We start from the raw sequence: 106,389 nt of genomic DNA on the forward strand, positions 1-106,389 counted from the left end.
ATGTCTGTGTGGGTTTTCTCCAGGTGCTCTGGTTTCCTCCCACACTTCAAAGATGTACGGGTCGTTTTTACAGTTAAATTGCCCCGTAGTGTCAGGGGGCCTATTTAGGGTAAATGCATGAGGTTATGGGGATAGGATCTGGGTGGGATTGTGGTTTGTGCAGACTTGATGAGCTGAATGAACATGTAATAGTCACTGTATACATTCAGTGAGTCATTCAGCCCAAGTCAGTTCTGCTCCCCTCAGTTCACTATAGTTGAAAGACCTTAGACAGTGATCTTCCCCATTGCGTCTCTGCAGCAGTTATCCCAGCTTCAGTGCATCCCTCAGCAGGTTGTCCTGGGCTTTGGAATGTCTGCAACACACTAAAAGGGAGGACACCTGCCTCTGTCAAAGCTGAGAGTCAACACAGATCTCAAACGGCCAACAGAACCTCTAAAAGCAGATCGTCTACACTATTGTGTCATCAATGTCAGAATCACTGTCCCTCAGCATGATTTCAACAAAAAAGTGCCTGAAAGTGAAAAACAGCCTTAATGATGTGGTTGGAACTCTTCCTCAGAACTATCAATTCACACACTGATAGATTTGACTAACTGTTCAGCTTTTACCATACTTCAGTTTTCCAGCATTTTTTTCATGTACACATTAGGTTTTATATAAGAAATAGGAGCAGGAGTAGGCCATCTAGCCCCTTGAGCCTGCCCCGCCATTCAATAAGATCATGGCTGATCTGAAGTGGCTCAGTTCCACTTTCCTGCTTTCTCCCCATAACCCTTAATCCCCTTGCCTACCAAAAGCCTATTTACCCGCGTCTTAAATATGGGAGGTGGGTGTGAGTCGGATTTGCCAAAGAGCTTGATAATAATATCAAGCACTTTATTTTAAATATGAAGTGGAGATGTCGGCGTTGGGCTGGGCTGGGCACAGTATGAAGTCTCACAATACTAGGTTAAAGTCCAACAGGTTTATTTGGAATCACAAGCTTTTGGAGCGCTGCTCCTTCCTCAGCTATTTTAAATAGGATTTCTTTGATAAATGCAACCGTACAATCTACCTATACAGGTTTACTATTTCACATCTGGATTGAGATCATTTTAAATATGAGCCACTCGATCACATCACCTTCAAAATTAAGCATATTCCAGAAAGGAAAACTACCCTTTGTGCAGGTACAGTGCAGAAAAACTGTCAATATGATTATTAATGATTTCCCTTCACCTGAGGGTGAACATGGGAATTACTTGTATGTTTAAATGAGGCTGATATTGCACCGATTCATAGAATCGCTGTGGTGCAGAAGGGGGTCATTTGGCCCATTGAGTCTGCACCAGTTCTCTGGCATATCATTTTATCCAGCCCTATCCCTGAACTCCACATATTTACTCACCAATTCCTGTAACATTGGGCCACTAAAGGGCAATTTACCTTGGTCAATCCATCTAACCCTCACATCTTTGGACTGTGGGAGGAAACTGGAGCATCCAGAGGGAACCCACCAAGACACGGGGAGAACATGCAAACTCCACACAGACGATTACCCAAGGCCGGAATCGGACTCAGGTCCCTGGTGCTGTGAGGCAGCAGTGCTAACTACTGTGGCACTAGAGTCCACGCACCTTAAGCATATTCTGTTCCATCTTCTTCTGTGGAGAAAAAGGTACAGAAGTCTGAGGTCATGTACCAACCAACTCAAGAACTATTTCTTCCCTGCTGCCATCAGGCTTTTGAATGAACCCACCTCGCAGTAAGCTGATCATTCTCTGCACCCTAGCTGTGACTGTAACACTACATCCTGCCCTCCCTCCTTTTCTTCTCCCCTCGGTACTCCATGAACGGTATGCTTTCTATAGCGTGCAAGAAACAATACTTTTCACTGTATGCTAATATATATGACAATAATAAACCTAATCAAAATACATCTCGTTATAAATCTCTCTGCACCTTCCTGTTATCCTGAGGAAACAATCTTCACCTGGTTGAGGTTACTGTGCTTTGGAAGGTGGGCTCTATGTTGACACGGACTGCAATGTGGACATACCAACCTCAAAAAGATCCCTGAATTGCCTTTTTGCATCTTGTGATACGTTCCAAAGGGTTATTGAACTTCACACAACAGTTCCCACGCGCTAAGCTTCAAAAAGCAGCAAAAACTAAGCAGGCACAAACAGTTGCTAATATTTGGTGCAGAAATGCTGTTTTCTTTTTAAAAAAAACGACGCGCAGAGAAAAATGATAAAACAATAGTTTTCAAAACGATTTCAGTATCTGTCCTCTGAGTTGCGGCTGTCTTTTTCTCCCTCCTTGGGTCTGGTGCAGGTCTCTCCAGGGTGGGACTTGGCTGTGTTAGAGCGAGTGTAAGCCAGAATCAATCCTCCCGTTAGGAAGGCGTAAAAAGCCATAACCAGAAGGATGTAGAGATAGGCGTGCCTCCTGTCCTTCCCACTGGCAGCTTTCTCTGTGCAGGTGAGATTGGCAAGATGTGCCGATGATCTGTTCAACTGGGTTAAAAGTCCTTGCAACTGAGCCACCAGCTGGTTATAATGCGAGGAGTTCATGGCTATGCCACACCTGTAGACTGCACGGGGGAGAGAGGCTTGATTCTTTCTAACACAGACTGTCCTTAATCCGACAGGATACAGACTCCTTAAAACATCCAAAAGCGCCACGTCAGGTCTTAATTTAAAAAACAATATAGCTGGCTGCTCCTAGATAAACTGTCCCTCTCCAACTGCCATCGGATGTCTGATCTCTCTGCAACAGGAATAAAACAAATCAGCGTCATTAGGAGATTCCACCTCCCACCCCCAGCATCACATCTGTTACCAAAGCTCAGCAAACACAGCCAGTGTATCCAGATAGATTCAAACGTATCAATCATTGAATCCCTGCAGAAGGAGGCCATTGAGCCCATTCAGTCTACATGGACTCCCCAACAGGGCATCAGACCCAGGCTCTATTCCTACAGTTCTAATAATCCCCCCCTAACCTTGAGACAGTAAGGGACAATTTAGCATGGGCAATCCCACCTAACCTCTGGGAGGGAACCATAGCACCAGGAGAAAACCCAAGCAGACACAGGGAGAATGTGCAACCGCCACACAGATAGTTACCCAAGGCTGGGAGTGAACCCGGGTCTTTGGCGTTGTGAAGCAACAGTGCTAACCACTGTGCCACCAGAGATCAGCCCCAGAGATCCAGGTTCAATTCCGGCCTCGGGTCACTGTCTGTGTGGAGTTTCCACATTCTTTCTGTATCTGCGTGGGTTTCCTCCGGGTGCTCTGGTTTCCTCCCACAATCCAAAGATGTACTTGTTAGCTTGATTGGCCACACTAAATTGACCCTAGTGTCAGGGGGGCTAACAGGGTAAATGCGATGGGTTACAGGAGAAGGGCCTGGGTGGGATTGTGGTCAGTACAGACTCGATGGGTCAAATGGCCTCCTTCTGTACTGTAGGGATTCGATGATGAAAAGCTGACAACAGCACACTGAGGTGCCGTGAGGGTTTAGTCATTGCAAGTGTTAAATTATTCTTTTTTGGAGAGCCTGTTACGCAGAAATGTTTTTGGACTTTCCACTGACTTCTGGAAGGTGTGATACCTCAATTAGTCTTGTTATTGCAAGACTGCTAATAAAGAGGGAAAAAAAGTAAAATGAGACTTATCCAGTTATTCCTTAGCACATTCAATACTACTGGAAGTTGAGAATGTTTGAAATTATAATCAATAATGCATTTACTATGTTAAAGTGCAATCTAACAAAGATGAAGTTTCCTAACGTTGCAGTTCTGTTTCTCTGTAGTTAGTAAAGAGACTGAATGCTATTTAAGTCAGTATTTCTTTGCAGTTAAATCCCTTCTTGTCTTCAAAGATCTGGGTTGTGTCATCAACTGTGAAAACAGAAACGAACGCTTGCGCTAAAGCTAAAAGCAGATAAGGGAGATTCTAGATATGCACTTTCAATGACAAGGTATTAAAGACTATGGGCCAAGGGTGGCATGGTGGCACTGCTGCCTCGCAGTGCCAGGGACCAGGGTACAATTCTGGCCTCGTGTGACTGTGTGGAGTTTGCAAATTCTCCTCGTGTCTGCATGGGTTTCCTCCAGGTGCTCCAGTTTCCTCTCACACTCCAAAGCTGTGTGGGTTAAGTTAATTGGCCAGGCTAAATTGCCCCTTTGTGTCAGGGGGATGAGCAGGGTAAATATGGGGGGGTGTTTACAGAGATAGGGTCTGGATGGGATTGCTGTGCAGGTTCAATGGGCTGAATGGCCTCCTTCTGCTCTGTAGGAATTCTATGATTCTAGGAAGTGCTGGAAAATGGATTAGAATAGTTGGGTAGTTTGTCTTTGACTGGCACAGACTCAGTGGGCTGAAGGGCCTTTTTCTGTGCTGTATACCTCTATGATTCTAAGACCTGTGCCTCAACTCAAAACATGCAGAGCCTATGATTGGATGGAGTTTTCCAAAGCCCCCTCTATCTTTTTTGACCATATTTTAGGGCGGATGAGGGGGTGATCGGTCATTTACGGTGAAGGACAAGAAGGCCACAGACTGGTGCACAAGTGTGCGTGACTCACTGATATGAGGAATGGGCCCCATCTTATACCTGAGGATCAATGGAATGATGTATTCCTTGTAAACTGCTACCTATTTACTATAATAGTGGATGGTCTACTCTGAAGGAACCTTGAATATATTATTGCAGACATCTGTGCTCCGTTTGTACTGATGAATTTGTACTGAAGTATCAATCTCCACTTTGTAGGATAGAACACTTTGTGCTAATTCAAGTTCAGTCACATTCATTTTTCATTTGATGGAAGAATGCCGCAATTACACTGTTTGCTCAGTTATACCTGCATTCCATTTCCCTTTATTATTTGACCTGGAGATATTCTACTTACTGATTTCTTTGTTGTTTCATTTTAAAGGCTGTCACTTAAATTACCAAGTTTGTTCAAGAAAAGTTTACAGTCCAATGTGGTCACAATTTCCATTTTCCATGAAGAAATTGGCAGCATACTTGGTTTGGAGATTCTTCTGTAGCCAAACTGGGAAAACTTTGTTTTATTTTCAGCAATATGTGCCTCTTCATTGGTATCTGTAAACTTCATCCCTCAATTTATGCAATGTTCCTTATTCCTACAACGCTCTGCTCTCATCCAGTCCTAGAATCCATAGAGTCCCTACAGAACAGAAGGAGGCCATTCAGCCCATCGAGTCTGAACCCACCACAATTCCACCCAGGCCCTAATGCTGTAACCTCTCACATTTTCCCTGTTAATCCTTCTGACATTAACCCTTAATGTAGTGTGGCCAATCCACCTTAGCTGCACATCTTTGGACTGTGGAAGGAAACCGGAGCACCAGCAAAAACCCCACATAGACACAGGGAGAATGTGCAAACTCCACACAGAAAGCGACTGGAGGGTGGAATTGAACCTGGGTCCCTGGCTCTGTGACACAGCAGTGTTAACCACATTGCAGCTCTCCTGGCCCTTCTCACATTCCAGATTTTAACAGGTCCACCATTGGCACTAGCCGTGCCGTCGGCTGTGCAGGTAGCAAATTCTGGCATTCCCTCCTTAAACATACTTTGGTAAGAGTCCTGCGAAGTCGTTTGGCCATTAAATAAAATTTATAAATGTAAGGTGTGGTTTACTGATGATTTGGAATTTTCCCAGGAAGTCCATAGTTTCTACATTTCATTAAAAACAGATTTCAATCATTTAGTTTCAGCGCACTCAGCACCTTCCCCACCCGACATGAACCACACACTACAAACCTTTGTTTTGGATACAGCGATATCAAAAATGAAATTTAAATTAAGTATATTTCCTATTCTACAGAAGGAAAAGTGTCAAACAAAGATTCTAACCAACGTTGGTGTTTTGAGAAGGCAAGGACAATTAATACAATTCTCCTTCCCAAACAACAATTGATGTATCTAACCTGGTGGTACAAGCTTCACTGGGCGGCACAGTAGCGCAGTGGTTAGCACTGCTGCTTCACAGCTCCAGGGACCTGGGTTCGATTCCTGGCTCGGGTCACTGTCTGTGTGGAGTTTGCACATTCTCCCTGTGTCTGTGTGGGTTTCCTCCCACAGTCCAAAGATGTGCAGGTTAGGTTGATTGGCTAAGCTAAAATTGCCCCTTAGTGTCCTAAGATGCTTAGGTTAGAGGGATTAGCGGGTATAATATGTAGGGATATGGTGGTAGAGCCTGGGTGGGATTGTGGTCAGTGCAGACTGGAAGGGCCTCTTTCTGCACTGTAGAGTTCTATGATTCTTACCTTCACCAACAGAGAGTGAAAAACACTGTATATCAGCGAGCGTGTAACATTGCCAAATAACTTACTGCTGTATTGTTCTGACAAGACACATCTGGTTACATCTTACCCGATTGCAGATGCAGCAAAACTCAGTCACTAATTGAATTCATGAGCTTTCACCAGGGAGGACAACAAATGAAAGAGCTTAGGCAGCCAAATTTTTTGTTTGTAAATTAGGTTCCACAGCAGCTGAATATGATGCAGATTAAACTCACAAGAGGAAAGTTAGAGATCTGTCACTTGGCACCTTACTTTTGGAGCTATTCCAATAAAATAAAAATGTAATTTGTGTTTCTCTCCCCACTCTTTTTAATGACTAACCGCTATAAATGTGGATAAGCCATGTTGCTCAACACCAGCACTAGTGAGTCAGAGTTAACTATAGCAGCATAGAGGTTAGCATTGCTGTCTCACAGCATCAGGGACACAGGTTCAATTCCAGTCCTTGGATGTCTGTGTGGAATTTGTTTGTTCACCCCATGGCTGTGTGGGTTTCTTCCAGGTCCTCCTCTTCCCTTCCACAGTCCAATGATGTGCAGGCTAGGTAGATTGGCTATGCTAAGTTGCTCCAAAATGTCCCAAGGTGTGTAGGTTAGGTGAATTAGCTATGGTAAATGCATGGGGATAGGACTAGTAGGTGGGTCTGAGGGAAATATTCTGTTGGGAGTGTCAGCACAGACTCAAAGGGCTAAATGTAGGGTTTCTATGGTCCTAAGCCTTTAACATGGTAAAACTTCCAAAGACGTTTTTGGGCAGCAAGATGCCACAGTGGTTAGCACTGCTGCCTCAGAACACCAGGGACCCAAGTTCAATTCCGGCCTTGTGCAATTGTCTGTGTGGAGTTTACACATTCTCCCCATGTCTGCATGGGTTTCCGCTGGGTGTTGCCTCCTACAGTCCAAAGATGTCTGGATTGACCATAGTAAATTGTCCCTTAGCAGCAGGGGCATTAGCAGGGTAAATACATGGGGTTACAGGGATAGGGCCTGGATGGGATTGTTGTCAGTGCAGGGCTGATAGAATCTTTGCACTCCAGAAAGGCTCACTGAAACCAGAGATCAATAGACAAAAACAGAAAATGTTGGTAAAGATCAACAGGTCTGGCAGCATCCTTGGAGAGAGAAACAGTCAACAATTTGAATCTGTATGACTCTTTATAGGTTTTAGTTTCAGTCTACAAATATGGACCATTGGGACAACTGGAGAAGCTAATAGTCATTTCATTTAAGGAATCAATCAACTGTTTGCTCAATTGCCATGAGCTCAAAGACCCAACATTAAAAATTTCCTTCACTGCAGAACAGAACAATGCAGAATGGTTAAATACAGAGGGATTAAAACTTTGTTGTTTTTCTTTAAATGTATTTTGTCCTGTGCTGATTTCTGTTGGGGCACAGTTCCGTAGGTCCTAGACATCTTTCAGCATCATGTAGTGGCTTAGATAATGGGTGCAGACAGCGTAGTCCACCATAGCATTGGTAATGGTAGGAAACTGGACCAGAAATCATCCCACCACAGCAACGTGAAAAGGAAGGAAATACGTCCAAAATATATAGGCTAGCATTAGAAAAACTGACCATAAAACTTAGAATCACTAGTGCAAAAAGAGGCCATTCAGCCCATCAAGCCTGCACTGATGACAATTCCACCGAGATCCTGCTCCCCTTCACCCCACACACTTAACCTGCTAAATCCCTCTGACACTAAGGGGCAATTTAGCATGGCCAATCCACCTAACCTACACATCTTTGGCAAGTGGGAGGAATGATGTGGATATGCCGGCGTTGGACTGGGGTAAACACAGTAAAAAGTCTGACAACACCGTGTTTAAGTCCACCCGATTTAAAATGCATCTCTGTAAAAACTTGATGTCTGTGTCGGTTGGGACTTAAACCTGGTGTTGTCAGACTTTTTACAAGTGGGAGGAAACCAGAGCACCCAGATGAAAGCCACACCTTCACAGGAAGAATGTGTAAACTCCAGAGTGACCAGAGCTGTGAAGCAGCAGTGCTAACTACTGTACCATTGTATCTATCCCATACAAACTTGCTAGAACTTAATAAGTAATTCAGCAGTCTGTCTCATCCATTAGATCACTTGCACCTTAACTCCATTGACTTCTTACTGCATTATCTCTGATTATCCTCATCTAAAAACAAAATCCATTAACTTAAGTTTAATCTTGACGTCCACAAGGATAGATTTTCACCAGCTTCCGATTTTGCTCTTAAATGGCTCAACTTTAACGTTGTATCCTCTTGTTCTGAAGCCACTCAATAGTTTTTCTGTATCCATCCTCTACACATGTAAGAAACCAGAGACACCTACCCAATCTGACTTCAGTCCCACATTAAGTGATTGACTCATAAATACCACCTGAAGTTGTCTTGCGAGTCATTTTATTCTCAAGAGCCACTAGAAATTGAAGAAGCACTGCTGCCTCACAGCGCCAGGGAGCCAGGTTTGATTCCCTGTTTGGGTCACTGTCTGTGTGCAGTCTACACATTCTCCCTGTGTCTGTGTGGGTTTCCTCCAGGTGTAGTTTCCTCCCCCGCCACCACATTCTGAAAGTGTTGGTTAGGCCATGGTAAATTCACCCTCAGTGTACCCAAACAGATGTTGGACTGTGGCGAATAGAGGATTTTCCACAGCAACTTCATTGCAGTGTTAATGTAAACCTACTTGTGACTAATAATCTTTAGTCACAAGAAAGACAGCCACTCGAGGATTGCCCGCAGGCACTCCGAGCCCATTCCTGTTCTAACCCACTGTTGTAACAGGTGGTAACTAGAAGCAGAACCAGTGAGTAATTACCCCTCCTTCCTAACTCGATGGTGTTCAACCCAGTTGTCTCCAGTTGAGATGAGTCAACTCAAGATTATATGCTACGCCTGGTACCTTCTGTTCCGTAAATATTACATTGCAACTGTACAAGACATTGGTCCAGCCACAGTTGGAGCATTGTGTACAATTCTGGTCACCTTGTAATCAAAAGGATGCAGAAATGAGTTACAGGGATGTTGTGGGGACTGGAATGTTTGAATTATAAAAGGGGAAGCTGGGACATTTTTCTTCTCTGGAGCATAGAGGTTAATAAAATCACCAGGGGTATAGGCAAGGTGAATGAAATGAAGTTGAGGAGTCCAAAACTAGAAAGTATAGGTTTAAGATGGAGGGGTAAGATGAAGGATTTAAACGGGACCTGAGGGGCAACTTTTTCCACACAGAGGGCAATGTGTATCTGGAATGACCTGCCAGAGAAGGTGGTAGAGGCAGATACAACATTTAAAAGACATGGATAGGAAAGGTTTAGAGGAATACCAGCCGAACACAGACAAATGGGACTAGTCCAGTTTAGGAAACCTGGTTGGGTTGGACAAGTTGGACAGAAGTTCCTCTTTCCGTGCTGTACATCTCGGAGTCTTTTCCAGCGTGGCCACAGTGATAGAAAGTCCCATATCAAGGTGCATCGCACAATGAATACTTCCAACAAGAACCTCAGAATAAAACAGCAACTAAAGTGATGGTGCTGAGAAACTGATTTTATTTACAGAGACCCACAAAGTAGATAACATCAACACCCTTAAATTCCACAGGAACATTTTCTTTTTAAAAAGATGTTTTGGCTGCCATAATGCAGGTTTGAAAATCAGAATGGCCACCAGCAATCAAAACATTGAATGGTAATTAACCCAGGTTTTATTTATGCCTCGAACAGATTCAATAGCCAAAGACAAACATAAGATATCAACATTGAGCAATGTCTGTTACTCTACGTTACTGGCAGGAATGGTAACGGGAAACCATTTGAACGGATAGAAAGATTCTACCACGGTGTTGACCTTGATGGAGCTGCAGATGGAACAAAGGCGATTTCTGAACTCTCAAGTCTTTGGCAATGGGTTGGAAGTATTCCTTTCTACCCCGGCAGACAGCAGGGCACCCACAATGAAAAGGAAATAGATCCCATCTGCAATGTGGTTCAGTAACCTGTTCTTTCCCTAGGTAGAAATGCGTGTACCACCCAGGACAAAACAAAAACAACACAATCAGTTGCTTTATGCACAGAACTCCTCCCTGAAGACCTTCCCTACCTCCGAGCCACACAGGTAAAGCTTGGGAAGTTCAACAGGAGGGTGATGCCTGAGATATCAGAGTGAGTGCGGGGGTGGGGGTGGGGGAGACTTAAAGAGGAGCGATCCCATTTAAATAAATGGTCATTGTAAAGACATGTTTTGCCATTAAATTAAAGGATTGAAATTCCCTCCCCATCCCCCTCTTCCCCCACACACCTCATTTGTGGTGGCAGTAACCATCGTTGAAATCACTGTTGCTACATCTGGTATGCATATGCATTAAAATATAGATGCAGTGCCATTAACACAACAGGAGGTGGCATTTCATTCCCATTTGGTACTTCAAAAAAATGGTTAACTGAAAAAAAAACAGGGTTAAAATCAACCTGAGAGAAAATAAGTCTTCTGGAAACACACATCACAGTGAGTCTCCAGTAGATGGAGTCCTTGCTACCATCAGGTGACTTAATGGATAGGAATCTCCTATACAAAAAAGGTATTTTCTGCACATTATTGGGGTATCAGTAAACTTTCTCACCCTCCTGCTATTTCCTCAGCCAAAGGCACTGATGCAAGTTAGGAATATGGTGCCGTGGGTGCTAGCAATACCTTTAAGCTTGTCCGAATGACTAGTCTTCACGTGAGCTTGCTGATGAGAACCAGTAGTTCAGCAGCCGGGAATGGCATTGCAGTGGAATTAAAGTTTGGTCCTGCCCTCGCTGAGCACTGATTCAGACACTTCCCAAGAGGATCTCTGGACAACTAATCGAGATCAGGAACCCTGGGCTCTCAATCCAAAACGTGACTAGTGGGTAGAGTTTGACCGTCACTAGTCAACATCAGCAGTATTCAAGAAACAAACTTGGGGAGGTTCCTGATAAGTGCGTCAGGAAGCAGCATTGCCTAATGTGCCTGCTCCGAGTGCAGAGAAACCCTGCATCGAGATACTTGGGTAACGCAAATGGTCCATTTGGAAGTGCAACACAGATCAGTGTGTCCCACTGCCCCACTGGTAGATCGAGCAGTTTAACACTGGAAACCTTCAAACATTCACTATAACATCACTTTAAATTATATGTTTACTCCTCCCATTTACACATTAAATATATATAGCACTATTCACAGTTAAGTACAGGAGATTACAGTCTCACAGAAGTGATTCTCCACATAAGCAATTTTGATATAAACTGTTATCAATGCTTAAAATGTTACTCTGAAGAGACAGCTCCCAGAAAGTGAATATAGGTATATAAAAACACAGCACTTTAAAAACAATTATACATTTGTTTGTACTATGCCCTGACCCGTTTCATTCTAAATCTGAAATTCAAAAACATCAGCAACATTTTACATGAACCACCTGTTCTCATTTTCAGGGGACACATTTGCTGATGCGTCAAACTGGACTAAATCGAGTTAAGGGAAAGGTCTCGTATGGGCACAAACAGTTGAAAAAAGTGGGAAAAAAGATTCAATTAGGACTCAAATTCGATAACAGCCTCTTCATAGAAAATGACTCAGTAACCAATTATCAACCGGATGTCATACACAGTGCTGCTTTTCATCACACACTCTCACTGCCACAGCCTGAATGAAAATCTCCAGTTGGTGAATTAGTTTCAACTTAGGGATGGACGATAGAAAGCTATATACATGAACGACGGCCACAAACTAACCCGCTCCAGGGCTGGATAGCATCAGGATAGTTTTTAAAAGGCTACGCCGAGACAGCAGGTCATCTGGATGTAAAATGCAGCTCCTACACGTACAAGTGACAAGGCGGAGCTAACTGTTTTTCACACGCGTTTCCTCCCCCTTCTCCGGTATGTGTATCCTTTTCCCCAACAAACCAAACATTGGAAAACCAAACGTCTCTCTGTCAGATTTCCATGTTGCGGTATTGTGGGGCGTCTGGCAGAACTGCACAACACCGCTTGTCAATGATTACGGTAATGGTGCAAGTTTGTTTGGAGGGACGGAGTCTCAAGATTCTCCAGTTTATGGGTAGGAACAAAACAAAAGGGCTAAATTCACAGCAGGGAAGTTTATAGCTGCCGAAATCTTTTGGACCCAAGGATAGCAGTCTGATAGAAAAAAGTGAAGGTTTACTTTGACGACCTCAGAGATATTTTCTGTTCACTACAGCTAAGACTACCTAAATTAAATAGTATCTTACAAAGAGGTACTTCTCCTCAATGTGCTGACTTTTCCCTGGATAAAGCTACACTCTCTGGTACATTTGTCAAGTGGTCCTTTCAAGTGAGAGCCCAGACAGGCTGTTTGCACACAGTGTGAGCACATCAATCATTATAAACATCCACACAACGTGCACTGTCCGCAGGAGTCTCCACAACCAGCACAAACCCAGAGGCGCTTCTTAGCGCCTGTTGATCCCTCTTTAAGGTGATTATCTAAAGAGTTTCCTTAAAAATAAAGAGGATAATTTGGTGCAATGCATATTTACAACATGAATAATCGAGGGGTTCAAGTGACTCTTTTGAACTAAGTTTGAGGTTTTTGCCAATGCCCTGAACTCAAGGGACTGTATCAATGCCTAGTGGCTGGGCTACCCATGTACTCAAGTCATCATGACCGCTATTCCCCATAGATGTCTGATCTTCTGGAGACCAGAAGGATTATTGTGCTCCACATTACATTGATATCACTGCCGCCTAGACAATGTCAGAAATGACCCCAGGAGAAAGGCCAGTGAGCACTTCACTACTGCGGCACTGGCAAACGACATTAGCCACAATTTATCATCATCACAGAGACAATTGTTCACCTCGTATACAACAGTTTTCAGCAGGTTCGGATTTGAAAAAAAAACAAAAACAAATGTTCATCTGATCAACAATACCGCCTGTGGTACAAATAAGGAAAAAAAAACCACATTCTATACAGTAAGAACTAAAATATTTTCAGTTTCTATACAAACATGAAACAGTTCTAGTGCAAACATCACATCAAAAACCAGTGCCACCATCGGATTGGGGATTTGAGAGGATCAGCGTACAGAGTGGAAGCTTCCCTTTCCTTTGTCCCGAAAAAGAAAGTAGGAAAGGAAAAGAAAACGGTTTGAGTTGAGTTTTGTTGAAGCTTGTTTATATTAACAAGTTGGATTCTTGCTCCCCAGGACTTCTTCGTAAAACCAGCTGGTGATCCTCACACACAGACACACACACAAAAAACACAAAAAGGTGAAAAAAAAATCCAAAAACCAACATGCAAAAGGAACAATGGTCATTAGAAGGCGGCAGGTAACATGGCATAACCTTATAAATCTTCAGAGAAAATTTCCAATTGCTTATATAAATGTTCAAGTAAGAGTGAATACATTGGACGATAACCATTAGGTGAACACTGACCCATTCATTCCTGTTTAAAATGAATCAATTATTCACTGTCATTTTAATTTAGAAATGCACTACTTCTCTGCAGGCATCAAAAATGTATCATCCAGGGGTCTGAAGGGTCTACTTCCCTCCGTACATCCTCTCAATATCATTGAGGTAGTGGTTCTTTATTTCTTTCCTCTTGAGCTTGAAGGCGTCTGTAACCAAACCAGTCTCTGGAGTCCATGGTTCTGGACTCAACCGAACTTTCACAGGGACCTCAAACTTCTGCAACTTGCCTGTTGTAAGACAAAACATCAATGCATATCACAACTTATCCTGTTGGAAACCTCCATGCTTTCAATTACTTATCCCAGTCGGGTGCTCCCTGTAAAAGCATCACATCTCAAGCTCGTTTTCAGGTACCTTCTACCCAAGAGGGAAGGTGCCATTACATCAGCCTGTTCTTTTCACTTAGACTTTTTACAAAATGATTCATGAAAATCAAGCACTTGGAAATCAATTCTACAAGGTCACTAGCTTCAGGGCAGGACTCCAGAACAGCAACCTGTCAAAGATCAAGTATCTTCATTCTGAGACCTTACACCCCAGTAGTTTGAATAACATGGTGTTCAATTAAAGTCTGAACATGCATGGTGGCACAGCTGCCTCACAGCACCAGCGACCCAGGTTCAATCCCAGCCACATTCCTGTCATCTCTGCATGGGTTTCCCCCAAAGTCCGTGGATTAGCCATGCTTAATTGCTATTGAATGTAAGGGGGATTAGCAGGGTCAATGTGGGGTGACAGCATGGGTGGAATTGCTCTTAGTGCAGACTCGATGGGCTGAATGGCCTCTTTCTGCACTGTAGGGGTTCTATTGTCATTTCAACTGTGACGTACGTTAAAGAGCAAAAACTGTTGATCAAAAAAGTTGGATCAATGTTTCTCCCAGTTTTATCACTTGTCTACATTTCAGCACTAATCATACAAGGAGCATGTGAAGACTCTGGGTCTATAAATCAATAGAGTTTAGAAGGATGGCAGAGGAGGGGGGTAGAATACTGAAAGGCCTGGATAGACTGGATGTGGGGAAGATGTTTCCATTAGGTGAGACTAAGATCTGAGGGCACAGCCTCAGAGTAAAGGACGAGAAGGAATTTCTTCAGCCAGAGGGTGGTGAATCTCTGGAATTCTTTGCCACAGAAGGCTGTGACGGTCAGGTCATGTATTTAAGACAGAGATAGATTGGTTCTTGGTTGGTAAGGGATTCAAAAGGTTACAGGGGAGAATGGGGTTGAGAAACACATCACCCAGGCTCGAATGGCAGAGCAGACTCTGTGGGTCAAATTGAAATACACCCTCTGCAGTAAATATTCCTAAGCCAGCTGATGGGTCAGCTATACCAAGCGGAGACTGATTAATGAACTATACTCACTGGACGCTGATGCTTCTTTGATCTCCCGCAGCACCTCGGCTTCCATCTTGCTATCGTTACAAATTTCCTCCCACGTTCCCTGGACTTGTTTCTGCTCCGCAAGGGCAGTCAGCTTCTTCTGATTGGGGACCACAAAACTAATCACATAAGACTGGTCACTGTGAAGGAAACAAGTACATGGGGGGGTTCAGGCACAAAATTGGAATCTCACTTTTGTACACATGAATACCTTTAATTTCTTTTATGCTTTTTCATCATCCAGAGACTGACAAGTTTGAAAGATTTTTGCCACCGACTAGATGGGCGACACTGTGGCACAGTGGTTAGCACTGCTGCCTCACAGCGCCAGGGATCCAGATTTGATTCCCGGCTTGGGTCACTGTGTGTGGAGTTTGCATGTTCTCCCAGTGTCTGTGTGGGTTTCCTCCAGGTGCTCTGGTTTCCTCCCACAGTCCAAAGATGTGTGGGTTAGGTTGATTGGCCATGCTAAAATTGACCTTTGTGTTGGGGGATTAGCAGGGTAAATGACAGGTTACGGGAATAGGGCTTGGGTGGGATTGTTATCGGAGCAGACGCGACAGACCAAGTGGTCTCCTTCTGCACTGTTAGATATTCTATGTATTGTATGATTGGCCATGTTAAATTCTCCCTCAGTGTACCTGAACAGGCGCCGGAGTGTGACAACGAGGGGATTTTCACAGTAACTTTATTGCAGTGTTAACATAAGCTACTTGTGACACTAATCAATAAACTTAAAACATTCCTGCCCATTATTTTGCCCGAACAGAAACCATGTCGAGGACAACATTTAAGACGCGGGTTGATAGGTTTTTGATAGACATGGGGATTAAGGGTTATGGAGAGAGGGCGGGAAAGTGGAACTGAGCCACGACAGATCAGCCATGATCTTATTGAATGGTGGGGCAGGCTCGAAGGCTGACTCCTGCTCCTATTTCCTATGTTCTTATGTCAACATTCTACCCATGTTACAGTGACCACAGCACTGAGCTCTGACCACTATCTCAAGTACAATAAGATTTAGTTGTCTTGCACTAACTTCCTTGGTCAGCTTGGGGGTTTGACCGCTCCATTTAACACAGGAATAATATTCTTCCACTTGTTTTTTTAAAATTATATCACCAAACGTGGGCCTCACTGGCTAGGCCTGCATTTATTGGCCATCCCCGATCGTCCTCGGGACAACAGTAATAACCTACTTTCTCAAACTGCTGCAGTCTGCGTGATGTAGGTACACCCACAGCGCTGTTAGGGAGAAAGATCCAGGATTTAGACCCGGTGAGAGTGAAGGGAAGGTGATATCGTTCCCAGGGTGACGTGGTGGTACAGTGGTTAGCACTGCTGCCCCCCCCATTAAAAAATTAATTTATATTTATGACCATGGGCTATATCTGCCTATAGCTGACCTGCCTTCAAACAAAGGAAACCTAATATTTACAAAACCTGTTTGAATATCTGACAAAAAAAAACAGGAAAACAGCTCCAACTTTATAATTAACTGCAGAAAAAGATGACAGGTTTGTGATCAGGTCCTACCTGTTTGCATACGCACAAATGTTATCAATGAGGGAACAGCTCTTTAAGGCAGATTCCACCTTGCCTAGGGACACATACTCTCCAGCTTGCAGTTTTACTAAATCTTTCTTGCGATCTATGGGATAAAACAGTTACACTGTCACAAAATGAGTTCAAATTCATTATAAACCCCTGTTGGTGCTGTAGTGTTCTATGTTCTATAAACTAGACAGACAGAGACAGCGATGAATAAGTGATTGGACCATAGCTCCAAATGGAACAAAACCAGCAAAGGGAGTGATGTCGAGGCTGAAACATTGTCCGGTTGTTCAAATGAGGTCAAAACACAAGTCCACCTCAGGCAGCACACAACTACCTCAACTTCCTGACATTAGTAGAAACGTCAAATAAAAACTTTTAACTAGCTGAAGATAAGGGTCTCACTGGAGGTTAAAATGTGCTATTCAGAGGAAATGAGAGCGTTCTCATCTTGTTAAGTGTAAAGCAAGTTATAAAATGCATCGTCTTAACGACATGCCAAAATCTAGCAAATGCTCCCAACGAAATCAGAATATTCTTCCTCCTGTGTTTTTTTAAATTACGTGGGCCTCGCTGGCCAGGCCTACATTTATTGCCCATCCCTAATTGCCCTCGGGAAGACGGGGCTGATTTGTTTTCTTGAACCGCTGCAGTCCATGTGGCATCGGTGCACCCGCAGTGCTGTTAGGGAGAAAGATCCAGGATTTTGACCCAGTGACAGTGAAGGAATGGTGATACCGTTCCAAGTGGTGTCGGGCTGGGTGACATTTAAATTCCACGATTGCTAGCTCAGGGACATCATCACTGTGCCACCGTCTCCCCACTGTCCTTCGGAAGGTGCACGCCAGTCCACCAGGGATTCAGAACGATCCTCCTTTGCCAGCTAGCCCAGGTAACAACAACTATAGGCAAGGTACGTAACAGGAATAGCATAAGCACGAATCCACATTCGACCAAAGCCCAGAAATACAGCACGGGCAGTGAGCAGCAGCTGACACTCACTGGCTTAACCTCCCTACCACAGAGGGATCAACTGAAATTACTATTGATACTGACCAAGTCCAGAGTCACTGTGATCCGCTCGTTACAGTATTACACACCGGTGTAGTTAGTACAGGAACTATCACGTGAAGAACAAATTTCCAGAATTCAAAGGAAAACAGGCACCTAGTCTTAGGATGAAGAGGAGTAAAGGGCGGAGAAAACTCAAGAGAAACTGCACTGAGTTAATGTTTCCACTCCGATTCCAGTCATATTGGACTCAAAATGTTAACATCTCTCTTTTTGGTTCCCCATTCAGTTTATACCTTCCCTTTAACACTTACCAATTATCTGTAAACAGCCATCTGGGTGGAATTCACCAACGTCGCCTGTACAAAACCATCGCTGACCATTGCTGTCCTCAAAAAAATCATGACTGGATTTATTAGTTTTGAAGTACCCCATTGCCACATTCGGTCCACCGATCAGTATTTCTCCTCGGGGATGGGGCTGGTCACGAGTGGTGTACCCACCTAGAGTTTAACAATAAGAGTCAGCAAGTACCAAGACCACAACTGAATCTTTCAGAAGTTTATTGTTAATTCAGTAAAACACCCAAGTTATTTGTTAGCATACACTCTGCACATGCACAGTGCCACGTGTGCATACGGACACTCCACGTACGCAGCACCATGCATATACACACACCCTGCACGCACAGTGCCGCATGCATACACACAAATTCTCACGCTGCAAACAGTGCCACATGCTCACACACCTTGCATATACGCAGCACCACGCATTCACACACAGCACGCACAGTGCCACATGCGCATAGACACTCCATGCACGCAGCACCATGCATATACACACACCCTGCACGCACAGTGCCGCATGCATACACACATTCTCACGCTGCAAACAGTGCCACATGCTCACACACCTTGCATATACGCAGCACCTCACATACACACACACCCTGCATGTACACAGTGCTAAGAGCATACATGCATGCACGCTCGCCTACCTACCCACAGCATCCCACACAGATAGTCTGTCAGATATACAGGAGACCATGTTCCACTGCAATCCCTTTTCCTTCTTTTCATTTCCCCATTCCTACGTTGCTGAGTAACTTTAGGACTCAGCATGACAGCACTGCTGGGTTCGATTCCCGGCTTGGGTCGTCGTCTACGTGGAGTTTGCACATTCTCCCCACGTCTGCTTGGGTTTCCTCCGGCTGCTCCAGTTTCCTCCCAGAGTCCGAAAGACATGCTGGTTAGGTGCATTGGCCATGATAAATAGATGGAGACCATTCAGCCCATCACAGCTCTAAGATTAATGCTACCCACTGGCTCCTTCCGCATCATCCTGCCAGTACAATCACTCAAACAAAGTCATCCAGAGATTTCCACATTGTGGAACTGCACTCTGGACCTTGCGAAACAGAGAACCGCATTTGATGTTTTTTTAAAAAAAAATCGACCAACTGAAATTGACCCCAAGCTCGTGACAGAATTGCTGCAGGCCAGTGTCACAGGGAGGTCTTGCTGCAACTGTACAGGGCACTGGTGAGGCCGCAGCTGGAGTACTGTGTGCAGTTTTGGTCGCCGCACTTGCGAAAGGATATACTGGCCTTGGAGGGAGTGCAGAGAAGGTTCGCCAGGCTGATACCAGAGATGAGGGGGTTAGCTTCTGAAGAGAGATTGAATAGACTGGGTCTGTACTCGTAAGAGTTTAGAAGGCTGAGGGGGGATCTTATAGAGACATATAAGATAATGAAGGGGATGGATAGGGTAGAGGTAGAAAGATTGTTCCCGCTTAGAAAGGACAGCAGAACTAGAGGGCACAGCCTCAAGATAAGGGCAGGGGGGTGCAGTTTAGATCAGAGTTGAGGAGGAACTTCTTCACTCAAAGGGTGGTGAATCTCTGGAATTCTCTGCTCATTGAAGTGGTGGAGGCTACCTCGCTAAATATATTTAAGTCACGGGTAGATAGGTTTCTGATAGACAGGGGAATTAAAGGGTTATGGGGAGAAAGCGGGAAAGTGGAACTGATCCACTTCAGATCAGCCATGATCTTATTGAATGGCGGGGCAGGCTCGAAGGGCTAGATGGCCAACTCCTGCTCCTATTTCTTATGTTCTTATATCATCTTAAATATTCTTCCCTCAATGAGCAGTCTATCTAGTGTAGAAAGGCACACAAATTAGTGGTGTTGAGCAAGGGCTTTCAATTTTTGCCTCTAAATGATATAATACCAAGACATTCACGCCTACAGTAAGTAAATTACACAGCAGACCCAAGGGGAGTCCGCGTGTAGATTTTGTATAAGCACCTTCTTCCCAGTCTCTCAGTTTGATTTCGCAACAGATCAGTGGAGCTCCAACTCTGCCTGTGCTGTAGTCCAACACTAAAATTAGAGAAATACCACAGTTAGATTTTGGAATCCTTTCAGAAGTACGAGCAGCAAATTAAATAAATGGTGCCTTAAGCTACAAACATTTGCATTCAACTAGGGAGCCACTGATGCAGATAAAACACACAATCTCTCTGCGTGTCAGTACATCACCAAACTTCCACGTTCCGACACGCATGATGTTCATCAATTTCCACTTGAAGGATTGGTATCTAACAACAACGCATGCCTCTTGTTAAGGCATTTACGCATTTCTTAACGTTAGTATTTTCAGTTGAGCGCGTAGTGCAGCATTAAACAATTATTGATTGGTGGGGAGGGGGCGGGGGCGGAGGCTGATGCTTGTATATAGTTAACAAAAGCAGCTTATTACATAGCTCAGCACAACACTGAGGGCCGAAGGGCCTGTACTGTGCTGTAATGTTCTATGTTTCTATAGTTAATAAGAACAGTGCCGTGTAATGCAGCAGAGGGATATTGTGTTACTGCAATCTAGTCAATTATGACAAATGAGTTTAAACACCACTTCTGTAAGAAACAAAAAACGCAGAAGCTCAGTTTAAAAGCTTCATTTTCAGACTTTGTCCCAATCCTCCCACAGATGGAAGGCATGGAAAAAGAGGGAAATGAAAAATAAATGACAGTTCTTGGAAAGGTCAGTGGAAAATCTAAAATACTTGGGGGCAATCTTGGGCTGACTGCGTAATAATTATTGCTTCCAAGTGTTACTCATGGTAGAAACTCGGAATACCATTGAAATATTGGACTCGTTAGTGAGTCCCAGCTTGATACAAAGTGATCAAAACCTTATTATGCTGCTTTTTCACCCCCACATGTTAACTAACCTGCCTCATGTGCCCAGCATTTTCCTAGCTTCTCTGTTTAAACATTGAAAGCTAAGGGACAAAACCTTATTTTCCAAATCCTTACAGCACTTTGATCAGCCACCTTATTTTAATTAAGCCCCAGGTAACAAGAGGGGACAAAAAAAGACCCTTTACATCAGTGGATCTCCTACACAAAGCAATTAATGCGCAATCTCTTCCTTGCACATACACAGCCAAAAATGAAAATGGACTAGAATTTAGCACAAGAATTTGGGTAATTATTCGAAGAAAAAGATAGGAAAAATACTACTCCAATTAGTCAGGCTTCATTTCCCCACAATTTCACTTTATTCCCTCAAGTACATATATTCACATCCCATCAGGAAGGAGGGGCTTGGAAGGCCCAGTCCCATACATGGATACGTGGGGCCATATTGCTATGGATCTGGTGTCACATATAGGCCAGAATAGGCAAGAATTTCCTTCCCTGAAGGACATTAGGGAACCAGATGGATTTTGACAACCTTCATTAGACTTTTAAATCCAGATTTTGAGAGAATTCAAATTCCACCATTTGCCATGGTGGGATTCGAACCCAGGCCTCCAGAGCATCTCCGGATTACTAACTAGTCCAGTGACAATCCCACCATACCGTCACCTCAGCATATCAAAATGTGCCTAGTTAGCTTCCTAGCTCATCTCTCTTGGCCCCCCAGAAGCAGTCGCCAAGTAGCACGATTTACTTTGACGGCTCCAGTTCTCACCTTCAGTGATAGTTCCAGCACCACACGTCTCAGTCAGGCCATAACCCTGCCCGACCGGACAGCAGAAACACACATTCATAAACCTCTGCGTTTGCGGAGAGAGAGGAGCTCCTCCAGACAACATCATACGAACACTTCCTCCTAACAGAGCTTTCACCTTTTTGAACAAGAGCCTGTGATAAACACAAAAAAAAAACTCCCATTAAAACGTGAGCATGGAAGAAATGATATTTAATATGGTGATTCCAAATACCCAAACACGAGTGTACACATCTGCAAGCACGTAGAACTTCCTTCTATAAAGTCTATGAAGCAATTTTTTGTTTTAAATATAGCATTTTTAACACAATGTCCCAAAATGTTGCCTCAGAATATTATGAAACCAAGTATGACAGAGCCAGCTGGGTCAAAATAGACAAAAGCATGGTCAAAGATGTAGATTTTACAGAATTTCTTAAAGGAGAAGAGAGAGATGGAGAGGTTTTTGGAAATAGGATGGGAATTACAGAGTTTAGAACCAAGGCAACTAGACCACCAGTGGTAAAGCAATAAAATTCAGGGATAATGGAAATATTTAGTTCAGTTCGTTTATTGGTGTCACAAGTAGACTCACATTAACTCTGCAATGAAGTCACTGTGAAAATCACTTACCATACTCCGGAGCCTTTTGGGGTACAGAGGATGCACCTAACCAGCACATATTTGGACTGTGGGAGGAAACATGAGCACCCAGGGGAAACCCACGCAGATGCAGGGAGAACATGCAAACTCCGCACAGGCAGTGTCCCAAGCCACGAATCGAACTCGGGTCCCTGCCGCTGTGAGGCAGCAGTGCTAACCACCGATATCGCAGAGGGCTGGAGGAGGTTACAGAGGTGGGGATGGGGAGGGTGCGGTATTGGGTAGGCCAAGAAGGGAATCATAATCAGGGGTGAGATTTTTAAGATGAAAGTTTTGCTTCGCCGAGAGTTAATGTAAGGCAGCGAGCATTGGCGTGATAAGGGAACAGAACTTGCAGCAAGTTCAAACACAGGCAGCAAGGCCTTGGATGATCCCAAGTTTAAGGAGCGTAGAATGTGGGAGAGCAGCCAAGAATGTGTGGAATACTTGAGTCTAGGAGGTTAAGGAAGGCACGAAAGAGGGCTTTAGTGACAGACGAGCTGACAGAATAGTGAATTCAATAAGCTAGAAATAGGTCACCTTAGTGATGGCATGAATGTGCAGTCAGAAGCCCAACTGGAGGTCAAATAGAGCAAAGCTTTTAATAGTCTGATTACCAAGTGCAAATGGAGTTTGCGGTTAGGGAATAGAGTTTGGAGCAGAGACTGAAAACAACAGCTTCAGTCTTCCCGTGGTTAATTGGATGAGATTTCTGCCCATTCAGAACGGGACATCAGACAAGCAGACTGTTAGATAGGGTGAGAGAGTCGGTGGTGTTGAAGGGCTGGGTGTTGCCTGCAAACATGTGAAAATTAATGTGTTTTCAACTGATTTTGCCAAGAGACAATACGTAGGTGAGGAATAGAGGGGGCCAAGGATAGATCCTCGAGGGACAGCAGAGGATCGAAAGACCTGGAAATTCTGGAAAAATAAATTGGTATTTCAGACAAAATAATGAGCTGTATATTTTGAAGTGAGATATTAAAATGTTCTGCTGGATGGAAATGAACTTGGTACCTGAGTACCTGAGCTTCCAAAACCATACTCCCATTGTTTGAACTTGTGACAAGTCTTTTTCACCGACTCAATGCCCGATGACCTACAAGGTCCAGAAATGGTTCCACTGAAAATTGTCACGCTGGTTTTCAAATCCAGCCAAGACCTTGCCCCTTCCTATCTCCACAATCTTGTCCAGTGCCACAATCCTCAGGGATATCTGCAGCTCCTCCAATTCTGACCTGCTGTATATCCCTGATTTCAAGTGTTCCACTTCAAATGTCTAAGCCCTGAGCCCTGGAACTGGACAGAAGGGGGAGGCGAGAAAGTAGAGCTGAGGACACAACCTAGATCAGCCATTATTTTATCAAATGGAAGAGTAGGCTCGAGGGGCTGAATGGCCTACGCTTGCTCCCAATTTAGATACAACTTGCTTCCTAAACCTCATCACCCTCTCTTTTTTTCCCCCAAGATGCACATTAAAATCTATCTTTGACCAAACATTTGGTCACCTGCCCTAATACATGAGGAGAACTGGACAGAGAAGGGATTGGAGAGAGAGAAACTGTTCCCGCTCATAAAACAAGAGGGCACAAATTTAAAGTGATTTGCAAAAGAACGAAATATTACATGAGGAAAATTATTTTCACACAATGAGTGGTTCAGATCTGGAATGCACTGTCTGAAAGTGTAGCGGAGGCAGGCTTGATTGAGGCATTCAGGAGGACATGAGATGATTACTTGAATTGGAACCATGTGCAATGATACAGGGAAGGGACAGAGGGACGGCACCGAATCACCATGCACATCTGGAGAGCCGGTGCAGACGCAATGGGCTAAATGGCCTCCTTTTGCACCATAACAATTCTGTGATCTCCCCATGTGGTTTGGTAGCATCACACTTCTGTCTTGCGTCTTATAGATGGCGGACAGGTTATGGGAAGTTAAGTGGTGACTTAATCACTGCACAATTCCCTCTCGTAGTTACACAATTCATACGGCTGATCCAGGTCCAATGTACATCACACACTTGTGTAAGTACGCTTCAGATATAAACATACAGGTGATTGGAGAAGTGAATAATATCTGTAGAACTTGACTCAAGGTAATAATTCCTGGCTGCTATCATTTCCAAAAACAACCAAGAAAAGGTTGAATTCATTTCTGATCAAGCAGATTGTGTGTTTTTCCTCGGTGGAGAGCACTATAGTGGGTTAGGTGTCTCACCTTTTGAGGACCCTGCAGTGACATTAAATAGTCTTGGAATTACATTGGAAGAGATTGGGAGCAGTAGGGGTGCCAAGACAGGGGGGGGGTACACAGTTTAAAACTTAAATTAAACTTTAAAGAAAAGGCCTCATTCATAAAGAAAATGACTAGGGGTAGATTCTGTTAGAAACCACCACACTGTGAGCTATAAAGCATAGAGGGGGAGGGTCAGGTAGGAGAGAATATCTTAAATTCACAGCTGCCACCATAATGTGCGGATACTGAATCTATAGAGAAATTTCCCATTTTCCTTACAAGTTGCAGAGGGGTGCGTCGTAGCCTCTCTTGATCTGTTCCAGTTTGTAATCATAACCTAGTTTAAACAGGGTCCTCTGCAGATAGTTCATCTCCTGCACCTTGCTCATGACATTTTTGTAGATTCGATCCATGATTTCCTAAAAAGGTAAAAGCAGAGAGTGGTGGAATGTCTCGATATTGGAGCAGGAAACGCACTTCTCATACTCAAATATAATGTTGGATTGATTATCTTCATATCTGTTAGCAAACTTTGACATGGTATTAACAATCAACTAGATTTGCCAAAAACTGGTATATTAGAGCCTTCTTAAAGTCAGTTGAAGATCTTTAAATCCACACAAGCCAATCCCCTCAAGCCCCGATTATTCTTTGCGCGTTGTAATTTTATTAATAAAACGGCCCTCCAGGTTGAACATATAAAAGCTCCGATTATTCACTCACTGGAACAGCTGCCATCAGCGTTGGCTTCAGGACGGAACAGTCACCCTTACTGCCCTTCTTGATCTTAGTTGACTGCAAAAACAATAGAAGAAAACACAACTAAACAATGGTCTACTGACAACACACACACACACACACACACACACACACACACACACACACACACACACACACAATTTGTTCAACCCTACATTCAGCGAGTGCACAAACTGAGGCAAACAGTGAATTAAAATCAATGCAGTGACATACGAGTTGAGACAGAGCGCAGAGCAAGAGTACAGTAAGCATTGCGTTCAGGGAAAAAAAAATAACCTCCCACTTCTAAGTAAAAGTCATTTATATTTTGGATAACTGCTGAGGGAGCATGTAATTCCATTTATTGTGCGCAGGAAAACTGTTCATTCTCCTTGGGTTGTTAGGGAGGGATTGGAAAAAGTGGTCTGCAGCTTAACAAAACAATTACAGCACAGTGACGAGCACTGCTGCCGCACAGCACCAGAGACCTAGATTCAATTCCGGCCTTTTGCTTGGAGCTTGCACGCTCTCCCCATGTCTGCTCGGGTTTCCTCCTGGTGCCTCCCACACTCCAAAGACGTGCAAGTTAGGTGGATTGGCCAGGCTAAATTGCCCCCTTAAGTGTCTGGGAGACCAGCAGGGCACGGGGATGGGGGTCGATAGGTGGGATTTTTGACAGTGCAGGCTCGATGGGCTGAATGGCCTGCTTCTGCACCATGGGGCTTCTACGATCTTCTGCCAGGAACTTAGTTGTGGCCTTACCAAAATCCCTTCGCCGGAAGGTCCAAAACATTGCTCACCTGATCAGCCAGGGTTTGGGGAGACGAGTAACCAATTCGACAGCCGTAGGCTACACAGGAAATTTCCGCAGTCAGCTCCAACACATGAGCTAAAGGCAGGTATCCAATATATGTATCTTTGGGTCTAGAAAAAACGGTCAAATTTGGCATATTTAGTAAACTCTAAGGATAGATGCTGAAGCATCAATTGGTTCAGCACAAAGAACTCGTTTTAATCCTAAGAAATTTTGAAATTATATAAATGCAAGATTGCAGGAGCGACTTATTCTGAAAGCTTGAAATTTAGGTTTGAAAACTTTTTACGCTGTTTCTTTTAAAAAAGGGTGCACCTAGATTAAAAGTAAGCACACATTAGATCTTCGCTATAGACGTTCAGCAGGAAATACAACTGCAAGATACAAAGATCCGATCTTTGAAACAAGCCAGAGAGATTTAGGACAGAAATCCCAAGCCAAATAGACAAAAAGAAAAGAACCCCGAATTTCCAAACATTGGGCACTCCAAGGTCCAAAATTACACACACCAAAAAGATGGCACAGCGCTGTTGCCTCACAGTGCCAGGGATCCAGGTTTAATTCCGACCTTGGATTCTCCCCATGCCCGCGTGAGTTTCTTCCAAATGCTCCGGTTTCCTCCCACACAAAACTTCCTTTTACAAACTCAGGACACCTAAAAGTACCAGCAGCCAGTTAACAATGACACACAAAATACTTTATTATAAAGTATTTCGATAGGGCAAGCTCTCTCAGACAGAAGTGAGACCACGATCACTGTTTTAGGTTAAGGGAAATTGCCCAGGACACCAGGGAGAAAGAACGTCCTTACTCTTCTTCAAAGCGGTGCTGTGGTACCATTCCTGGCCCCCTTCAATGGCAGATGAGGCCTCAGCTTAAATCTTTCACCCAAAGGAGAGCATCAACAGTGCAGCACTCCCTCAGTGCTGCAATGGAGTGTCGACCTTGATCTTCTGCTCTGCAGTGGGATTTGAACCATTAAACTTTTACGCTACGGCTAACAGCATGTCCAGAAATAATCATTTGGTATATTTTCATATTGGAATGTTAAGCATTGATGCATTAAAAATAAGAGCAGGCCATTTGGCCCTTTACACCTGCTCTGCCATTTATGATGATCATGGCTGACCATCAAATTTAATGCCCTGATCCCACCTTCTCCCCATTTCCCTCGAGCCCCAAGAGCTATATATCTAATTCCTTCTTGAAATCACGACATTTTGGCCTCAACTACTTTGTGATAATGAATTCTACAGATTCACCACCCTCGGTGAAGAAATTTCTCCCTATGGATGCAACCCAGAAAGCATCCTTTCTGGTTGTATCACAGCTTGGTGGGGCTCTCGCTGTGCCCAAGACCACAAGAAACTACAAAGGGTCATGAACGAAGCCTGGTCCATCACTCAAACCAGCCTCCCACCCGTTGACACTGTCTACACTTCCCCTGCCTCAAAAGCAGCCAGTGTAATCAAGGACCCCACGTGCACACACTCTTCCATCGTCTCCTGTCGGGAACAAGCATGAGGACAGGTACCAACTGACTCAAGAACAACATCTTCCCTGCTGCCATCGGACTTTTGAATGCACCTACCTTGTGTTAAGTTAATCTTTATATCCTAGCTATAACTACAACACTGCGCACTCCCGTTTCCTTCCCTATGGTATGGTATGCTTTGTCTGTATAACGTGCAAGAAACAATACTTTTCACCGTACGGTAATACACGTGACAATAATATATCAAATCAAGTGAGACGAAATGTTCTTAGTTCAACAATAAGCACGACCTCCCTGAAATTTTAGTAAAGGGAGTACAGCGCAGAAAGATTACCTACTTACCCAAGCCCGGGTATCCTCTGACACTGGCCAGTCATACCCGCTATCAAGTTACTGTGAATCATCATCACGCCCTTTGGGTGACCTGTTGAGCCACTTGTGTACATCACCACAGCCAAGTCCGATGGAACAGGCCGAGATGGGGTTCTGTCCGCTGTGAAGAAGACAGCCACAATCAGTGCTAAGCCAAGGAATTATCATCTCAGTATAAAATATCTCCTCGAGGTTACATTACTCCATTCTAAATGTGCAGACAAGTTGGATAGTGAGCAAAGTGTCTTGTGATGCATAATCCTGATGGGGGTGGTGGTGGGGGATAGTAATTGAAGTATTATGGAAACAGTAGAAATATATTAAGGATATGGCAGAGTGGTGAGCGCTTATCTCAGGGATCTGGGTTCAATTCCAGCCTCGGGTGACTGTGGGGACTTTGCACCTTCTCCTGTTCCTCTTCACCTCAATCCATCAGCATATTCTCACTCCTTGGTCCCTCACGTGCTTACCTAACTTTGAGTGGTGGAACAGGCCCAATCAGATCGTGGCTGATCGCTCCCTGGTCTCAAGATCATCTCCCTCCTGTTTCTCATCTCCCTCTCTCTCTCTTTATTCACCTTCCTCTTGAAGCCAATGATTCAGTCTCCACCACGCTATGACACAGCGAGTTCCACAAATTCACCACCCTCCTGATCCCAGTTTTAAATCTGTTGCCTCTCAACCAATACCCGTGACCTCTTGCTCCTGTTTGCTCCATAAGAGGAAACAGGTGATCTACATTCACTTCATCAATCCCTTTTAAAATTTTGTATACCTCGATCAGATCCCCTCTCATTATTCTAAACGCCAGTGAGTACAAACCCAAACTGTTTAATCAACCCTTTCATCCCCGGAATCAATCTGGTGAACCTCCTCTGAACTGCCTCCAATGCCATCACCTCCTCCCTCAGATAAAAAGGAGGCCAAAACTGGACACAATACTCCAGATGTGGTCTCACCAACACCCTGTACAACTGCAACAACACTTCTCTACTTTTACACTCCAGTCCCCATGCAATAAATACCAACATCCCATTTGCCTTCTATTTATTACACGCTGCACCTGCATACTGACTTTCTGCAGTTCATGAACACGGACAGCCGGGTTCCCCCCCCCCAAACCCAGAAGACGGACACCCGGGTTCTCCCCTACCCCCCCCCCCCCCCCCCACCAGAAGACGGACACCTGGGTCCGCGTCCCCCCAAACCCCTGCCCAGAAGACGGACATCCAGGAACCCCCGCCCAGAAGCATTTTGAAACTGCTTCCCATTTAGGTAATAATTTGCCCATTCTTTTGCCAATGGATAACCCCACGTGTGTGAACGGGGGAAAAGTGAGACAGAGAAGCAGTCAGGCCTCGGGATGGAATTACAGGGCTTGGGACCCTGTCCTGCTGAAGGCATGGCTGTCCTTGAGAAGCACAATAAAACTGGGGGTGCTCAAGAGGCCTAGGATTTGGGGAGGGCCGTCGGGTTGGAGGATAAAAGGGAGGAGAGACCAATGAGGTATTTCATAAAATCATAGAAACCTTACAGAGCAGAAGGAGTTTGCACTGATAATCTCCCCCAGGCCCTATTCCTGTGACCCCCACACATACCCTGCTAGAGGCCTGACACTAGGATCTATTTAGCACGGCCAATCACGCTAACCTCGCACATCTTTGGACTGTGGGGGGTAACCGGAGGAAATCCACACAGATACCGGGAGAAAAAGTGCAAACTCCATATAGGTGTTTGAAAACAAGGATGATAATTTTAAAATCTATATTAATATAAAAGAGTAGCAATACGTTAGTTGTAAAAATTGCTGTATGCAGTGATGCCAGGAGAAATAGTCTGTATACGTACCATTCTCAGGTTTGGCTCCAAGCTCTTCCACAGAAGCCATACTGTGAATCTGAAGAGCTTCTGAGTATCCTGAAGTATTGATGGCTTTCTTGTCCACGTAGATGATGTGTTTCAGCTTCTGGACTTTTGGCAGCACTTTCTGTCAGCAAACAAAAATGTGGAAAACCATGAATTCGGAGATTACTAATGTTCCCGGATTTTAGGTTGGAATTTTGTACATCAATATCAAATTCCACAGAGCCTTGGATGTTTATAGCACAAGAAATGGCCACGTGATACACTGCATTGTTTGAGCAATTTAAAACGAATCCCAATGACCTTTGCTGCTCTCACTGAATATATCCTTGTACCATCCTCTGTTTCAAGCACATATCCAACTTACACAAAGATGCAGCACTGCTCCATGGCAAAGTGTGCCATTCTCAAACGACTCTCACCAACTTTTACAGATGCACCATAGAAAGCATTCTTTCTGGTTGTATCTCAGCTTGGTGTGACTCCTGCTCTGCCCAAGACCACAAAGAACTACAAAAGGTCATGAATCCATCACACAAACTAGTCTCCCATCCATTGGCTCTGTCTTCCCGCTGCCTCAGCAAAGGGGCCAGCAAAATTAAGGACCCCACACACCCTGGACATTCTCTCTTCCACCTTCTTCTTTGGGGAAAAAGATACAGAAGTCTGAGGTCACGTACCAACCGACTCAAGAACAGCTTCTTCCCTGCTGCTGTCAGACTTTTGAATGGACCTACCTTGTATTAAGTTGATCTTTCTCTGCACCCTAGCTATGACTCTAACACTACATTCTGCACTCTTGTTTCCTTCTCTATGAACTGTATGTTTTGTCTGTATGGTGTGCAAGAAACAATACTTTTCACTACATGATAATACATGTGACAATAAAATCAAACCAAAACCTTCTTGCACAAACAAGTTTCTCTTAGCCTATTTCCTTCCCATTATAACAATTTTAATGGAGTGACCTCCCAATCTGCCCACCAGAAAAAAGTGGCCTTCCCTATTTAATCAGATCAAGATCCTTTACAATTAAAAGCAAAATCTTTATTAGAATCTCAGTCCCAGCATCTCTCATCCTCCTTCAATGATAGTTTCCCCTCCCCAAGCATTATCCTTATGAATCAATGCTTTACATATTGCACACAATATTTTTTTACTTTATGCAAATGCATGTAATATCCCAACTCACTGTTTCACTCTTATTGCTCTTACATTTTGCGAATTTATTTGAACATCTACATCTCCATTCACCCACACCCTTCTGTCTATTTACATGCATATATCTATTTTCCCTTTTTATACGCACCACTTCCAAAACATGAGAGCCGGAATTCTCCAACCTCCCTCATGGTTGGGATTCTCCAGTCCCGCTGCAGTGAATGGAGTATTGGCTGAGTGACAAATTCGCCATTCTCGCTGGCAGTGGTGGTGAGACGAACGAGATCGGAGAATCCCGGTTATCATCTCAAAACTTGTCCTCATCAAGTTGCATTTGCAACCCGTTTACTTACTCTCTCAACCTACCTGCCTTCAGGTACATTACAGTTCTCCTCATGGGCTGGCAAGCCATTAACTTCTCTGCAGTAGGCAAACTGCAAGATTCTCCTCCCTGTAGCCAAACCCGGACCCCACACCCTGAACTGAGCAAAACCCATTTATCTCAGATGTGTTTCATTCCCTTTAATGAATGATCTATTATGCTGCTGCATTTTGTCGCAAACTGGAAGCATCTTAATGACAACCTCAAAATTCACGTACCCTCCAACTGCATCCGGTCACTACTCAAATTTCCACTGCTTAAAAGAAAAAAAACTAAACTTCTCAAATGCAAGGTTGGTTTTAACCAATTTATATCGGTTGTCCCAGATTAAACCAGAGGTGCTAAATGCTCACCTATCCCCAGCTATGGGTGGGTTTGTGGCATGTTGCCTGGTGGGAGAGGCAGCTCATCACTGGAAGATCCCATTGGTTCACCTGTCTCCGTTACCAGGGAACCCACCGTGGGTGGATTACCCGTGACACAAAAGGAGGATCCCACCGGAAGGAGGGCTGGAAGATCTCACCACGCAGATTCCAGGAGTTTATCCGCAAGTGTTACCAGTATACCTGGTCTACAGTTATCCAGTTGATTAGCCAATCCTTTCCCATTCAAGGTGCTTCACTGATTTTCCAGCTCCATGGCTCAATTTGACTATTTTGGGAATATTAAAAAAAACGCAAGCCTCTGCAATTCCCCGGAACAACTTTCAGCAGGCTGGATGGTTGGCTTTGGGGCAAGGCTGGTTCCATATAGAGCCCTCGTTACTTTTTCAGAACTAAATTGTTTTCTGTAGTTATCTGACAACTGTACCATTGCCACATCTGTAACCCCAGGTGTTTCTCACATCCTGCATTATTTGCAAAAGCAGCAAAATATTTCTTTATCGTCTCCAACAAGACTCCCTCCTTCATCCGAGTGATCCTACCCGATTAAGTATTTCTTTGCTTCTTATAAAGTTTACGAAAATCTCTGTCCTCTTTTACATTGCGATAGCTTTCTTTCAAATCCACTGTTAGCCCTTTAAGCGTTTTCACTTCCCTAATACACTTTGCACATTTGTGTCTTTGTGTTACTGTTTGCTTAGATTTAAACCACATGCGAAGTACAGAAGGAAAAAAGAATGTTGTTGATCTTTGTTTTTTGTATAACAAACCTTGCTTATAAAACTTATTTTAACAGTTTGCAAGCAGAGTTATATATCACTGACTGGACCATCGCGTCTTTTAATCAGAATATAAATTGTAAGCTCCTCTTAGGGGGTTCACATGATTGTGTCAATGTTGATTCAACTGACAATGGAAATGGTTTTAAGCATGTTAATTTTATTAGGTTAGATTCCAAATTCAACATTCGGAGGATGCTTTATCATCTTTATAACAGGACCTGAGAATTGAATATAGGTCAGAGCGTCAAAAACACGGAGGTTTCTACTCACATTTCCATATTCGCTGTTTTACTGCAATAACACCCTCCAGGTAGGTTTCAGCAAGCTCCTCACACTAACAATTCAGGTAGAATTACGAGCTAAAAGGCTAAGCTTTACTGCTGCAAGAAAGATTATATGAGGAAAAACTAGTGGGGAAACACTGGCCTTCCAGTCCAGCCGATATCCGTGATGTATTTCACAGCTGGTCTGTCCCAGCATCGGGGAACCCGCTGCGGGGGGAGGGTCACCTTTGGCGGGACTGGAAGGTCCTGCCATCGGGAAGTTCCATAAAATCCCATCTTTCCACTGAAGTATACGCAGGCCGGATCCCAATTTAAAGTTTTATTCATTAATCACAAGTAAGGCTTACATTAGCGCTGCAATGAAGTTACTGTGAAATTCCTCAAGTCGCCATAGCCCGGCGCCTGTTCAGGTCAATGCACCTAACCAGACTGTGGGAGGAATCCTGGGCACCCAGAGGAAACCCACGCAGACACGGGAAGAATCCACACAGACAGTGAGCCAAGCTGGGAATTGAACCCGGGTCCCTGGCGCTGCGAGGCAGCAGTGCTAATCACTGGGCCACCATCTTTCCTGACGCCGTAAGTGCAAAAGCTCTCATTCAAGAAGCAGGCCGTGCCAGGATCCTGCAGGCTCACCTTCAACTTTGTGTCAAGAAGGTCCACACTAGTGATGAGATGGGTTATTTCAGATTCGTTCAGCCCGTAAGCTACAGCGTCTTCTCCAAGGGTGGAGTAAATCGTTACAACTAAGGAGGAGAGGAAGGAAACAGTCAAGCTACACTTGCATTGAAACAGATGCAACATTCTCAATGTGTACAGGGAATAAATTAACATTCTAAACGCTCACATTACATATAAAATCAGTAGTTTCCCCCAGTAGCTGCCTAAAAAAAAGGTTAAAAACAAAAACCCTGCATGTTTTTGTTAAACTCTTTCAGTTTCTTTCGGTGCATCATTTCAAAGGCTCATAGGTACAAAGCTACACTGCAGATCTTGAGCAGACAGCCTAGAATAATTCTTCAGAGTCAGACTTTTTTTGCATTGCATTGCTGATTGTGCTGTCATTGGGTGGCACGGTGGCACAGTGGGTTAGCACTGCTGCTTCACAGCTCCAGGGTCCTGGGTTCGATTCCCGGCTCGGGTCACTGTCTGTGTGGAGTTTGCACATTCTCCTCGTGTCTGCATGGGTTTCCTCCCACACTCCAAAGATGTGCGGGTTAGGTTGATTGGCCGTGCTAAGAAATTGCCTCTTAGTGTCCAGGGATGCGTAGGTTAGTGGGGTTAGTGGGTATGACATGGGGGTAGGGCCCGAGTGGGACTGTGTTCGGTGCAGACTCGATGGGCCAAAGTGCCTCCTTCTGCACTGCAGGGATTCTATTCTATGATTAAGCCAAGGTCCTGTCTGCCTCTGAGACGTGGAAGAATCTAATCTCACTATCTGGAGGGGTGATCTGATCAGTTGGTGTTGGAGCCGGAGCTCGGCTTTCAATCAAAACAGATCGGCCGATAGTTTCCCCTGGTCCCCATGTGTACGGGACTGCAAAAATACTCAAACTGGTGATATGTAGACTTCAGAAGTAATTCAGTGCCAAAGTGATTAATGGGATCATTGATAGAATCCCTCCAGTGCAGAAAGAGGCCATTCAGCCCATCAAGCTGAAGTAGGGAAAAGGTGAGTGCATTTTGTACCTGAAGGGAAAGGGTTAATGGATTTTGTACCTAGAATAGGTCACAAACATAACTTTTCATCATGACTGATCTTCCTTAAGCTTATACTGCTCCCGACATTAGTAAGTTATTTGTTCACGTCTTACGTGCTTTAACACATTTGTAAAAAGACAGATTGTTTAATGTGGCTGCTATTTTGTAGACTTTGCAACTCTTATCTATTTGTGTTCGTTGGACATCGTTACACAGATGGTAATTTACGATACTGGCTTTTGACAGTTGCTGATGGCAGATCGCAATACCGGCTTTTAACAGGAAGAGTCCGGCTCGGAGAGCCAGGATTGCACAAGTAACATCAAAAGACAGGGATGCTGGTACTGCTGCAGAAGGCGTTTGAATTGTGACTGGGTTAAGCCTTATCATGACTGCAGCCGCCGGCTGGACGGTGAATCACGATTAAATCTGGGGCTGTATCACCACCGAGGAAGGAAGACCTGGCAGGGATTGGAACTTTGAACCGTGATTCCTGCTGGAGCTCAATGTATAAACATAAGAACATAAGAAATAGGAGCAGGAGTAGGCCATCTAGCCCTTCGAGCCTGCCCCGCCATTCAATAAGATCATGGCTGATCTGTTGTGGCTCAGTTCCACTTTCCCGCCCTCTCCCCATAACCCTTAATCCCTTCTCTTATCAAAAACCCATCAACCCGCGTCTTAAAAATATTTAGCGAGGCAGCCTCCACCACTTCAACGGGCAGAGAATTCCAGAGATTCACCACCCTTTGAGTGAAGAAGTTCCTCCTCAACTCCGTTCTAAACCGCCTCCCCTTTATCTTGAGGCTGTGCCCCCTAGTCCTACTGTCTTTTTTGAGCGGGAAGAGTCTCTCCACTTCTATCCTATCCATCCCATTCATCATCTTATACGTCTCAATGAGATCTCCCCTCATTCTTCTAAACTCTAACGAGTACAAGCCCACGCCCACTTCTGTTTGTGTTCTAATGAGAAGTCTGGTAGTCCCTGCTTCTCCCAAAACTCTGGAATAGACCCCAGAGTTTTGAAATAAAAAAAACACTATTTTGACTCACTAACAATCTCAGAAGTATTACTTTACCTACAATGCCTGCACTGACAACAGTCCCACTCAGGCCCTATCCCCATAACCTTATGTATTTACTCTGCTAATCCCCCCCCCGATGGGACAATTTAACATGGCCAATCAACCTAACCTGCACATCTGTGGGAGGAAACCCACACAGAAACAAGGAGAATGTGCAAACTCCTCACGGACAGTGACCCGAGGCTGGAATTGAATCCACGCCCCTGGTGCCAAGGGGCAGCAGTGCTAACCACTGCTACTGTGCCACCCCAATGTGAAAGGTGCTACATAAATGCAAGCTCTGTCTGTCAATACTCATTACTTGAGTGCTGGAGGACAAATTGGGACATGAAATAACTGGCTCAGATCTAGCAAGTTGGAGCAGCGAATTGAAAACTGGCTCAAACCAAATGACAACTTGACTGAATGAAGGCCAACTGAGTTTTTTTGCAGCAATTAATTCCAGCCTGTTCTGTTCTGGCCAGAACTCATTGTTTATTCCTGGTGATTTGATTAAAATTAACCTAAACAGAGAAGGGAAAAAAAAATCCTAAACAGAAATTGTTATTCATGCCATTAAAAGGTTAAGTGGCTGCGGAGCATTTGAAAACTTGCTTCAGCTGCCTCCAAATATTTGTACTCGACTGAGTGCCATCTTATGTCCAGGGGCATTAAGACCCAGGGCATGATGCCAGTTCAACAGTTGGCAAGTGAAGGCATGCATTTAAGGGATGCAAAACAGGCAGGACGATGGGAAAGGTGACAAAGGGATGGATCAGGAAGGGATCTTGGAATTGTAGAAAATAAATCCCCAAAAATATCATCTGTGCCTCTGGCCACGAACAATCATTTCGTTAAACAAAAGAAAAAGATGAGGAACAGATGGTGCATCAAGTGAAGCAATTCTTTCCCAGTGTAAAGTATCAGTGTGCTACGCAATTCAGGAAGGGCGAGGTCACACTGGAAAGACGGGCAGAAGAGCTGCAAAAACGTGGGCTAGAGAATAAAATACGCATTTCGCCAAGCTTTACCCTGACCTCATCGACACTTGCGTGCCGTTCCAGCAGAGAACAGCCATCTCGGCATTGACAGTCAATCAAACTTTTGCTTTAACAAACAGGACAGTGAGGGAGCTTAATTTTAACACATTGAATTTATCTGGGCTATAATTTTCAACTGTGATGGCCTTTGACCTGGAAGGGTAGGATAAACAAAACTTGAAATTTCTGTAGAAGTTCTACAGAATCCGATCCTTTCCAAGTGGTTGAAAAATACGTTCGAGAGCCTGGATCAATTATGAAAGGACTCAACTGTAATTTTCTTAGATAATTAGGAATACTGGTCCAAATGATCTGACAACTCTTGATCTGAAAACAGTATCAACAGGAATGAAACCATTTGGCTAGGAAAACTCAAAAGGAAAAGCCACAGGCACAAAGGGAGAGCTGGAGGCTGAAGGCGATCAGCACACAGACACATACACAAGAGAGAAAGCAAATAGAGACAGAAATAGGAACACAGAATTCTTGAGAAGAAATAAATCACCTTCAGGAAGAGTTTTGTTTGACAAAAACAGACAGGAGCTCTTGGCAGCACTGTGATCTGGTTTAAAAGCTTTGTGAATTGCTTGGAGATGATAAACAGGGTGACACGGTGGCAGGCACTGCTGCCTCACAACACCTGGGACAAAAGTTCCAATCACTGGCTTGGATGACTGTCTGTCTGGAGTCTGCACATTCTCCCCGTGTCTGCATGGGTTTTCTCCAGGTGCTCCAGTTTCCTCCCACAGTTCAGAGATGTGTGGGTTAGGTGGATTGGCCACGCTAAACCACCCCCTAGTGTCAAGGGGGGCTAACTAGGGTAAAGGCATGGGGTTATGGGGATAGTGGGATTGTGGTTGGTGCAGACTCAATGGGCCAAATGGCCTCCTTCTGCACTGTAGGGTTCTATGATTCTAGCTGGGTGTATCCCAGGGGTGGCTAAACCATAATCTGGGGTGTTATCGGTCATTCAATTGAAAATAAATTCTGGAAAGCTACAGCCTCAGGGTTGCCATGACCCAAGGGAGACCGCACGAATCTCAGGAATGAAAGCATTATCAATAGGATTCCTGACTGACTTTGCCCAAATAAAAGAACAGCATGTTATAAAACTCTATGTAATGCCAAACATGCTGACAGGAAATGCTTGGGTTCCTGTAAGATGTCATTGCATTGACTATTTAAAGGGGAATTAAGCTTCTCATTTGAAGCACATTTGTCTGAGCATGTTAATTAGGACCAATCTGAGCCAGTGCAAAAGTAAAAATTACAGAAGTGAAACCTTGTTGGTAATTTCATCATTTGGGGGTCATTTTTCCCTCCACCCCCAGGAATTATGAAGATCGCTTTTGCTCAAACTTGGAACTTTTGTCTGCCAAAAGAAAAAGGCCAATATTGCACTGCACTTCACGTCTTATCTTTGCTGCTTGTAGGGCACTCAAGGACAAGGTTACAAACATGTCGGTCATCAAAGCCAAATCTCCAAATCATTGGTACTCATCAGGCAGAGGTAACGTTACTGGCTCAGGTATGTTTGCAGGATGGAAGGTGGATGTATTCAAAGAGGATATTCTGTTTGGCAAGACAGCTATAGCCAGAAAATCAGTGGGATTCCAAATATCCCAAGCTTGTAAGCATGGCACGAGGCCCGGAAAGATCCATCTTTGTCCCTGGGAGGCTTTAGTTTATGACGGAGGAAAATGTTGACCTCAGGTTGTTGGACGATGTGCTACCATCGTCGTCAGCGGCTTGGCAAATGACACCAACACGGGAGCCAGCAACCAGACATGGCACTTGAGGCAGATCGTGCCTCTCCCAGATTGGTCTCTTCATCATCAAAAAACGCACCATATCAAACTACCCCATCCCCAACAGATTTGATTGGCCGCATGTCTTGTGTAGATAGAAAGATGGTGCTGATGAATTCATCTCTCACTAGTACAGGCCTTTGGCGTTGTTTCGGTTGGTTGGGGGGCGGTGCACACACAGTGCAGGGGGAAGAAATAAGGTTTGGAAAAAAAAAATCAATGTTTTTCTAGTCAAGCCCACTTCCCCTCTCACCACCAAACTCTAACTACTCTGTTAGGTGTGCCCCTGGACAACAAAGTTAAACTCCACACAGCTCGTGTAATTGAAACCAAGCCCAGATGTTTCTCCCCCATTTGATGTTTTTAATCAACTTGTCTGAACGAGCTTATTCCCAAAAAAAAACCACAATGTAAAGGATTGCACAGAAGGTTGTTAAACATTTGAATGTTCAAAGCAGTGACAAACAAGTACTCTCATGCAGAGGGAGGAAATGAATAGCCTGTGGGCATCGTTATTGGAGAGATGGGCAGGGTCTAAAGAGCAGATCACATTTCTGCTTCAAGCGACAAAAACCCAAAACATTTTGCAGGGAGAGGCCGAGACAGAGGCAGATTTCTGCAAAGCAATCAGAAGTTAGAAGATCAGAAAGTACGAAAACTGCCCCCAAAATCCTCCCAAACCCTTAACTGACATCACCGTGGAAAGGTTGCAAGTTATGCTGTGTTTTGAAAGCTGTGTCATTGCCCCAGATTGCACTGACATCTCACCCACTTGGCAAACGAGTGTGCCCTTCCCCCAACTGGTATGATTCACCCAAATGAATTACTCAACTCCCTGAGCTGCGCACAAGCCATGTGCTGATTTCTACAACTGAACATCATTTTGAGGTAAGATACAAGTTACTGACAAATCTCTTTTGGCAACCTTCAGAGTTATTCTTTGGCTTCTAACCAAGTTAAGACGCTGTCATTAGGGAGAAAACAATATTTATGGAAAAAGTCTTCCAGCATTACTTAAAAAAACGATGCATCATGACATATTAGTGTTTGGGCACAAAGTTTAAAGAATAACACGTTAATGACCGGAATATCTTTACAAAGGCCAAGTACGAGAAAGTTAACATGGGATTATAGTAGACGTCATGGAAGCCAGTTCATGATCTTAGCAAGTTAGTTTCCTGTTTTCTGTATATCTCCTATGTTTCTCTTCCAAAGTTTGTGGCATGACCAGTATTATTTCTCAACTAATGTTTCCTGTACAGTGACATCACTTCTTTGGGGCTGTGAAGTATTTTGGGACATTTTAAAGACAAATCCTTCTTTTATGATGCGGTGTGCAAGAAGTTTGATGACCCACGTACGAGCAACCTTTCAAATCACCATTCGCCCTCATTTCTTTTTGTACTACACTTATTCAATGTTGTCCTTTCTCGGGAGTTCAAGGTTTAGCCCTCTTGCCCCTATCCAACTGACCTGGGAGCTCATCTCCCAACACCAAGCCAAACACAGGGGCAGCTCTGCAAACACAGCTCAGGCCTCTCCTCGTAAAACACACTTCCTGTTTTCTGCCTGCCCACATCAGCACCACTGAGATAGAGAAGTGGGTGGAGGGGGAAGGACTGTTTTTTTGGATGATTTGTTCCGATGAGAGTACCGTTGTCAAGGCCCTCCCTCCCACTCTGGATCCCTCTCATTTCCCAAGTGCTCCAAGTTGGAGGAACAGCACCTTTCAGATAAACACTCCAGAACCTTCTGAGCACAGCAAGCACTTCAGACTGGAATCTCTGACTCTATTTTGCTTTTACTCTCATTTTCCTTTCTTTTTGTTTTTGATAGCAGCAGTTCTCCATTCACACCACCTCTAGCCCCAACTTTTGTTTTCTTTTTAAAATTTGTCCCACGGCCGTTCCTTTTGGCCACTATTTTGTCGATCGGTCCTGTCTTCCAGCTAGCACGGACCTGCCCCCTTCCTTTCACTTGCATTGCTGACATTTCCTGTTCTGATGCAAGATCAAAGGCCGAACGTTAACTCTCTCTCTCTGACCACAGAAGCTGCCCGTCTCAGAGACTATTTAAAGCATTTTCTGTTTTACTTCCATGTGCTGCAGTGAACATAAGAACATAGGAAATAGGAGCAGGAGTAGGCCATCTAGCCCTTTGAGCCTGCCCCGCCATTCAATAAGATCATGGCTGATCTGAAGTGGATCAGTTCCACTTTCCCGCTTTCTCCCCATAACCCTTAATCCCCTTGCCTACCAAAAACCTATCTACCCGTGATTTAAATATATTTAGCGAGGCAGCCTCCACCACTTCAACGGGCAGAGAATTCCAGAGATTCACCACCCTTTGAGTGAAGAAGTTCCTCCTCAGCTCCATTCTAAACCGCCTCCCCTTTATCTTGAGGCTGTGCCCCCTCATCCTACTGTCCTTTCTGAGCAGGAAGAGCCTCTCCACCTCTATCCTATCCATCCCATTCATCATCTTATACGTCTCAATGAGATCCCCCCTCATCCTTCTAAACTCCAACGAGTTCAAGCCCAGTCTATTCAGCCTCTCCTCATAGCTCAACCCCCTCAACTCCGGTATCAGCCTAGTGAACCTCCTCTGCACTCCCTCCAAGGCCAAAATATCCTTGCGCAAGTGCGGCGACCAAAACTGCACACAGTACTCCAGCTGCGGCCTCACCAGTGCCCTGTACAGCTGCAGCAAGACCTCCCTACTTTTATATTCTATCCCCCTCGCTAGTGCTTTTGCTTTCAAGTTTGATACTGAACATTGTGTACTTTTCAGAACACCAGGGCCAACACCTGCCTTTTGCTTCATTTTTTTTGTCAATCTGATATTGAACCAGATTTTGTTTTTAAATAGCAGGACTTAAATCCTCTCCTTGGCTACCTGGCTCCCTTTGGTTAGTGCCGTTATCATGCCAAGTTTGATTCCACAGAATCCCTACAGTGCAGAAGGAGCCAATTTTGCCCATCAGGCCTGCACTGACTTTCTGAAAGAGCTTCTTATCCAGGCATCACGCAGCTCCCTAACCACCACCACCCTCCCCAACGCCACCCTCCAAGCTCCATTCCCAGAACCCCGAACATTTATCATGGTTAATTCACCTAACCCAAACGTCTTTGGACTGAGGCGGGTAACTGGAACGCCCGGCAGAAACCCCACACAGACATGGGGAGAATGTGCAAACTTCACACAGACAGTGACCCAAGGCCGGAATCGAACCCAGATCCCTGGCACTGTGAGGTCCCAGTGCCAACCACTGCGCCACCAAACCCCTCGCACCCCGGACATAGAAGAAGGTGGAACAGACTGTCAGGAAAAAAGTACAAAAGTCTGAGATCACATACCGACCGACTCAAGAACAGCTTCTTCCCTGCTGCCATCAGACTTTTGAAAAGACCTACCTCATAAGTTGATCTTTCTCTACATCCTAGCTACGACTAAGCTAGGATGGAATCGAACCAGGGTCCCTGGCGCCGCAAGGCAGCAGCGCCAACCACAGAACCACTGTCTTGCCAGCCACACAACTCTCACGTTGTAGGATAACGGGTAATATACTCACGTGGGAAGTTGTATTTGAAGCAGGCTTGTGCTGCAATCATCCACTCAGCCCTGGTTTCACAGAAGATACCAATCATATCCTTCGCCTTCAGCCCCAACACGGACAGGCCGCTGCCAAAGCGGTTTACGCGCTGATCGACCTCCTGGTAGCTCAGCCATTTGTATTCCCCTAGGATTAGCTGCAGGCAAAGCAAAAGTACATCCACCCATCAAATCGAGCAACAGCATACCACCAAATATACAGTGTCCTGGTCTTAATGTGGAATCGCTTTTAGAACCCCTGCAGTCCAGATGATCGATATTTGGCGAATTTGATATCGTACCTCATTTGCAATCCATCGTACCTGGGCAACTGATGTACTCATTTTGCAATAAAGGAAAGTCATTCTGTGCACTTCCTCAGAACGGAAGCAAGTTCCTGATACTGGGACCGCGCCTCGACCACAGTCATGTTGAGTAAACACCTGCCAGATCAGGAGCACTGTGACTTTCCTGGCCTTTCAATCAGATGGTCACATTTCCCTACAGTGCAGGAGGTGGCTGCCATTCGGCCCATCGAGCCTGCACTGACAACTATCCCACAAAGTCTGGGCGAACTGTGTTGTACGTCTTGTAGAAGGGAATTGGAAAATGTCTAGATTACAAAAAGAACCAACACTTGGCTTCAATCCCTGAAGGGGAGAATGCAAGACCTTTGTTGATGCCAACCAAGATCGTATGTATGTTCAACATGACCACACCATCCAAAGGAATCCCCAGGGTGGGGTGTATAGTGACAGCATACACTGGTTATGGAAAAGGTACATAATACTATATGGGAAGGGTGGTGGGGTCAATGAGGATAAATCAACATCAGGCATGATCATAGAATCCCTCCAGTGCATTCGGCCCATCAAGTCTGCACTGACAACAACCCCACCCAGGCCCTATCCCCATAACAACCATGTATTTACCCTCAAATTTAGCATGGCCAAACTAAACTGCTCATCTTTGGAGCGTCGGAGAAAAACGCAGCATCCAGACAAAACCCATGCAGACACAGGGAGAACATGCAGACTCCACACAGACAGTGACCCGAAGCCTGTATCAAACCTGGGTCCCTGGCGCTGAGGGGTAGCAGTGCTAACCACTCTGCTGCCCAGGAGCTCCCTCTTGTGATTGGTCTACCCCTCACACCTGACCCAGTAAACGAGATTCATTCCAGTGACACACCTGCAACGAGGGGACAACGGCTCACATCATTTGTTACTGGCAGGTAATCAGCGGCGCGTGAAGCGTTTACCTTTTTAAATACTTTTCCATTGGCCTGCACCTCATTTTCCTCACTCAGCAACTCCCTCGTGCCCAAACAGTTCTGCTTCTGGAATCGCTTCACGGCCGCTTCCAAGAGCTTATCGAGCGTGTCCAGCCCCGGGAAGTCCATTTTGGCAAGGGACTCAAAATGGTCGACGGAACGGTACGGGCTGCCGGGTTTGTCGGAGGTGGCCTTGGCCTTTAGTCGCTTTGCCATTGCCTTTTTCTTCTTTGTGTCAGAGAGGAAATACCAGGGGATAAAGGTGAGGGTTGTGTACAGCCACATCAACAGGTAGATAGGAAGCAAGAAAATGCAATGCACTTCTTGTTTAAGATGCATTGTAGACTTTGATTTCTCCCCCCACTCAGGCAAGATTCTTTCTAGGACTGGCTTGACGTCACTCTCGCTCTCAACTGACTAGGGTTTTTTTTTTTGGGTCCTGTTGGAGGTTGGCTCAGCTCCCAGAGGTTGGCGACAGGGTGCAGTTGACAAAAGCAGCGTGCGTCGGAGGGTGGCGAGATTGAGGAGAGAGACAGAGAGAAAGAAGACTACAGCAAAAGCTACACCGACCGCTTGAAAAGCCAACAGGGGACACCGGTCAGGTCACAGTTTTTGAGTGCGGAAGAGAGAAAAAAAGAAATTGGACAAGTTAGTACCATGGTTAGCACACTATCTACCTTTTAACAGCAACACACTTAGCAGTGAAAAGATTAATAGTAATGTAATGCAGAGGCTACCAGTTAAGAAGCTAATGCTGATGGTATGTGAAAAATATCACCACCACCCTAGTTAAGCAGGGCAGTTGAAACAAAGACAGTAACTTTACATACATGAGCTAGCAGTGTTAGAGGTCACTTTAAATACCAAATCAAATTACAATTGGCCACTTTGTTGGTCAGTGGCTTTTCTTTAAGCAGATTTATTTGCAGGAAATCAGCCACACACCACATATAATAAAGGGAAAAGGAAAATGAAGTATAGCAATAGAATAATTGATCATCCAGAACTACTTAATTTGGACTGTTCTTACTTTAAATGTGAGTTTAACACTCATTTGCCAATGATAATAGCACAGGTAGGGGGTCACTCAATATATAACAAAATTGCAATTCTTAAAATTGTTTTCTTTTACTCCATTCTTCAAGTTACGAAGCCAATGCTCAGAATGAACTGGGAAAACCCAAATTCATTCCTTGCTTTCTCTAAAAGAGCCAAATTCAAATTCCAACTGAATCCAATTCAAGGTCTCTACAAGAGAGACAAACAAGATCAAAGCTGACAAGATAAAGCCGTGGGTTTGATTCAACGCTTGACCTTACCCGAAAGGCTGGGAATTGCAATATTTAAAAACATAGTTTATTCCATCCAAAAACATGTTCAGATTGATCCACGTTGTCCCAGTGAGGGGAACAAACAAGATCTAAGCTGACAGGATGAGGCATTGCATTGCACCGTGGACCTTGGTCTGAACCCAAAGGCCGAGATGGTCACGACAAAGAATTGCAATTCTGAGTACCTCAGAGTTTAGTGACTGAGGAAAGAAAAGCAGGTCATGGGTTCATGGGTTACAGAGGACAGAATGAAACATCTATTTAATGTCAGTGTGATTGTACTTATCATCTCTTACTCAACCTCATGTGGATACAGAATGAGGAGAGCAAAGTATAGACTCCGTAAAGTTGATGGCATACTTTGGAGATTCACTACAGAGATAAAGCCAATGTAATTGGAAGATAAGCAATAATTAGGTCAACATCAAATCAACAAACCCCTATCACTTATACCACAGCTTAATCAAAAATAAATCACCAAAGTGGTGCACAGATTATACATAGAACATTACAGCACAGAAACAGGCCTTTGGTCCTTCTCTGTGCCGAACCATTTTCCTGCCTAGTCCCACTGACCTGCACCTGGGCCGTATCCCTCCACACCCCTCTCATCCATGTACCCGTCCAAGTTTTTCTTAAATGTTAAGTGATCCCGCATTTACCACTTTATCCGGCAGCTCGTTCCACACTCCCACCACTCTCTGCGTGAAGAAGCCCCCCAAATATTCCCTTTAAAAACTTTTCCCCCTTCACCCTTAACCCATGCCCTCTAGTTTTTTTCTCCCCTAGCCTCAGTGGAAAAAGCCTGCTTGCATTCACTCTATCGATACCCATCATAATTTTATACACCTCTATCAAATCTCCCCTCATTCTTTGACGCTCCAGGGAATAAAGTCCTAACCTATCCAATCTCTCTCTGAAACTCAGCTTCTCAAGTCCCGGCAACACCCTCGTAAACCTTCTCTGCACTCTTTCAACCTTATTAATATCCTTCCTGTAATTAGGTGACCAAAACTGGTCACACAATTCTAAAAATAGACCTCACTAACGTCTTATACAACCTTATCATAACATTCCATCTCTTATACTCAAGACTTTGATTTATAAAGGCCAATGTATCAGAAGCACTCTTTAAGACCCTATCTAACTGTGACGCCACGTTTAGGGAATTATGTATCTGTATTCCCAGATCCCTCTGTTGTACTGCACTCTTCAGTGTCCTACCATTTACCTTGATAGAAATGCAAGAAAACATGTAAAAAAGCCAATTCAGTACCAGTGTATTTAACTGCTGCAACTTGTTAAAACTTCAAAAGGCAGTAATTTATGATTTTGAATGAATGAGAGAGACAAGAACAAAGAACAGTACAGCACAGGAACAGGCCCTTCGGCCCTCCAAGCCTGCGTTGCTCATGCGCCCAACTAGACCATTCGTTTGTATCCCTCTATTCCCAGTCTGTTCACGTGGCTAAGTCTTAAATGATCCCAGCGTGTCCGCCTCAGCCATCTTGCTTGGCAGTGCATCCCAGGCCCCCACCCCCCTGTGTAAAATACGTCCCCCTGACATCTGTGTTAAACCTTGCCCCCTTAACCTTGAACTTGTGGCCCCTTGTGTTTGTCACCTCCGACCTGGGAAAAAGCTTCCCACTGTTCACCTTATCTATGCCCTTCACAATTTTATACACCTCTATGAGGTCACCCCTCATTCTCTGTCTTTCCAGGGAGGACAATCCCAGTATTGAGTATAAGAAGTCACTTTCCCAACTGACATTTAATATAAATTTGTTCCAACTGCTCAATCTTCATCTCAAATCACACAATTCTACAGCAATATTACATCAAAAACATTATAGGAAATAAGCCATGTCAACCTCACCAAATGGTGATGACTCCCTTCCTTAAATGTGAGACAAGGTGCATGGACACTGGACACAACATCCATTTGCTGCTTTAGTGCCAGCTAATGACTGTACTTACAGAAAGACCCAACTTCAGAAATGCTTCAGGTCCTTTTGGAATTCCTTCCCTTTCGGATTGATTTCAACCTGAAGCAAAATGAGAAACTTTTGTCAACAGACGGAAAAACTGTATTCACCACGTACATTTCTTCTGAATGAAAAAGGTGTCAGCTTTGGCTCACTGGTGACAGGTTTGCTCTGGAGGGAGGAGCCTCTGGGCCAAAGCCTCTTTCCAGAGGTTTCAGCGCATAATCTAAGTTGACAATCTGACCAAAGTGTTAAGCCAAAGTCCCGTTTGCCCTCTCGTGAGTGTAAAGGACCCATACCGTGATTCGAAGGGGAGAGGGACTCTCCCTGTGAGTGGGCTAACACAGGCCCCGCGCTTACCCAAATTGTGCCCTTATTCGTGCGTGGGATCTTGTTGCTTGCAAATGGGAGAGATGATGGCCTTGTGGTATTATCACTAGACCAATAATCCAGAAGGTCAGCTAGCGTTCTGGGGGACCCAGGCTCAAATCCTGCCACGGCAGATGGTGAAATTGGAATTCAATAAAAAAAAAAAATCGGGAATTAATAATCTACTGACGACCACAAAACCATTGCCAATTGTTGGAAAAGGCCATTTGGTTCACTAATGTCCTTCGGGAAGGAAATCTGCCGTCCTTGTCTGGTCTGGCCTACATGTGACTCCAGAGCTTCAGCAAGGTTGTTGACTCTCAATGGCCTAGCAAGCCACTCAATTCAAGGGCAACTGGGGATGGGCAATAAATGCTGGCCAGCCAGCAATGCCCATGTCCCGTGAATAAAAAAACTCATCCTTGCACACAAAAGAAACCCCACTTCTCCTGTGGTCACTGTGCCAACGGGCAGTATGACCCGATTCTCTCCGGATTTCCCCTTCTGCGTTGCTGCTCTCTGGTAGCCAACACAGGTTGAAAATTGTCCCCCTATACTTTTGATGCATGAATGTATCAGCTGCTCAAAGCACGAAGAGTAGAAAGCTTACTCAAGTTCTGGGAAGAAAGTCTTCAGAAGGTATGGATTTTTTGTGGGAAAGGGAGGATAAACAAAGGAAGAGCTAGCAGAATACGCCTGCACACAAGAATCATAGAACCCTACAGTGCAGAAAGAGGCCATTCGGCCCATCAAGTCTGCGCCAAACACAATCCACCCAGGCCCTACCCCCATATCCCTACATATTATACCCACTAATCCCTCTAACCTACACATCCCTGGACACTAAGGGGCAATTTCTTAGCATGGCCAATCAACCTAACCCGCACATCTTTGGAGTGTGGGAGGAAACCGGAGCACCTGGAGGAAACCCACACAGACATGAGGAGAATGTGCAAACTCCACTCAGACAGCGACCCGAGCTGGGAATTGAACCCTGGAGCTGTGAAGCAGCAGCGCTAACCACTGTGCTACCGTGCCGCCCAAGGGAAGGGGAATAAAACAACTGCTTAACAACACTAGCTGGGTCTGACAGTATTGAAACATTGGGTAAATCCTCTCAGTGGTACATTAGTCGTGTCACAATATTGCTTTCAAAATCAGCTTCACTTAAAATGGTGCATCATGAGGAGTACAACTCTCGCTGCCCAATCCCTAGGCTAGAATTAGGTGTCCCGTGGCTAATGGTGAGGCCTGTCCAACAGGCTCATTTCTCCCTCTGCTAACATCAGCCTCAAATGGCCAATGCAATGTGCTTGAGCAGTGTCGCCGTGACATTGCTTGTTAGCAGATACAAAACAAAAAGCCCCACGCTATCCTGTGCAACCAAGATAAAGAACCTGTATCGTGATGCATCTCTTTAGTAAGATGAAAAGAACAAAATTGGCTTATTTAACAAACTGATATTTTTGTGCCATCATGCTACTTTCATTGTCCCAAAGTGGACTCTTCGATTATCTAACCACTTCTCAAGCAGGTCATTCAATTTAATAATCCTCTGTATTCAGAGTAAAATGTTGGAAGGTAATTACTGCCCACTTGGTTTAAATCCTTATTCAAGCATTCGTATTTTTAGCTTTCAATTCTGATGACTAGTTACATCCAAAAACATTGCTGTGTCATTTCATATGGATTTTAATCTGATGTCCTCCACATCTCCAGCATTTTGATATTCCATTAGTAATTACTGCTTTGGACAACAACTGCACCAAAGTGTAGAATGGATGCGATAGACCGGATTCACTTCTTCTCTGTTGTAAACTATGACGTTTAGTCATTAGAAACAGTCACCGTCCAATTATCCCCACGAGCATTTAACCCTTATGTTGTACAGTGTAAACTGCACGCTCCCACATTTGAAAGCACAGTTTACTGACTGTTTATTTTAACTGGAAGTGTGAAAATTTCACACGCTGTTACACTTCCTGCTAACGTCTGGTGTTTCTTTAGACATGTTGAATTTTAGCTCTCAGCTTAGTGTGCTGAGAATGTGGGATAGAAAGTGGTCTACACCAATACACAGCTCAACTTTGACACAAGATCTTGCTTATCCACAGGGTGCATGCAAACAGGCTGTGCCAGAAAGAATAATGATGGCAAGGCGATGGTCTACTGGTATTATCACTCAACTATTAGTCCAGAAACTCAGCTAACGTTCTGGGACCCAGGTTCAAATCCCAATACGGCAGAAAAAAAAATTATAATAATTAGGAATTTACTGATGACCATGAAACCATTGTCGATCATCGGAAAAACCCATCTGGTTCACTAATTTCCCTTCAGAGAAGGGAATTTGCTGTCCTTACTGATCTGGCCTACACACGACTCCAGGGCCACAGCAATGTGGTTGACTCAACTGCCCTCTCAACAAGGGATGGACAATAAATGCTAGCTAGCCAGCGACATCAATGTCCCATGAATGAATAAACAGTACAGAAGAATTAAACTTAAATTTGTGGGTGAAAATCTATCCCGGCTAATGGGAAATCAATTTTGGTTTCAACTCCCAGTGGAATTACAAAAGGTGCACAGTAAAACTTCCAGAGCCAAAGCCTCGAGCACCCCGGTGCAAGTCTTAGGACTGAATTGCAGCCAGACCCGTAAACATTTCGGACTGCAATACCATAGCAGCTCGTCTCATGCTGAACCACACAGAAAGCAAAGACTTCCTCAATCCAGGGTGGATTTCAATCTTGCTAGGTGGGGAGCTAAAATAATCTTACTCTTAACTCGCGAGCAGAAAAAGGGGAACTTTTTGAAATTCTCAGTCTTTTGCTCTGTCAGAATGTGAAATATTCCATTTCATGAAGCACGTTCACTGCACACAAGGTTGGGGGCATGTGTAGCCTTAAGCATTGATAACAAGTGCCCTTGGTACAAGTGCAATGCAGGCAGATTATCTCAATACAATACGTAAAAAATTATGAAGATGTTTATAGCTGCATTGCCCGTCCTGCACAAGTGGACAAAATTAGTCATTGCTCAGGAACAGAGCATGTCCAAGCCACAATATCGACAGGCTTCTACCCAATAGTGTCACAAACAAATGGATTGCAATTAGCCAACTAATGAACAGATACAAGTTCATGCTCAGCAAATGGATTTTGTAACCTAAAGGAAAGACCTCAGTAGCTGAGCAACACAGTGTCTTGTGTCATATATTCCAGTTAATATTTAGAAATTCAGATTACTGTCATAATACAGATTTTTTTGATTCTCTAGAATCCACAGTTGTAATAATTGCCATTGTGAAAAGTCTCTGGAGCTGCAGTGAACAAAGAACAACACAGCACGGGAAACGAGCCCTTCGGCCCAACGAGCCCGCGCCGCCATCTTAATGTGTTTTTCCTCCTCCACCCTTGACCCATGTCTATGCTTATGGTACCCCCATTGGAAACCAGATTAAGGGGAGAATAATTTAGGGACAATTTGTTACACCAATCAGCCGAAGAGCACATCTTTGGGGTGTGGGAGGAAACCGGGGCGCCCGGAGGAAACCCACGCAACCACGGGGAGAATGCGCAAACTCCCACAGACACCGGCCCAAATCCATGTGTCTGCACAGCAAACAGTGATAATCACTAAGCTGTTGCGGTGCCCATCTGCTGGTCCAGTTTCAAGCATACACAAACGACGTCAAGTACTAGGCTACCCTCGAAACCAAAGTGGACGATCTCAATTTGAAATGAGATTGTGAATTGTGGAACATCAGGAAGCAAACTTGCTGTCACGTACAGCACCCTCTTATAATAATCCAAGCAAAATACTGCAGAAGCTGGAGACTTGAAATTAAAACATAAAAATCCACAGCAGGTCTGACAGTGTCTGCGAGAAAGAAACAGTTAAATATTTTGAGCCTAATAGGATGTTGCGTCTTCTAGGTGGCACAGTGCTGCTTCACAGTGCCAGGGACCCAGGTTCAATTCCAGCCTTGGGTCACTGCCTGTGTCTACGTAGGTTTCCTCCCACAGTCTAAAGATGTGCAGGTTGGATAGATTGGCCATAGTAAATTGACCCCAGTGTCAGGGGGATTAGCAGGGTAAATATGTGGGGCTGCGGGAATAGGGCCTGGTTGGGATTGAGATCAGTGCAGACTCAGTGGGCCGGTTAGAATCTCTACAGTGCAGGAGGCGGCGGCTATGGACTCAAGATGTTAGCTCCCTGTTATGGTTCAGCCTTTGTCTGAACACCAACCTGCTTACAGCAAAAGGCAGCTTCCATTAGCAGAGAGAGTCTACTGAAACCTGAATCTCCATGTGTACTGTGAGCGGGATAGTATATTATGAGGCCAGTGATCTTGTAACTATGGCAAATTACAGCAGAGCTGGGGTGGGATACTTGACACGTTCCTCTGTTCACCCGAGTGCCACACAGTTGGAGCATTGCAACCAGGTTAAAACTATTACACTTCTTTTCCACGTACCAATACGTACGTGCAAGTTCATCGTCACACAAATACTCAAAAGAAATAGAATCAGCCTCAAACGGAGAACAGTTGCCCGAATTCTAAGTACACGAGAGAGATATACAGAAGAACTGTTCACATTTATTTCAATCTTGTCGATAAGATCGCATCCTGTTTGGTTTACTCAGAAGTTTGTTTTTAAAAAGAGAAATTATCAGTAAATCCAAATTTTTCCCATGACAGTGCAAAATATTTCATTTGCTTTGATGTAATCAGCAAGCTTTAAGTTTTGCTGCATAAAGCAATCTTGAAGAATCAGCTTGCACATTGGTCCACCCACATCTTCATGTGTGAAATGCGTATTATAGAGCTCTTATATCAAGACAATTAAAAGTACTTAGAACATAGAACATAGAACATAGAACATTACAGCGCAGAACAGGCCCTTCGGCCCACGATGTTGCGCCGACCAGTTACAAAAACAATGACCCACTAGCCTATACCAATCCCTTTTCGTCCATAAACCTATCCAGAGATCTCTTAAACGCCCCCAAACTAGACGCATTTACAACTGCAGCAGGCAGGGCATTCCAATCCCTCACCACCCGCTGGGTAAAGAACCTACCCCTGACATCCGTCCTGTAGCTACCCCCCCTTAATTTAAAGCCATGCCCCCTCGTGCTAGCTTTCTCCATCCGAGAGGCTCACAACAGGCTCATCCAACAGGCTCACAATACCTCAACTGCCTACCACCAAGTGCATTTATGAACACTGAAGATTTATACAGATTACATCTGAGGGTGGCAAGCCAGCACAATAGTCAGCACTGCTGCCTCAGTTCCTGGTTCGATTCCCAGCTTGGGTCACTGTCTGTGTGGAATTTGTACGTTCTACCCACGTCTGTGAGGGTTTTGTCCGGTTTCCTCCCAGGGCAACAGTTCAAAGATGTGCAGGTTAGGTGGACTGGCCATGCTAAATTGCCCTTTAGTGACCAAAGATGTGCAGGTTAAGGGGATCAGTGGGGTAAATACGTAGAGTTACAGGGATAGTGCCTGGGTGAGATGTTCTGCCAGAGAGGCAGTGCAGACATGATGGGCCAAATGGCCTCCTTCTTCGCTGTAGGAATTCTGAGATTCAATGATCATGAGTCATGATTTGCTTCAATTTAACTACCTGCCCTTTTGATTGTTTGGACTCTTTTCTCCCAAAATGGCTGATTTTTTTTAAAGATAAACAGAAATATTAAATCAACTGTGGGTCATAGGGCATGAGGAATGTTTAGCATGTGCACAGCAGCAGAATATTTACCCCAGTATTTATTAACGCAGGCAAGTTATGGACAGCACGGTGGCACAGTGGCTAGCACCGCTGCCTCAGGGCCAGGGAACTGGGTTCAATTCCAGCCTTGGGTCAAAGTCTGTGTGGAGTTTGCACGTTCTCCCTGTGACTGGATGGCTTTCCTCCCACAGTCTAAGGGCGTGCAGGTTAGGTGGATTGGCCATGCTAAATTGCCCCTTAGTGTCAGGGGGACTAGGAGGGTAAATAGGTAGGGTTACAGTGATAGCAACGGGGTGGGATTGCTGTCAGTGCAGGCTCAATGGGTTGAACGGGATTCTATGAAAGCTACAAGACAAGATACCCACTATTATCAATCCAGCTCGCCTAAGGTACAAGTAAGAGGACGACTCACTTCTGACACCGGGTGAGTGGGCTGCCAACTGAACCAAGCCCACATGAAGCTACGTTAGGACAAACAGAATGTGACTTTCATTTGAAGAAAATGGACTTATTCTGCTGGACAGAGAGAAACTGTTCGTATTGGATACACCGGATGTTCATGTTTTGACAACGTTAATCTAACGGCGAGGATTCGTGTGTGTGGTCCACAAGTAAACGCAAAGTGGAACACAAGAGGATTAACGTGATCACTAAAGCCTTTCACTGACCATCAATTTTTAAACAAACAGATTCTAATGAAACAAAAGCGTTGGATGAGCTCTCACACCCATCTTCATTTCACTTTCAGGTTCCTCAATTCTCAAATCAGAACTTGTAGCACCTTCCAGTCAAACCCAAGCGGTTTCCATTGACCTGGAGTAAACTGCGAGCTTGCAGAGGTCGCAGCTTTCAACCTGAAGAATTTGCTGACCTCAGAAGGATTCGAGGCGGATTAAAGAGGGAGCAGCAATAAGCAATCGGCCGATGATCCAATTTGTCTCTATTGTCAGGGCCCTTTCATCTTTTCACATCACTAATTTACCAAATGGCTAAAATGCTTCATTTCATAGAGTCACACACAGCAAGAAGCCCTTCATTTACACTGACCATCAGGCACTTATTCTAGTCCCATTTTTCCAGCATTTGATCCGTAACCTTGTATGCTACAGCATTTCATCTAAATGATTCTTAAACGTTTTGAGGGTTCCCGCCTCTACCATTCTTTTGGGAATGAGTTCCAGATTCCCACCACCCTCTGTGTGAATAAGTTTTTCCTCAAATCCTCTCTAAATCTCCTGCCCCCTTACCATAGATCGATGCTACCTGGTTATTGATCCCTCTGCTAAAGGGGAAAATCTACCCAATTTACATCCCTTGTAACTTTGTCCACCTCAATCAGGTCTCCTCTCAGCCTTCTCTGCTCCAAGGAAAACAGCCCCCATCCAGCCAGCCTCTCTTCATAGCCCAGGCAACGTGCTGGTGAATGTCCGCTCCTGCATCCTTTCTAGTGCTATCACATCCTCTCTACAGTATGGTAAGCTGAATTGCAAACAGTACTCTCTAGCTGTGACCTAACCTTTCGGCTCTTACATACTACGCATCAGCTCATAAGCTTTTTTTTTAACTACTGTATCTACTTGCTTTCGGGGATCTTTGGATAGGCACTCCATGATCCCTCTGGTCCTCTGCACTCCCTAGCGCCTCAACTTTCATCATATCAGAACCACAATCCCGACAGTGCAGGAGGCCATTCAGCCCATCAAGTCTGTGCCATATCTTCAAAAGACCATCTTGCGCAGGCCCATCCACCCTCCAGCCCCGTGCATTCACCAGGGCCAATCCACCCGAGCTGCACATCTTTGGGCTGTGGGAGGAAACCAAAGCACCTGAAGGAAACCCCACGCTGAAAGGGGAAGAATGCGCAGACTCCACACAGTCAACATGATTGTTATTTAAGTTCCACCTATGTGGCCTCAATTGGAGGAGTCAGCAAGATATCATCCCTCTCACTGCAATGATTGACTTCTTGATCAATATTACAGCAGCTACCAGTCCTGCTCCTCTCTTAGCTATATGATATCATCCTCCCATGTGTTAGTCAATGCCCTCAATTCATCGGCCTTAACCACAAGATTCTTGCATTGAAATAAATGTCATCCAGCCTTGCCATGTTATCTTGTGTCTTGACATGTCAATCTTTGCCCTGCCTTCCAGACTGACTTGATTTTCCCTCTATATTTGACTATGCATCACTCCCTGCTATTTCTCCACTCCATAACCCATCCCCCACCAAATTAGATTACACCCCTCTCCCCAACACTAGCAACTCCCATGCAAGGATGCTGGTCCCATTCCGGTTCACGTGCAGCCCACCCGACTTGTACAGGTCCCATCTTCCCCAGGAATGGACCCAGTGATACAGGAAACTGAAGTACAAACTCCTGCCCATTTCTTCAGCCACAGCGGCTCCAATGTGCTATACTCACTAACGTGTGGCACCGGGAGTAATCCAGAGATCCTGCTTTTCAATCTGCTACCCTAGCTTCTTGCTGCAGGACCGCTTTGCATTTTCGACCCGTGGCACCAATGCGAACTGTGACCTCTTGACTGTTCACCCTCACCTTTCAGGTGCCCTGTATCTGTTCAGGTGACATCCTTGACCCTGGCACTGGTCAGGCTGCAAAAACACTTGTCTGCGCCCCTCACTATCGCGTCACCTACCACCATTCCTCTTTCATTCTTACTCCTCCTCCCTTATGCAGATGTATCACCCACAACGCCATGAACTTGACTCTGGCTGTACTCCCAGAGGAACCATCACCCCCACCAACACAGAAAAGTGAGGTGTACTCTTGGACTTCCCTGACCACCTGCCTGTCCCTCCTCCTGACAGCTGGTCACCCATTTCCTCAGGCTGCAGGGTAACCACATCCAACAGTGTGTGTTATCCACAGCCCCCTCAGCCTCGCAGATACATTGCTACGCCTCCAGCCGCGCAGCTCCAAAACCTGACCCTCAAGCTGGTGACCCGCACTGCCAGGACTGTCATAATGCTGCAGAGAGGAAGCAGCTTCTCCCTACTGGACCTGATAAAAATCCCGCAATTTTCTCCCCTGAACACTCCAGTTTCTCCAACTCTCCACACGCCTCAAAAACCTCCCTCCAGACATTGGCACACTTTCCGAAATATAACACCAGAACTGTACACAATATATTAATCAGGCCTAACCAGCACTTTGAAAGGTTTTGCATCCTTGTTTTTGTATTCAGTGTCAATTTACAAAGCCAAATATTTCATATATTTTCTCAACTTGCCCCCAGCCAACTTTGACAGTTTGAAAGTGTTCGCTCAAGTCTGCTGCTGTTTTTGCACCCACCCCCTCAAAAGTAACGCTATTTGCATTCATTTTAGTTTTTTTTGGCTGAAGAACACAGCAACGCGATCTCGACCAGGGGTGGGGGCAAGGGGGCAGCTCCCAAATCCATCTCCAGCTGGAGCAGGGAACAGAAACCTGTTAGCATTAATCTGATACACACTGGCCATCCAGACATCCCTCCACAAGGGGTGCGAATTGTGTGTATTTTGTAGTGCGGATCTATGGATAGTCACTGGTAGAGGCTCCAACGTTCTTTTCACTCGCATGGCTGACCAGGAATCGCTCCCGCTCTTACCACTAGCCATTGTGGTTATGGGGAGAGATTAACAAGCTGTCGTCCAACTTACTTGATCATGTTCTTCAGTCATCAAGTCCTGGGGTGGCTGAGGAAGGGACACACATGTTCTACAAGATCATGCACGTGTTTGCATTACCATTTGCATTTGGGCGGCGCAGTGATTAGCGCTGCTGCCGTAGTGCCAGGAACAGAGATTCAATACCCAGCTTGGGTCACTGCGTGGGTTTCCTCCAGTTTCCCCTCAGCCTGAAAGATGTGCTGGTTTGGTGAATTGGCCATGCTAAATTCTCCCTCCGTGTACCCGCACAGGCGTCGGTGTGTGGTGCACTGGGGGATTTTCACGGTAACTTCATTGCACTGTTAATGCAAGCCTTCTTGCGACTAATAAATAATCTTTATACAAGATGGGAATGCATGATGGGAATCTGAAATTAATAAAATATTCTGGCCCCTCTTTTTCTTAATGGAGAGAGCAGAAGCTGTGGAGGAGCACAGGAAAGCATGTCCATTGACACAGATCACTAGAAGCTACTTCACAGATACCAGAAGCAACCAAAGGGCTAATGAAAAGTTAGCCTTTACCTCAGAGGGAGGTTGGGAAAGGAAAGGATTGTATCAGTTGTACAGAACCATAGTGAGACACAGTCTGGAGCACTGGGTTCAGTTTTGCAAATCAAATCTCAGGAAAGATACGTTGTCCTTGGAATGGGTATGGTATAGATTTACTGGAATGTTCCAAGAGCTTAAGAACATAAGAAATAGGAGCAGGAGTAGGCCATCTAGCCCTTCGAGCCTGCCCCGCCATTCAATAAGATCATGGCTGATCTGAAGTGGATCAGTTCCACTTTCCCGCTCTCTCCCCATAACCCTTAATTCCCCTGTCTACCAAAAACCTATCTACCCGTGACTTAAATATATTTAGCGAGGCAGCCTCCACCACTTCAACGGGCAGAGAATTCCAGAGATTCACCACCCTTTGAGTGAAGAAGTTCCTCCTCAACTCTGATCTTAAACCAGATCCAACTGCAAAGACAGTTCTCATAAACTTCACTTATGTCCCCTTGAGTGTGGAGGATCGACGGGGGACCATGGAACAACACAGCACAGCAGGAGGCCATTCAGCCCACTATTCCTGCACTGTTTTTTTTTGAAAGGTACATCTGTCCAATTACTTTTGAATGGACTACCTAGCATTAAGTTGATCTTTCTCTGCACCCTAGCTATGACTGTAACACTACATTCTGCACTCTCTCCTTCTCTATGAATGGTATGCTTTGTCTGCACAGCACGCAATTTTCACTGTCTTTAATACATGTGACAATAATAAATCAAATCAGCCCTTGTGTTTTTGAGAGACACTTCTGCTGCACAAAAAGCAGAAGCTGGAACTTTTCTTTCAGCCAAGGCTGTGAAATTCAACTGAAATTTAGAATGTGGAGATGAGTAGTTGTTTGTTTAGGGTATATAGTGATATGGATCAAAAGGCGGGTGAATGAGGTTAAGGCACAGATTAATCAATATCTAGTTGAAACATCCCTCTAATGCTCCTAAATGTCAACATTTTCTGATAACAGGAACCAGACAAGAAATTTGATAGCTAACTTCAGACTATACAATTGTCGAAAAAAGTACGAGACAGTTAATACACCAGCGTGATAGTTACGATTAAAATAAAGAGAGATAACCAGTAAGAGGAGAACACATGAAAGAGCATTCACAAGGAAGATTGTTGCCTGACCTCAGGGCTGTAACCAAATTCCCAGAATCAGACTGCGTCATTAATCATTTCCACAGGAATCCCACCCTGGACAGCTCCTGACATGCAGTCGCTCTCACGTATCCATTACTCTCCATGGTCACTTTCCAGATACCCCACTGAGCCCACGTGGCACGCAGACCAGAGATCAGAGGGAAGCAGTCAGTCGCTAGCCTAGTTCACCCCACTGCTCAACTCTCGTTCTAAATGACCCACAATGAAGGTAGCATTTCGAGTAGCAGCACATACATAACTTCTCATTCCACTCAGACTGAGCAGAAAAGGCAGCGACAAGCTTCAACAGGCTTCACTTCAGCAGCCAAAGACTGACAGATCGAGCCATTCTTAGCCTGCCGACTGATTTCCAGCAGCATATTTACATAAAATGTGGCTTTTCTACTGCCTTGTAAACAGGTTAAAAACACCATCCTGCACACCGAGCTGCAATTATTCAGGTGAATTGTACTATTTATACCGAAAGACTAGTGTTTGAGGTTAGGTTTCTCCCTGAAATACTTAACACTCGAAACTTATTTAACCTTCTTCTAATATTCACACAAAAGCATGCTTAACCTTACCAGCAGGACACAAGTATTATGCTGCACTGCAACTTACTCCTTTCCAGCAAATGCTTTCAGCCAGCTGCGAGGGTGTGGAGCGTAGTGCTGAGACAGAGCAGAGTTTATATACATGTACATGTGTAATATACTAAACACACCCCCCAGATCAGATTCACTGTCTTCAGTTAGCACTAGGTGAAAGGGGAGCAAATGTGCACAGGAAGTGATTCAGAATTTTGATTGGAACACACTGTCACCACGAACCTTACCCTTAAACGTTCGCTGCTCATAGACACATCAGGGTCTGCAGCTGGCAGCAAGTCAGCGATTAGGCTGGGCGAATTATACGAGGCTCAAATGTACGATGCCAACAAAAATAACATGACTTCTCAAACTGGCAAAGGATTTTAAACAGTTTGCTTTGGCTTAGTAGGGAGCAATCTGGCTTCGGAGTCAGAAGGTGGTGGGTTAAAGTCCCACTCAAGTCTTGAGCAAGGGATGCTGTACCGTTGGTGATGCCATTGTTTGGATGGGACATTTTTACAACCTTCTCCCCACACCCCCCTCTCCACTCCAGGAAAAGCTCCGAGGCACCAATCAACAAAACAATAAGCAAGGGACCCTTTTCCATTTAATGGAGACATATAAGATGATTAGAGGTTTAGATAGGGTGGACAGTGATAGCCTTTTTCCTCGGATGGAGAAAGCTAGCACGAGGGGGCATGGCTTTAAATTAAGGGGGGGTAGTTATAGGACGGATGTCAGGGGCAGGTTCTTTACCCAGAGGGTGGTGAGGGATTGGAATGCCCTGCCTGCTGCAGTTGTAAATGCGCCCAGTTTGGGGGCGTTTAAGAGGTCTGTGGATAGGTTTATGGATGGGAAGGGATTGGTTTAGGTTAGAGGGTCATTGCTTTTAATTGGTCGGCGCAACATCATGGGCCGAAGGGCCTGTTCTGCGCTGTAATGTTCTATGTTCTAGAAGTTGGCTTACATTAACACCGCATTGAAGTTACTGTGAAAATCCTCTAGACGCCACACTCCGGCGCATGTTCAGGCACACTGGAGGGAGAATTTAGCATGGCCAATGCACCTAACCAGCACGTGTTCTGGTCTGTGGGAGGAAACCAGACCACCCTGTGGAATTCCACGCAGACGTGGGGAGAACGTGCAAACTCCACACACACACACAGGTGACCCAAGCCGGGAATCGAACCCAGGTCCCTGGCCCTGTGAGGCACCAGTGCTAACCACTGCGCCAGCTCCAATGTTCCAGCCAATGTCTATCCCTCAAGCAACACCATAAGGGACTGCCTGCCCATTACCTCATTGGTGTGTGGGAGCTTACTGTGTCCAAATGGCCAATCGCGTTTGCTACATTACAACAATGGCTAATGAAGAGAGATTTCATTAGCAGCGAAGCATTTTGAGAAGCCCTGTGGTCATGAAATAAAACTGCTTTATTCCAAGAAAAAAGTCACAGATATACGACAGTGCCACACCGTTGAGATAAAACGCAAACTGGTTATTCAAATCACTGCAATAAAAAGCTATCCGAGGAACTGGATTCACAGAAAGGTTAGGCCGTATATTTTCCAGGCATCAGAGAACAGCATATGGATTGGTCATCATTCCCAGCATGATCTTGGCATGTAGGTGCCATTTTATTTAGACCTGACAGCACTTGCGCACAATAACCAACTTGAAACAAGAGTTAACTTTTGAGAGATGGGTGATAACCCCGCCCTAATCATCAGAAATCAAGGCAGGAAGGAGTTAAAAATCCACTAGATGACTTGCCAACTTATGTCCTGTCCAAATTCTGCCATTTTCCATTTGGACAGTCACTGTTACATCATTGAGCCATGTCTGCAATTTTACTCCCCAGGGTCCGATGCCTTTGGACGATAGCCCTATCCCCACAGGATCTGAGGCAGTGAAAGGTCAGTCAAGGGTAGCTGTTGAAAATTTCCCCCCTGTGGAGTTGAGCGGGGAAATTGTTTGGCAGCCTGTTAAACGAGGCCTAACAATTCAAATCTAGGTGACGGCATTCTGTCAGAGATTGGTGAGATATTAACCCTTGGCTTCTCGCCCAGGGTTCAAATCCACCCAGTTCCTTTATCAGCTCAAACAGTTACGTGTTGGCGAGGAGCACCATCTGAAAAGTGACTAGAGAGAGAGAGGGTTCAGAAAAGTGAATAGTTCACAGCAAAATGAACCCAGACTTCTTCAACTCAACCATTGAGACGGGGATGGAGGGAGGAAGGGACCACAACTGCAATAAAACACCCAAATGAAAGCAAAATACTGCAGATGCTTGTGATCTGAAACAAACACTGTTTGGATTGGGACTCAAAATGTTTCCTCTCCGCAGATGCTGCCAGGCCAGAGTTTTTGCAGCACTTTATCTCTGTAAGACATGCTAAACTGTTATTAGCACAGCAGCAGTGAACGTGGTGGGGCACAAGCATCTACAATTCATTTTGAGGTTCCTCCACACTGTTGCTCAAAGCAAAGAACATTAATTGGATCAAAATTGAATTTTTTTCCCCATTTTTCTCTGTGATGAAGCAGCACGCCCAAACAAGACAACATACAGAACATGGAGCATACTGGATTGAGGTACATTGATAGACTGAGGGGAATATTAATAATAATGGTATTTTATTCAGGAAACATGTTGGCTTCCCAAATGCAGTGCCACTACATTGAAGAGTTCACATACAGGCTAAAAATGATTGTCGCAATCACGTAGCCAAAAAAAACAAACCCAAGTGTGGAGACAGTGATAGGCTGTGGGAGCCAACATGCTGATAACGAGCAACTCATGAAACCATTGCACAACAGGTATATCGGCAATCAACAAAATCTAACATCAAAGTTTAAAGCACAGCACGCAGGCAAGTTAACAAAATGGACAGCACAAAGAATTGTGCAGATACAGCCAAGACCTGGGGAGGCGATGGCATTATCGCTGGACTATTAATCCAGAAAGTCAGCTAATGTTCTGGGGACCCGAGTTCGAATTCCGGCATGGCAGACGGTGGAATCTGGAATTAAGAATCTACTGCTGACTATGAAATCATTGTTGGCCAAATGTTATTTAAGGAAGGAAATCTGCCACCCTTACCCAGTCTGGCCTACATCGGACTCCAGAGCCACAGCAAACGCAGGTGACAACTGCCCTCGGGCAACCAGGGATAGGCAATAAATGCTGGCCAGCCAGCGATGGCCATGTCCCACAAATCAATTAAAAAAAAATTGGTACATCTACTTCGTACTATTCAGCAAGGCAAATGGAGTGCGCAACGATCTCCATGTAGCAGAGAGGGCAATGTGATAATCAACCTGCCATTGCTCTGGTCAGACTCCTTCAAGGAGGTTTTAGTCAAGGTTACAGATAAGACATTACACCAATGATAATCTCACCCCAGGCCCCATCCCCATAATCCCAGGTATTTATCCTGCTAATCCCCTTAACATTCAGGGGCAATTTAGCATGGTCAATCCACCCAACAGACACATCTTTGGGCACTAAGGTGCAATTTAGCATGGCCAATCCACCTTACCATTACATCTTTGGATATTATGGACCAATTTAGCATGGCCAATCCATCCACATTTTTGGATACTTGGAGTACTTTCACTTGGAGTTCTGGGCGCAGTTCTGGTCACCTCACTACTGGAAGGATGTGGAAGCTATTGAGAGGGTGCAGAGGAGATTTACAAGGATGTTGCCTGGATTGGGAGGCATGCCTTATGAAGATAGGTTGAGGGAGCTGGGACTCTTCTCCCTGGAGAGACACAGGTTGAGAGGTGACCTGATAGAGGTTTATAAAATGTTGAGGGGAATAGGTAGGGTGGATTCTCAGAGGCTATTTCCCAGGGCTGAAATGGTCGCTACGAGAGGACACAGGTTTAAGGTGCTGGGGAGCAAGTACAGAGGAGATGTCAGGGGTAAGTTTTTCACTCAGAGGGTGGTGAGTGGGTGGAATCGGCTGCCATCAGTGATAGAGGCGAACTCGCTGGGGTCTTTTAAAAGACTTCTGAATGAGTACATGGGATTTAATGGGATTGGAAGTTATAGATAGGCCTGGTAGGTATGAATATGATCGGTGCAACTTGTGGGCCGAAGGGCCTGTTTGTGCTGTAGTTTTTCTATGTTCCTTCTATCCCACTGGACTGACAATTGATTTTGAGTCTATAGTTGTGTTTGAAGTCAGTGTTGGGTGTTCTAAAGAACCACCTATTGAGAGGCGTGTGACAAAGAAAGTTATACGCACACCATGCCTAACCATCCACCTCCCCATAAGTTAGGTTGAGAGTATAAAATCATTGCATAATGTGAGAAAGTTTGATTTTGAAACTTGCGTGAAATGTATTTACTGCAGTGGAACATTTTATTGGATACAAGTGTCATCATTCTTGGCTCTGAAATACCAGTCGAAATAAATGAAGTAACAAAACCAGGAACTTTATGATGACGATTTTTACCTGGTGAGGAGGGAGATTCATTATTAAATTGCCTACTTGTGCCTGAGCTTATTGAAATGAAAAGACAGAACCACTTCATTCTCAGAGAGTAAACAAGACCTTCTCGGAATAGAACGCTGACAAATTCTTCAGTACATACTACAGGGTCACTTCTGATCCTTTCTAGTTGAATTGGTGTTTATTTTGGTACTGCCAGATGAGAAGTGGTGAACAAGAACCCTGCAATTCAACATGTTGGGCTGGTCACAAAGATTTTAAGTTTCTTTTCCAGATCAGAATATATTAAATTATTTAAGCTTTGACCAACAAGGAGCCAAACAAGGACTTCTTGAGTCAAAGAAAGGGCAACTTTCTTACCTGGTCCCAATTTCTGGCAAAATTGGCTTCTCCAACCCTTGTTGCAAAAGGCAGGGAAAGAGAGAGCACCGCCTTCAACTGGATTCCTCAGCTGAAGGCTTTGATACCACCTGTGTCACATATAATGTCTTAACAGCTGATAGCTCGGCCTTGAAATACTTCACCCATCTGGTATTTCCAGGAGGTTCTCGTGGGAATTATGTGGCAGCCGTTATTTCAATATCCAGTACTTTGCATTTTCAGTTTTTCCTGTAGACAGCTATGAGTTTCAATGGGCATGTGGATTATAGAAAACGTCTCCCTCTTTATATTTTCCCTTCCCCTCGGAATGCGGTCTTGCATCGTCTCAGTCCTCAAGTTGCAAAATTTCCAATCAATTGAAAAAAAAACCATATTTTCAAAAACAAAGAGCCGCAGTCAAAATATAACGCCTTCAACATGAAAAAGACTTTCCAGTTTACTTCAGAGGAATGATGAGCTCCGACTGAAGGAAAATTGTTGAAAGGAAAGATAAAAGTTTGATCAGAGGGTGGCCATTAAACAGGGTCCTAAATGGAGATGTTACAACTTTAAAAATTGAGTGAAATATCTCTTGAAGTCAGTTTGAGGCAAAACGTGGACAAATCAGTACTTGTTGTAGGTGGTCAGCTTTTATAATAGTTTATCGACATTCCTTAATTCAGCTTTCAACCTCGTTTTATGAAAATGGCGGCACTGGACTAACGGTTTCAACTTTTCTTGCACAGTGTAATGCTTCAAATAGGTTTATTTTAAAGTAGAGTTGTATTGCAGAGTGTTGCACACACTCTAAACGTCATCAGAACCTTTGTTATGTCCTGTATATTGTACGATTTAAGAAAGCAGTTTGAGTTACGATGTCCATGACTATAATGGAAAACACGTTTGCAACTCACATCAAACTCTAAAGTGTTCAACAGAAGTTTAAAACCTGTGCACACCCAACGTATAATTATTCTAAGTATCATTATCACCATCACACAATGTCAGATTTTCGTTTTAAGTGCCACACTCTTCAAACATGTTGACTTAGCAAATTCCAATGAACCTACTTGCTTGACAACATTGAAAGGTCAGGATATGGATTTAACTTCTTTCCCTTTTTCTTCCACATAATTCTAAATAATTGCTATACAAAGATGCACTGATAACAGTTCACCAAGCGTGTAGTTGCTCTCAGGGCATCTCGCCCAATTAGGAAAAGGATTTCCCTAGGCCTATTCTGGTCAGTACTCAAACATTTAATATTATGAGACTAAACCTCCCTTAAAAACAGCATGGAGCATACTGATAACAAGTTTATACGGACCAAGACACCCCAAATATCAGACAGGATTCCTCAACGGAACTCAACTGATTGCTGCTCAACAACAGAATGTTTTGCTTCTAAGCACATCGATGTGGAGATAACCTGGTGTCATGAGACTTCTTACTCTAAGCACATCTACAGACCTGATCTGTCCAACGCCAAGTCTTTGCTCCAATAAAAATTTAATTCAAACCCAAATCACTACTTTAAACTGGAACAAAATGTCGTCTCATCTGGCACACCAACTCACCATCTCAGAAATAACCCTGCTGACCATTCAATCTTCAAGACAGTCAAATGGATTTCAGTTGACAATCCCTTCTTTCAGTTTTAAATTGTACAAAGTGCTTGGGGAGGGAGGGGGCTGGGGCTGGGGGGGGGGGGGGGGTCGGGTTTGATTTTCCAATGCTGTCCTGGAATAATAGAAAAGAAGTGCGACCAACGAATGTTGTTATGCATTCTACTTGAGTCTGCGCACAGGGGCATATGTTTGGAGAACATTCTAATTGTCCAGTGGCCAGGTTTCCATTTATTTCTCCATAACTGACATAACAAACAATCACTATTTCCTGGACACCAGTTCCATTGTTCAGAGTCGATTCCAATATTTTTGCCTTCTGCGTCGTAGGCCAGCTGTGTCGTGACTCACTTTGGGAAATCAGTAGACTTGATGATGGAGCTCTGTACTCCCAGCTTGGCACTCAATTCTGTTCTTTTACCATTGTGAGTGAAAACAACACCCTGTTACATTGCTACAGACCCTAGGCAGAAGCACAAGCCACTCTGCAGAAAATAAAAGGTTTACTGTGCAATTGATTGATTAAGTTTCAATTGGCTAAATGGAAGTATAACATAAATGCAAAATACTGTGGATGCCGGAGATCGGAAATAAAAACAACGGTCTGGATAAACTCAGCAGGTCTGACAGCATCTGTGCAGAGAGAAACAGAGTTAATGCTGAGTCTGATATGACTCACGATCACTATTGAAGAGACAGAAGTGTGACTGGGTTTTATGCTGCTAAAAATGGGACAGCATGGGTGGGGCAGGGGAGGGAAAGGGACAGACTAGAGGACAGAGGAGATTAAATGTCATGGAACACAAGGCAAAGTGAGCGGTAACAGTAAATAAACAAAGCATTGGTCAAGTGTCTATATTAACAGCAGAATAAAAGGCCAACATTGAAAACAAAATCATACGATACAAATCAGAATTGGAGGGGAAAAGGACAGAGTTCATGGACTGAGGTTGTTGAACTCAATGTTGAGTCCAGAAGGCTGTGAGGTTTCTAATTGGGAAAGGAGGTGCTGTTTCCCCCATCTTTTGCTGGGCTCCACTGGCCATGTAACATGAGCTAAATGGTGAACTAAAATGCTAAGTGCTCAGTAGGGCAGGATCATGCTTGCAAACTGGGCAGAAACATTCTGCAAAGCAGTCCATCAAGACTGCATCTAGCCTCCTCAGTGTAGAGGACACCATAATGTAACCATCAAATACAGAGAGGGCTAAATTGAAAGTAGTACAATTTAATCACTGCTTCACCTGAAAGGAGCGTTTGGGGCCTTGGACAGTGAGGAGACGAAGGGGCAGGTGTCACACCTCCCCCTAAAGTTTATAAGATGGAGGTTTATGTGGCAGACAACAATGGCACCACGTTTGATAACAAAATTGGGGTTGGACCCAGGAGAAATGAGCGCAGCAGGTTTAGGGGGAAAGACATGTTAGAGAGGGCAAGGGGAGGCCAAAGTTAAGCTGGCTGGTATCTCGCCAACACAGTTCTCAGTGACAAGTAGGTAAGAGGTCAGAGACCAGATGGAGGCAAAGTGATGAAAATGGGTGAAGGGGCAAGGCGTGGGCCCAAAGGGGAAATGAACGAAGCAGAAAAAAAATAAATTTTTGTGGAATTTACAAAAGGAGGTTCAGAAAAGTATCCAGAAGACAACAATTTAAAGGCTCACGTTAAGAATAAAAGTCTACATAGGCACCAGCCTAATTCCTAACATAACAGATTGCAGAGTGAGACTGCGATCAGTGTTTTTGCTCAAGAGATTTGCACTTATTAGATTTCAGGTCTTCTAAACACGTTTCAATGAATGCTGCAGCACTGGTGCATCACCCTTCCCTCATAACACAGGAGGATGGGGTGACATTACTGCTACCACGGTAATACTTCATCGCTCAGAATATTCACACTCACATTTTAAGCAAACACATGCGTACTAGACACGTCAGGGACAAAGCAGCTCAGACATGGAATATTGAAGGGAGAGGAAGAGGAGAAGATTTTAAAATGCCCAACATTCAGTCTGCTCATCCAGAAACAAAAAGGAGCTGAAAGGCTTCCCTTAGCCCTAATTATCTCTGGCCATATCACCGCAGAACATTCAAGATTGCTTATTTAAAAATGCTGGGCCTCACAACAACAGGAGCTTGGCTAACAGCAGTGAATAGAGTTTATATTTCTTCATTAATCTGCCCAATGTCAGGTGGCAGCCTTGTTTCTGGTCGCACGGCTCCTGCTCAATATTTCATTCGCTTGCTCAGCGTTAAGGCTACTTCCTCTCCCAGCAATAGAGTGCTTGCCTGCCTCGCCAATCAGCAGGCAGTTCAATGCTCACCCCACTCTGTACGACACATCTTCCCACCCAGTGCCCGCAGGTGCAAATCACACATCTCAACCATCCACTTACGGACAGCATCAAATTCAATTCACTACAGCAACAGACAACTCCACACTCCTGTCTTATTTTAGCAAGCACTCAATATATTATTAAAACAGCACATCTAAACCCTTTCCTCTGTGTCCTTCTCGACAAAAGAGTTCAGCTTTATAAAGAGTTAAACACTACTTAAAAGCCATAACGCAGATTAAACACAAACCAGATTAAAAACCACAAATTAAAAAGCACAAAACAGGTTAAAAAACAAATGAAAAGATGTAAACTTTGTTTTTTTTTAAAAAAAAGTCTTAGTGTTTAACTTTTCCTTTTTGAAGTCCTTTTAAACAAGTAGAAACTCTTGTTTTAGATTTTATCATGCCTCCCTGTGGGCTGAACATCGTTCAAGAACATGGGTTTGTAACTTGGAACTAAGCCGGTGATTTATCACCCTTTAACGTCTCTCTCAAAAGAGAAGTTCAGGGCTTTTGCCACAAGCAAGTTCTATTCTAAGAATAGCTGACTTGAAATAACCCCTTCCAAAAGCAGACATGCCTTTTCCACCTTGAAAATACGGTTGTTCTGTTCCTTAACCCAAATTAAGGAACAAACCAGAGGGAAAAAAAACCAAGCAAAATTAAGGATGCTTACCACCAGTTGGTTGGAGTACAGGCAGCTTGCAATTTTCCTGACAGCTTGCTCTCAGAATGCGAAACGGGAACTATTCTAATTACATCCTATGCTGCAGCAATGTTCTCCTGTGTGACACAATCTGAGGTCAGAATCAACAGCAACAGCCTTATGCTTTTGTCAGACCAGTAACAATCTCAATGCCAATATCCCATGTGCGCACTATGTGGACAGCAATGTACATTTTCAGGGTATAAAGATGACATTCACAAACCACATGCAGCTGTTAATCCATCTTCATTAGCACACTCTCCCATCCGAGTTATCAAAACTTTTTGGTTGTAATACTGTGACACAGTACTCCCGCGTTGGTAAAAAAAAACACACATACAAAGCAGTAGAGCAAAAAAGGCTAATGGAACAAAGCCATCATTTACAAGAGATACATTGCTCAAAGAAGAGATGGAGGGTCAGGCAACCACACAAGAGAAATATTAAAACAATTTGAACTCCAGTTGACAACTACTCTTCAAATCGCCCTGTGCAGACTGCAGGTCACATTTTTTTACATCCCAAACACCATAATTCATTCTGACGAGGTTCATTTCATTAGATGATATAACCAATAAATGCAGTTACAACATGTTTTACCTCAGTTGAAAATTAAAAGTGCACCTTCAACATAACATTAGTCACATACCTGATGCTGCAAACAGATCTCCAATTTCAATTCTGACAACAATTTGATCAAAATTTAAAGAGTGCTTAATCATTCTACCACTTCATATTGCACTCAGTCACCAAGTGCGTGCCACGCAAGATCACAGGCAAGTCCTGCACACAATTCTCAGTTTTTGCTCGAGGGGTAGCATGCAGTTACTTTCTTTATGATGTGTCTTGTAGCAGGGACAAGGTTGGTAGCTCTCCCTATACCAGGTGCCAGTGCAGTCAATCACCAATGATAATCTCCTGCTAGTGCCTGGAGACTGACTGTTAAAAATGCAAAGCAGATGCCTCCATCACACAATCAACTGATTCAGCACTATTCTTCAGTGAGTATATAAGGACGGCACAGTGGTTAGCAGTGCTGCCTCATAGCACCAGTGACCTGGGTTTGATTCCCAGCTTGGGTCACTGTGTGGAGTTTGCACATTCTCCCTGTGTCTGCGTGGGTTTCCGCTGGGTGCTCCTGTTTCCTCCCACAGTCCAAAGATGCGCTGGTTAAGTTGATTGGCCATGATAAACTGACTCTAGTTTTGGGGGATTAGCTGGGTAAATATGTGGGGTTACGGGGATAGGGTGGGATTATTGTTGGTGCAGACTTGATGGACTGAATGGCCTCCTCCTGTGCTGCCGGGATTCTATATTATAATACGATTACCATGAATTGCAAAGGTCTCAATTAATGTCATTATTTTTGCCACACCCAGCAGGGAGCAAATAATTCCACTATACGGTCTACAGCTTATCTCAAGGGTCAACAACAGATATATCAGTGTGTCCATCTTTCCCTGCCCCTTTAACTTACTGTTTACCACTGAATATTCTAGAAATTGCCATTCTAAAAGACGATTTCTCCCACCCCAGCATGCAGCAGAATGCAATCTACATGAAAAGTATTTAGGGAAAGGAGGAACAACGGTTGGGTTGCAGCATTAGCAGGAAGCTATTCAAATATATTCAGAACTATTAACTCAGTCTAACCCATTTTAAACTTCATGTTAAATACTTAAAATTGTCAAGGCTCACGGTAAACAGCCAGGAAACACAATTGAAGAAGGGTCTTCTAATATGTGCAATTTTTAATTGTGATTACCTGGCATTGAATATTAAACACCCAACAACCATAAAGTTAATTTATTCATCACAAGTAAGCTTACATTAACACTGCAATGAAGTTACTGTGAAAATCCTCTAGTCACCACAATCTGGCACTTGTTTGAACATAAGAACATAAGAACATAAGAAATAGGAGCAGGAGTAGGCCATCTAGCCCTTCGAGCCTGCCCCGCCATTCAATAAGATCATGGCTGATCTGTTGTGGCTCAGTTCCACTTTCCCGCCCTCTCCCCATAACCCTTAATCCCCTCTCTTATCAAGAACCCATCAACCCGCTTCTTAAAAATATTTAGCGAGGCAGCCTCCACCACTTCAACGGGCAGAGAATTCCAGAGATTCACCACCCTTTGAGTGAAGAAGTTCCTCCTCAACTCCGTTCTAAACCGCCTCCCCTTTATCTTGAGGCTGTGCCCCCTAGTCCTACTGTCTTTTTTGAGCGGGAAGAGTCTCTCCACCTCTATCCTATCCATCCCATTCATCATCTTATACGTCTCAATGAGATCTCCCCTCATTCTTCTAAACTCTAACGAGTACAAGCCTAGTTTATTCAGCCTCTCCTCATAGCTCAATCCCCTCAACTCCGGTATCAGCCTAGTAAACCTCCTCTGCACTCCCTCCAGGGCCAAAATATCCTTGCGCAGGTGCGGCGCCCAAAACTGCACACAGTACTCCAGCTGCGGCCTCACCAATGCCCTATACAGCTGCAGCACACTGAGGGAGAATTTTGCATGACCAATTCACCTAACCTCATCTTTGGACTGTGGGAGGAATCCCACGCAGACACGGGGAGAATGTACAAACTCCACACAGACAGTGACCCAAGCCGGGAATTGAACCTGGATCCCTGGTGCTGCGAGGCAGCAGTGCTAACCACTGTGCTGGTATGCGAGAGATAATCAGGTATAACAGATATACTTTACAATCGTACACCACACAAAAAAAAAGAGAGATCAATCCCTGGAGGCTGCTTTTCCACGTTCCATTCTCATAAGAATTGGCCCTGGAGTGCTTGCTCTCTTCTGGGTGGGAAGTGGTCCTCCAACATCTCACCAGAGCGATCATCCTTCAGGGAAAATGTCATTAATCTTACTCAGTCGTGGAAAGCACCATAGTTCATCTTGCCCTTTTCTGCACCTAAGCCATGGAAAGCACAATTTCTCCCCACCCTTCCTGCCACTGGCTCTGCGTTTTGCCCCTCTGCTATCTATCTGGACAAGTCCAGCACTGATCAGAGATAAAAAAACCGCACACCACCTTTCAGTAACACGCATGCTCAACGACCAAATGCTCACCACACACACACACACACACACACACACACACAAACAGTTACACGAAAGAAAAGTAATTTGATAACTGCAGGTAAACAACATCACTAGAGCACAATGTGTTATCAAGTATCAGGTCTGGAACAATGACATATGTTGGAATAGTATTCAGTGCCTGCATATTTTAAAAACTACACCCAGTTCAAATTCAACAGCATCCAAAATTACATTTGTCTGGGAGATGAAGCTGAACGAGGTGAAAAGACACTTTTTCCAGAGAGATTTGATTTCATTTCAAACAGCTGAAACTGCAAGTAGACTGGGCTGAGGGCGTAATGAAGGAGTCTGAACTACCATGCAAATACCACATGGAATTTGCCTTTTGTTCCTGGTTAAATCATAAGACTGGAAATATATTGGATATTTAAATATGCCGTTAATTTGCTAAATCAGAAGGTCATTTCGTCAACTCCCTAGCATCCATCCAGCCTCACTTGCCAACTGTGGATTTCAAAACATTATATTACCTTAATGTTGAGATGGGTGATGGCGGCGCGGAGGTGACATGGTCAGAGACTAGTTAGCACTGCTGCCTCACAGCATCAGGTACCTGGGTTCGATTCCAGCCTCGGGTCACTGTGTGGAGCTTGCATATTCTCAGTGCCTGAGTGGGTTTCCTCCCGTACGCCAAAGATGTGAGGGTTAGGTCGACTGGCCATGCTAAATTGCCCCTAGTATCAGGGGGATTAGCAGGATAAATGTATGGGGTTATGGGAATCGGGCCTGGGTGGGATTGTGGTCGGTGCAGACTTGATGGGCCGAATGCATTGTTGGGATTCTAGGAATGGCTTCTAGTAAATCACAAAGCCAACTATTCTCACTCGAGATCAATTAACAGAGCTCAAAAAGAGCAACTTTATCAGACTTTTTGTTTTCTTCCTAAAACAGAACATCCAAGTCCATGAACAATGTGCACTGGTTTATAAAACAGTTCCTTATACCAAAAATACATTCCAAATAAGGATTTGTGTGGTCATGTTTCTAGTGGGGGAGGGGCTCAAAATAGGGAAGAAAATTACAGTTCTTTCTCCTGCATTCCACCAGCTCCATAATAGCGGAGAGTTTTCTCCCCACTCTTTTATCCAATTCCAAAACTAGCTTGCAAGTTACACAGGTTAAATTACGTCGCAGGATAATGAAATAAAGGGGACATTCGATAGCCACAATTTTTAAGCACAGTAAAGCTCTTGACAAGCTCAGGAAAAAGCACCAAATAGCCACTGAGAGTGGGGAGGTGGAGGAACTCCAGATTGGGATTCTGAAACACAGTGACAATAATCTTAATTTGGCAGGTTCACAACAACTGGCATCGATTGCACCTTGGCTGGACAATGGCATTGAAAACAAATCCACAAACACCCACTTAAAAAAAATGGCAAGATCAGTCAAAGACAATGGGGAAGTCTACACAGCCCAGAGAAAGACATGAAGCAGTACAAAAACCCATAAAGGACATCTGTTCCAACCGAAAGTTTTTGCCAGTCCAGTTGTGATGGCAACATCTAAAGCATTCAACACCCACTGGGACCACCCTTTCATGAAGCACCCCCTCCCCCCACCAAGCCCTGATAGCAAAGTCAAACATTACTGCAACAAAAGGGGCTATTAATCTAGATTTCAAAGTGACACAGATGATATTGAAGAAAATGTTCCCATTGGCAAGCCCCGTGATATTAGGCTGGACAATTGAATGCCCAGTCAAAACTGTTCACATCACGCAAAAGTTCAACAGGTGCACACCAAGGTGGACCGATAAAAACACACATCCAGGAATAACCCCTACGCTGCAAGACAGATTTTTCAGGAACTAATTGGACCAGAGACAACCTTCTAACGAAATGAGCTCACAGAAAAGGACTTCCTACTTATTACAAACGGTTGCTTTTGCCACACAAGAAAGTTCTTAGAAGTCTAATAATAACACCATACAAGATGGCTGGTGCAGCAAGAGAGGGAAGCTTTCAAGGAAGCAGCCCTCTTCTCGGGTTTCCTTCTACAGAAGATGCTTCTTTCTCAGTGCCAAATGAATTTGAGTGACACTTCATCTGACCCAGAGGCCACAGCGGATAGCTCTGTCGCCTCTCAGCACCGGAGACCTGGGTTTGATTCCCAGCTTGGGTCACTGATTGTGTGGAGTCTGCACATGTTCTACCCACGTTTGTGCGAGTTTCCTCCCACAGTCCAAAAGACGTGCTGGTTAGATGCATTGGCTATGCTAAATTCTCCCTCAGAGTACCCGAACAGGCACTGGATTGTGGCAACTAGGGGACTTTACAGTTAAAATAAATAGTTGTGCGGAGGGTGTGGAGAGTCTGCAGAAGGGTCTAGATTGGCTGGGCGAATGGGCCAGGAAATGGCAAATGGAATTTAATGTTGGCAAGTGCGAGGTGGTCCACTTCGGTAGGAATAATGGTAGGAAGGGTTATTACTTAAGTGGCGAAAAACTGCAGCAGGCGACGGTGCAGAGGGACCTCGGGGTCCTTGTGCATGAGTCGCAAAAACCCAGCCTGCAGGTGCAGCAGGTGGTCAGGAAGGCGAATGGGATGCTGGCCTTCATAGCGAGGGGGATTGAATATAAAAGTAGGGAGGTCTTGCTGCGGCTGTATAGGGCATTGGTGAGGCCGCAGCTGGAGTACTGTGTGCAGTTTTGGGCGCCGTACTTACGCAAGGATATTTTGGCCTTGGAGGGAGTGCAGAGGAGGTTTACTAGGCTGATGCCGGAGTTGAGGGGGTTGAGCTATGAGGAGAGGCTGAATAAATTAGGCTTGTACTCGTTAGAGTTTAGAAGAATGAGGGGAGATCTCATTGAGACGTATAAGATGATGAATGGGATGGATAGGATAGAGGTGGAGAGACTCTTCCCGCTCAGAAAGGATAGTAGGACTAGGGGGCACAGCCTCAAGATAAAGGGGGGGCGGTTTAGAACGGAGTTGAGGAGGAACTTCTTCACTCAAAGGGTGGTGAATCTCTGGAATTCTCTGCCCGTTGAAGTGGTGGAGGCTACCTCGCTAAATATTTTTAAGACGCGGGTTGATAGGTTTTTGATAGGCAAGGGGATTAAGGGTTATGGGGAGAGGGCGGGAATGTGGAACTGAGCCACGACAGATCAGCCATGATCTTATTGAATGGCGGGGCAGGCTCGAAGGGCTAGATGGCCTACTCCTGCTCCTATTTCTTATGTTCTTATATAATTAGTTTTATGTCCTCCCTAAACTGCTGACTTAAGTCACAACCTTTCGGCTTTTGTCGAGGTCAGTAGGTTGTGAGTTCATGTCCCACTCAGAGACATGAGCTTTGTAGAAAACCTATCTCTAACTGTTAGGTTTAACGAGGGGTTACAGATCCCATAGATGCTGTATGATCGACTGAGTTTCTTCCCCCTAACATCTTGTTTTTAAGTCACTAACATTGGTTGAATGGTCGTGAACCCTGACTTTCAAACAACGATTTGTTTGGATTTCAACACAGAAATGGTTTTTAACGTAGTCATCAACTATAGCATTGTGAGATTATTTCCCAATTGTGTGCGCACGCAAATACAGGTGTTTACTTGGCCTCGTCAATGAAGTAAACTGGAATTCTTCCAGACTGGAGTGTAAATTTACAAACAGTGGGTTTTGCCTTGAATACCGACCCCAACCTCCATGACTGACAGACTGGAGACTAAGCTAGCCTTGAACAGTCGAACTTTTGTTCCAATATCAGCTGTCCTTGATTCTCAGCCATGTCAAACATTTAGACAGAGCCAACGACAATCATTTAAGCTTCCTAAAGATTTATTGGTTTGCAATGAGAATGACAACCATAAGATATCATTTGAGATGCACTGCAATGATTCAAGTTGCTCAGTTAAAACAAGATGTCATACAACCAGCCCCGTTCTTTCCAGCTATGCAGAACTATGAAGCACTGGTGAATATGTATAAAACGCTGAAACCAGATAACGCTCGCCTGATAAGCCCAGATTTCTGCTCGTTTCCAAGAACTCGCACGGAGGTAAACATTACAAGGAAAATCCCGCTATTAAAAGTAGCAGGGGAAATACGCTGCATCACACTTCCGTTTCCTTCATGGGAAATAGGGAATACCAGGTTAGGCCAGTATTTATTGCCTGTCCCTAATTGACCTCAAGGAGATGATAATGAGTCAGCTTCTTGAACTGCTGTAGTCCACATGGGTAGGTACGCTTAGAGCTGTTAGGGAGGATTTTGACTCAGCAACAATTTGGAAGGCATTGTTTCACAACCACTGCTCTACCCTTCACATTATAGGTCATCTACAGCCTGCTTGGTTCAAAGATGTGAGAGTTAGGTTGATTCGCCATGCTAAATTGTCCCTAGTGTCAGGGAGATTAGCTAGGATAATTGAGGGTTGTGGGAATAGAGCCTGGGTGGAATTGTGGTCAGTACAGATTTGATGGGCTGAATGGCCTCCCTCTGTACTGTAGGGATTCTATGATTACCAATTCAAGGGGAGCAGCAGGGCCACTGGAAGTTAAAGTGCCTTCAAATACATTGTTAACAGTAACAAATACCAGATAATTTTTACTGGTACGAAAGCTTCCAAAATAGTGCATGACATACTTGGAAATAAAAGAGAATTTAAAAGAAACATTTCCACACACATACAACTCGTGGAGACTTTGGATACATCAATGATTTGTAAATAAATTAATACTGTAGCATGAAACACTAATCTTTGGGAGTAGTTAGTACATTCACTAACGAGAAAGCCTCAATTACCCAAGGGCCATTAATCTTTGATTTGTTTGCCTAACACACCGCAGTAATGACGAGTGACTCACCTTAAGCCACATAGTTCAGGTTTACTCAACCATTGATATCCTCTAATGGTTCGAAGATGTTTGGGGCAAGTCAGGTTCAAGCCAACACGCAACAAATAGTTGGCACGTGCTGCAAAGCTCAACCCAGTCAAAACAAAGTCAAGAGTGAACAAGTCAAACAAAATAGGTACGAGGTTTTTTTTTTCTCAAAATCGTCACACTAACAACTGGTGTAGGGTAACCCGAGGGGCAGAAAGTCCATTTACATTCACTGAATGACTGACCGATGCCATACAGCGCGTTTGGACCAGCATCACAAACTGAAAAGTAAGTCCAACTGCGAGCATGAAACTCAAAAATGCTCAACTGCAACCAGCACATCTGGAAATAATTTTTCTTATCGTTTGTTCACAGGACATGGGCATAGCTGACTGGGCCAACATTTATTGCCCATACCTAACTGCTCTCCATTTGAGTGGCAACCACATTGCTGTGGGTCTGGAGTCAAATGAAAGCCAGACCAGGTAAGGATGGCAGATTTCCTTCTCTAAAGGACATTAGTGAACCACAGATGGGTCATCATTAGATTTTTATTGAATTCAAATCTCACCATCTGCCCTAGTGGGATTCACAGGCAGTACCCTGGGTCTCTGGATTACTAGTCCAGTGGCAATACCACAAGGCCACTGTCTCCTCTTTACTTTCTTATTTAAATGGCTATTGAATTAGGAGGAATAAAAAAAATCTGTACAATATATCAGTCACTAAATATTTGATACACCATTTTCTGCAAAGCTTGTACAAATGGCAAGTACTACAATCTGACAATGTCAATTATTAAGATACCAATGGTTTGGAATCTAATTATGACCAGTGGATAGGGGAAACTCAAGCAGCAAGATTTGCACTGCTGAAAACCAAGCTGGCAGCCAGATCCTCATGAGAGGCAACTCAAAGCTGAGCTGAATGGAAGTAGGAGAACTCAGACAAGATCTAAATTATTGCAAATGCGATAAAAAGTTGTGTAACTTGGGAACTGAATTTTACTAAACACTCTACATTGTTCTCCTTTGAGTACAAACCCCAAATGACGTGAGCCTCCAAACTCCTGGGACTGAGAGCGAATCACATTCATACAATGCAACACGCAACATTCCCAGACTAGCTAAATAGAGGGTATTAAAGAAATGGACCATGAAGGTATGAGCTATAAAGGAGAGGCTGGACATATTAGGATCGTTTTCTCTGGAATGGTATATGCTGAGGGGAGATCTGATAGAATCCCTACAGTGCAGAAGAGACCATTGGGGCTACTGAATCTGCACCAACTCTCTTGACAGAATATCATGTCCAGATCCTCTACACTGTCCTAACTCCGTAACCCCACCCAGTTATCATGGCTAACCCATCTAACTTACACCTCGTGGGACACTAAGGAGCAATTTAGCATGGCCAATCCACCTAACCAGCACAGCTTTGTCTAATACTTGGGGGCATGCACTTAAGATTGGGGGGGGCTGTTCCCATGCTGTACTGATCCGAGGTAAAAGGAGGAAATCAGAAAAGGTCATAGAGCGAGAGAGAGTCTGGAAAGATGGAGAGGTGTTTATGCAGGGTGTCCTTGTGTGCAAGGTCTAGATGGCTGATGACAATCAGAAACAGAAGGGCAAAGACAAAGAAGGAAATTGTGCAAGAAACTAGAGCCATAGGAATTGAGGGTTTGGGGAGGGTGAGTTAGGGCTGGTGGAAGTTGGACACAGGAGCAGAATTGATTAGCAGGATGAGATGAAGAAGTTTGAGGTGGTGATGAAACAGAAAGCGGGGCAGTTCATTGATGATTGGGTAATGAATAAGCAGTTCTTGGTATGGGGTGTGATATGGCCAGCTGGGTTTTGGAAGATTATACTGGGAGGAAAGCCAGAAACTAGAGGATACAAAGGCACAAATGAGGCTTTCATCAATACTTGAGCTGAAATATTGCAGAGAATGTACATAACGGAGCAGACCATTCAGCCAAAACAATCCGTATCCATATTAATACTCCATTTGAGGTTCTTCCCACCCAACTCCACCTAATTCCATCAGCATATCATTCTTTCACTCGTATATACTTAGCAATGGGAACGATCAATACTTCACTAGAAATGCAGTCAGGGGAGCAAGGAGCAAGTCTCTTGGACAAAATAAACTCCAAGTGGCAAACACCCAGTGTGAGGTCTAGGCTGGGACAAGAGCCAAGGGTGGGGCAGGTTTGACTTGCTGGTCAGTGGGAGCCAGGATAACACAGGCAACTAAACAGCTGACCTCAGTGAAGAGGTGAGGGTGATGTGGCCTGGGGAAAGGATTTGAGAGACGTTCACTACTTTGGTGAGTGGTGGTGTCCTTACCTCTGGACCAGAAGCTCCAGGTTCAATTCCCACTTCAGGACTTGGTGACCATGGAAAATGTATTCATCATGTGGCCAAATAGGTTTATTATCAACCTGTAAACCCTCCAATACATTCCTTAGTCTGCCATGCTGCAGAAGACAATGGCAAACCACTGCAGTACTTTGCTCAGCATTGCCATGGACCAATCCAATGGAAGTCCTTGGTTGCCAACACAGTAGGACAAGGAGATTGGTACAAGAACAGAAACAGGGTTTCTTTCCTCTCAAGGTGAGCAGGCTTGACAGAATACCAAAACTGTGGCTCAGCCAGACTTGGCGGCTAAATAACTGTACATTAACAAACGCTTGCCTCTCAAGGGATGAAATTAGAAGGCACAGCAATGGTGAAACAGGTTTTACTGGGGATAAAGACTTCAAAGATGGGGTTGAGCAAGTGGTTCAGGAGATTAGCAGCTACACCTGTGTTGTGGAATTCCAAAGGCTGGGCGGCTTGGTGTTGGAAAGTGTTCCTGGTGCACATTGAAAAAGATACATGTGAATGTTGGATGATGACAACTCTACACTCAGTGGTGGTGCCTCCCCACAATAAAATCACCTGCCAATCCAATATTGGTCTATACTCAAAAATGGGATTTGTATGAACTAATAAAGTTGGCAGTACAGCACCTGTGGGTCCATACCTCACAGCCGAGTCTGCAGTTTCAGCAAAACTGCTCAGGGTAAAAGAAGTTGTAGTTGAGCCTTGAAGCCTAGGGGAAGGTGCACAAACGCAAGCTGCACTTTTGCTGATAACCAGCTTGGATTAAGTTGGGTTATTGTTTAACTTTTGAGTAGCACCTAGGCCAAAGATGTCCAAAAACAATTAAACTTAACGATAAACAATCAGCTTCACAACAGCTGTGTCAACTGTTCAAAAATTACTCAGTTTATATCCAAGGAATAAGCACAAAAAGGAAAATGTTCAATTCTGGTCGCCACATGACCAGAAGGATGTGGAGGATTTGGAGAGGGTACAGAAAAGATATACCAGGATGTTGCCTGGTATGGAGGGCATCAGATATGCAGAGAGATTGGAGAAACTCTGTTTTTACTGGAACAACAGAGGTGAGGGGCGCCCTGATAGAAGTTTACAGTTATGAAGGGCATGGATAGAATGGATAGTCAAAAACTTTTTCCCAGGGTGGAAGAATCAATTACGGTGGGGGGACGATGACATAGATTTAAAGCGCGAGGGGCAAGGTTTAAAGGAGATATACGAGGCAAGTTTTTTCTTTTTACACAGAGGGTGGTGAGTGCCTGAAACTCGCTGCCAGGGGAGGTAGTGGAAGCAGATGTGATAGTGACTTTTATGGGGTGTCTTGACAAATATATGAATAGAACGGGAAGAGCAGGAAATGGTCCCCGGAAGGACAGGGACCTCTGGTTCAGTCAGGCAGCATGGTTGGTGCAGGCTTGGAGGGCTGAAAGGCCTGTTCCTATGCTGTAAATTTTCTTTGTTCAGTTTCAATTTTCTTTGGCAGTTTACTACGCAAAAGACACTGTCCAAACAAGTTATGGTAGCAAACTTACTGCATCCTCTATAAAACTGTTTCCTCCCGCAGTATTTCAGTAATGAAAAATGACAGGTTTAAAACAATTGGCAAAAACATTAGAGAAAAAAGCCAGAAATTCCGTCCCATACAGAGGATTTAATTTGATGTTATTTCAGTCAGGAATTTATGCATACACGCACACACATACCATTGTTAACGCAGTAAAATGCCTTAACGTACTTTATGTAAGTACTGTGTAACAAATTCAGACATTAACCAACACAACTAGATACTAGGCCAAGTATGCAGAAGCTTGGTTGAAAAGATATATTTTAAAAAGCAACCTAGAGGATAATGGAGAGATTTAGAGGGGGAAATTCTTTTTTATTCATTCATGGGATATGGGCCTCACTGCCAGGACCAGCATTTATTACCCACTCCCCAGGGTATTTAAGAGTCAATCACATTGCTGTGGGTCTGGTTTTGCATGTGGGTCAGAACAGGCAAAGACAGCAGATTTCCCTGAAAGACATTAGTGAACCAGATGGGTTTTTACAAGAATGGACAGCGGTTTCATGGTCGTCATTAGACTTAATTCTATATTTTTATTGAATTCAAATTTCACCGTCTGCCATGGTGGGATTCGAACCCAGGGTCCCAGAGCATTACCCTGCATCTCCAGCCCAGCAACAATACCACTGTCTCCCCAATTAAAAGGAGTCTCAGGGGTGCTTAAGAATCAGAGGAGCAGAGTTGTAAAGAGGGTTGTACAGCTGGGAAGATTAGTGATATGGAGGAGCGAGACCATGGAAAGATTTAAAACAATGAGAATTGAAAAATAAAAAAAAGCATTGTCTAACCAGGAACCAAGGGTAACGTACAAATGGGATTCGGTGCGCAATACGACAGATCTCAATTTTACAGAGGGTAGAATGAGTGGCACCAGCTAGGTGTCTTTTAAGTCAAACCAAATAGACAAACTCAAAGTAAATTAGGACAAAGTAAAAAGGGCAGCTCCCCAAAAGGGAAACAGCCTGAACAAAAACAAAAGTACAAAGGAAACTTAAGACACATCAAATCAAAATGTGATTGTCGGGGTCTATAATGCATCCCAGCCCCGGCGGTGCCCAGCAGGCACGGAAGGCGTCAACTGCACCCGTGGACACCACATGCTCCCTCTCTAGGGCACCTGGCCACGAGCGTAGCCACAGTAGAGGGGTCACCAGCCAGGGGCACATTGGAATAACCAAGCCCGGAATGTGAATGAAAGCTTCAGTGGCAGATGAGGTGAGGCAGCGACAGAGTAAGGTGGTGGTTCGGAGGTGAAAGCTGGCAGCCTTAGGGATGGCACGGATGTGATCTGAAGCCATACCTCGGGGTCAAAGATGACATCAGGGCTGTTAATGATCCTTTTTCAGCCTCAGATAGTTGCTAGGAAGCGAGATGGAGTCAGTCAGCAGAGTCCGAAGATACGCAGATTAGGTAGATTAGCTATGCTAAATTGCCCCTTAGTGTCAGGGGGACCAACAGGCTAAATGCATGAGGTTATGGGGATAGGGCTGAATAGCCTCCTTCTGCACTACAGGATTCTATGATTCCAAGATTCCTCCAATTCTCAGTGCTCCCCAGGGTCCCGGCAATCATTAATTCCCTTGCGCTGTTTGTCCTGCCTGAGTGCATCACCTCTCAGATGTCACAGAATGGGCAGCATGCAGCTGAGGTGGTCAAGGATAACTATTTGGTGGATCCCGCCCCCCCCCGCCCGATTACAGTGCAGGAGTGGACACAAATGTCACGATGTGGAGATGCCAGCGTTGGACTGGGGTAAACACAGTAAAAAGTCTGACAACACCAGGTTTCAGTCCAACTGATTTATTTGATAGTAAACTCACTAGCTTTCGAACCCAAAAGCTAGTGAGTTTACTATCAAATAAATCGGTTGGACTGAAACCTGGCGTTGTCAGACTTTTTAACCACAAATGTCATGGCAGGCTCTAATGAATAAACCCACACTAATTTGCACAAGGGCTAACGTGCAGTTATTTTGGGATGGATGGATGGATGCAGGACCAAAATTGGTCAGCTCTCTCAAAGAAACAGCCATGCCAAATGATTCCTACTGTGCCACATGATGTTATGATACAGAACTCTTACATGGCATCATCTCCTGATGAACCTAGTTTCATTATCTTTTTCCCTTAAACGGCTTCATCACCCAAGCAGAAAAATAAAATCAATATTCCCATTGCTTTCTAAACAACCACCTTCGAAAAGCAAAAGTACAGTTGGCCAAAAGGCAGAAGTGGAAATTAAAAACTGCCGTTAGGTGTTGGGGCGGGAACGGTTAGCGGGGTGAAGGCGTGGAAGAGGGAAAGAAGTGTCAACGTACCCTCTTCAATTTAGGAGTGGCTTTTAATTTAAACCACTTTCCAACTGGAGAAAATTAAAAAGAAAAACTACAGACAGGGGAGGAGGGAAACGATGGACAACACTTTGGGGGAGCGGGGGTGCGGAGAGAGACAAGAGCCAATGTCTTACTTCAATGGAGAGTAAAACGTGCAAGCAGGAGCCGCGAACACAGCCAAAGCTGGCCACATAAATGGATGTCAAGTCTTGAATGAATGGGACCAGGGAGAGAGAGTGCCAGGCGCTCAGGGGGCAATGACACAGGTTGGACATTACCTGGCTGTATCCAGCTGCGCGCCGAGTGTATCAACGTTCCAATTTAGAACGTGGCGATGTATCCAGCTGCGCGCCGAGTGTATCAACGTTCCGATTTGGAACGTGGCGATGTACCCAGCTGCGAGCACGGTGTATCAGCGTTCCAATTTAGAACGTGGCGCCGGATCTCACCTCAGCGGCGCTCCTTCCGCATCCAGCAGCTCACTTCGCTATCTGCAAAAGGTTCAACCAGACACGGACTGATCAGACACACAGGGATCAGCCTCATGCAGATCTGCGCACAGATGACGAGCACTTAAGACGCAGTGGCGCCTCGTCTTTTTAAATTTAACCGGCTTCTTTTGGTTTTAAATTTCTTTTATAAAAAGAGGAGACCTAAAAGGTCATTTTCTATTCCAAAATGAAAGACCACGAGACTTAGTAAGAAAAACTCATCCTTTCCCCCCCCACCACCCCGAACCTCTTCGCAACCCGTGTTAAATATAATTTCCAGCGTTATAAAAATGTAACGTAAATCGTAAAAAAAAACGTAATCAAAAATTTGATGAAAGTAATCATTCCAAGTGGAAAGATACTGATGAGCGCGGCTTACCTCAAAAATCTCCTGAATACGCTCTAACTGGTGAGGATGGAAGCAGTAACGACAGCATGTCAATGACCGCCAGTAACCTCTCCCCTCCAGAGGGGGGGAAACCCCGGAAACACGGTGTACGTCATCTGATTCGATTCTCAGCAGCCAATGGAGGAGCTGCCCGCTTCCTCTCCCCGCCCTGGCTATGCCGGATCCGCAGTGTCCGGCTCTGAGTAATGCGGTTCCGCAAAGCTGTTCCCCCCCCCCCCGCAGTTACTGACTTGCAGGAAAGGGTGAGAGGCTCACTCTGACCGGTCAGTTTCCATTTGATTCTGCCGCCCTGGAAATTAAGCTCACTGATCAGACGTCATCACATTTCCACCTTGTCTTTAAAAGGAGTTTGCAAAGATCACTCAGTTCCCACTCACTCACTCACTCACTCCCCAGTGCCAGCTGGCACAATGGTTAGCACTGCTGCCTCACGGAACCAGGGTTCAATTCCAGCCTTGGGTCACTGTGTGGAGTCTGCGCGTTCTCCCTGTGTCTGCATGGGTTTCCTTCAGGTGTTCTGGTTTTCTCCCACAGTCCAAAAGATGCACTGGTTAAGTGGCATTGGCTGTGCTAAATTCTCCCTCAGTGTACCCAAGCAGGCACCAGGGTGGCGACTTGGGGATTTTCACAGTAACTTCATTGCTGTGTTAATGTGACCCCACTTATGAAACGAATAAATAAACTTAATAGCCCTTGAGAAGGCGGTGGTGAGCCACAATCTTGAATCATAGAGTTCCTACAGTGCAGAAGGAGGCCACTCAGCCCATCAAGACTGCACTGACCACAATCCCACTCGAGCCCTATCCCCATTACTCCACATATTTACCCTGCCAATACCCCTGACACTAGGATCAATTTAGCATGGCCAATCAACTCAACCCAACCCACACATCTGGGAAGGAACCAGAGCACCCAGAGGAAACCCACACAGACACAGGGAGAATGTGCAAACTCCACACAGACAGTGACCTGAGGCCAGAATTGAACCCAGGTCCCTGGTGCTGTGAGGCAGCAGTGCTAACCACCGTGTCATCCTTTGAACTGCAGCAACCCGCAGTGCAGTCCCAGAATTTTGATCCAATGATTGTGAAGGAACGGTGATATAGTTCCAACTCAGGATTGAAGGGAAATGTGCAGGTGGTAGTTTTAGTGTTCGATATGCCTGCTGACTTTGTTCTTCTCTGTGTTAAAAGCCGTGGATTTGGAAGGTGCTGTCAAAGGAGCCTTGGTGAGTTGCTGCAGTGAATCTTGTAGATGGTACACACTGCCACCACTACATGTCAGTGTGAGAGACTGAATGTTGAAGGTGTTGGATGTGATGCCAATCAAGCGGACTGCTTTGTCCTGGATGATGTTGAGCTCCTTGGAGCCACACTCATCTAGGCAAGTGAAGAATATTCCTGACTTCTGCCTTGTAGATGGTGAACAGGCTCTGGTGAGTTAATCTTTGCAGATTCCCAGCTTCTGACCTGCTCTTTTAGTTGTCTGTACCCTTAAGACTTGATTATCTGTAAAGACTCGCATTCCAACCTTTATCTTGTAAATTGACTTTGTGTCTTTATATGCCCTGTTTGTGAACAGAACTCCCACTCACCAGCTGAAGGAGCTTGAGACTCCAAAAGCTGGTGCTGCCAAATAAACTTGTTGGACTTTAACCTGGTGTTGTGAGACTTCTTATTGTTCATAATAGGCAGAGCACAAACCATATTCTCCAGACCAAAATGTCTCCTGCTACCTGCAAACTAACAACCAATTTAAAATAATGAGTTGAGCTTGTAACATGACACTCAATTATTGCTCACTATAAACGACATACATTCATATGCAGGGACACATTTTCTGCAAACAAAAGGAATATGCTCAAGCCTTTTTGGACTGACCTGGGAGTTTGGGGAATTACCTGTTGCTTTCTCCATGGCAACACCTCAGCTAATCAGAGTTGACTGGCCAACCAATCCGCAGCCTTTTCTTCTTCAGTATAGATTGTTGTGATCATTTGAAATTTGGCATTCTTGTGTTTGTCCTGATGAGATCTAGATGAAAAGCTTCAGCAATGTGTTTTCCCCTTTTCAGCAATATTTAAATCTAAACTGTTTTTATACTGGCTGCTCCTTTTGACCTACATCTGTGTAAATATTTTCCCACTTAGGATACAGTAGCCACTTTTTTGTGCAGAGAACTTTGGTTCTGTCATCATAGCTCTCAGCAGTTAATGCCTTATGAAAGGTTATAAAATCAGGGCATAACCTTGTATACAGAGCAGAGGAGGAGAGTATCACAGTCTGTTCCTGGATTTGAAGAAGAGGGAGCAACCTCTATGAAATAGATTCTTGCAAGAGAATAGCATTTATCAGAAGGGGGCATCCTTTGTTATGTTAAAGACTCTATACAAATTGTTCACATTCCTTCTCCTCTACCTCCTCCCCAAACTTGCACTGATGTGCGCAATTCACTTAGACTAATGGACTTGACATCTGAGTGGGGCCAAAGTGGACCAAGAAGTGGAGGTCTTCTTGAGTTCTCTGTCCAGTGGCAGGTCCGACCCACAGCTTTGCAATTACCACCACAGGTAAGGAAAGAAGGCAGATCCTGATCCACCCCAGCTAGAACAGGGATCAAACCCTGTGCTGCTGATACCAATCTGACACATTGCTAGCCGTCCGCGAGGAGTTTGAGTTGCTCTAATAACACTTTCACTTTTATAGCCTGGAGCAATGCACGATGATGGTTAAGGCTTCACTTCCTTTTTTTTAATTCATTTGTATGGGATGTGGACATCTCTGGCTGGACCAGCATGTATTGCCCATCCCTGACTGTCCTCCATTTCACAGGACGTTTGAGAGTCAACCACATTGCTGTGGGTCTGGATTCACATGTGGGCCAGACCAAGTAAGGACAGCAGATTTCCTTCCCTAAATGACAATGCACCATTTGGGTTTTTACGACAATCGACAATGGTTTCATGGTCATCACAATTCCAGATATTTTATTGAATTCAAATTTTACCATCTGCATGGTGGGATTGGAACTGCAGAACATTACCCTGGGTCTGTGGATTGTTAGACCAGTGATAATACTACTACGACACTGTGTCTCCATCAAATATATAGCCAGGAACCCCTCCCACTCTTATCACCTTGGCATATTTTGGAAGGACTTACAAGTTGATACCCACACTGTCTGGCCACATTATGAACACACCTTCCATGGCCAGAGTGGGACTTGAACCCAGAAATCCCAGCTCAGAGGCAGCTAGCCACTGTGGCAAAATTTGATTTGATTTATTATTTGTGACATGTACTGGGATGCAGTGAAAGGTATTGTTTATTGCGTGCTTACAAACAAAACATATCATTCATGGAGTATGTAGAGAAGAAGGAAAGGAGAGGGTGCAGAATATAGTGTTGTGGTTACAGATAGGGATAGATGTCTGTGACAGGGATTACAGTAATATGATTTTGTGTGGACTTGGATCTAATGTGTTTCTGCCCTGTTTAATAACTGGGAAATTCAGGTGTGGGATGGGGCAAGTAAATGGGTGAGTTATCTCCCTGTGCCTTACGCAATGGCTGGGTGGCACATGGACCACCAACCTCCTCCACAAACCCATCCTCCTGACATCACCTGAAATTGAAGGAAGCTACACCTGATTTAATTTTCCAACTTGTTGAGAGATGTAACTTTCTCAAGAATTGCAACTATTTAGTTACCAGCAGAGGTCATACCTGCTGACAGCACACTATCCAAAAGTCCCAAAACATTTGTTCATATTAAAACCAACCCAAATATTAAGGGTTATCATAATTCATGAATTATGAACTTTATTACCCTTAACACGAATGACCCAAGTTTGGCTTCAGACATATCATTTTTTTTTAAACGAGTACAAAAAGCAAAATATTCTAAACACTAGGAATCTGAAACAAGAAACGTCAGCTGTGGCAGCAGCTCTGATGAAAGGTCATGATTCGAAAAATTAACGCTGTATCTCTCTCAACCAATGCTGTCAGATCTGCTGAGTGTTTCCAGCATTTTCTGCCTTTATGTCATCTGGGGTTCAGTTGATTGCACTCTCATGTCTGAGTCACAAGATTCTGGGTTCAAATCCCAGTCCAGGACTTAAGCGCAATGATCAAAGTTGACCTCCCCTTGCAGCACTGAATCAATCGTGCTGCCTTCTGGTGAATACACTTGAGACCCTGCCAATCCTCTCAGGCAGCTGTGGACTGGGGCTAAACTTATTGGAATTCAGAAGAATGAGGGGAGATCTTCTCGAAACATATAAGACTATGAAGGGAATAGATAAGATAGAAGCAGGGAAGTTGTTTCCACTGGTGGGTGAAACTAGAACTAGGGGGCATAGCCTCAAAATAAGGGGAAGCAGGTTTGGGACTGAGCTGAGGAGGAACTTCTTCACACAAAGGATTACAAATTTATGGAATTCCTTGCCCAGTGAAGCAGTTGAGGCTCCCTCATTGAATGTTTCTAATGCAAGGATAGATAATTTTTTGAACAGTAAAGGAATTAATGGTTATGGTGAGCAGGGGGGCAAGTGGAGCTGAGTCCTCAAAAAAATCAGCCATGGTCTTATTGAATGGCAGAGCAGGCTCGAGGGGCCAGATGGCCGACTCCTGCTTCTAGTTCTTAAGTTCTTATGTGGAAGATTTCATGTCACTATTTTAAAGAAGAGCCAGGAAGTTATCGCTGGTGCCCTGAGCAATGTTCAGTTTTTTAAAATTGAAAAGATTAGGGCGGTACTGCGGCACATTGGTTAGCGCTGCTGTCTCACAGCGCCAGGGACCTGGGTTCAATTCCAGCCTCGGATAGCTGTTGATGTGGAGTTTGCACATTCTCCTGAATCTGTGTGGGTTTCCCCCCATAATCTGTAAAATGTGCAGGTTAGACTGATTGGCCATGCTCAATTGCCCTTTAGTGTCAGGGAGATTGGAGGGTAAATACGTGGGGTCACAAGGATAGGGCCTGGATGGAATTGTTGTTAGCGCAGGCGCAATAGACAGAATGGCCTCTTTCTGCATTGTAGGATTCAATATTTCAGATTACATGGGGTGGATGGAGTTGTTTAAAGCAGGAACCATGCATATAAAACTCTACAGACTTCTAGCCTTCTGGGTCATTTGATAGCAATGCAACAATAACAACAAGTTATTATTGATATAGCACCTTTAATATAGAGAAACATCCCAACATGCTTAACAGGAGCACTAGCAAACAAAATTTGACATCAAGCCATTTAATGAGTTATTAGGCAGAAAGTAGGCTTTAATGAGCATCATAAAGGGAAGCTACTGTACCAGGGAATTCCAGAGTTTATGGCCATAGAATCTAAAGGTGCAGTTATCAGTAATGGTGATTAACACACACATTGTTCCTTGTTGTTGGAAATCTGCCATCATTGTTCCAATTGCCAAGAAGTCACGGCCTACTGAGCTGTATGTTTCTAACAGTAGCTCTTACATCAATAATGTTTTTAGCACATTGTGTCAAAACATTTTTTAGATCCTCTTGTTCCACATATTGATCACTTACAGTTTGCCCAGCAATCTCATAAGTCAGTGGACAATGCTGTTCTGACGTTGTCCATTTGATCCAATAGCAGATGGATAGCATAGAATCCCTACAGTACAAAAGAGGCCATTTGGCCCATCAAGTCTGCACTGACCCTCCAAAACAGCACCTTACCTAGGTCCAATCCTCTGCTCTAACTTCATCACCCTATGCAATCCACCTGACCTGCACATTTTGACCACTAAGGGGCAATTTAGCATGGCCAATCCACCTAACCTGCACATCGTTGGACAGTGGGAGGAAATCAGGACAGCCAGTGGAAACGCATGCAAATATGTTAGGTAACTATAATGACGCTATCTTTGTTGACCTCTTTTCATGTTTTCTCCATTGTAAGATCAGCCACTCCCTCTACAACTGCACCCAGTGATTATAAAATACCCCTGATGCTGGAAATCTGAAATAAAAAGAAAAAGTGTTAGAAAAACACAGCAGGTGTGCCAGCATCTGTGGAGAGAGAAATGGAGTGAATGTTTCACACGACTCTTTTTCAGAGCCCCAGGGTTACTAGATTCTGGGATTTACTCAATGTAAACACTAAGGAATCCTGGGTTTCCTCAGGGCTGCATATCCTCACTTTTACTTTTCATCCTCCACACAAATAATTGTCAATCTCAGCGCAATGATTAAACATCCTGAAGTATTCAGAAATTAGGCACCTGTGGGTCTGATAAGAAATAACAAAAGAAATTATGGAGTGGCACGGTGGCACAGTGGTCAGCACAGCTGCCTCACAGCGCCAGGGACCCGGATTCAATTCTCGGCTTAGGTCACTGTGCAGAGTCTGCACGTTCTCCCCATATCTGCGTGGGATTCCTCCAAGTGCTCCGGTTTCCTCCACAGTCCAAAAGATGTGCTGGTTAGGTGCATTGGCCATGTCAAATTCTTCCTCAGTGTGCCCAATCAGGCACCAGAATTTGGCGACTAGGGGATTTTCAAGTAACTTCATTGTAGTGTTAATGTGGGCTTACAATGCCGCCCCTATCATGCATGTAACTATCATTCATGGATGGAAGTATGAACTCATGGTGGGAGTCACTAATTAATTATTTTAATGTATAAGAATCATTTTTTAATTTTGATTAAAGTTAGACATCTGTGATTGTGTAATTTTATTTCTTTTTATTATTGTCGTTCATTTGTATGCATTTCTCGATCAAGGAATAATGTCCCTGAAATGAAGGACAATAAAGTGAAGTTGAATAAATGAATGAATATAAAATCAGGGATGTTTAAGAGGCCAGAATTGGAATTGCACGGATACGTCAAAGGTTTTTAAAAATTTGTTCTGGGATGCGGGCATCGCTGGCAAGGCCAGCGTTTGTTGCCCATCCCTAATTGTCCATGAGATGATGGTGGAGAGCCTCTTTCTTGAACCATTGCAGTCCGTGTGGTGAAAGAACATGCACAACACTATTACGGAGAGAGTTCCAAGATTTTGACCCAGTGACAGTGAGGGATCGTCAATGTATTTCCAAGTCAGAATGGTGTGTGGCTTGGAGGGAAACTTGCAGGTGGTAGTCCTTCCATGTGCCTGCTGTCTTTGTCCTGCTAGGTGTCAGAGGTCATGAGTTTGGAAGGTGTTGTTGAAGGTGCCTTAATGAATTGCTGCCATGTGTCTTGTAGTTTGTATAAAGACTGGGACAGAATAAAGATTTTAAGCTGGTGGATGAGTGCCAGTCAAGTGGGTTGCTTTGTCTTGGATGGTACCAGGCTCCTTGAGTATGTTGGAGCTACACTCATTCAGTCAGTTTGGGTTGGAGAAGATTACTGGGAGAGGGAGGGTTGAAGCCATGGAGGGATTTGAATACAATGGTGTGGATTTTATAATTGAAGCATTGTTTAATCAGGCCCATTTTGGTCAGCAATGTAGGTGTTGGATGAACGGAATTTCATAAGAGTTAGATACAGTCTTTTATGAGAGAACTTCAGAGCCCGTCCAATTATCAAAGATGTTATTAGTTAACTAGAAGGATGATAAATAATAAACTATCACTGACTCCTGGAGAGTTTCTTGATTGCCTAAGTGAGAGAATGTTCAGTCTTTCCCAAACTGTCACAATTATTTTTGCCTATCCTAAGAGATTGTTTGGTTAATGCTTGGGTAACCAGCTTATGGGGTTGCAATATATCTGGCTGGAATGGGCAGAGAGATCCTCATGTGCAGATACACATCAAAGCATTGTTACAGCTATAAAAAGCAAGCAGAATCCTTGGTTTTGTATACAATAAAAGAACAAAGGAATATTGTTAAGCTTATACAAAACCTTATTTATAACACAGTTGGAATATTTCTTGCGATTTGTTTACCCTACTAAAGGAAGGAAATAAAAGCAATAAAAAAAGGCACACCATTCATTTAGGTTTATGGGGTTTCAGTTATGCAAAGCAACTTGAGAAGTTGGGCTTTATTGTTGGAGCTGGGATGTAACCTGACAGTGGTTTACAAGATTATAAAGTGATATGGTTGGGTAAATTATTTGACTGTTCCATCAGAAAAAGTAATGGGAAGCCATACATTTAAGGTAAGCACTAAAAGAAATAGAGGTTAGATTTTCTTTTATTGTTAGACATGAAATTGTCTGCTCATAGTCCAAAGTTTACTACACATAAATTGGTCATTGTATCTGTGACAGATATTTACTACAGCAGACCAAATTAATTCCACTGTATTACTCTCCCCTCATAATCCTGTACTTGCCTCTGCTTCAAATATTTACTCAATTTTCCCTACAATGGACTGTATCTCAACCACTCCTTGTGACAAAGCCTTCCATGCTACACCAACCCTGTGAGTAAAGGTATTTGCTCTAACCTCTTTCTTCATTCACAACATTACATTTACGATCGTTTATGACTGAAGCGAAACAAGTCCAGACCATCAGTGCGAATCAAGTTTGTGTCAAGTTATATTTTTCACTGCACAAATTCTTACCTCCCATTGATCTGGAAAATACTATCCAAAGTTTTCATTTCAGATCAAATAAAAGTGACAGTGAGATGAAGAGCCTCCAAAATGAATTTGTGTGTGTAGCCCAATTAAACAATTCAGCAGCAAGCTTTTGGAAGTTTAAAAATAAAGAAGGTTATTTATTCCCACATACATAATTAACACAATATCAGATACACCTCTTTTCAATACACACACTCACATACACAAGATTAGATATGGGTAAAGGTCATGTACCTTCACAGATTTCAATTATATCAGTCTCCTGTGTGGCAGGCCTTTAGTTTTTTGGATGCTTTCAAGGTTTTAAAGTGAGGGATTGTAAAGTGAAGGGATGACAGCAGATTGTGTGGTTTCCTATAGTCAAATTTCTAGGACGTTCTCAGGTGAGCTTTAACATTATACACTCAGGCAGGCTGATGTTAGACAGCTTGTTTCCAAACCTGGTTCACAGAATGGCTGGACTGACGCTTTGATGGAATTAATTTCAAACAGCTCCTAGCTAATCTTTTAAACAGACAAAGACAATGGCTGGAATTCTCCAGCTATTCACGTCAGCAGGATCTAATGGTCCTTCCGGTGGCACACACCCCTGCCTCAGGTTTCTCAGCAACATGGGGTAGATTCAATGGGAAATCCCATATGGCGGGACCAGAAGATTGTGCTGCTGGAGAATGGTGTGCCATCTCCTGCTGCAAGAAGCACAAAGGGGAGAGACTGGAGAATTCCCTTCCATGTGATATTTCCCAAGTTAGAAATATTTTTTCTAATAATGTAGGGTGTTGAAGTTGATTACACTTTTTTTTTGGTACCTTTTGCTACTTTTATTCCAACCAAAAAACACAATTCAAATTCACGGTTCCCACATAAAGGACAAATAAAATCCAAACTGACAGATGGGACATTGCACCAACCCCCCATCCCAGCTTAATCTAATGCTTCATCTTAGCCAAAAGGCTGAGATAGCTGTGAAAAATTATATCAGGTAAAGCCACGGTTTAACCTCACCGGCTACCCTAGTTATTTACTCTACCCTAGCCTGGGCACATCACCACCGCTGGTGTCAGCACATCCCCAGTGCAATGGGCCAACCTCGTCACCTGCTTGATCACAGTTGCATCCCGACTAGACTGCATTGTGGTTTAACACCTCTGACAATTTGAGAGAGTCGCCATGATACAATGAGACCGTGATAGGTTTTAAAGTTTATTTATTAGATCCGCAAGTTGGCTTCCATTAACACTGCAATGCTGTTACTATGAAAATCCCCTAGTCATCACCCTCCAGCACCTGTTTGGGTACACTGAGGGAGAATTTAGCATGGCCAATTCAACTAACCAGCACATCTTTTGGACTGTGGGAGGGAACCGGAGCACCTGGAGGAAACCCAAGCAGACACGGGGAGAACCTGCAGAATCCACACAGACAATGACTCAAGCCGGGAATCGAACCTCGGTCCCTGGTGCTGTTGTAGGAGCCATTCATTTCCATCTACCATCAATTGAGTTTCAATCTTGACCCTTTTGTTCAGTATGAAATATGGACAGGCAGCCTGGAAACACTGTGTCCTTTGTGTTCATCAAGGTTAAACAAAGAGATGTGTGAATTCTCCTGTGTGAAAGCTGTAAATGACTATATTTAATTAGGTATTCATAAAAATCATAGCCTACAGTACAGAAAGAGGCCATTCAGCTCATCAAGTCTACACCGAACACAATCCCACCCAGGTCCTACCCCCATATATTTTACCCATTAATCCCTGTAACCTACATATCTCAGGACACTAAGGGGTAAGTTTATCATGACCAATCAACCTAACCCACACATCTTTGGGCTGTGGGAAGAAACTGGAGCACCTGGAGAAAACTCACGCAGACACAAAGAGAATGTGCAAACTCCACACACAGTCAGTGACCCAAGCCGGAAATTGAACCCAGGTCCCTGGAGCTGTGAAGCAGCAGTGCTAACCGCTGTGCTACTGTGCCGCCCTTACCTTATTCTTACCTGAGACTATTACTTTTACTATTCTTACCTGAGACTTGATACTGACTGACGTTGAAATGCTAAAGGTCACATAGCATTTCAACAGCCTCTTTAATATTTTGTTTGGTCCAATTTTTAAAAAGAATTGACTGAAAATTTATAATATACTGGATATGGTATGTATGTTTCTGAGTTTTGATGTTTATTCTTTATGGCCATCCTACAAAGCAATAGAAACCATACACATACCTTTGCCACACATTCTGTAATTCACACTGCAATCCAATACTGCAGCATGATCTCCAGCTACCTGCTGTATTCCCTTTTAAAGTCCCCAGTTACCTGTTATCCAACGGGGGTTCACTGATATCAGTGGGCAAGGTTTTGGGAATGGTAAAACTAACAGAATATGATCCTTCGTGCCTTTTAACAGTCGAAGGAGTTCAAACTGAAGACTAGCCTCTGGAGAGGTGTCAGATTTCAGGGGGCCTGGGCTCCGTATCAAAACTTGCAGAATGTATGAGTGTTTGGTTGTGTTGCCTGTAAGACTTTTAACCCTCTCGTGGCTGCTCCCACAATAAGAAGTCTCACAACACCGGATTAGTGTCCAATCAATTTATTTGATAGTACGTTTGATAGAGTTGACTATCAAATAAATTGATTGGACTTTAACCTGGTGTTGTGAGACTTCTTACTGTGTCTACCCCAGTCCAACGCCAGCACGTCAACATCATGCTTCCAAAAACCATGGGCCTGATAACTTAGGCTTTGATCCATTAATGATCCTTAGTTTTAAAGTGATGGTGTGATGTGATGCACTATGACACAGTGTGATAAAGACAGCAAAGCCCTGCCATTCACAGATTTCCCCTTTCACAAATTTCGAATTTACATATCTACGCAAAAGTCCTTGTATACCAGTTCACGCATTGCGGGCCCAAATGTTCACTTATCCATGGTTTTAAATATCAAACATATAAACCAGCTTTAGAAAATGCCAAAAATGAAAAGAAAAACGCCCAAATAGAGTTAAAAAAGGGAAGTGTTCAAGACATATTTGCTGCAGTAGTGGAACATGTGAATTATGTGCCTGTACACTGCACTTGGGTGTTCCCTGTCGCTGTGGTTTAACCTGTGATCATTATTCACCTCCCCTCTCAAGTAAAGTACTAAAAGTGTGACCAATTTTACATTTGTCTTCTTTCAATTTTTAATAGAAGAATTTCTCCAGTAAACTTTGCTAAGCACATTGGCCGTGCTAAATCCTCCCTCAGTGTACCCGAACAGGCACCAGAGTGTGGCGACTAGGGGATTTTCACAGTGACTTCATTGCAGTGTTAATGTAAGCTTATTTGTGACAATAGCAAATAAGCTTTAAACGATGTATTAAAAAATAGTTTTTATTGCCTTTGATCCTTCATATCTGTAAAATTTTAAGATGCCTGGAAGCTATTGAATGGACTCCCATTGCAATGTCTGTTTATCATTTGAGATTTGTGAGATTGGAGTGGTGGGACTTTGTTGTTTTTAAATCCTTTGTTTCTTGTCCTCATTGGGCTCAGATATTGAGGTGTTAGGTGAACTTAGATTTTGAACCTGATCAAATGTCAGTTGAGTGAGCAATCCTATGTCAGGTGTATTTATCCTACCCTTTAAAGTTTACTTATGTGTGTCACAAGTAAGCTCACATTAAACTGCAATGAAGTTACCCCCCAGTGCCTGTTCGGGTACACTGAGGGAGAATTTAGCATGGCCAATGCGCCTAACATGCTCGTCTTGTGGACTGTGGGAGGAAACCAGGGCACCTGGAGACACGGGAAGAACACGCAGCCTCCGCACAGACAGTGACCCAAACCCGGGTCCCTGACACTGTGAGACAGCAGTGCTAACCACTGTGTCGCCACGCTCTTGTGGCTTTTTCAAGTGTTGTTCAACTTAGGGTGTATGAATTCTCTTTTTCTTTTACTTTGGGGATGGGATTGTGCCCAATTTGCTTCATGTCCACATGGATATTAAGGTCACAGGTGATTGGCCAACCTCTGTTACATTCCCCTGCAGCATGTATAAGGCATTGGCTTCACCATCTGCTGGTTTTGGAACTTTCTCTATTTCTATTTAATTCCTACAGGAAGGTGTCTGCTAGCCATCTTCAGTTCCTTCATTCTTTTTCAATTCCTTGACCTCTCTAAACTTCACTAGCCTGGTCTTGGCTTCTTTTGCATCAATGGGTTCCATCCTGACCCCCTTTACCTCAGAAGGTTTTCTTGTGATCTCCATAAAGTCCTCTGGCTCTCCTTTTGTTTCTATAATCATGGAATCCTGACAGTGCAGAAGGAAGTCATTCAGCCCAGCAAATCTGACAGAGCAGTTACCCAGACCCGTATCCCCATGTATTTACCCTGCTAATTCCCCCTAAGCTACACATCCTGGGATACAAATGGACAATTTAGCACGGCCAATCCGCCTAATCTGCCCATCTTTGCACTGTGAGAGGAAACCGGAGCACCCAGCGGAAACCCATGCAGACACGGGGAGAATGTGCAAATTCTCTACAGTCAGTCACCCAAGGCCAGAATTGAACCCGGGTCCCCAGCACTGTGAGGCAGCAGTGCTAACCACTGTGTGCCATTTCCCCGATAGGTTTTTAGAGATTCCTCAGTTCACTGCATCTGAACAGAATTTTGTTGCTTCCCTTCAGTTTTCCCAGTCTCATGTTGACTGTTTTGAACATCCTTTGTGTAGTTTCTGGCACTCTTCGTAGACATTCCCCGGCTATTGGTTTATCTCCTGTAAGGTTAAGCTTGGAATAGCCTTGACCATCTGAACACTAGTGATCGACTCACTCTGCAGTTAAATATTTACTCAGCGAACTTTCAAAAATGCACTAAGTGGTTTTACCAGCACTGTGGTGTTTGTTTTGCCTTCAGCTGGCATTTCAGCAATGTTTGCTGCAAGGAGTGTCTCAATAAATGGTTATTTATTTCCTCTGAGCTTGTGAAATGAAAGGGGTCATTTTCCCTTTGTGGAAGAAGCCTTGGCAGATAATTTTTCTCCAATTCCAATCCTCTTCCCACACCTAGTGATGCCGTAAGGTAGACTTTTGTCTGTTTCTGTAGCCAGTAATTCCCGGAACAGTCTAGTATGTCACCGGGGGCTTATAGTGTGAGGGGCATCACTCCACCTCACGTGTGGCTGACCAGAAGTCTCCCCCCTTTTACCGCCAGCCATTGGCACAATGGAAGGATTTGCAAGTTGACATTTAACCTTATGGACACACCTTCCGTGGCCATCAAGTCCTGGGGTGGAGCTTGAACTCAGAACGACTGGCTCAGAGATAGAACACTATCCACGATATCTTTCCTACCTTTATTAGATTTGAATCTGGACTTTGTACATTCAAGACTGTAGGGTTAGACACAGTTCCAACTGCAGCTGCACCTGTTGGATCATTTGGTGAACTAAGAGTTTTCTTCAAGCTTCCTACATTGGAAACTCGCAGGGTGGGTTCTGGCTGGTACATCTTTCAAAGTTGGGGGTTGACCTTTCCTACCTTCTTTACTCTATTTTCCTCCAGAGTCAATTGCTGTTCCATCTACTTCCTTCTTACCCCTCCCTAACGTGCAAGAGTTACTAGAACCTAATTTATTTTGACTCAGAGATTCGGTGGGTTAATTCATGGTCATCAGCCATGATAACTTGCGCCTCTGACTTATAAAACCCTTTGTTCCTCTGCATGAGTTTTAAGGCTGTGTGGGAGGCAGTTTTTGAACTCCTCCAGAAGTGGTATTTCTCTTAACCCCTCATAGGAATGGCCAATGATTTGGGCTCGCAGCCACTGGCCAAATGTTAGTTGTTTAATTTTCTTGAATTTGAGGAAGGTTTGAGGGGACTTTTTATGAGAGATCAGGAGCTGCTGGTCATACACCACTGACGTAGGTTCATAGGCATTATGAATGGCAGACCTTTGCCTGTTCATAACCTGCAGAGCTATCAGGAGGCAACAGGGAACCGACTTTGTGGGCTTTCCACTTCAGTTGATCTTACATCAGGAGAGTCTCTCCCAGCCACTTTCATTGATCTGCCAGTCTCTCAAAGTCTGTGAAGAAAATTTCCACATCGTTTTCTTCAAACTTGTGCACTGGAATACTTCAAGAACTTGTTTCAGTGCTAGGAATGTTCAAATTACCAGTGCGTCCCTTGCCTCCTCCTCACCAAACTTGGTAAAGTCAGATTCTCCCTGGCCGCTTCCCTCTGCCTTATCCCCCGCCTTCTGTATTTTCAAATCTTTCCTACCTGGAAAGCAGCTCGCTGCTCCCATCTCTTCTGGGATTCTCTCCCGTTCTCTTTATCCCCACTTTCTGCCTCCTCCCTCTTTTCTTGCCTGGAATTTAGGGATTGGTTAGCTCAGTTGGCCAGTGTACGGTGCAGAATGATGACAATGGTGCAGGTTCAATCCCTGCACTAATTGTTGTAGCTCGAGGGGTTTTAGTTCAGTCGGGCAGCATGGTCAATGCTGTGCTGTAATTTTCTTTGTTCTTTGAAATTTTATCTTTCGCCTCCACTCTTTGAGACAGAATCTGGCTAAGATGACCTGTTCTGTTTCAGGTCTGAATCCTCGACTTATTCCGAATCTGGAATGAGGTCAAAATGCTCAGGCGGCATCTTTAGTACACCGGGCTTCCATGCTTTATGGCGCATATTAATTTCTGGCTGCTATGGCTTTCAGCTATGGTTAAGGAAGCTAAATTAGCTCAGGTTAACTCCTCTGCTTACAGTCTGTGTTATGTTAAAAGCAGCCATTTTACTTCCCATTGTTAATTTTTACAAAGCCTACCGCTGTAAACTCTTTTGTTTTGGACTCAGTCAATGTGACATTATCACTTTTCCCTTTTATCTGCAATTTTCTTTTGAATTGAGATTTGGCTTGTTTTCTCGAAAGAATTTAAATCTCAGATGCAGTCCCCAATTCTGTCAGGGGTAGAACATTTGTACTATCTTCCTTCCCACATTTAGTATGTTTTGTATGGAAAGAGATGTACATTTTCTTACCCCATTTAAATGTGAATCTCAACCAAATAACACAGCAGCAAGTTATTGAGAGTTTTAAAGTAAAGAAGGCTATTTATTCTTGCACACATTGTTGTTCTTCTCACACCTACTCATGTACAAGGCAGACTTTCATCTGATTCCATGGCGGAAGAGGCCACCAGCCCATTACCAGATGCTTTTAGTTTGAGAGGCACCACTCCACATCAAACATGGTTGACCAGGAGTCTCTCCTGCTCTTACCACCTGTCACTAGAATGTTGAAAGGATTTTACAAATCGATACAGAACCTGTTGGCCATGCTATGAAACACCTCCTTTAGACATCATGTCCTGGGGTGGGACTCAAAACAATAGTTTTTAGCTCAAAACTAGGGATGCTACCCATTGCTTTCAGTGACCATTCTCACACGCATAATCCAAATTAAATAAATGCACCATAATGCTTGTTGCCTGCCTTTGCCACTGGTGAGGTACAGGATCAGGACCTGAAACTTATCCAGGTGCCCAGCCCCAGTTTGAACAAGGAGAAGTATTGGTCAAAATGTGGCTTTTTGACAATGGAACATGAGGATGCAGTGGAGGCTGACAATCAGAAGATCAAAATCAGTGATCAAGAATCACATAAGCTCTTCAAACTTATTCCTGGAGGTGAGGATGGAGGGGGCCAAGGCAAAGATACTTCAAGCGATGGTTTGTAGTGGAATAAACAAAGGGATGGTCTTTCCAGTATGAGCCTGGAATAAAAAGATTTCGAACATACAAAGTATACATCAATTGAGGTAGAGTTTGTTGGACGAAATATTGAAGGAAATGTCTGCTAACAACATGCAAAAAGCCATTAAAGGTTTAAAGTTTATTTATTCCATTCAATATTGTTGGTATCCTGGGAATGAATATTGGTTCTTCACACCAATTTCACAAGAAAATAATTCTTGTTTTCTCAGAAATTGTCTGGAGGTTTTGTGGTGCACTGGGTGGTATCCCTGCCTCTCAGCCAGAAGCTCTGGGTTCAAGTCCTAGTAAGAAGTCTCACAACACCAGGTTAACGTCCCATAGGTTTATTTAGCAAGCCCCAGCTCATCTGGGATCTTGGGTTCATGTCACACTATCTGTAACCCCCATGACTTGTCTGGGCTTGCAAAATCTCACTAACTGTCCTGGCTGGAGACAATACACATCTCTTTAACCTGTGCTTAACCCTCTCTCCACTCACATTGTCTGTATCTTTAAGACTTGATTACCTGTAAAGACTCGCATTCCAACCATTATTTTGTAAATTGAGTTTGTGTCTTTATATGCCCTGTTTGTGACCAGAACTCCCACTCACCTGATGAAGGGGCAGCAGTCCAAATGTTAGAGGTTTATGTTACCAAATAAACCTATTGGATTTTAACCTGGTGCTGTGAGACTTCTTACTGTGTTTACCCCAGTCCAAACCCAGCATCTCCACTTCAGGTCCTACCCAGGGATTTGATGGCTAAGGAAGTAATGTTCAAAACTGTGACCAAACAGAATTATTATTAATCTACTCATCCTTCCAACACATGGTGGAAGTGGGAAAGATTCCTAACTTGCCTGAAAGAGACCTGAAAGAAAGTTGGAGCCTCCGTCATCACTATCCATGGGCTACAACATACACATAATAGTGTATGTTGCAGTGGCAACTCGGACTGCCTGAGTGATCTGTAACACACAATTGGTTGTCTCCTAAGTGTCCGCACAACATAACAGATCTCACACCAACATGGTAGCCAATTAAAAGGGCTTATACTCGTACCTCATACTTCTAAACAAACCACCTCATGATTTTTGAGTCATGTTTTGACAACAAACATTTAGTCAAGTGGAAATAGGTCAGCCTGACATTGAGTGTGATGGGTGACATTGAGATAGAGAAACAGTAAACATTAATCACTACAATGAAAATATCCCCTTTAGTGTAGAGACTCATATTTCTTAGGTACAGGAGTTGCTATTTAACCCCACAGTCCTGTGCGTCATCCAGTGAGATCATGGCTGATCTGTGACCAAACTCCATTGCCTCATATCCCTTAATGTCTTTGGTTTACAGAAATCTGACATTTACATTTAACAATTGATTTAGCACCCTCCAGGTGCTCCGGTTTCCTTCCATAATCTGAAAGATGTGCTGGTTCGGTGCATTGTCCGTGTAGTCAAACAGGTGCCGGAATGTGGCGACTAGGGGATTTTCACAGTACCTTCATTGCAGTGTTATTGCAGACCTACTTGTGACATTAATAAATAAAATAAAAGCATCGATTGACATTTGCAGAATAGAGTTCAAAGTTTGCACCATCTTTATTTTTATTCATTTTCTCTGCATGACTCACACAATTTATCATTACTATCACTATTTCTTGACTCTCATTTTTCTTTCTTCCTCTTTCCGTGAGGAAAGCAAACAGACAACTTGTTACAGTTTCCTGCATTTGATCAGAGTTACTGCGGAAATTGCATTAAGGCTTGCGGCAAAATGGGATTATGAGCTGTCTGAAGACTGGAAGAGGACATGGAGTTGATTTTTCTCTTCCCTGTGCCCTACTTTCACTCGGATTATCGGCACAGCGTATACAAGAAACGGTTGCGGAAGTGTCGCACTGGTTTTGCACTTCAGTGAACTTCCTCAATGGGTTTTACACTTGATTGCGCCTGAAGAGGGTACGATTATTTAATGGAGATGTTCAGTGAGGCCAAGTGTCACCACTCTGGCCTGCAAGCCGATTTCCTGTACCTCTGTGTTCGAAAGTCTGGCAGACTTCACCACAACTCCTCCCCCCAGTGAAAACCCTGCTGTTTTTTTTCTGATGCTTCTGCTGCTGGATCTAGAAGAATTGACAGAAGGATAATGTTGCTCTTCCGTCTAAACAGTTACAGCTCAGGAACCTGAAAAAATAGGAACTTAGGAATTAGGAGCAGAAGGAGGCAAATTCGAACTGCTCTGCCATTCAGTCAGACCATGGCTGTTCTCTGCCTGGAGCATTTCAATTTATTTTAGTGTATCTTTGCGCCCACACTTTTTTTTAACCCCTTGAGGAATAGTTGGGGAAGTGGTGGAAGGATTCCCGAGCTGACAATCAGCCTATTAAACCATGTTGTGAACACTCCTTCTGTGGCCAACAAGTTGGGTTATTAAGCCCGAACCCAGAGCTTCTGGTCCTGGGGTAGGGACGCTACCACAGCACCACAAGGCCTCCAATAGCTTATCATTGGAAAACAAAAAATTGATTTTAATGATTGTATTATTTATTAACAGGATGCGAACGTCGCTGGCAAGACCAGTATTTAAGGTCCAAATTTAATTGGTCTTGAGGAGGGTGAACTTGCTTCAGGAGTCTGGGACAGTGCTGTTTGGAACTCCCTATCTGAGTTTTGACCCAACCACAATGAAGAAAGAGTGATTTACTTCCAAGTCTGCACAGCGTGTGATTCGCAGAAGAACCTGGAGGTGGTGTTTCCATCTACTGCTGCCCTACTCCTGCAAGGTGATGGAAAAAGTCCTCACATGCCATCTCCATTCCAACTGGCAAAGAATAAATGAATCACAGAATCCCTACAGTACAGCAGGAGGCCATTTGGCCCATCAAGCCAGCATTGACACCAAACCCATCCTATCCCCTTAACCCCACATAATTGGGTTAGTGCTGCTGCCTCAGTGCCAGGGACCCTGGTTCAATTCCCGGCTTAGGTCACTGCCTGTGCGGAGTCTGCACGCTCTCCCTGTGTCTGCGTGGGTTTCCTCTGGGTGCTCCGGTTTCCTCCCACAGTCTGAAAAACATGCTGGTTAGATGCATTGGCCGTGCTAAATTCTCCCTTAGTGTACTCAAACAGATGGTGGAGTGTGGCAACCAGGTTATTTTCACAGTAACTTCATTGCAGTGTTAATGTAGACATTAATAAATTATCTTAAATAAAACGATTTACTCTGTTAACCCCCCTAACATTAAGGGGCACATTAGCATGGCCAATGCTCCTAACCTGCACATCTTTGGATTGTGGGAGTAAACCAGAGCACCCAAAGCATGCAGGCATGGGGAGAATGTGCAAACTCCACATAAACATTGACCTGAGTCCAGAATTGAACCTGGGTCTCAGGCACCATGAGGCAGCAGCGCAGACCACTGTGCCACCACACTGCCCAGTGTGGACCAAACAATCCTACAATGTTCAGTAGAAGAGGGTGAGAAAATTGTTGACTTGTTTGTCATTTACATGCTTTTACCAAAGATTATTTATCATTTATCACGAGAGCAATATCTTTCCGCTTTGACACCGCAAACATTTCCTTCCTAGACTCCATTCATGTTCGGACTTTTTCTCATTCTTACAGAAGGCAGTCGTCCAAGTCGACGCACATTCCATTTCCTGCTGAGGCTTGTTAATTTTGTACTGATTTACATCAACGTAATGTCAAGCCATTAACAGAAGGCCAGATTTTAACTTGGGTGCTAATTGAGACCAGCAGCAAACTGTGCTGAGCTGAACAGGGTCAATCAAAGGAGGTTTGAACTCACAGGCTTCATCTCCATTCTTCTGGTTAGTTTCCCACATAGAACTTGCAACTGGGCAGTCAGCAAGTGAGTAGCATTAAGCATCGGGAGACCACCGCTGGAGATAAAGGAACAGTCCCTGGCATTGCAGTCAGTTGTGGGGAGGGAGTTTGGGGAACTTCTGTAATAGGTTGAGGCAGTGTACAAAATTCAGGTTGGAAATGCACTCGGCTGATTCAGGTCAATTTGTATTTGGAAGCAACTTAACAAGGCATCCCTGACTCAGATAGAGAAAGCACTTTGAAAGAAAATGGGAACATTTTACTAAGAACAAGTGCAGTTGTCTTTTTACTTCAGACTAAAGTAAGTTACTTGGCAGCAAGTTACTTGGCAGGTGGGCATTTTTGCTCACTTAAAACATTATATATAAAAGAATGGTGCCTCAACCAAATGCCCCACTAAGTTGCATATGTATATATGACCAAACAGCAGGTTGGATAGTACCAGAATAGCTTGTGCCATGATAAATATGGAAGGTGTGTGTAACCATGCAAAAATATTACAGGGACTGTACACTGAGAGGACAGGTCACATACAACAACCACAATTTAAAGGGAACATTACTCCCAGTAGCAAGTTGCACTATGGATCTATGATTCTATGCATGAAATAAGTGTGTAAATTTGTGGGATTTTTGCGGGTTGTCAACCCACTGATCCTATTTATAATTGTAGATTTAATAAAGCTCTCCTTCAGGGTCTGAGGAATTGGTATTGCAGATTCTCTGTCCTCTTTCAGGATGTTGCCACACCCACAACAGCAGCACTGACAATGTGATGCTGGAGGTTTTCGATAGCTTCACATATCTCAGCTCCACAATCACCAGCAATCTGTCACTTGATGCTGAAATCAACACACAGATTGCAAAAGCTGAAGCTGTTATGTAGAAGCTGAGTAAGAGAGCATGGAGCAACAGCAACCTGACAGAGAACATCAAACTGTGAGCCTACCAAGACTGCATCCTCAGTGTACTCCTCTACAGTGCTGAGATAACAAACGCTGGACAGGAGAAAAGGCTGAGCAGCTTCACTGGATCAGACTGATCCTCAGCATTTTTTGGTAGGATAATATTAGCGACTCAAAAGTCCTGGATTGTCATAATTCATTAGCAAATCCCAACCTAAGCTAAGCCACCACATCTGTGGTGATTCAGCCACATTCATTAGATGAAAGACAGTCGTATACCAAAAGATCTTCTGTCGGGTGAGCTAGCTACTGGGTCACAACCATACCCCTGCTCCAAGTGAGATTTCAAAATGGTGGATCCTGATGCCCGGGAGATAGTCACTGATGTCCTTGACCTTTGGAAGTTGACTATTGTTGGCCCATTAGCTCAGATGGCTAGAACGTGATATGAACAACATCAGGGTAATGCGTTTGATCCCAGTAATAGTCAAATGTATTCACCTGTGTTAAATCAATCCTGACTCCTGTCACTTTCAGTGCCAGTCCCTTTTTGCTGCTGTTACTGTGTGGTTCAGCCCAGGGGAGAGAGAGGCCAGGATTGCAGGGACCTCAGGCCTGAACCCAGAGGGTTGGAGGCCCCACAACCTGCAAAGAGAGGAAGCCGACTGGAAGGGCATCGGAAGAGGTGAGCAGAAGCATAAAAAGCTCAACTGGTCGAGAAGAGGGCACAGAAAAAGCAGAGGTCAGTGGATCGCACACCTTCTCTGCCCACTGTCTCCTCTGCAACCAATGCAGCAGAAACCATCAGGCCAGAGTGGAGATCCTGAATCACACCAGGCAATGTTTAACTCAGAGCTGACCACCGCAGAGCAAACCATCCACTTACGGGATGGAAAGCTCCCAGTTTGAACATATTTACTTCAATGGGAAGTAAACTAAAAGGAAGATTTGGTTACAAGACCTGCCGCTGGTTTATAAATGTTAACATGGATTGTAATCCTGAGTATGTCCTGAAATTTTAAATACTCTGTAGGAACTTAGAGCTATGTAAATACACATGGAGCTCGTAGCAAATATTTGGTGCAATTTCAAGTAAAAACACATGTCCATATTTAGGTATAATGAATTCAAAATGCCACAGAATGTTTCCAGATGGTCTAACAAGACTTTTAAAAAGATATCCTTTATTTTGGAGGAGGGAGGGAGTGCAGTGGATTGGATAGTCCCCAATGCCTGGCATTGATGCGTGACTAACCCAAGCCGGTTTGATAGGAGACAACTTTGTGCTTCCTGTTCATCGGAACAACCTCTGCATCCAGCCTGTGCTAATCTTGCTGTTCATTGGCAGCAGGAATCAGCATGAGGCCCAATATTGTACCGAGTGAGGACGAATTAAAGCTAGCCGGCATGTGGGGTGTGTATTGTGGCTGGAGCAGGTGTGAGCAGTTCTCTCTTCCACTTTGTTCTGTCGGGAAAAGGGCACGAAAGTCTGAGATCACGACTCAAAAACAGCTTCTTCCCTGCTGCCATCAGACTTTTGAATGGACCTATCTCGCACTAAGTTGATCTTTCTCTAAGCCCTAGCTATGACTGTAACACTACATTCCGCACTCTCTCCTTACCTTCTTGAGGTACGGTATGCTTTGTCTGCATAGCGGGCAAGAAACAATACTTTTCACTGGATACTAACACACGTGACAATAATAAATTAAATCAAATCAAAAAATGAATTCTTCACCTTGAAACAGTGAAGAACATGGAACAACATGGGGCAGGGTGAGCTCCAAGGTTTTCAAACAGTGCGCTGGAGGCCTTGCTGGAGGAAGTGCAGAGTAGGAGCGATGTTGTGTACCTGCAGGGAGCCAGACACAAGGTATCAGTAGGTGGAGGTAACTGTGGAGGTCTGTGCCAGGAGATAAGCCCTGAGGACCTGGTTGCGGTGATGTAAGAAATTCAATTCCCT

At 44.2% G+C, this 106,389-nt stretch overlaps 1 protein-coding gene across 9 annotated transcripts; it reads right to left on the reverse strand.

The window, feature by feature from the left end:
* Positions 1 to 9,855: 9,855 nt before the first annotated feature.
* Positions 9,856 to 83,476, reverse strand: acsl4a (acyl-CoA synthetase long chain family member 4a). Of its 9 annotated transcripts, none has more exons than XM_080187933.1 (17): positions 83,356 to 83,476; positions 82,764 to 82,976; positions 46,701 to 46,768; positions 43,381 to 43,617; positions 42,100 to 42,277; positions 33,552 to 33,661; positions 29,909 to 30,047; positions 28,031 to 28,181; positions 26,180 to 26,303; positions 25,365 to 25,436; positions 24,921 to 25,060; positions 21,741 to 21,913; positions 20,069 to 20,143; positions 18,076 to 18,264; positions 16,733 to 16,847; positions 15,179 to 15,336; positions 9,856 to 14,039 (listed from the first exon to the last, which is right to left on the reverse strand). In XM_080187933.1, the coding sequence occupies exons 4-17, from the start codon at positions 43,606 to 43,608 to the stop codon at positions 13,882 to 13,884; spliced, it is 2,010 nt and encodes a 669-aa protein (XP_080044059.1). In that variant the 5' UTR covers positions 43,609 to 43,617; positions 46,701 to 46,768; positions 82,764 to 82,976; positions 83,356 to 83,476; the 3' UTR covers positions 9,856 to 13,881. The 9 variants fall into 9 exon arrangements, with proteins under 9 accessions (XP_080044059.1, XP_080044058.1, XP_080044053.1 ...); XM_080187932.1 differs by having other exon boundaries at positions 43,381 to 43,620; XM_080187927.1 differs by having other exon boundaries at positions 43,381 to 43,964.
* Between the last annotated feature and the right edge of the window lie 22,913 nt (positions 83,477 to 106,389).

Source organism: Carcharhinus amblyrhynchos, chromosome 4, assembly GCF_965287045.1.
Source record: "Carcharhinus amblyrhynchos chromosome 4, sCarAmb.v2.hapA, whole genome shotgun sequence".
NCBI classification, from domain to species: Eukaryota; Metazoa; Chordata; class Chondrichthyes; order Carcharhiniformes; family Carcharhinidae; genus Carcharhinus; species Carcharhinus amblyrhynchos.

What these genes read in the sequence shown, in the direction of transcription:
- acsl4a (XM_080187927.1), bottom strand. Translation starts at nt 43,731, where the DNA reads ATGCATCTTAAACAAGAAGTGCATTGCATTTTCTTGCTTCCTATCTAC. An exon ending in CTTCAAATACAACTTCCCAC is followed by an intron (nt 33,662 to 42,099) that starts GTGAGTATATTA and finishes TCTCCTCCTTAG; the next exon opens with TTGTAACGATTTACTCCACC. An exon ending in CCCAAACCCTGGCTGATCAG is followed by an intron (nt 25,437 to 26,179) that starts GTGAGCAATGTT and finishes TTGTTTTTGCAG; the next exon opens with TCAACTAAGATCAAGAAGGG.